Raw genomic sequence first — 117,704 nt, forward strand, 5'->3', positions numbered from 1 at the left:
CACAGAGGCACTAATCGCAGCAGCACAAGAACAGGCCCTGAGCACAAGATCGATAGAAGCTGGGGTCTACCACACCAGGCAGGACCCCAGGTACAAGCTGTGCAAAGATGCCCCTGAGACAATCCAGCACATAACAGCAGGTTGTAAGATACTAGCAGGCAGGGCATACATGGAACGCCATAACCAAGTGGCCGGCATAGTGTACAGGATCATCTGTGCCGAGGATGAGCTGGAGGTCCCAAGGTCAAAATGGGACACACCTTCACAGGTAGTGGAGAATGACCAAGCTAAAATCCTGGGGGACTTCCAGATACAGATTGACAAACTGGTGATGGCTAACCAATCGGACATAATAGTGGTGGATAAACAGTAGAAGAAAGCTCTAGTGGTAGACGTAACAATCGCAAACCCCGGAGTCAAATTCCTTTTTTTGTATGCACCAACTTGGCAAGTAAAGCTGATTCTGATTCTGATTGAAAGTGGATCCTGCCATCCATCCCACCCTCCGTGTCTCGCTACTTGTGTGTTCCAGTGGCACATCATTTTAACTGGCACAATCGATAATAGAGACTCTGTTTCTCCTACTGAGTGTAACCAACAATTACCTGTACAACAGACTTCTGATAGCCTGACACATCTTCATTTAGGGCATGTTTACTGTGGCTTGACAAAGGAGGGCTGGTCTTTTTCTCTGTGTGCAGAAAATCTGGGTGTCTCTGTAAACATTGCTTATACACCATTCTCTTTTTACAGCATTTGCTAAGATGTCCTTGTGTTAAACACCCAAAACACAATCCTTTGGTCTTCAGGAAATCAACATGTGTGGAAGCTTCTTGAACTTGAAGCAGCATGGTAAGGTGTGACTTTTTTGACAGAAAAGACAAGATCATTTAAAGGCATTAGCTACCTTCACTCGGCTAGCCTGCTTTGTCAAGGAATCAGGTTTTTTTCCTTTCCATTTGTGTCCAATTTCATGTTTTTGGCTATCAGGAGTTCATCCAGATAGTGTTTCTGAAGCAGTCTTTTTGCTTTCTTGAATCCCCTATCTAACAGCATATGTTTACAGTTTCACACATTGTACTGTGGTAAGTAGTCCAGCTTGTCTCAATCATTATCAGTTTCCTGTTCAATAGCTTGTACAAATGCTCTGATGAAGGGTTTATAGGAGTGCACCCTTGTCTGCTTTAATTGGTAGCCCAGACTGTTTCTGTTGATGGACCAGTACTTCAGTGATCATATTTCACTTCTACATTACTTGCTCTTCAGTATTACCTGTGTGTTTTGGCCTCCCTGCCTGTGTGGCACTCTGGGCATACACATGTTGTGCCACACGTTGTGTTGTTCCATAGTGTATTAGCAGTGATGTGGTAGCAATCGTACATCCGGTTACAGGCATGTTAAAGGGTGTTTGATGTCTTCTTTCCTCAACCTTCCTCAACATATGAACACATATATCTTACTGTATTTTCTTCAGTAACTTTATTCACAGTTTCCACCATGATTTCTCTGATAGTTAACATTTTAAGCTCAAACCATATGCTTTGGTCTGCATGCTTCTTTTTTTCAGTCAGAAGATCTCTAATTTTCTTCTTTAAATTTACACACAAGTGGGAAAAAATCATTGTGCATGAATTCTTTTACCTTGTCCAACTTATCAGAATCACTCATCCAGTTTTCCACTTCATTCTTTTTCCACTTTTTTTTCGAGCTAATACTCTTCTTCTCGTTGCAATGAGCCTTAGCAGGTTGTCGTCCACTGCTTCCTCCTTTGGCTTACGCACTTTTTTCAGCAGCCTCAGTTGATTTATGCTCTTCAGTCATCTTATGAGCAAAGTCAACATTTAAAAAGTGCTTTATTTCTACTTTGCCTTCAAGTATACTTGGCTTATACAGCCAAGTACATGGAAAAAATTAAGTATATGTGGCCTGTATTTGTACTTATAATTAAGTGTACTTGGCTTATATTGACAAATATAAAATAAACTATAATTATTCATTGACTGGTGGGATTTCCCAGCATTCCCCAAGGATAGAAATTGTGTTTGACCATTGAACTACTGAGTTCACATTCTTTGATTATGTTCCTATTGTTATGTGTGTTTGTAGCAGTGTACGTTATTTCATATAACCTTCCCAGGCCAGTACTTGATATAGTATAGATGCAAATGTTAACATAAATTAGTTGTACGCTCAGAGATGACTACTTTTATGGCTAAAGGAGTATACTTAAAGGTCAGTGTTATGTGACTACTCTAGAAAACTAACAGTATTTATTTAAGTTGATTTGCAGTATGATTCAAAGTATGTTTTTATCAACTAAAAAGTGGGCTAGAAGTATGCAGTTAGTACCAGTAATTTTTGTATGCAGTAGAGTTGCAGTACAAAATGGAACTTAGATATGAACCATTTGCGTAATCAAAGTTTACTACTCTTGTTCTAAATCAAAGGTTTCTTGTTTAATACTGCAATCAACTGAGCTTGACATGAAATAGCAGTTTGTTGGTGAGTCTATGAACCTTCCATTGTAAGTAATAAACATATGTTGGTTTACCTTAGCAGGATGCAGCGTATCAGGGAAGGCATTCACATACGTACCATGAAGGCAAAGAGGAAAGTGGAGGAGATCTCTAAAGAGGATGTCCAGGCTTTCCTTAAGAAGAATGCCTTTGTACTCTTTACAGTTGGGGCAGTTATTGTAGGTGTGTATGCCTTTCACAATAAATGGAAATATCTTAGATGCAATGCACTGGTACCACTCACATAACACATACACATAACACTTAGGTCTGTTGCTCTCTCTGCAGGCATTATTCTGGGATTTGCGCTTCGCCCCTATAAGATGACCTATCGAGAAGTGAAGTACTTCTCCTTCCCTGGAGAGCTGTTGATGAGAATGCTGCAGATGCTTGTTCTGCCCTTGCTGATTTCCAGTCTAATAACAGGTATAACACATTCACACAATATAAAAACACACTTGTGCAATGTGAAAGTAAATATCTATTCCATATGTTCAATGCCATCTCCTATTGTGTCATCTGAATGTTAATGTACAGTGACATTGCAGAGGAAATTTGCAGAGGACTGATGATGATAGGTTTTAGTTAGAGATGGGTTAGCATATACACCCCTTACAGTTTTTGACAGAAACATCACTGACTATTAAGCAAGTTCATTCCTGCACTTGAAAATAGGAGTTTGACTATTTTCTTTTCACGGTCAAGAATGAGCTTCCATGCTTTACCATCAACACTGATACGAAGTTCAGAATTACAACACTTACTGAGCTCACATCAACAGCTCAATTTCCATGAACAAATACCATCCACTCATGAAGACACAACAGCTGAGTTAAGGTTGCATTAAGGGGCTTTGGGAATGTTTTTAATGCTTATAGTGAGGAGACAAAACTTTCCTGTATTTCACCATAAAGAGACCAGAAAAAAGATAAGACTAAGTCTCCAGCCATGCTACAGGTTCTGAAAGGCTGAATTAGCTTTGATCTAAATGCTAATGTCACCATGCTTGGACATTCATAGTGACAATACTAATATGTTGATGTTTAATATGTATATTGTATTGTTTAGTGTGCTGGGAGTTAACATTTGCTAATTTACCCTGAATAAATAGTTTAGAAAGTGCAGTTTAGGCTGATGGGACTGTCACTTCCAAGCAACATCTTGAAAGCCACACAACATGATAATAAACTTCTTCAGCAGCTGTGTGATTTCTTTTTATTTCCTGTGTTGTTATTCCTCTTGATTAACCCAATCTCCTTTCATATATGACTACTGGTTTCCCACTTACAGTGTGGTGGCAAACAATCACGGGCTGGATTATGTTAAATGAAAAAAAAGTGTCACATTTTTTATCTGTCTTACCTGTTGCCTAGGCAACAAAGGAAAGTAGCTAATTACATTGTTTCTGACATTACAGGATCGCTTTCTAACCATAACCAATTGTTGTGAGTGCCTAGACACAACCATAAATCAGTTTAATAATGCTGTAGTTGCTACAGAAGTAGATAATATCTCAGAAAAAAAATACTATGGTGGAAAACAAGTAAAATATGTTGTCAGTATCACTATATTTGCCAGCTACATTAAGACCACTTCAACATTGGTTTCACACAGGAAATAAATAAGATTCTCCCATGTCAAAGTCCATTCCCCTGTTACGCTTCGGTGTGAGCTGCAGTGATGAAGGAAGAGAGGTAGGACCCAAATGCAGGACACAATAGTCTTTATTCACACCTGGATCTCCCAGGGCTCAAGCCCAAATACAGCACCAATACCATACATGTCCAAGAACAAAAATGCCACTCTGGTGAGGACAGGCAGGCAAAACAAATTCACCACAGGTCTTCAAGTTATCAGTGTCAATGCTCCCGCAAACAAAAGAAAGAGGGAAGTCTTTAAAGGGAGCAAACAAAAGGCAAAGTAAGAACAGGTGAAAATAATTAAGGTAAATTAACATGAAGCTGCCAAGGACCAGTGCAGGGAAAACAGGAACTTAGGAGGAGGGGAACTCGGAGGAGGGCGCCAAAGGGCAGGCAGGGGGGAAGACAGTCCACGGTCTGGGGCGGTGCAGACCGAGAGGACAACCCTTTGGGCAGTTGAGTGTCTGGGGTTGCTCTGGAGGTCGGCCCCTGAGATGAACGTAGGTCCGAGGCTGTTCGGGAGGATGGCCTCTCAGGCAGGCGTGGGTCCTGGGCTGTTTGGGAAGACGGCCACTTGAGAAAACTGAAATCCGGGACTGCTTGAGGAGAGGGCCTCTAGGGAAGCCTGTAGCCTGGGACCGCTCTGCAGAATGACCCCTCGAGAAGACAGGGGTCTGGGATCACTCTGGAGAACAGCCACTGAGGAGAGCTGGAGACTGAGCTAAAGGTCGGGCCGTGAACTCAGGCGAAGGACTAGCTGCGAACTCCGGCTGGGCAGTGCCAAGGGACTCCAGCTGGGCACTGACCTCTGGCAAGAAAGCGCTGGGCTGAAGCTGGAGAGCACTGGCCTCTGGCTGAAGGGTGCTGAGCAGAGACTAGGCAGCGTTGCTTGGCTAGCCAGAGACCGAGGTGAAAGGCTGGCCGGAGACTCAGGTGTAGGGCCGGCTGGGCACAGGTGAATGGCTGACCAGAGACTGAGGCATGGGGCTAGCTGGAAGACCGGGTGAGAGGCCTGCCAGAGACTGAGGTGAAGGGCTGCCCGGGGACCGAGGCGAAGGGCCTTGCCGGAAACTCAGAAGAAGGGCTGGCCGGGGACCGAGGCAAAGGGCCCTGCCGGAAACTCAGACGAAGGGCTGGCCGGGGACCGAGGCGAAGGGCCCTGCCGGAAACTCAGGCGAAGGCCTGGCCGGGGACCGAGGCGAAGGGCCTGCCGGAAACTCAGGCGAAGGCCTGACCGGGGACCGAGGCATAAGGCCCGCTGGAAACTCAGGCGAAAGCCTGGCCGGAAACTCAGGTGAGAAGTTGGCCGGAAACTCAGACAAAGGGCTGGCTGGACACAGGTGAAAGGCTAGCTTGCTGAAAACTCAGGTCAGAGCCCTGACGGAGAATGAGGTGAAGAGCTAGCCAGAAACTCAGGTCAGAAGCATGCTGGAAACTCAGACGAGGGGCTGGCTGGAGACTGAGGCGAAGAGATAGCCGGAAACTCAGGTGAAACGCTGGCCGGAGACTGGAAGGGAACCCCAGCGGGGACGCTGTCATAGGCACCCTGAGGGTCTGAAAACAAGATGGGAACCTCTGTCGTCGGTGCACCAAGGCTCATGCAGCTGGGAAGAAACCTCAGCGGGGAAGGTGTCGTCGGCACACTGAGGTTCTGGAATCTGCTCCTTCGGACGGCGACGACGCCATTGTCGTCAAGGATGCAGGACAGGAGGTTCTGGCTGCTGCGGCTGCAGCGCTGGAGGCTCAGGCAGCGAGAAGGCGTCTCTGGACTCTGGACTGTGGACTCTGGACTCTGGTGGCGAGAAGGCGGCAGCTACTCTCTGACGGCACTGCCGGCGGGGGCGGCGCTGAAAGACTCAGGCTGAGGGAGTAGTGTTTCGATCCGGGAAGGTGAATAGATCGGACCGAGGCGACCGGCGTCCCGATCCGGAGAAAAGGAGTGTAGCGAGTAGCGTCTCGGTCCGGAAGGATGAGGAGCCCGGACCGAGGCGGGTGGCGTCTTGGTCCGTGGAATCCAGGAGATGTGGAGAGCTGAGACGCCGGCAAGGGGAGTTGGAGTGCCGTGAGGCATCTCCGCTTGGCCTTGTGGATCAGGAGTTGCTGGTCTCTACCCCTCTCCAGCAGAGCGTGTAAGGCGGAAAAAAGCTCGGACATCTTCTTAACGCTCTCCTGAGGAATGCCGGATGGAAGGTGCCGAAGGTACCGCTACTGTTGGCTCCATGCGGCGAGCGCTTCCCCGCTGGATTTCCTGGGTCCATCTTAGGTGGGAGCATTCTGTGTGAGATGCGGTGATGAAGTAAGGCAGGTAGGACCGAAATGCAGGACACGATAGTCTTTATACACACCTGGATCTCCCAGGGCTCAGATTCCCTGTCCAAGAACAAAAACAGAACTCTACTGAGAACAGGTAGGCAAAACATATAAATTCACCACAGATCTTCAAATAATCAGTGTCAAATAAAGCTGCCAGGGACCAGTGCAGGGAAAACAGGAACTCATCACAAAATAAAGGTCCCTGGCAGGAAGTCCCAAAAGGGAATCATGACACCCCCCAACCTACTCCTAACATGGACTTTACCACGCTATATACTATGTCACCTAACTTCCTTGTTTGCTCCTGTCATAATTAACATGACTGCTAGAAATAGCCTAAATATAAGGCATTACTTCGAGTTGTAATTAGCTGCTAGCACAATGTGCAATACATGAACAAAAACTGTGAAAAATCAACGTCTGAAATATCTGTAATTACATATAAAATAGTTTTGTTGCTTGGATAGAACGCCTGTTGAAACTCTAGTAGAGGTGGTAACATTAGGGTCATCTTTACAAGTCGGTAATCACTGAGGAGGCCAGCCTTGCCCCCAGCTTGGTGATGAAGGGATTCCCACTGATTCCTTCCAGAGGAAATCAGTTACAAAAGGTGCTTCATCCTTGTGGCCTGTAGCTGCACCCTTATATAATCATGGTTTGTGAAACCTAACTTCACACAGTCCTCAAGGCAGTGCCGTCTGCCACTAACTGTCATTCCACTTCTAGATTCTAGATTCATGCATTGTCTTTCATAGAGAAGCTGAAGCGTAACTGGGGGTATATTCTGTATATCTGCTAATTCAGAGCAGATAACACTTTCACTTTCCTTCATGAGGAAACTAAACATTGACACTTGCCAAAGTAATAAAAATAACCAAGAGTTAATCTGCACATTGTGTAATCAGATTACTACAAAAAGACATGTTTGGGTTCAGGTGATTCTTGGCTCTACTAAAATACACCCTGGGAATTGTAGTTATTTTATGTGGCTTCCCATTATGTGTAGAGATAATCACTTTCCTATCCAAGCCTTGGTTGTGCTGTAAGTGTCCAAAATAATTCGTACTACTCCACTTCTTTGGTATGCATGAGCCCTAACAGATGATCAGCTGGGGTACACCTTGTGAATCATGTTTAGGATGGTTTTCCAACAAAACTAGGGTACTGCCTTTTAATGTTCTGTTAATATACCAAGAAAAATCACAGAAAATTTGAGTAGAGTTTGAACAAGCTGTCCTCAAGAGTCTAGCAAATCGCTTGCGAGATCTGTGTTGTTTTTCTAATACAGTTTTTTAGTATAACTACTTTTTTCTGGGTATGTGGTGGTAAACTACCTGACACACTGTTACATCATTCATTCATAATCTGCTGCTTAAGAATGAACTGCTTCATGATGTGAACTGGTGCTGACAGAACTTTCTTTGTAAAGAATATTTTTTGTCTTAATACTCAGCTGCGACTGCATTTCCACCCTCTGTCCATTAGGAATGGCAGCTTTGGACAGCAAAGCCTCTGGAAAGATGGGCATGAGAGCTGTGATTTACTACATGACCACAACCTTTATCGCAGTCTTCATTGGAATCATAATTGTCCTCATCATCCATCCAGGAAAAGGGTCTAAAGATGAGTTTGGAAAGCAGCAGGCGATAGAGCAAGTCAGTCCTGCTGATGCCTTCTTAGATCTGATCAGGTAGTAGGGAGAGGAAGCAATAATAATAACTAAGTTTGACAGTAAATAATCAATGTCATCTAATCACTGTGATTTCTCATTTCAGAAATATGTTTCCACCAAACCTGGTCCAAGCCTGCACACAGCAGGTAGGCTTTACAGTGAATGAGAATCAATGAGTCTTAAAACAGGGCATCTTTTGGCAAGCAACTCCTCACCCCTGCAAAGTTCATTACACCCCACAAAATAACAGATCTACATGCTGACATTTACATAGAATTCCCTAGAGTGTGATTAACAAATGTAATAATTAAACAATGGCTCTGCCTGTTATTGCTGCCATATTTCACAAAGAGTTTATCCTCTTAAGAGCATGAATGGGCTCAATTACCTTCCTATTAGTCTAAGCCAGATGGCAGGCTAGAGGAAAGGCCAAGGGTAGAATATAGTTATCAGGCATAAATTTTGGCCTTGGGCTAACCCAACCTGAATCAGTTAGGCCCCAGTCGAGTCAAGGGCTGACAGCTCAACAAATATTTCAGACTGAACTCAAATTGAACCCAAAGCTAATGTGCCAGCCCCGAGTCTCTCTTTTTGTCTGGCCACCCTTAAACACACATGTTCAGACACTGAGGTGTAGACACTTTACCTCTTAAAAGGGTCTGCAATTAGGACTTTCTAACAAAATGAAGACTGTAAAAATGTCCCTTACCCATTCCAGTCTTATATTCTCAGCCTAGTCTCAGTTATAGTAGATAGCTAGTAAATATGTGACAAAAGCATTAGCATTTGTTTGAGGTCATGTCTGGCTTTCACCGGCACAAAATATCTGGCTCTTTGTCTGCTGTTTGGTTCTTTACACTGCATGTAGTGTAGAGTAAATAAGGTTGATGAGACTGGTTAAGTGATTATTCCTTGTGGCTCACCCACAACAACACCTCTGTCTTTGTACTTCATTAATTTGATCCATAATTAAAATAAGAAAATGATTACTGCAGCTTTTCTATCATTTATTGAGAAACAAAACATTTAAGATGGATGATAGTTTTTTTCTGTATAAATCACTGTGTTCAACTATGTGATCACAAATTAGCTTCATCTGAAAGAAAACAGCCCTGTTTTAATTCAGTAGTTAGATCAATACATGAAATCCTAGCTGGATGGCCTCATATGACTAGTAGAGTTTAGCTTATAGTCAGCAAGCAACACACTGCCACAGATTTATTTTCCATACTTTACGAGATATAGAGTCTATCTGTGAATTAGACTGAAGTAATTTGAATTGATATGCATAGTGCACAGCAAATATAGTGACCATTAATACCAGTCAGTATTTTAGATCCACTAGCAAGCTCAGTCTACAATGAAAATGAACAGAAATCAGTATCCCTGGGCCCTGTTGGAAAATAATGAATATTTAAGAAACCTTAATTTAACACAAACTCACTTGCTTTCTGAAGGTTGAAATAAGTGCAGTGGTTTGTTCCACCTGTATCAAACCCCACTGGTATAACTTTGATCCTCTGTCATTTTGTTAATTCTTCTCCAGTTCAAAACCAAATATGGAAAGCGAGTAGTCCACGTGACAGTGACAGTGAATGACACCCTATTCAACTCAACCAACGGCACCCAGGAGGTCATGGAGATCACACGGGAAGAAGTGATCCCAGTGCCGGGTCAGGTGAACGGGGTCAATGCTCTTGGGCTGGTGGTCTTCTCCATGTGCTTTGGTCTGATAATTGGTAACATGAAGGAGCAGGGCCAGCTCCTGAGGGATTTCTTTGACAGTCTCAATGAAGCAATCATGCGCCTGGTTGCCATCATCATGTGGTAAAGCTTCACTTTCAGGAAAGGTATTCCCTGCTGAACAAATGTTACCATCATACCTGGTCCAGTAACTGACTGTTCCTTTCTTTCTCTCAGGTATGCTCCTATTGGTATCCTGTTCCTAATTGCAGGAAAGATTGTGGAGATGGACGATCTGACACAGATGGGTGGCCAGCTGGGCATGTATACCATCACAGTCATCATTGGCTTACTGATCCACGCTGTTCTTATCCTTCCCACTCTTTATTTTGTCATCACTCGGCAGAACCCCTTTATCTTCATTGGAGGGCTCCTGCAAGCCCTGGTGACAGCCCTTGGGACCTCCTCCAGGTGATTAATCTAACAGCAGTACCAGAAATTAATCACAATTTTCCCCTGACACAAACAAAATGCTTGCTCATGGCTAAACCCTCAGTATCTCACAGTGATATATTTAGTTTTTAGGGTCAAAACAATTAGCTTTAGTCAAAAAAAAAAAAAAAGGCTTTTGACCAACCATGAGCATATTTGAAATCACAAAATATAGATTAAAACAAATTTCCTGCCATTGCTGAAAGCTGTTTTCTGCTGTTTCCCAGCTCAGCCACCCTCCCAGTGACTTTTAAATGTCTGGAGGAAAACAACAGAATCGATAAGCGAATCACACGGTTTGTGCTGCCTGTGGGTGCCACCATCAACATGGATGGAACAGCTCTGTATGAAGCTCTGGCAGCCATCTTCATTGCTCAGGTCAACAATATGGAGATGAATTTTGGTCAGATCATCACGATAAGGTAAGAAAGGCTCTTTAGAGGACCAATGCAGTTGTCACAGTAGTAACGGATTGTTTCATCTGTGCATGTTTTTCTCTTCAAACAAGCATTACAGCAACTGCAGCCAGTATCGGCGCTGCTGGCATCCCTCAGGCAGGCCTGGTCACTATGGTGATAGTACTGACCTCTGTTGGACTGCCGACTGATGACATCACTCTCATAATTGCAGTTGATTGGTTTCTGTGAGTGGTTTGCTATATCATGAACAATAATGAACAATAGTCCAGTACAACTCCCATTAAACACATTGTTCTGTGACGTGCTGTAACCATACTTCACATCCCTACATGCATCATCGCTGTCATTTTAAAGGTCAAAATCAGATCTAGTTCTACTACCACCTAGTGACACACTTCTCTTGTCTCCCTAGACTCTTGTTCTACATCTTTTCTTTTGTATTGAATATTTTTGCAATGAGTTTTAACATAGAAACATAATTAGCTTTCCCAAATTAATCATTTCAATTAGAATACCCTTACCAGAAATTACTTAGCTAACTGGGGTAATAAGAAGAAACCCTCCTCTCCACTAGGATGGGCCAAATACTGTATACCTTTTCACACAGAATAGAAGAAAGTATAGCTTCTAACAAATAAGTGTGCATGGTCTGGACCTGGGGTGAAGCAAGATCACCAGTTAAACCCAACTTTACTCCAGTGAATCAGACTGTATTTCAGAAAATTGTTTCAGTAAGTCTGTCTACCATAGGAACTTCCTTCCAGGGTAACCTGGTGTTTTTTCTATCCCTCAGTCCCTCAACTCTCCTCAAATGTTGCAGTTTCATAAAGCAAGATTATCAGTTATTATAGACTTGCATGCAAGGTCTTTTCACTCTTTTTGCTAAGATACTGTAGCTTTAGGTTCATATTTAGTGTATTTTCTCTGAAAGTGGTGTCAATCTGCTTATCATCTGTTCCAATCCAATCAGCATGTGACTAAGTCTATTTCCTTAAATGTTACACTTTGTTACTTATCACAAAGGATTCCATTTTCTTAGCTGTGCTGTACAGATACACCTTTGTCTTTGAATGTGGATCCCAATGGTGTCTCTCACCAGACATAGACCATATGTTCTAATATGTCCAGGGCCTCTGATGCATCATTTCCTATCTTTTATCCACTGCTGCCCTCTAATTTGAAGTGATCCTAAACCCCAGGAACAGACCAGTGAAGTAAAAGAGTGTACCATGGCTAATTTCAATAACATAGCATAACATAATATAGCTTCCAGATTGTTTTGTTTTGTTACTTGTGAATTTCATTTGATCTAATTCCAACCTCACTAAACCTAAAATGTAAAGACACTGTCAAGTGACATTGTCAAATACAGTAGCTGGAGTTATGTGTGTACACATTACACTTTGCCACTTATTTGCCATTTTACTGTTGCTGTTTTCTTTCTGGGGTATAGGGACCGTCTGCGTACCACCACTAATGTTTTGGGGGATTCGATTGGAGCCGGAATCGTTGAGTTTTTATCTCGACATGAGCTCCGCAGCAAAGACGTAGAGATGGGAAACTCAGTGCTGGAAGAGAAGGAGAGGAAGAAACCTTACAAGCTCATCTCCCCAGATAGTGATATTGAAAATGACAAACATGCTCACAGCGAATCAAACATGTAGTTCAACCTTCAATATCTGCTACATCTGTTAACACATACAAGCACAACTGCTCCTGCTTTTTGGGAAGAACATAATTTTTTAGTTAACATAATTGTTAACCATAGTCTTACTTTCACACTTGGGATTTATTAACATTTCTTTTTCATCATATGATTCATTTCTTATATTCCATTTTCACCTACAATTACAAAGATGTCTTTCAATATATGCTTCTGTTATGTGTTTTAAATAGGACTGGCAGTTTTTGTTTTATATGTTTGTTACTGCATTTAATATGTTAAAATATAACTTCATATGACCTTTCATGTAGAGATGAAAGTGTGTTTCAGTGAATGCTGGATGAAGGATTCCAAACTGCACTGAAAATGGTTTTAAAATACAACACAGAATGACGGAGGTCACCAAGCAAGATACACAAAGTAGTTTGCTGGGAACACTCATGAGTTAAGTGTTTGCTTTTGAAGATAATATGTGAAAATGTATTAATTCAGACTTTTAGCATTTTGTCACCAGGACATGATTAAATCAACTTACATTCAAATCTTATCTATATTTTCCCAACTTGTTGAAAACTTGTGTTTTTACATGTAAGAGACATTTTATGATTTTTATGTGTTACTGGTAAAGACTCACAGATTCTTTATTACACACCTAGAATAAAATTGCATATCTGTGTGTGACCTGCTGAATTTTTTTAACCGACGCTGCTTATTTGGTGTAGACATGAGACAAGTGAATATGTTTAATAATGTTATTACATTATGGGGGTATGAAACACATATAATAGTTTTTGTTTATTATAACTTCAATGAAATAAAGACAAAAACAGATTTCCTGCCTTTGCCTCCTTTACTTGAAATTCTGAGGTAATTTCAGTGAGTGCAGTTTATTAAATGACACAAATACACTTAGATGCAACTATTGTGTTTTTCTAAAAAAATGAAAACAAAACAGTATCACAAGTATCCAGTGAAATGGTTTGTATCCTGGTGTATCAAAGAGATTCTGAGCACATTTGTCAAGAGTTGGTGTCGGAGTGGAGAAAAGAAGAGGTGATAGGACCCAAATGCTGGACAACAAATGGCTTTATTACTCCTGAGGACTCCAGGGCAGAAAACAAACCAAAATACAAAGCTCTAGGGAACCAGATGAGACAGTAACAGAGAGACTGCTCACAAACTACAACCACTGATTTCAGCAAATGTTTTGGCAGGGAACAAAGGAAGGAGGGAGGTATAAATAGGGAGAAACACAAAGATAACTACACACAGGTGAAAGGGATAACATAATAGACCACAGGTGAAACCAATAAACACAAGTAGCAAAAGTGAAGCTGCCGGGGAACAGTGCAAGGGGAAAAAGGAAGTCTTCACAAAATAAAGGTTCCCCGGCAGGAAGTCCCAAGAGGAACTCATGAAAACATTGTGCACACACAGGCCCTGTTCTTTGGATCCTGTCCTTCTGCCACAAAAACTCACTACAGCACCAAATGTACATTAATCCACCACTGAAAATAGTCCCCAACAAATACACTTTACTTGGTCATGTTTGAGTAACATTGGTTAAAACTACATCGACCAGAAAGTTGAAAAGTACAATTCATTGTCAGTTTGGGTTTATTCATACATTTTTACAGAATAGAAAGTCTGGTCAGTGTGAACACTGCTGGCAGTGTTCTTTCCATCCTTACATCTGCTGCCTCTCATGTGAATGAGCATGCACACAGTGGGATTATTTTATGTATATCTTATCTTATCTTATCTTATCTTAATTTAGGTTAGGGTTACAAAAATGAACTTTTGTCATGGTGTAGATTAAAATTACCTCCTCCCTCAGGAGTTTAATAAAAAATTAAATTGATATCCAAATGAAATAACTACGTGATGTGAAATGTGTTGTGTGCGTCCTCCATTATGAGCAACTAAATGCTCTGCAGAGATTTGTAGCCTATTTTAGCTATTTCCAATCATGGACTCAGACTTGAATTTGAACAGTCACATTAAATCAATAAAATCATCAGCATTTTACCATCTGAAAAACATTGCCAGAATCAAGGGGATGATGTCTAAACCAAACTTGGAAAGACTCATTTATGAGACTCATTTTTGCATTTATCTCCAGCAAATTAGATTACTGCTCTCAAAACGAGCTGTAAGGCAGCTGCTGTACATCCAGAACGCTGCTGCTCGGGTCCTGACTAGAACCAAGAAGTACAACCACATTACTCCTGTTCTCAGATCTCTGCACTGGCTTCCTGTCACTCAGAGAATAGACTTTAAACCAGCACTGCTTGTATATAAGTCTCTTCATGGCTCAGCACTACAGTACATCTCTGACATGTTGGTGCCATATGAACCATATCGGACTCTGAGAACATCAAGCACAGGCCTTCTTTCAGTTTTATGCAGCCAAAACCTGGAATAGTCTTCCTGATGATGTTAGACAATCCTCATCTCTGACAATGTTTAAGTCCAGGCTAAAAACTCTTCGTTTTAGTGCAGCATGTGACAACTGAAAGTGTTTTATCTGCACTCATTCTCTTTTAATTTCATTTTAAGTTAATTTTTGTTCTGTTTACAGTTTTTTTTTAAATTTTGGCCTATGTACTTTTAACTTGTCTTTTAATTCTGCTAAGCACTTTGAACTCTGTGCTACACTAATAAACTTGCCTTCCATTGACTCTCTGAATCTATTCCATTAATGAACATTTTAATTAAATACTGTAGAAGCGTATGGTGTTTTGTTTAGCCATGACTAAACTCCAGTTTACTCTTTATTTCGTGGATGAGCGTGAAACCGAGAGATGGCGATAAGTGCACGAGTAGATTCGCACTAGGTAAATCCAAGAAGAAGAACAACAGCTGTTTTTTGGTCACCTGGACTTGGTTTCTCTGCGTTTCAGCATTATGTCGTCTGCCGAGGGTAGAGACCTGGGCCGGGCGCTCTGCATAATCACCGGGGCCTCCAGAGGCTTTGGCCGGAGTGTAGCGAAGGAGATATCTCGGCTGTTAAAGCCGGGGTCGGTGCTCGTTCTGGTGGCCCGCTCCGGTGACGACCTGCGGGCTTTGCAGGCTGAGCTGGCCGAGTCGGAAGCAGGAGTAGCGGTGGAGTGTGTCGTGGCCGACCTGGGTCGGATGGAAGGAGTGGACAGCGCCGTCAGGACGTGTAAAGAGGCTTTTTCTGAGCACATAGAGCACATTATACTGGTGAACAACGCTGGTAAGGTAGCAGCTACTGTATACGGCTGAAATCTAATCTAAATGATATACATCAATATATATGTCCATTTCATACATCTACTCCACTACAACTCATTCATTACTCTCTTTGACAAGTTTTATATAAAAATATGCTTTGTCCTGTCTTTCACTACTTATATGCTTATATGCTACTTATATCACAAACTGTGAATGTTTCCTGCGGGGAAGGTTTTATTTATCTACAGATGGGTAACACATGAATGGAAAAACCAACAGTGTCTGAGCAATGAGTTGAGGCACCAGAACAGCTCCAGTGCTCTTTAGCATTGATTGTGCCAGATTTCTCTAAAACATATCCCATCATTAGGTCAGGACCATGAGATCTGATGATGATGATGATGATGATCTTTTTATATGACTGTTAACTAACCTTGGGTTTAATTTGACAGACTGATATTAATTAGCATTTTCCTAATAAATAAATACAGTAGATTAAGTGAAGTGCTGTGTTATATACTGGCACCTATAGGTGTTCAGTCACTGATTTAATGATTGAGTTAAAGGCCAATAATTTACATCATTTTTATACTCATGAATCAATTCAGTTACTCTATGAAGCATCTGCAGTCCTTGTTCCTCAGCCCCAAGCAAAATATGAGTAAAAACCCTCCTGTGATTGCATAAGACTACTTGACGAAAGGCCAGACACCTCTCTCCCTCTCCTCACAGCCTCTCTGGGTGATGTTTCCCGCTACGTCAAAAGCTTCACCAACATGGCTGAGGTAGACTCTTACCTGTCTTTCAATGTCAGCTCCTCCCTGTGCCTCACCGCCAACATCCTTCAGACGTTTCCACAGCGTCCAGGTCTGCGGCGCACCGTGATCAACATCACCTCCCTGTGCGCCCTGCAGCCTTTCAGCTCCTGGGTGCTGTACTGCACTGGCAAGGCTGCCCGAGAGATGATGTTTAAGGTGCTGGCAGAAGAGGAGCCAGACATCCGAGTGCTCAGCTATTCTCCAGGTGGGGAACCAACTATTTGTTCTTGTTAACATCTGTAGCCAGTCAGCCATAACAGTGGGGGAAAAAGTAGAAAAGATTTAAAAACAGGAATTTTGGTCTTTGTATATGGTAAATTGTAATATACAGTCATTATCTTAATCACAAAATACTAAAAATATAGCTCCAAATTATAAGTTATTTATGTCCTAAAGCAGAATAAGCACCTCTTTACATTACAGGCAAAAAAAAAAAACTTCCACATGCACAAAAGTTAGTTATGGAGTTCCACAAGGCTCTGTGCTAGGACTGATTCTGTTCACCCTGTACATGCTTCCTTTAGGCTATGTCATTAGGAAGCACTCTATTAATTACCACTGCTATGCAGATGGCACTCAGTTGTATCTATCTATTAAACCTGTTAACACAAACCAGTTAACCAGACTTCAAGCGTAGCCCTGGCCTCCAGCACTACTGTAAAAAACCTGAGAGTTATTTTTGACCAGGACATGTCCTTTAACTCACACATGAAACAAATCTCTAGAACTGCCTTCTTTCACCTGCGCAACATTGCCAAAATTAGGAACATCCTGTCTCAAGATGATGCAGAAAAACTAGTCCATGCATTTGTTACCTCAAGGCTAGATTACTGTAACTCATTACTATCTGGATGTCCCAGTATCTCCATAAAAAACCTCCAGTTAATCCAGAATGCCGCAGCCAGAGTCCTGACAGGAACTAGCAAGAGAGATCATATTTCTCCTATATTAGCTTCTATATTAGCTATTGGCTCCCTGTAAAATACAGAATAGAATTTAAAATCCATCTCAATCTTCTCACAAACAAATCCCTTCATGATCAAGCTCCTTCATACCTTAAAGACGTCATAGTACCATATTATCCCAATAGACCACTTCGCTCTCAGAGTGCAGGTCTACTTGTGGTTCCCAGAGTTTCCAAAAGCAGACTGGGAGGCAGAGCCTTTAGTTATCAAGCTCCTCTCCTGTGGAACCAGCTCCCAGTCTGGGTTCAGGAGGCAGACACTCTCTGTACTTTTAAGGCTAGACTTAAAACCTTCCTCTTTGACAAAGCATATAGTTAGGGCTGACTTCAGGCAACCCTGAACCATCCCTTAGTTATGCTGCTATAGGCCTAGATTGCCCAAGGACCATCGGTGCACTGAGCTCCCCTACCCTAACCCCCTCCCTTCCCCTCTCTTCCTCTCCTCCCCCCTAACATGTATATTCCACCATTGAATGTTACTAACCTTGTGCTCTGTCTCCCCTAGTTTGTGCTCTCTCCCTCTCTCTCTCTCTCCTCTCTGTACCTTCTGCAGGTGTCCCTGGTCCTGGAGCTGTATATCGCTGATGTACAGTTACTGGCCCCACCAACCTGCAGTGACTTTATTGTTGCTGTTCTTTTCTCTCTCCTCTATCCACTCACCCCAACCGGTCGAGGCAGATGGCTGCCCAAACTGAGCCCGGTTCTGCTGGAGGTTTTTTCTTCCGTTAAAGGGAGTTTTTCCTCTCCACTGTCACCAAGTGCTGCTCATTAGGGATTTGTTGGGTTTTTAATTTTTGTAAAGTGCCTTGAGATGATTTTTATTGTGATTTGGCGTTATGCAAATAAAATTGAATTGAATTGAAAATTGAAAATTGTTTTTATCTTGTTTGTATTGAATCAGGGCCCCTGGATACAGACATGCAGATGGAGGCCAGATCCAAAACAGCCGATCCCACTATCAAGAAATCTCTTTCCAACATGTTCACTCAGGGTCAGCTTCTCACCTGTGAGGAGTCCTGTGCTAAACTGATGAAGCTGCTTCTGGAAAACAACTTCATATCAGGAGCTCACATTGACGTCTACGACGTCTAGACGCAGCCAGAGTCATTTAGAGCGGGACCAGTTTAGATGTATGTGTGCCTTGATTTTTATTTAAAACTGTAAAAAGACATGAAGGTGTACATGTTTAGACAATCTCAGTCTGTGTTGCTTTCAGTGCATTTTCTCGGTGCCCTGGGTCAGATCCATTTCATTTCTGAAATCACTAAAATCTTCAAATCATTCAAGGGGCACAGAGGAGTTTTACAGGGTGACTGAGAGCACCTGACTTAGCCAGTAGACCACTAAAGGGAAGGAAAGATTTTATAAGCTAGCTAAGGTTTTGGTTTCTCCACCACTTTTTACATTTTATTTGTGTCTCAGGTTACACTTTGCATTATTCAATTAATAGTAGTCTTATAGGACTCATAAGATGATCATGTTTATTTGTAAAGCCCACAGTCATGTTCAGAGAAATTAAAGAATAATCAAACTGAAATTAAATAGCAGTTTGTTTTACTTTTATCAGATGCCCCAGGTTGTACCTCTGCTGAGGGAAAATGTAGAAAGTTTTAAATAACAGCAAGTATGTTTTAACAGTACACTTATTTATGTTTAATAGGAAAATAAACAGACCAGAATTAGAAATTTATGTATATGTCTTGTTGCAAGAACCTACCGACTGATTGCACAAGACAAACCACCATTTTCTAATGGCCTGGGTCAAGTGTTGTGAAGGAGTGCCTGAAAAATGGTCAGTCAGTCCAAAGTGGCAGTAAGAACACTAACTTTACTGACTACTAAATGGTGAAAAATACACAAACCTTCAACTTTGTTATTTACATATGCCAATAGTCTGCTACAGCTGCTTTGTTTTCCAGTGGCTTGCCATCTGTCAAAATTGGTACGATGAAGGGTACAACTCCATCTGTGGTGGTAAAGTAGGCAAAAATAGTTAGGAGCCACAGGTTTAAATAATCTGGAGAATCTGGTTTGTCTGATTATCTGATTGCTTTTGTTACCTGACCTGTCAAACATGTCAGTTCATTGTCAGAGGCTGAATAATACTTGAGGCTAATATCTGGCCTGGAATACCCTAGGCCAGATATTGACAGGTTTACTGTGATATTTGGTTCATTCTGTGTAAAAACAACTCCTCTATAATCTGGGACATGGACTGATCTATAAAAAGCTGCTCCAGATTTAAGTGACTGACACAATTACAATTATGAAAGGTGTGCTGATGGTCCTGAGACAGGGCTGATGGTACAAATCTCTTATGGTTGTAGAGAAAAGAACAATATGTTAGCACCCAAAGGAGCAACAAATTGTTTTATGCCACACATCACCAATAATCCATAATAAACCATAGCAAGCCAAGCAAAAAATGTAAAGTTACTTATGAGGGTGGTCAGAGGGTGAGAGAGGAGAGCACATGGTCATCATATGAACCATGAAGGGATCCAGTAAATGTCAATTTCAGCCTGATTGTAGAATTGCAGGTACAGTCCTGTTACCAAGAATTTGTGAAAATACAAGGACTTATCTTCTGGGGAACTGGAAAAGTTGTGGCAAAGTTAACAGATTTAGGATTTGTCCTCTGTGGACACAGCAGTTTTTATTAGAACTGCACTAATCAATGTCTCTAATAACTGGCCAAATGTTTAGTTTAATGTGAATTTAATCACTCATGGAGGTAAAATCACCTGATGTTTCACTCAGCTCTGAAGAAGTTCATTGTTTATGGTTTTACAGCCTACACCTGCTTTTTGCTTCACTCACTGCTCTGAGCACAATTTCCAGCAGCGGCATCTAATTTCACAGAACATGCTGGGATAAATCCAGGGAGTTAGTGGAGACCTCAAACAAAACTAAAAAAGAGTAGTGGGCTTGCTGCTTCACGTGGAAGAAACACCACTAACTGACTGACTTGGGCATAGGTGTTCAGGCAAGGCAACCACCACCCGGTGCCCCAGGCGACATAAAGATACTGCAAAACTGCCCTCTAAAGTGCCTCTACAGTATCAAAAAATATGACTTAATACCCGGTAAGGTGAAACAAAGCAAAGTTCTATAAATCAGGTAGTGCCCTAGAGTACCTCTATAGGTGAGTATTTGGAATGAAATGCCCCCATTTGTGGCTTTTCAGCAGAAGAAAATATACAGTAGTAGACAGTGTCTCCACAAGCAAGAAGTGAGAGATAAAGTGCCCTATCAGTAAAGATGCAATGCAGTGCCCTAGATGGGGGTGACACTGGCACATTTGCATTAACAGTGAACAGTTACAGGCATAATAATCTGATCCATGCCTTTAGAAGGGATCATTGGGATATGGATAAACTTGGATGTGCACAGGTGTTTCCTCTGCTGAGTTCTGTCAAAGAATCAGCTACAGCCTAAACAATTAGGCTGCTCAAGGCATAAATTCTTGAAATGTTAATAGTTTCTTGTTTTTTCGATGGATGTGAAATGAAAAGTTAAAAACCTACCCATTACCCATATTTTATCACGGGTGCAAAATAAATATTTAAAAAGTCAATCATTTTTAATACAGAGATTTTCCTTCTATTCTCAATCACCCTGTCTAATGTTAGTTTTAACTGGGTTGCAGCCTTTATACCAAGTGTAAACCATTGTTCTCTACATAGGGGATCACTGAATGGATCAGGTGCACTTGACACTTTTTGCCTCTGTCCTTCAGAGAGCTGGAGTCTGACACTGTTGACACTGACATTATTCCAAATGAGCGATCACACTAAAAGTAGTGAAGTGACAGGATGTGACATGCTGTAAAAAGTAAACAAAATACTGAGCAGAGAGCTGTCATTGAATTGGTTTTCCTGTCATGTGCCTGTGACAGACAGTCACAGATGTGGTGGACTAAAATACCACAGGAAGAACCAACCCAAACAAGGGGACGACACCCACAGACCACATCTATCTCGACTACCCCACTTGGTACAACCCCTACAGGGGCCAAATTTATTTTTGGGTGTAGAAGGGGTTGGGCTAAGGAGAAAGGGGGCAAGTATTTCTGAATGTTGTTGAGAACGCTCCACTCTCTGCAGCCTGTCCCACCCTCAGCTGCTTTCTCTTTCCTCTGTGTTTTGTTTGGCTAGTACAATGACTGTGGGAAACATGGAGAGTGCTGTGCTGTTTGATGGAGAGAAGAAAGGTCGAGGCCTAAAGGCCAACAAAGAGCTCAGCGCTGGGGAAGTGGTTTTTGCCGAGCCCAGTTATGCTGCCGTGGTCTTTGACAGGTACAACTTTCCTGGTTATTGTAGTTTTTAGTCAAATTAGGCAGGTAGGAGGACCGATCTGTTCTTATAGAGCATGCCTTTGCAGGTCTGGCTCTCTTACTGCAGCTGAGTTATGGATAGGATGCCAGGCTTCCTTAACCTTCTCTGAGCTGTGAGCTCCTTTTTAGAACCTCTAATTGTAATGGCAGCAGCAGCCATTAAGCTTTCAAGGGTGTCATGTGAACTTGAGCATGATACATTTTTGGATTCCGTTTTCAAGACAAAGGGCACTCTACCAAAAGGATTCTGAAAATGTGCAAGCTTTCAAATTAGAGTTTCAATTACAAAATGAGAAACATCACTCTGTCCACTAAATTACATGCAGTCTTGACCCAAAGGTCAGAGGAATATGGATACTAAATTTCACACAATAAATTAATGTCCACTGAGTTTGTATTGGCTTTTGGGTAATACTTCTGATTTTAGATATTTTTTATTCTGTTAATATTCTGTTGTTACACCTGCTAAAGTTTTATTTTTTAGAGCACCTTACAGCGAAAACAGTTCACATAAGACCCGAAAAGTTTGTTGCACATACAGTTTAACTTTGGGTACAGAAAGCAGACCTGTCCTCCATGAGCTGAGAAGCTGGGAAAGTTCAAAATGCAGCAGCAAATTCTGTGCTTTACAGACCAATTGTAGTATTTTTATAAAGAACTGCATTGGGGTTTTTAAGAGGTAACATTCAAGTTTGATTGAAAAATTTCTGTCTAAAAGTTCTGTTCTGTAACAGCAGCAAGGAAACACCAACAAGAACGTCAAAGTTCACTGATTAGTACAATATACAGTATGTCATTTATTTAGTAACAAATAAGTAAACAGAAGCATCAGATGGTGGTTAAGTTATGTGCAGAACCAGGGAATTATTTCCTGCTTCTAGTCTTCATGCTGAAATAGAAGTAAGGTAGAAAAAGTAGCATAGAAAAGGTAGCATAGTGTTAGAGCCCAATAAGAGCCAGTAACTAGAGGCTGTTGGCTCAGAGCGGGTGTCCAACACAACAGGCATGCACTAAGATGATCTGCCTAATGTAAGGCAGGAGCTATCCAAAACTGCATACTGCAAGTGACTGAGAACTAGTATGTGTGTTTTATTTTTAATCAGGTTTACAATCAGGTTTAGTTTAGGATTATGCTAATGGTTGGGGCTAGGCATTTGGTTGTGGTGGTTAAGATTAGGTTAAGGGGCTGCATGTAAATGCAACCAATGAAAGCTATAAGTACAAACTTGTGTGTGTGTGTGTGTGTGTGTGTGTGTGTGTGTGTGTGTGTGTGTGTGTGTGTAGACCTAGCTGCATTAAAATAACCATTACAAACATTAATAAGTCTGTTCACTGTCCCTTTGGACAGACAGGGCGGACTCTGCTGAATAAACAGTTTATACACACAGACACATGCAGCTGTCTGCTTAGACCTGTGTATTCACTCACACACTGCAGCCTTCTGTATGTTGCTGTCATCCAAAGCACAGAAAAAATGTGGAGTGAAAAATATATTGAGGGTTGTGGTAGTATTTTGATTACAATACTATCACTACCACAAGGCATGTGTATTATGTGTTTTATTCATGTTAAATGAAGTCACAAAGCCACAGGACACAACTGTTCTGTTTTTGGGGCTTTTTACATCCAGTCTGATGGATGGATGGATGGAAAACGATATAATTTTGTATTAACCTAAACCACTGACTACAGTGGTTGTCTCCTGCAGTTTCTGTATACCCACCATTGTGTCCTTGGCCTTTCCCCCTGTCCCATTTACTTAATTCCCCACACCCACCTGCTTCCCATTCTCTAGTAACTTTCAGTACAACATACACATTAGACAGTTGTAAGAAAAATTAACTGCACTGTTTGCAACTTCCTAGCTTCTGTATAAATTGGTCATAAATTGTTCATGATCTTTCATTTCACCACACCCATTAAAGTGATGGTAAAAAAAAGTAATGGCAACAGTTTTTTAATATCTGGCTGAACCACCTTTGGCAGCAAGAAGAATTTTGGACCATTCTTCCTTACAGATCTGCTTCAGCTCAGCCAATTTCTTAGGATGTGTGCTGCAAACAGCTCTCTCTACTGCTGCTTGAGCTTCAGCTTGTGGACAGCTGCCCTGACATTATCCTAGAGACCTTGATATTTTTTTATATTATTATATATATGATATTTTTCTATTCCATTTTCATGTTTATTATTTAATAGTTTTCACGAGTGTCTGTGTGTAACTGAACTACTGTGACCAAGGAATTTCACTTGTGGACCAATAAAGTTTATCTAATCTAATCTAAACCTGGAAATTCATTGTCCCCTCCACAATGGCAAGTGGTCCAGGTCCAGAGGCAGCAAAGTATTGGAAGAACAGATCCTCCTGCCTCCTAGAAGCAGAGAAATTGTGAGAGCCCACGTCATGATGCTCCCTCCACTGTACTTCACAGTTGGGGTGGTGTTTTCATGTTGGTGCATGTTTCTGTTTTTACACCATACATTGTAATATGTGTTCATCCCAAACAATTCTACCTTCGTTTCATCTGTGCACAAGACATTTTCCCAGTAGTGTTGTGGGGTGTCAAGGTAGTCTTTGGCAAACTTCATGTGTGCTGCAATGTATTGTATGGGAGAGTTTGTAGTATCAAACACAGAGTTTGTGTGTCTTTAGCTGTTACTCTAGGGTGCTTTTTTTACCTCACAAAGATCAGATCACATTTCTTGACCACTCTTTATTCAGAAGACCAGAGCAGTGCAAACATTGCCATTACCTTTTCTTGCAGCTGTACCTGGCAGCTGCCAAATTGTTGAGTACCTACTGTGCTGTGGCTTTTTGGTGTTTTTTGAGCTGTCTGAGGTGGGACCGAAGTCCAGTCCTCTTCAGTTTTTTAGGGATCATGCCAAATGCCTAGGAGCTGGAGGAAGGTCAGTCCTGAGTCCAGCCTGCTCCGTCTTTTGCAGGACTTTGTCTGCTGCCAGAGGAATGTATTAGGGTCACATCCCAATGGGCCATTGTCACTATTGAGGTCATGGTGGCCCACATCATCCTCTGACAGTGAAAGGCAGTTCTTGAACCCCACCATGAGATTCCAAGGCAAACCTGTTCACTGAAACCAAAACCTCCATCACAACCACAGCTCTGGAGCGGCTGCAGCTCTCTTCCTCGGTCGCTGCAACATGTAATGCATATGGGATTGTGGCCGGCAGGATGGAACAGTGAATCATCTGCCTCCATTTAACCCTATCCTCTGTATCCTCCTCACCCACACCAACTATCCTCATGTCCTCCTTCACTACATCCAAGAACCTCCTCTTTGGTCTTCCTCTAGGCCTCCTTCCTGGCAGCTCTAACCTCAGCATCCTTTTAACAATGTATTCACTGTCCCTCCTCTGAACATGTCCAAACCATCTCAATCTGACTTCCCTGGCTTTTTCTCCAAAACATCTAACATGAGCTGTCCCTCTGATGGACTCATTCCTGATCCTATCCATCCTCGTCACTCCCAGAGAGAACCTCAACAACTTCAGCTCTGCTACCTCCAGCTCTGCCTCCTGTCTTTTTCTCAGTGCCACTGTCTCTAAACCATACAGCATTGGTGGTCTCACCACTGTCTTGTCCACCTTTCCTTTCATTCTTTCTGACACTCGTTTGTCACACATCACACATGACACTTTCCTCCACCTGTTCCAACCTGCTTGCACGGCTCTTCACTTCTTTTCCACACTCTCCGGTGCTTTGGACTGTTGACCCTAGGTACTTAAAATCCTCCACCTTCTTCACCTCTACTGCCTGTAATCTCACCGTTCTACTTGAGTCCCTCTCATTTACACACATGTACTCTGTTTTACTGCGGCTAACCTTCATTCCTCTCCTTTCCAGAGCAAACCTCCACCTCTTTAAATTTTCCTCCACCTGCTCCCTGCTCTCACTTCAGATGACAATGTCATCTGCAAACATCATGGTCCACGCAGATTCCTGTCTGACCTCATCTGTCAGCCTGTCCATCACCACAGCAAACAAGAAGGGGCTCAAAGCCGATCCTTGGTGCAGTCCCACCTCCACCTTGAACTCCTCTGTCACCCCGACAGCACACCTCACCACTGTCTTACAGCTCTCATACATGTCCTGCACCACTCGAACATACTTCTCTGCCACTCCAGACTTCCTCATACAAAACCACAGCTCCTCTCTCAGCACCCTGTCATATGCTTTTTCCAAATCTACAAAGACACAATGCAGCTCCTTCTGGCCTTCTCTGTACTTCTCCATCAGCATTCTCAAAGCAAATATTGCATCTGTGGTACTCTTTCTTGGCATGAAACCATACTGCTGCTCACAAATGCTCACTTCTGACCTCAGCCTAGCCTCCACTACTCTTTCCCATAACTTCATTGTGTGACTCATCAGCTTTATTCCTCTCTAGTTTCCACAACTCTGCACATCTCCCTTGTTCTTAAAGATGGGCACCAGCACACTTCTCCTCCATTCCTCAGGCATCCTCTCACTCTCCAAGATCTTGTTAAGTAGCCCAGTCAAAAACTCTACTGCCACCTCTCCTAAACACTTCCATACCTCCACAGGTATGTCGTCAGGACCAACTGCCTTTCCACTCTTCATCCTCTTCAACGCCTTCCTCACTTCATCCTTACTGATCTTTGCTACTTCCTGCTCCACAACAGTCACCTCTTCTACTCTGTGCTCTCTAACATTTTCCTCATTCATCAACTCTTCAAAGTATTCCTTCCATGTTTCCATCACACTTGTGGCACCTGTCAACACATTTCCATCCCTGTCCTTGATCACCCTAACCTGCTGCACATCCTTCCCATCTCTGTCTCTCTGCCTCGCCAACCTGTACAAATCCACCTTTCCTCCTTAGTGTCCAACCTATCATACAAATCCTCATACGCCCTTTGTTTGGCCTTTGCCACCTCTACCTTCACCTTACGCTGCAACTCCCTGTACTCCCTGTCTGTTCTCTTCTGTCCTCTCAGTGTCCCACTTCTTCTTAGCTAACCTTTTCCACTTAACACACTCCTGAACTTCCTCATTCCACCACCAAGTCTCCTTATCTGCTTTCCTCTTTCCTGATGACACACCAAGTACCCTTCTACCTGTCTCCCTGATCACTTTAGCTGTAGCTGTCCAGTCATCTGGAAGAACCTCCTGGCCTCCCAGAGCCTGTTTCAGCTCCTCCCTGAAAGCCACAGAACACTCTTCCTTTTTCAACTTCCACCACTTGGTCCTCTGCTCTGCCCTTGTCCTCTTCATCTTCCTCACCACCAGAGTCATCCTACACACCACCATCCTATGCTGTCTGGCTACACTCTCCACTAACCACTACTTTGCAGTCACTGATCTCTTTCAGGTTGAAACGTCTGCACAAGATGTAATCAACTTGTGTGCTCCTGCCTCCACTCTTATATGTCACCCTATGCTCCTCCCTTTCCTGGAAAAATGTGTTCACTACAGCCATTTCCATCCTCTTTGCGAAGTCTACCACCATCTGTCCTTCTGCATTCCTGTCCTGCATACCAAACTTACCCATCACTTCCTCATCACCTCTGTTTCCCTCACCAACATGTCCATTGAAGTCTGCCCCAATCATCACTCTCTCACCACTCTCTCATACCCTGAATCGCCTCATCCATCTCCCTCCAGAATTTCTCCTTCTCTTCTAACTCACATCCTACCTGTGGGGCATAATAACTGACAACATTCAACATCACACCTTCAACTTCCAGCTTCAGACTCAACACCCTATCTGACACTCTTTTCACCTCCAGAACATTCCTAGCAAAATCCTCCTTCAGGATAAGTCCTACTCTATTCCTCTTTCCATCCACACCATGATAACAGCTTGAACCCTGCTCCTAATCTATAGGCCTTGCTACCTTTACACCTGGTCTCCTGAAAACACAAGATATCCACCTTTCTTCTCTCCATCATATCAGCCAACTCTCTAGTTTTCCCTGACAAAGTCCCTACATTTAAAGACCCTACTCTAAGTCCTACACTCCTGCCCTTCCTCTTCTCTATTTGCCTACGAACATGCCTTCCTCCTCTCCTTCTTCGACCAACAGTAGTCCAGTTTCCACTGGCACCCTGTAAGTCAACAGCACCAGTGGCAGTCGTTGTTACCCCGGGCTGCAACCTTCCGGTATGGAAGTCATATTTGTGATGTTTGATTTGGCTTAGATTTTCCGTCAGATGCCCTTCCTGACACAACCCTATGCATTTACCCGGACTTGGGACCGGCACATGAAGACACTGGATTGTGCCCCCTTTTGCTTGCATTATGTAATACAAGTTAGTCTAGAAAGAGAAAAGCAACCATTCTCTGGAGTTTTGTGAATAAAAAAGTAATGAAAATCTAAACTTAGACTTAAAGCAGATGAAGCTGAAAGAATTGAACAACCTCAAAGTGACCTCTCAGATGCACGTGCATGTTTTGACCAAAAAAAATTGCAGCAGGACCAAAGTGTTGACTTTTATGTTTTCCTACTGAAAATGGATTATAAAGAACATTTGAAAATGGCAACCATATTATTGTCTAGGGTGACCAAAGCTAGTAGCTTCTGTCTGTGACAAATGATTCTGGGTACAGTGAAACCCTCTTTTCTGCAGAATCTTCACAGAATTCAAAAGCACCCTCCTAGTGCAGCTTTTGAAATATAAATGAAAGTGTTTTTTGGTGGAGCTGTAAATGCATCTGTTTTGTGTATTTCCCTCTCAGTTTGGCCAGTCAGGTGTGCCACAGCTGTTTCCGCCGCCAGGCCAAACTGCACCGCTGTGCTCAGTGTAAGTTTGCCCACTACTGTGACCGTACCTGCCAGACTGCATGCTGGGATGAACATAAGCAGGAATGTGGAGCCATCAAGAAGATCATCAAGGCACCCAGTGAGAATGTCCGGTAAGGAAAACTGTCACCAAACTTACAGTTTTTTGGGGAAAATTACTATAAAAATATACATAAAATCATTGAATAAATAATGTTTTAGTACTGATATGGATAGTTGCACTGGTTTTTATTGATTTAACATGAGTATTGTGAAGCTATTTCTGTTTTTTTAACATCCTGTGTATTACAGTATTTTACCCCAAGGAGTCTTGATTGTCCTAGAAATAATGATAAATGAAGGAACATCAATGATCAAATTTTTTACTTTAAAAGACAGCTCACAAATGTTGATGCATTAAAAAGAAACTTATACATTGTTCTTGAGTAAAGTATGAATTTGAATCATGGATGGACACACTAACAAGCACATATCTAATGCTGAACCTGACAGTAACTCTTCTTCCCCTTGCCCAGCCTGGCAGCACGTGTGCTGTGGCGTATACACAAAGACGCAGGCATTGCATCAGACAGTCAGCTGGTGTCAGTGGACGAGCTGGAGGACCATGTGACTGACCTGTCTGAAGAAGACCTCAAGCAGCTCAAGACTGACGTGCACAACTTCCTGGAATACTGGTCTTACGGAAGAAAGCAGCACTCCACTGACTACATCTCCCAGATCTTTGGCATTGTTATTATCATTGTTTCACTATGAATTATTATTCCCAAATACTGTAATTGAAGCTTTAACGTAGGTAGGCTAGAGCAGTGGTTCTCAATCCTGTTCCTCAAGACCCCCTGCTATACTCTGCCCTTCCCACTCCTGATTGGCTGAGCACATCTTATCCAGGTAATCAGCGGTGGGTAGGGCAGGGACAGTTGGAAAACGAGCAGGGCAGGGTGCCTTGAGGACCAGGGTTGAGAACCACTGAGCTTGAGTTTGGGCTTTAGAAATAAATCCAGATTCTTTGTTCCTCCCATTACCACTGTTTCTATCCCTGAATTTCTCCTTTCCATAGATCAAGTGTAATGCGTTTACAATGAGTGATCAGAGAGGCCTGCAGGCTGTTGGTGTGGGTCTTTTCCCCAACTTATGTCTGGTCAACCATGACTGCTGGCCCAACTGCACAGTCATCCTCAACCATGGCAAGTAGGTATCTAGGCTCCTATTCCTGTAAAATTGGATGTTAAGGTTAGATTAGATGCAAAAGGAACTAAATGTGAAATGCTGAATTTTTAAGATTAATGTATAATTATGTCAATGTCAGCTACAATTGAAAATATTTTTGCGTTCCTCTGCCAGAATCAGTTCAGAGTTTTAAATTTATATGTAATACTTTAAATTATGACCAAAAACCAATAACATTCCCAGCAGCCTCAGCTGTGTCTAGTGCCAATTATTACCGCGCTGACTTGTTACTGGTAAAACTAAAGCCCACTATCAGCCCAGTGTAACAAAGGAAAACATGTACATTGTTTTACTGACATATACATGTACTGACTGTCACTTTCTTTTGCAGCCAGTCAGCTGTGAGTTCTTCTCTCCATTCTCAGAGGAGGTACATATTCCAGCTGTTCATCTCTGAACCTATTGAGTGATGCATGTTTAATGATAAGTCCCTGACAGACACAAAACTGCCCATGTATTAAAATGTGTATTTTTAAATCCATGTAGGAATAGTTAGAGGCCTATAGGAAGACTTATATTGGGGCTACAAATTATTTTCCATTGATGCAGGTGGATGGTGTGTCATTCCGTGCCGAGACATACCATAAAACAGGAGGCTATCAGAGCAAGCTCAGAACCAGAGCCTGTCCTGTGTTTCTCTTCTCCAGGATTGAGCTGCGAGCTCTGGGGAAAATCCGTGCCGGCGAGGAGCTGACTGTCAGCTATGTGGACTTTCTCAACCTGTCTGCTGAGCGCCAAATGCAGCTGAGGGAGCGGTATTACTTTGAGTGCACCTGCGAGCACTGCAGCAAGCACATCAAGGATGACCTGATGATGGCTGTCGCAGAAAGCAAAGTGAGTGAGAGGACACAAAGAAAGGATACACATTCAGAAACAGTGACTTTCTTTTTGTTTCTTAGTTACTTGTTTGTATTTGCCTTTGTGTTTTGCTTTCAGCCCTCTGCTGATAAGGTGAAAGAGGTGAATGCTTACAGTAAAGAATGTCTGGAGAAGATTGAGAAGTCCCGTGTTGAGGGGAATTACAATGAGGTACATAGAACTACTGTTAGCTCTTCTTTACTACATTCTGTCTTATTGTTCTTTACCACACTTGCTTCACACTCTCTCTGCTCTGTCTTTTGTCTGTCCTCTGTCAGGTGGTGAAGCTGTGTCGTGAGTGTCTGGAGAAGCAAGAGAACGTCCTGGCTGACACTCACCTACATAAGCTGCGTGTGCTCAGTGTTGCCAGTGAAGTGCTTTCTTATGTGCACTCCTTCACTGAGGCTGCAGACTACGCCCGCAGGATGGTGGAGGGATACATGTGAGTCGTATCCTACTACCTACTTCACTCAAACATGATTATACTGAAAACACTCTGACAGAGGTTAGATAAAATCAATAAATCATTGTTAAGATCCCAGAACTCTCATATAGCTAAAAATGTAAAGAAATAACAAATCCATTTTATCAAATTTCTATAATACCTTTATATCTTGCTGTTACATCATATATAAACTCCCAATACCCACATACAGTTGGAAGCAAACTATACTGCAATAAATTTGCACGAAAATGCCAGTATCATCACAATTTGCACAATTTAAGCCCTGTGTGACTGTAAATGTCCATTTAAACACTACATATAAACATAAGTGAAAGTCATACTGTACATATAATCAGTGATGAAAGAAGGCTGCTTTATAATAAGATAAGATAAACCTTATTCATCCCCAAATGGAAATTCATGTAGTCTTGTAGTTAATTAGTAAGTCAGTAGTTTGGTAAAACATGTGCAGCATCTTCCTGCAGACGTCTAAGGACTTAAGCTGCCTTAGGAGGAAAAGTTGCCTCCGCTCTTTTTTATATACAGTTACAACCAAACTTATTCAACTCCCATTGTATTTTAGGTTTACTGGCAAAGTTAAAACATTTTCAGGTGTTTGCAGTAAACAAATAATACCAGAACAGTTTAAATAGTTAAATTAAACCAATATTTCAAGATTTTATCCAGATTCAATTCAATTCAATTCAATTCAGTTCAATTCAATTCAATTTTATTTGTATAGCGCCAAATCACAATACAAATCATCTCAAGGCACTTTACAAAAACTAAAACTAAAAACCCAACAATTCCCTAATGAGCAAGCACTTGGCGACAGTGGAGAGGAAAAAGTCCCTTTAATGGAAGAAAAAACCTCCAGCAGAACCGGGCTCAGTTTGGGCGGCCATCTGCCTCGACCGGTTGGGGTGAGTGGATAAAGCAGAGAAAAAAGAATAGCAACAATAAACAACAAATAGACACTGCAGGTTGGTGGGACCAGTAACTGCACATCAGCGATATACAGTTCCAGGACCAGGGACACCTGCAGAAGGTACAGAGAGAACAGAGAGAGAGGGAGAGAGCACAAACTAGGGGAGAGAGAGAGCACAAGGTTAGTGACATTCAATGGTGGAATATACATGAGGTGGGAGGAGAGGAAGAGAGGGGAGGGGAAGGGAAGGGGGGGGGGGTAGGGTAGGGGAGCTCAGTGCACCGATGGTCCTCGGGCAGTCTAGGCCTATAGCAGCATAACTAAGGGATGGTTCAGGCTTGCCTGAAGCCAGCCCTATCTATATGCTTTGTCAAAGAGGAAGGTTTTAAGTCTAGCCTTAAAAGTACAGAGAGTGTCTGCCTCCTGAACCCAGGCTGGGAGCTGGTTCCATAGGAGAGGAGCTTGATAACTAAAGGCTCTGCCTCCCATTCTGCTTTTGGAAACTCTGGGAACCACAAGTAGACCTGCACTCTGAGAGCGAAGTGCTCTATTGGGATAATATGGTACTATGAGGTCTTTAAGGTATGAAGGAGCTTGATTATGAAGGGATTTGTATGTGAGAAGAAGGATTTTAAATTCTATTCTATATTTTACAGGGAGCCAATGAAGAGAAGCCAATATAGGAGAAATATGATCAAAAATAACTCCAAGGTTTTTTACAGTAGTGCTAGAGGCCAGGGTTATGCCATCTAGAGTAGCTATATTTGAGCAATGAACCATTTGAAGATTTTCAATCAGGATAAGAGCACATTATAGTACAGAAACAGCACTGTTAAAAGTTACCAACGATCTTCTCTTAGCCTCAGATAATGGACTTGTTTCTATACTTGTCCTCCTAGACCTTAGTGCTGCATTCGACACCATTGACCACAACATCTTATTACAGAGACTGGAGCATGTGATTGGTATCAGAGGAACAGCGTTAAAATGGTTCCAATCCTATTTATCGGACAGATTCCAGTTTGTTCATGTCCATGATGAACCTTCCACACGAACAAAAGTTAGTTATGGAGTTCCACAAGGCTCTGTGCTAGGACCGATTCTGTTCACCCTGTACATGCTTCCTTTAGGATATGTCATTAGGAAGCACTCTATTAATTACCACTGCTATGCAGATGACACTCAGTTATATCTATCTATTAAACCTGTTAACACAAACCAGTTAACCAGACTTCAAGCCTGTCTAACTGACATAAAGGCCTGGATGACCAGCAAATTTTTACTTTTAAACTCAGAGAAAACAGAAGTCATTATATTTGGGCCAAAAAATCATACCTTAAAGACCTCATAGTACCATATTATCCCAATAGAGCACTTCGCTCTCAGAGTGCAGGTCTACTTGTGGTTCCCAGAGTTTCCAAAAGCAGACTGGGAGGCAGAGCCTTTAGTTATCAAGCTCCTCTCCTGTGGAACCAGCTCCCAGCCTGGGTTCAGGAGGCAGACACTCTCTGTACTTTTAAGGCTAGACTTAAAACCTTCCTCTTTGACAAAGCATATAGTTAGGGCTGGCTTCAGGCAAGCCTGAACCATCCCTTAGTTATGCTGCTATAGGCCTAGACTGCCCGAGGACCATCGGTGCACTGAGCTCCCTTACACTAATGGTTGCAACTGTATATAAAAAAGAGCGGAGGCAACTTTTCCTCCTAAGGCGGCTTAAGTCCTTAGACGTCTGCAGGAAGATGCTGCACATGTTTTACCAAACTACTGACTTTTTAGTTTTAGTTTTTGTAAAGTGCCTTGAGATGATCTGTATTGTGATTTGGCGCTATACAAATAAAATTGAATTGAATTGAATTGAATTGAATTCAAAGTCGGTGGAGTGGAGGCAGCTGTCTGTGTCCTCTCTGAGCTTCAGTTTAGCTGCAGCTCTGTGATGTGTAGATGTGCCATCATATTTATTTAGAAAGCAAGTGGGCTGAAGGTGTGGAATGCAGATATTAAAGCATCGTTAAACATTAAAAAAAACTTCTCGTTTGGCACCCTAAGTGGGCACCAAAAAACGGTCCTGACTATTATACTCAACTAATAACTATAGCTTCAGAGAGATCCCTGAACGGTTGTTAACTTTTTTAACCCCTCTCTTGAACAGGAAGTTGTACCACCCAAACAACGCCCAGTTGGGCATGGCCATTATGAGGACAGGCGTTACTCACTGGCATGCTGGTCAGATAGAGGCGGGCCACGCCATGATCTGCAAGGCCTATGGCATCCTCTTGGTCACCCATGGACCCAACCACTCTATCACCAGAGACCTGGAAGTATGTCATACAGTTACTGACTTTTATGTTGGGCAAAACAACCTATCTAAGCATCATTTTTTTCAAGTACAGTACTGCCAGTAATCCTGCATCTTTGTGCCATCAGTCCATACGCATGCAGACTGAGATGGAGCTGAAGCTGTTCGAACAGAATGAGCAAGTGTACCACAGCATGAGAGATGCTGCGCTGAAGAAGCAGCCCCTGGCCAGCAGTTCCTCAGCTGATGAAAATATCAAAGGCCTCTTCTGCAAGAAATAGTGACCTTCACCACTAAAAACCTCTGATGCTGATGCTCTGATGCATGTCAACTAAATATTTACTGTAAGCCCTCTAAAACACTGCATCCAGTCCTTGTGCTGAGTCTCTGAATCACCAGTGAGTCTGCTGATACACTGTTCTGCTAAAACCAACAGGGCCAGATGGAAAACGTTACACACAACATACAATATATAGATACTTTATATGTTGTGATCACTTGACAAGTAATATTCACTATCTATTACTTTTTAATTGTGGTGTTTCTAAATTTTATTTTCAACTGATAATAAAAGCACTTGGAGTACTAGTCAAACATACTCCAATCAAATTGGTTGTTTTTTTCATAATGAATTGACATCAACCCTATTAATATTGCTCCTGTGCTCATTCAGGCAGATTCTCAAGTTCCATGTTTTTCCAACTTATAGTGATTTTCAATAGGACAGGATGTGAATGACATTGCAAGAATTACAGCACAGGTTAACCATAATATGACGTTGTGTATGTGCTTCACGCATAAGTAAATTCTGCAGGTAGAACAGATAGAACAGCAGGCTATAGTGTCTACAGGGGTAGGATCCTAGATTAAAACCTGGCTTCTAGTGCATGAGCAAATACATTGTTCAAAGATGTATCCATTTGGATAATATAGCAGTGTTTACAGATAACAGACTTAAAGACAGGCGCAAAGGTAGTGTCATCCAAAAAGTGGATATCACATTGAAAGACATATTGGTTAGCCTTAAATTAGCATACTTAGAAATATAATAATATTTATTATAATAATGTTACTGTATCAAATAAAATCATCAGCAAACTGCACATAGAATCAAATATTCTATAAATTAAGTAATTTCAAAAATGTCTTAAATAATGTAGTATAATTGCATAAACATGATAAACCGATGGGTGCTCCTGACTTTTGAAGCCATTTGCTGGCAACCAAAAATGATTTCTAACTACACGAAATTGTCTTACCATCAGCTGATAAAGATTGAGATGCCCTCGTAGCTAGGTAAAATGAAGCAGTGTCAGTTTCTGCATCATTAGCTGTGTTTCACTATGAAGTGTTCACATCTAAAGAAAAAATGTACTTGGTACACTTATGCATCACTTACTGCTTGACACGTTTTTTTCAGTGCATGACTAGCATGAATCCAATAATAAAACATTACTTAAAACATTATGCTGATACTCAGCCTTAGTTTAACCTGGACAGGGATACTGAGAAATACACCTGTACATCACCTTTATTACAGCTCATAGGTTTTAGTTTTATAGACAGCAAATTCAGTGCAGCTACCTGAGGTAAATATAACATGAAAATTCAGATGAGACATGTCAAGACCTGGAAATACAGACATTTATTTGAAGCTCAGTCTGTACTGACCAATATATCCTATTAGACACAAGAACCCAGTTTGCACAAAGGCTATTATCATTACTGACACAAGTAAAAAGAGTGAAAAAGGCAGAACAAAGATCCAGGCAGGAAACCCACACATTATACAAAATGTGTAAAAATGCTAAAAATAGAAACTCTGTCACTGCTACAATGTCTTATCAATACAGTGAACCCTGAGAATCTATTTGCTCCTCAATCCACTTCTGTGAGTGGCGTCTGCATAGAGGTCAAAGGTCATTTCAGCTCATTGAAGCAGACTGTGTTTTAACAAAACAACCCTTTCACTTTTTTAATGCTTTTGTTTTCAATTTTAAAAATATATTTGTTGTGCCATGACTGTCCACATACCAATGTCACAGTGATAAGTTCTGAGACAGAAATCCCTCAAATTAAAAAAAAGCTGTTAAAATTAAACTTAAAATTAAATTGAGACATTGCACAACATAGAGAAAACAAAAAGGTCTGAATATTTTTTAAAGCCACTCTGTGCAAAATATATTAACAATACATTATTGTAGATTAGTGTTTCCAGTAAAAGTTCAATTGAAATCACGCATCAAAATGAGATTTCACAGACTATTTCATAGAAAGTACCCAATGTCAGGTGAAACAGAGACAGCTGTGTTTTTAGAGTCCTCTCCTGAGCAGCTCTGTCTCTTCTTTTGTCTCACTGGACAACACAGAGCTCAGTGCTGGACTGATTGGAAGTTACTCCTGTCACATCAGTGTCTCTTTGAGTCCTGCTGTGTTCGACCGACATTTCGCCACACTCATACCCATGGGGCTCCAGACTCTGCCTCAACTCCATAAGCAGCTCCTTACCATCACTTGACGGCAGGTTTCCCAGGTAGTACTGAGGGGCAAGCTCCACAAACCTACAGCACAGAAAGGAAAGTCACTGGTGAGCTAAAGGGTTAACCCCAGACACCGGGCACTTGGAGTGTCTCAGTGATTGATAAAATGTAGTCCCCTGAGCTCTGAAGAAGTTGGATCACACTCTTTTGGAAAGAATGCTGAGAAATGTGTTTTCCAAAATGTTGAAATTTTCCTTCAATCATTCTTGCATCCTCCAAGAGCCAATAACAACATTTAGGGGTTTGGTTGTGTCAGTATTAATGGATTGGTTGGATTTGTCTTCAAGCTAATTGGACCCTTGTCAATTCACACACATCACAATATGGCACTGAAAGCTGATTCAGCTGATTGACTGTCTATTATTTCTAAAATGTTTTGTGAATTACACCTAGATGAAAAACTTGTAAGTCCCAGTGTTAGGAGGAGCGTCATACCCCCAAATTAGTTTTAAGATGTGATTAGCCTACCCTAACATAAATATGAACTGTCCTAAGCTCAAAAATTCACCTACCAACACCTCTAAATATCCAGCAACTGCCCATAAAACTACGAGTTGGCTTGACAAAAGCGATGTCCATATATGTTTGATTAAGACAGTAATGTCAATTAGCAGAGATGGCCACACTGGAGTGCGAGTGCCCAATAGCATCTGCTCTTGGAAGCTAAGCGGGGCCGTGCCTGGTTAGTACTTGGATGGGAGACCAACTTGAAAGACCAGGCCGCTATCCTTAGATACTGAGGTTGCGTCAGGAAGAAGCCAGCCTAAAACTTGTGCCAAATCCACAATGGGTCAACTGACCCGCTGTGACGACCTCGAAAGGGAAAGAAGAAGTCAACTAGCAGTAAGCTATACACCTAAAAGTCTGAGGTTCACTCACATCTGTGGATGGACTTCTGAAGCAATGCGGATGCAGTTATCACAGGAGATGGTGAATTCATGGTACAGCACCCAGCTGGGGGGGTTTGGGCGTGGCTGACGACACAGGTAGGAAGAGAAGGGATGCAGGTGAGCCACATGACGGTGAGTTAACAGGAGGTAGTTACCTGAGCCATCCACATCATGAGCCACCTGAGGAGGAAGAGAAAGGTGTCTCTTATGGCCTCAATGTAGGAAGAGATGGGATGAGTAACATACAGAAGAAAGATGTGTTGAAGCCACATTATCTTACTCAAATTAAAGAACGGCGTGAATAACAATAAGTGAAATTTAGATTTTTTTTTTTAGTTACCTCAATTCTTACATGTATGCTTTGATTTTTAAATTGGGACAAAAACTGAATATTTTATGTTTGGGATGAAAAAGTCAAAATCACCTACATGAGAGAAAAGGGTCAGGGTCACTCTGCAATATTAAATTTAAATTATTTAATACTTAAAAGCAGAGCCTCCAACACACCTCAAATGTAAAACCTACTCTAACTGAGACAGATGACAAAAATAAAATGAATGACAGTGTTAACAGCGGTGTTGACAGCGGTGACACCCAGCTCATGTGGCAGGGCATCCAGGCGATCACTAACTACAGAACTACTACATCTGCCTGTGACAGTGACTCCTCCCTTCCAGATGCGCTGAATGACTTCTATGCATGGTTCAAGGAAATTAATGACACGACAGTGGGGAAGACAACTAATCCCCCTAACAACCAGGTGCTGTCTCTAACCAGCACTGATGTGAGGAAAACGCTATGCAAAGTTAACCCACAGAAAGCAGCTGGACCAGACAACATTCCTGGTAGAGTGCTCAGGGAATGTGCAGATCAACTGACAGATGTCTTTACTGACACTTTCAACATGTCTCTGAGCAGCACCGTCGTGCCAACGTGCTTTAAATCCACCACCATTGTCTCAGTGCTGAAGAAGTCTACAGTGTCATGCCTCAATGACGCACCCATTATTATGAAGTGCTTTGAGAGGCTAGTTATGCAGCATATTAAGACCCTGCTGCCACCCTCGCTGGACCCCATGCAGTTTGTGTATTGTCCGAACCGCTCTACGGATGATGCCATCACTACCACCCTACACCTGGCCCTCACGCACCTGGACAAAAAGGACACCTATGTACGAATGCTGTTCAGAGACTTCAGTTCAGCATTCAACACAATCATTCCTCAGTACCTGACCATGAAACTGAGCCTGCTGGGCCTGAACACCTCCCTCTGCAACTGGATCCTGGATTTCCTGACTGAGAGACCTCAGTCTGTCCGGATCAGGAACAGCATCTCCAGCACCACCACTCTGAACACTGGGGCCCCTCAGGACTGCTGTCCACACTGCTGACTCATGACTGTGTCGCAAGGCACAGCTCAAATCAAGTTCGCGGCTAACATGACAGTGGTGGGTCTCATCAGCAAGAATGACGAGTCAGCATACAGAGAGGAGGTACAACAGCTGATAGCCTGGTGTAGCGCCAACAACCTGTCTCTTAATGTGGACAAAACAAATGAGATAGTTGTTGATTTCAGGAGAGCACAAAACAACCACTCTCCATTAAATATCAATGGATCCTCAGTGGAGATCACCAAATTCCTTGGTGTTCATCTGACAGAGAACCTGTCCTGGTCCATCAACACCAGCTACATCACCAGCAAAGCCAAGCAGCATCTCTATTTCCTGCATAGACTGCAGAAAGCCCATCTGCCTCCACCTATCCTCACCACGTTCTATAGACGGACTATTGAGCGCATCCTGAGCAGCTGCATCACTGCCTGCTTTGCACCATCTCGAACCGAAAAACCCTGCAGTGGCTAGTGAGGACAGCTGAGAAGATCATCAGGGTCTCTCTTCCCTCTATCAAGGACATCTACAATACAGGCCATCAGCATTGTGGATGACACTACACACCCCTCACACACACTCTTCACCCTTCTGCCGTCTGGAAAGAGGTACCAAAGCATTTGGGCACTTACAACCAGACTGTGTAACAGTTCCTTTCCACAAGCCATCAGACTCCTCAATTCAACAGAACTGGACTGATATACACACACACATTCACACATACATTAATATGAATCATCTCTGCACAATATTCAGTACAAGAAACTAGACTGAATACACACACACACACATACATGAAGACACACACATACTCATACAAAATGGTCCTCTGCTGCTACAGACTTCTGCTGCTGTCTTAATTGCTGCTGCTCTGATATTGTTTTTATATGAATGTACACAAATGTTTTCAGTTTTAAATCATCTAGCTATCCAGCATTACTTGCACAATGTATACTAAGTATAATGATCAGTATTTTTCTGATCCTGAGGTTTTTTGTTTTTTTTTGCACTAACAATACTTGCACATCACCTGTACAGTTCGGTGCTATTGTGTGTATTATGTATACCGTCTTATCTCGTGTATTTCTTGTCTGCACCGTTGTTTGTCTTGCACTGTTTGCACAAGTTTGCACACATGCACTTATGTAGTTTGTAGTCCTTGTTAAATTGTCTTAAGTTTAGTCCCCTGTTGTCATATGTCGTTCTGTTATATGTAGCACCACGTTGTCTCATTGTACTGCAACAGCTTTATATGGTTGAAATGACAATGAAAACTTCTTGACTTGACTTGAAGTCCATAGCTATAGCAGCTAGCAGTACTGAGCCAAGAGCAGCCTGCAGAAATGTGTGGAACATTAAGATCATATTATGAAACGTTTCTGCTAAAGTAAAAAAAGAGATAATATTCAATTATTGTCTATCCCAACATTAGCAACATTACAAACATATATTACTGATCTTTAAATCATTTTGTTGTCAACATAGGAATTAAGAAAAAACCTTGACTACCATACATTTGCCTGTAGAAATGGAAACAGGAATGACACACTGCAAAGGCAGTAAAGTCAGTACCTGTTTATACCTGGAAGACCATATTCTATCCACAGGGGGGTTCACCACACTTTTCTTGCAGAGAGGTTGAAGTTAAAGACACAGGACTACAGGAAGACAGCCCCAGTTCAACATGTACTACATCAGCACCATGATAAAAATAGACTTGTGAATCTGAAACCCCAGTTGCAATACACAGGCAATTTGGACTTCTAGTCTAAAACATATGTATATTTAAAGAATCTAAAATATAGCATATAAAAAGTAAAGGAATTAGTGAGAAAGTAAATAGAAAAAATAAGGAAAAGAAAGAGTAAACTAATGAACTCGCTTTCATACAGTTTTAAGAAAACAGCGTGTTTACTTTGAGGAAGAAGCCGGAGATGAGAGCACGCTTGATATTTGTGCAGTTGTCCTGGCAACCAAAAGCAGGAGGAGAAACAGGAAGCTCTATTCGCTGCATCACCTCCAGGAGCTCTGCCCTGATCACCACAGCCAATCGTAAGGAAGCATGGCTGAGGAGGTTTGTCATGCACCATGCCTCGTCTTGATTATCTGCAAAGACACACACAGGCCAGTCAATAACTCATGTAAACGTTAACACTGGTCATTTTCTGCAGGTTTCCTATTGTTCCATTATGCTGATAAATGTCGCAACTTTTCTATTACAGTATGTTGAATACATAAAACAAAAACACTATAATCCTCAATGCTTGGCTAATGTAATATTACTAATGCTGAAGCACATTCTACATTAATTTTATAAGAGCACTTGCCACTTCCTGTCAGTGAGAACTGAACAGATCTCCTAACTTTCCTTGTCCAGACTTTCGAAAAAATTAAACCATTAGTGGGGACCCTGTAACTAACAATGTATGTATATAATGGAGACTAAGCTGTACATACGCTTTATGAAGGCATTATAAATATTAATGAGAGTCATGTGGTCCCCCTCTGTGTGCATTAGAGGCCGCCAGTGGGTGACAGCAGCTTCCTCTCTGCTGGGTTCTGCTGTCACAAAGCAGGAAGGAGCTGACAAGACAAAAATCAGAAAACCTGTTTAATTAAAAATGTACATTAAATTACTACCTGTGTAAATGTGTTACATTTACAATCATTATTCATCAATAATGTTGTTTTCTTACTTACACTGGTGTTGCATTTCCATTGCACCATTACGTCAACTGTATCAGTTGTGTCTTGACTAATGTGAGTTCATCTTGTAATTTTTCATATTTGACTGTAAACCTATTATCTTAATTTATGATTAATAAAATGTAATGATGAGCAATAATACCCTGAAATCTTTCCATTTTCATCCCAGATATGTTTTTGATTCCAAAGCACATCATTTTAACAGTAAGTGTGTGTGTGTGCACTGCTGTGTCCATCTCTACAAAACAGCAATGCACTTTTAATTACCTGTGAGCATGGCAGCGATGGTAAGCAGCTCATCCACACAGTCATACTCGCAGGCAGCAATTAGGGCTTTAGCCAGCGGCGGCTCCAGTGGCAGCTCTGACATTATGATTCCCACCTCTGACAGGTTGCCATCATCATCCAGTGCTGCAAGGTAGTCCAGGTCCTCTAGGGCCTGCATTAGAGCCTCTGGGGCTGGGGGAAGTAAGAGGTGCAGAAAATTGAGATATATCACAGTGTCACGTGGCCCCCCAGCATATGACGCTTTTTGGTGTTCAGTATCCTCTGTATAGTTTGTCTAGTTCCCAGCGTCACTCATGCTGCTGAAATCATACTTGTGTGTGTGTGTGTGTGTGTGTGTGTGTGTGTGTGTGTGTGTGTGGTCTTTGCTGACATGCAGCTACTAGTTAAAGAGTTAGCGATGAAAATACAGAGAAATACTTTTTTGCAAAATGTGCTCTGGATGTAGTCTTGGCCTACAAATCAGTACTCTGGTTACAGAGATAATTGTAGCTAGTTTGTAACTACTACTACTACTACTTTGTGATCGAAGTTAACAGGCTGGTGGCTGTACCTACACAGTATACCGTATACAGTTGTGAGAATGGTGTCAACTTTTTTAACTAATTTGTTTTTCAGAGTAGTTTATAAAAGGTACCTGGTCTGTCCAGGAACTTGCACTGTCCCATATCAGCGATATCAAGCCTCTTCAGCAACAGCACCAAGTGGCTGAGATTTTCCTCCATCACCCCTGGACAATGAGCCTCGACCATCCCATCATCATACAAAGACTGGGGATACAGACGAAGACACAGCCCTAAAGCCAAACGAGGAGAAGACAAGTAGTAACTAGTCGCAATAAAGTAAAAAGCTATTTTAAATGCAATTTCAATTTTAGCCATGAAATCTGTCATTTATCACTAATTATTAATTTAAAAAATATCATTACAAACACTGACACTTTCCAATTTGATTGCACAATGCATAATTAATAATATTAATATAATAATATATACAATAATGAACTATATATGATAACCAAATAACATAATAATATAATATGTACAAGTTTGCTTTAACAAACATTTAATGTCAAGGAATGTTAACTGAAATTAAGTGCAAAGACATTGGTGAACATGCATTGCTGTTAATGGCAGTGTATTTTTTCATTGGGCCACTTGAGGTCACCAAAGTCAGATTTTAGAGTATATGAGTGGGTGACCTCTCACTTACCTGGAAAGTGGCTGTTTACCCTCTGAGCCCGCATGTCAGCCTGGTGTTTGCTAATTGTTCTTAGGACCTGAGAGCTTGCTCTTATTTGTGGATTATAAACCTGAGATAGAACATGAAAGAAAAATGGAAATACATGACAGCTTGTTGGTGTTAATTTTATTTTCATTTGTCTCCCACAGTAAAGTGCAATTTCATTTTCCTCCTTTTTTGCATTTAATTGGTTTAGTTCACCTTATAATATGTGTACAAAATCTATCTGTAATTTAATCATGGCAATATTGAACCATAAGCTCACAGTTTTGAGTTGAAGGCCAGTGTCTATGACGTAGCGAATGGACAGCAGGGAAAAGGAAGCCTCTGCAAGAGTATCTGTTAGGATAACCTTCCTCTTGACCCCAGGACCTGTGTCTGCCAGCACAGAGGTGCTGTCTGCACCCTCAGAGTTGTCGTCCTCCCTCCCTGTGGAAGATTCGGGATCAGATTCGTAGACCCGCTGTGTCAGTCCACCCAGTCCAGCATGGAGGGGGAGCACCCTGAGAGGACCAAGCTGTGGACTTAGTGATACACACTCCTTCTCCAGCAAGGCCCCACACTCTTCTATCTCCTACACAAAACAGCAGAAAGACAGTGTAAAATCCTGGTTTTCATCCAATTCAAACACTATAACCCTTTCACTGAAATGTGGAAGCTCTATGAAGTGTTTCTGTGTTCTCTATTTGATGTGTTAGACAGGAGGACAGGACTTCAACTGACAAATGTAGTCTTGGCTCTGTATTAAATGGAAGCCTTGACTGTGAATCCAAAAAACAAGATGGGTGTTGATGTTGACATAAAGGGAGTTACATTTGCATGAGTGAGTTTGATATACCAGCAGGTCAATATGTACAGATAGCTTTGCAGGAGCTACATTGTGCCTCATGAGCTTTGAGTGTGTACGTGTATGAGAGAAAACTAGGGCACCAGACACATACAATGCACCAGAGGCCTCTCAGGTTGAGGTGTCGCTGTTCTCCTCTTTTACAAAACAAAGATGGTGAAACCCTACAATACTCCACAGAATGAAGACTAACCAGTTCTCTTAGTCAAAAAACAAAAAGAGTCTTCCCTCAGTATAAGCAGAACGATAATGTTTCTACCCTGAAAACAGCTGTTATCATTGACAGACCTCCAATATTTGTTGTTTAGTTTTACTTTTTCCAGTCATACACTGCTAACTTTTTTGGAATATTTATACATAAGAAGTAAAGGAGGAGATACAAAAATATAGCCTTTAAATAAAAGACTTGATGACACTGCATCAATTAAGTTAAAATGGCATGTTGCTACATATTAATACCTCAGGCGCTAGATGTCCAGCAGTTTTAAGTGTTAATTGTTGTCCTCTAAAGTGTGTTTAGAGGTCTGCCATCTGTTAATTGTTTGATTTGGACCAGATCAGTGGTAGCTGATCCACCTATAACAAGCCCATCCTCCACCTCATCACCCACCCTCCCACTAAAAGACTCTGAGGGGTAGCCATGTGATAGCTACTGCTGCTGACTCCAGGATGTGCTAATCTACTGAGTGTAAACTAAGCAGAAACTGGAAGCTAACTCACTCCTGTATAGATCTTTGGTATGACCCAGAAGAAAATAAATGTTTTATCCATAACTTCTCCATTACTTACTTAACTTACACTACCCCATGGATTGCTAATGAACCATTTGAAACTATAGAATGATCTCATCTAACCTGTTAAACTCTTTTGTGGACTGCACAGAACAGGAGGCCAGGGGTTCTGTTAAAGTACCCTGGATTAAAAACACTTCAACATGTGAAACAAAAAAAAGTGATCAGCTAAATGACTAAAAACTATGGCTGTGAACCTTTGGATGTGCACTGATTTATTCCGTCACTTGAGAGTGCACTGTGAGGTTTCTGAAACTGACAAATGCATCCCTGGTTTATTTTTGTTCATTTTGAAATGTTACATGTGGAGAAGCTGTAACCAGAGTATTTTAACAAAATATAAAACAAAATACAGTAGTTGCCAATGAACGTTCTGGCAACTAATTAAGCATTTCATCTCTACATGTTTAAATACTTCTGGGATCTCTGGGGTTTTGTTACCACCTACAACCACAGGTAGTGCTACCAGATCAACCTGGACTAAAATCTTACAGGTGTCTGTCAGTGTTATCAGAGATATAATAAAACTACACTGTGCATTTATTCAAACTGCAATATTTGGTTGGTACAAAATATGACACTGATTACTTACTGTATAATACCTAACATATACTTTTTCTGATACTGTGGAAGTTTTAAAAGTGTGCTTATGTTTTGTTACTAATATTCAGAGGCATATCAAGAGTAAATTTTGTACCTGTGCACTGGCCAAAAACACCATCACATCTCCTTCCTCTCCTCTTCTGTGCAGATCCAACACCATGTGACAGGCAGCAGCTACAGGTTCTTTTCCAGAAGAAAGCTCCCTGTACAGCATATCCACTTTGTTCACCATGGAGTTCTTGTCCCCCTCAGCCTCATGCCTCTCCTCTTCGTCTGTAGTAGTGGAGTCGGTGAGCAGGCTGTCCAGCGATAGGTGAGGGATGGAGGGTCCCAGGAAGGCAGAGAGACGAGGTGCCAGTGTTGGGTGAGTGAGGAGAACCACCCTAAACTTGTCTTGCCTCTGGCGGCAGACATCACACAGCAGGCCCAGCAGCACATCGGTGGGTACAGTGCGCTCCTGGAGCTCATCCAACACCACAACTCCATACTGACGCAGCAGGGGGTCAGACATCATTTCTTGTAGTAGGAGAGTGTCACTGACAAATCTGGGCAGAGAGAAAGAACAAAGAGATGAAGGAAGAACCAGCTCCATTCAACCAATGGGTTTTGTAGTCTTTTAATAACCCTGGATACAGCAGAAACTGCACAGAACAGGAGGTCAGGGGTTCTGTTAAAGTACCCTGTACTAAAAACACTTCAACATGCGAAACAAAAGAAAGTGATCAGCTAAATGACTGAGAACTATGGGTGTGAACCTTTGGATGTGCACTGATTTATTCCATCACTTGAGAGTGCAGGATTTCAGAACAGGGATTGGTTTTTAGTCAATACACTACAAACAGAATGCATTTATTGCCACCTTGGCCAGACATTAGGGAATAGAACAAAGAGACAAGGTGTGGCTGTAAGCAAGAGAAAGGCTGTGTGACATAATCATACAAAGTCCAATGAAAGCATCTACAATGTCTCTGGGAGGAGATCTGTATCATGTGTAATCATGATACAGCTTAAAAGTGGGCTCAAAATGTACAGCAGCACAAGACTCATTCCATGATATTTTTGTCGTGCATGTTTTAAAGCACATTTTCTTGTGGAGTAGTGATATCCATTTGAAAATTTAGTTGTACTAGTGTGTAACTGAAGTATAAATAAAATATTCCAAGGAAGTACTGGGATATTCATAAGTAGACCTGGCGCAAATGAAGACTCATAAGGTTTATTTAACAACGAGTTGTGGTTTTACAGAGAGTTATGAAGTGGAACATACAAAGACATGCTGGAATCTTTTCTTATGACAGTGAAGTTGCAAAACAACCAGCAGAGACCTCAGAGAGACATTATGCCACAAAAATAATAACAGCATGTCGTTTTCTGCAAGACGGAGGTGTTGGTAGGTGCACTGAGCGTTTGGGTGAGCCCCACAGGAAATGTCCTGTGTTTATGCCAAGCTAAACCAATCAATTCCCAGCTCAGTATGAGTCCTAACCTGAGCAGGGTGTCAGGGGTACAGCCATCATCATGAGACACCCTGTAGCCCACCTCCAGACCCAAGCTGAGGTCCATTTCATCAGCCACACGAAGGGCCAGACTCACTGCGGCCACTGAATAGGGCTGGGAACAACACACCAGGCCCTGAGAAAACTCAAATGACAAAGCATACTCCACACACCACTGTGGCACCTGCAGGGAGGACAGGAACAAGAAGAGAACAAAGACATAGGTCAACAAGAGGAGAAAGAAGTAATATAATACTGGGGTCATGAGTGATACAGCACTTTCTCAGGTTTTCTGAAGCACATCTTAAAAAATATACTGATGGGTCACATTTGAATAACATGCTCCTTTAACATGAAAGTGGAGCACTTTTGGCACAGATGTACTGTACATTTTTCATTTTTCATCAGAATGGCCATCTTTCATTGGTTTTTTGAAGTGTAGCTTCAGAGTGCTTCAATACAAGAGTAGGAAGGTCTGTTCATAAGGAAAATGTTGTCAGTTGGGCTTGTTAATCCAATTTACAAGTCTCTCTTACCAATCCATTGTTATTTAGCTGCGTAAATCAGGAAACAACTGCTCAAACATTTTGTTGTGCATTTTCAAATCCAACAAATAAAACCTTGCAACCACATGACAGCAGAAAACATCAGCAATATTCAGCGGTGGGAAGTAATGAAGTACAAATACTTCTTTACTGTACTTAAGTAGATTTTTCAGGTATCTGTACTTTACTTGAGTATTTATTTTTCTGAGGACTTTTTACTTTTACTCCCTACATTTAAACACAAATATCTGTACTTTCTACTCCTTACATTATCAAAACAGGCTTGTTTGTTACTTTTTCAACGTCCGTGGATGACGACACAACGTAAAAACTAACTAAAGAGGGAAATCGAGTGAGTGTACAGGTTATGATAGAGAGAAAACATGCAGCAAGACATGGAGGAAGAAAGGGATACAGGGAGTGTTGCAGAGTCCGACGACGATGCACCAGATTCGGAATAGCAAGCCATTCTGCATCCATGGCCGTATTTAAAGGAACTATTGAAGAATGATTCATGGTGAATGTGTTTTGTTCCCTGTACCAGCCTGTGCAGGTTGTTAATAAAAGAAGAATTTCCTGTTTTTGTGTCGAGTTATCAAAAGATGTATTGTGTATCATTGATGGCAAAACATTTTTACTTAAGTACATTTCAGACCTTGTACTTTCTTACTTTTACTTGAGTAAAGGAGCTGAGTCAGTACTTCTACTTTTTTTACACAAGTATCTGTACTTCTACTTAAGTATGGAATGTGAGTACTTTTGCGACCTTTGGCAATATTATACAACATATGGCAATAAATAAGGCTTGCTCTGTGCTTCTTTTTCAAGTATATTATCTTTAAAAATCTTGAAGAACATTCAGACATGGTATGTTACAGCATGTAGGTTGTTGCGAATAAAATAAACCCAGCCTACAATGGGCCTTGAATAAATATTTAATCAAAGCCTGCATTAGAGGTAATGACAAGGACAAACACTAACAAATCCATCATTTTATGAAAGCTAATGGGGATTCAAACTATAGAAGGTGTTGGACAGGGGAGCCCAGACTTTCTCGATCAAACAATTGTTCAGGTTACAGCAGTGCAGAGTCTGTTAGAAAGGTTTAATACTGTCATCAATTAGTGTGAAAGAAGCAGCAAGGTGGAGCAAGTATAATGAGAACCAGGTCATCACAGAGATGTTTTTGTTTCTATCATCTACATAGATTGAATTAGCAACAGTGTGCCAAGATGACTCAACACACGGCCATGCAAGAAAACACATGAAAATAGACAGTTGAATGAAGAACCTTCACCACGTTGACAACACGCAACATAAAGAAATGCATCGCATCTTGATTAAACATAAATTTCAGAAAGTGCAGCTGTTAAACTACTGCACTATATAATGAGCTGTTTCTGTTATTTAGCCCAGCATCACTAATACAATTTGGGTTGGACAAAATAATAGAACACCCTGTCAGAATACCAGCAGCACAAATTACAAGATCCAAAATAATAGTACAGTGGAACTTTCTTGAAAAAAAAAACTCAGTATCACCATCATGAAGGTAGTAAAGTAAAGTAAGGTGTTGAACAAACAGTGCTAAGAAAATATTTTCAGTAGTATTAACAATGCGCTAAATTTCACATTTATTTAACTACAGCTGCTAGAACTGCAAAAAGCACTGTCAATTTGTCATAAATTCATGCTTAGAGCTTGACCTGAATAAATCCAGGAGATTACGTCCACCACATGTGATCCTGCCTGTAGCGCCGGTGGTCGCTGCTTACCTGGGTGCTTTTTCCAGCTCCATTCGGTGCACTGAGCAGTACCATGTCATGATTCTCCAGGTGCTCCAACAGACTCTGCCTGAACCTCCATACAGGAAGCTGACGCCTCTCTTCCAGCAGTGCGTAATAGCGTGATGAAAAGGGCAAACCATCATATGGGTTCACTTCTAAGTCTCCCAGGCCTTCCTCCTCCCCTTTTTCTCTTCCTCCATCACCTTCACCATCCAAATCCCCAGACAGGAGAGAAGACACAGACATGGAGTCAAGAGCTGCTGAGGGTCGCATGTGGGACCCAGGGACGAGGGAGGCAGTGGAGGGCTTTGCTGGTGGAGATGACATCATCAGCAGTGGCTGGAGATTAGGAAAGAGAGAGGGGCTGGTCCACAGAGAGGTGTGAGATTACCTGCTAGAGGTCACAGAAAACAAAGGAACCACTGTGTTACTGAACAAGATTCATACTGAAATTACTTTGAAGATGAGTTGACTGCAGTGCCACATAAACCTTTAATATTCAGCTGACAGTGCAATCAGAGGAGGCACTAAGTCATACAGCAAAAAGGATCTTTTACCACAAACATCAACATAAGGTAGATGTCAGAGGCCACAGCACTTCCTTTCTCTACTTAAGATTTTCACCTGTCTCTCAAGTGGGCCCTTCACAGGAACACGTAGCATGTGTGGTATGTAACTGCGGAATGCTAGTCTCCACCCAGATTCCAATAAGTGTGTTAGACAGCTGCAACAGATTTCAGAGGGGAAGGCCTACAGGCACCATACTGGTGGGCTGGTTTGTACACTTTTGGGGAAGACCTAAAAACAGAAAATCGCTCCAAGATTTGTCTTGGATAACTGTCCCACAGAGGGTGTTTTGGCTAATTCAGAAGAAGACCTCTGCACTTCTTGCATTCTTTATTTCATTTTAAATTGATTAAATTCAATCTACACTCAATAATCTATAATCACAAAGTAAAAGCAAGATGTAGCAAATGGGCAAAGTTCAAGGCAATAAGTAGTTTAAAAAGTTACCAATGGGTTGTAAATGTGTTCATTTACTATTTACCCAGCTGACTGCTGAACTGAATTTCTACACACATTTGACCAGTAAACAGGCCTAAATACTTGACAAGAACTATGGCGTTTCAGTTAGACTGTCAACAACAATAAGCCCCTGAAAATTACCACCAAATGGTTAGATTTTCAGACCTGTTTACGTACTTTGCTTGCATATTTACTTATCTCATGTTTGGGAAAGCTATGTATACAGTAAAATGTGTTTGTGGTGAGAAAAGCATCATTTTGGGGATGGACACCAAACCCCAGTACTGTTTAGCATTGAGAGCTGCTATAAATTATTAAAGAAAATATTATAGTTAATGTCTGAATCATTTGGGGTCTTCCTGTACCAGCTGTACATCCTCTCAGTGCTTCTTCTTCTTTTCCTTTCGGCTGCCCCCTTCGGGGGTCGCCACAGCGAATCATCTGCCTCCATTCAACTCTATCCTCTGTATCCTCCTCACTCCTCATGCACTACTCATTCCTGATCCTATCCATCCTCGTCACTCCCAGAGAGAACCTCAACATCTTCAGCTCTGCTACCTTCAGCTCTGCCTCCTGTCTTTTTCTCAGTGCCACTGTCTCTAAACCAGACAACATTGCTGCTCTCACCACTGTCTTGTACACCTTTCCTTTCATTCTTGCTGACACTCTTTTGTCACACATCACACCTGACACTTTCCTCCACCTGTTCCAACCTGCTGGCACAGGTCTCTTCACTTCTTTTCCACACTCTCTGTTGCTCTGGACTGTTGACCCTAGGTACTTAAAATCCTCCACCTTCTTCACCTCTACTCCCTGTAACCTCACCGTTCTACTTGAGTCCATCTCATTTACACACATGTACTCTGTTTTACTGCGGCTAACCTTCATTCCTCTCCTTTCCAGAGCAAACCTCCACCTCTCTAGATTTTCCTCCACCTGCTCCCTGCTCTCACTACAGATGACAATGTCATCTGCAAACCTCATGGTCCACAGAGATTCCTGTCTAACCTCATCTGTCAGCCTGTCCATCACCACAGCAAATAAGAAGGGGCTCAAAGCCGATCCTTGGTGCAGTCTGACCTCCACCTTGAACTCCTCTGTCACCCCTACAGCACACCTCACCACTGTCTTACAGCTCTCATACATGTCCTGCACCACTCGAACATACACTACTCACAAAAAGTTAGGGATATTTGACTTTTACAGAATTTCAGAATGCACTATAACCTTTACAGCTGAACTTAATTTGACCTTCTCTAAACTTTTGAATGCACATGTCCAACTGTTCAATGTTTCAGTACTTATTGCATAACATGGTGTTCTCTAACAAGGTGATTAACCACAAAAATCATAACAAGTGTCTGATCCATGACCATCGACCACTAAATGTTCTGGTTCAATGACAGTTCGTATTTAAACAGTCCCCTTCATCATGCTGTTCACATTTTGACATCATGAGACCAAGACGACACCTAACAATTGACAATTTATTGAGACATTGACATTTTTTGTTGTGGTATACCCACCCCTGTTGTTAGCTTTTGTTTCAACAAATTGTTTGAGATGAAGAAATTACCATTGCATACTTCTACTTAAATGCCCTACTTTCATGATATAATATCACTGTAGTATGAACTTTTTACATTTTCCATAAATTTCACCTGAAAGTCAAATATCCCTAACTTTTTGTGAGCAGTGTACTTCTCTGCCACTCCAGACTTCCTCATACAAAACCACAGCTCCTCTCTCAGCACCCTGTCATATGCTTTTTCCAAATCTACAAAGACACAATGCAGCTCCTTCTGGCCTTCTCTGTACTTCTCCATCAGCATTCTCAAAGCAAATATTGCATCTGTGGTTCTCTTTCTTGGCATGGAACCATACTGCTGCTCACAAATGCTCACTTCTGACCTCAGCCTAGCCTCCACTACTCTTTCCCATAACTTCATTGTGTGACTCATCAGCTTTATTCCTCTCTAGTTTCCACAACTCTGCACATCTCCCTTGTTCTTAAAGATGGGCACCAGTACACTTCTCCTCCATTCCTCAAGCATCCTCTCACTCTCCAAGATCTTGTTAAGTAGCCCAGTCAAAAACTCTACTGCCACCTCTCCTAAACACTTCCATACCTCCACAGGTATGTCGTCAGGACCAACTGCCTTTCCACTCTTCATCCTCTTCAACGCCTTCCTCACTTCATCCTTACTGATCTTTGCTACTTCCTGCTCCACAACAGTCACCTCTTCTACTCTGTGCTCTCTGACATTTTCCTTCAAAGTATTCCTTCCATTTTTCCATCACACTTGTGGCACCTGTCAACACATTTAAATCCCTGTCCTTAATCACCCTAACCTGCTGCACATCCTTCCCATCTCTGTCTCTGCCTTGCCAACCTGTACAAATCCACCTCTCCCTCCTTAGTGTCCAACCTATCATACAAATCCTCATACATCCTTTGTTTGGCCTTTGCCATCTCTACCGTCAGCTTACGCTGCATCTCCCTGTACTCCTGCCTGTTCTCTTCTGTCCTCTCAGTGTCCCACTTCTTCTTAGCTAACCTTTTCTTCTTGAACTTCTGAACTTCCTCATTCCACCACCAAGTCTCCTTATCTGCTTTCCTCTTTCCTGATGACACACCAAGTACCCTTCTACCTGTCTCCCTGATCACTTTAGCTGTAGTTGTCCAGTCATCTGGAAGAACCTCCTGACCTCCCAGGGCCCGTTTCAGCTCCTCCCTGAAAGCCACACAACAACTTTTTCAACTTCCACCACTTGGTCCTCTGCTCTGCCCTTGTCCTCTTCATCTTCCTCACCACCAGAGTCATCCTACACACCACCATCCTATGCTGTTGGCTACACTCTCCCCAACCACTACTTTGCAGTCACTGGTTGAAACGTCTGCACAAGATGTAATCAACTTGTGTGCTCCTGCCTCCACTTTGGCAACTATGGTGTTAGCTCGGTGAAGAGCCTCCACTGCTTTTCCTATGTTTCTTTATGCACAAGCAGTTTACATCACAAAGACTTGACTAATAGAGTGGAGGGCTGCATTTAACAATTATTTTCATTACTTCCAGTTATTTCTTAGCTCATTAAGTAATTATTTAGTCTATGAAATGTCAAAAAGGGAATAATGGACTGATGAAGAGGAACTCAATACTGGTTTACCAGCCAGACAAGGCCTGCTCCCAAACATTTGCTCTTATTGTAAAGCCCACAGTTTTCCTGTATGGTATATTTCATACCACTTTTTGAATACCACTACTGTATGTTTGTAAAGCTTCTGATGTACATTTCCAGTTTGTCCTGTTGTACGTAGAACAATGACGTGGATTATCTACCAGTGCCGATTTTAGACCGTGTTTCTGGGGCTCAAGCACACCTAAATTTCATCTCAGCACTCCTAAAAATAATAATAATAATAATGAATCATTAGGCCTTTTATTAACTACTGTCACATTGTTCCACCATACACAAGCAATGTAGGAGAAGAAGGAAGTACCAATGGATTTCATGGTGGAGATTAAATCCACAAGTTGAAAAGCAAATCCAGCTGCTGCCTGTTGTGACTGTGAACACTGGGTCGTTGTTACTGTGTTTAGAAAGTGTGTATTACAGTCCCATGGTGTGAATACTGTCAAACAATGTTAGCTGACTGAGCTGAGCACTTGTCAGGTAATGAGCTACTGATGCACTTTATTATTTCAGTGTAAGTGGAGATAAAACACCAAACCCCTGCCGTTTTATAAAGCTCTGCAATTATTATTCTTCATTAACAAATAAAAGAAAGGTCAGTTTTATGTCACATTAATGGCAGGATTTTTTTTTCAAAGAAAACAACCAGGTTCAGGTGAGAAAGTCAAATGACACAACCTGACCCAAAACCACCCAGTATATAATTAGAGTAATACACATCTGTATGGTTCAAATTGTGGCTTTTACAAGATTACAGATTGTGTGATTGGATGTTAAGTTTGCTATTTGGTTGACAGCACAGAGAAGGAGAAAGGAGGACAGTGATGGAGACAGACAGAGTCCTGGGAATAAGGCCCTGCATAAATGCCACTTCTCCTTAGGGGCTCATACCTCGAAAAGTCTCATGCTAGAATCGCCCCCGTTATGAATCACCCATGGGTGGTGCCACAATGAACAAAATTAAAGTATGCTGTCAAATTTTTTCATGACTATATAACAGAGACAGGCCAGAATATAAACACCATGTTAAAGCTGCGTATTGGACTCTTAAATGGACTAGCTAATGTCTTCTCAGCCCTTATCTCTGAGAGCCAGGAGCGACGTGTCAGCGGACACAAAGAAGCCGAAGCTGTAACAGAGAGACATCCTAAACAAGAGCGGGCTGTCACAAGAGTCTTACCTGAGACACAGCGGCCCAAAGGTGAACACAGCAAACAAACAGTGCGCCTCCAGTCCGCTGTGCTTCTGTCCGACCTGAACCGCCTTCACATCCCGGACAATATTTAGAGAGAAGTCAGAGAAGGCGACACATGAACTGCGGCTGTTTTACGGCTGTTTAACTTCTGTTTACCGGCCCAGCTTCCGACAGGACAAGAACAGATGCAGGACTGACTGGCTGCTCTAGCTAGTCGCCGCCATGTTTGGCTCTCTAGCTGTCAAACCGCGTGCTACATTCAGGGCTGCTCGGAAAATAGGGAATTCACTATTTGGTTGACAGCACAGAGAAGGAAAGAGGAGGACAGTTATGGAGACACCATGACCTTTGGTCAATATTTTAGTTAATCATATTTGCTCACTGTACTGGAACCCAACACATCAAACTAACACCGTAGAATGATTCGATGATTATAATCTAAGTGCTACTGGTAATAAGGATGGGCATCGATATAAGTGAGCAAGACACCACCTTCAGGCAGAAGCCAGGTACCACACTAGACCTCAACACTGAGGTAAAGTCTATTTCTAAGTGACATAACATATTGCCAGAATATTTGGTGAACAGAGCATAATTTACCTGACACCAAACCATCGGGCTGTACAGGTAGTTTGAAGAAAAAGGTAACAGCATTCACCTTCAGCCTCAGTCCAGTGACAGTGACAGTCCTTTCAGTCAGTGGCTCTGCTTAAATTTAAATCACTTCCTTGCATTTGTGCACATCACACACTTTGCCATCATTATATTATTTACAGTGTCAAATATGATTGACACACATTTTGATTTGAACAGGGAAGCACAGACCTCACTAATCACAATTACAACGCATCTAATGCTTAGGCACAATTTTGAGGCCTGTCTGAGTATTTTCCTGTTCTGCTAATTTATTATATATTTCAGAGGTAACTATTGTACTAATCACTCTTAATCACTTGTTGTTTTACAAATTAACCTTCAACATATAAAACCCAAAACAGCTTGTTGTTGAATGTTATGAAGCCATTCTGCTACATGCGTCCTTACCTTTTTATATTGTAAGTACACTTTTAAGACAAGATCAATACAAGTGCATACTATCTATTAAGTCTCTTTGATGTTTCTGTGTATATGTCCTTGACAGGATCATAGCCTGAGGTCACACACATATCACTATGTTACAAAAATGCAACCACTAAAACAATAGTTTTTGATTGGTACCAGCAGGCATTTGTGTAAAAGTTGTTTGACATCACTGAACAAATGTAAAGTTGTATGACAATAAAGACCAAGATCCATCAAAGAGCCAAAAGGGGCCTTCAGTGAAATTTCTTAAATGCTGATATGGAAGTGATATGGATAGATCAAGGACAAGCTCTCACATTCACCTGAACTGACTCACATTCATACATTGGATTTCTGATTAGTTTTCCAGTGTGATAACACCTTTTATAATCACTTCTTGTAAGTCCCTATGTTTTTCTTGGATGAGCTCACAGACTCAATTTTCTCTCTCAGTCTTTCTTCCCAGTCTTTGCACCAGTTCAGGCTCCGCTCCAGGTTCTGGTAACGAGTAGCTAACTTGTCCAATGCCTGCACTGCCTCAGGCGGTTGTAAGGTCACGCCGGCCCTCTGCACAGCTGCCGAAAACTTGGCTGGAGATGCTGTGGCAACATAACATCTGCAATAAGAGTTTGAGTAATCACTTAGAATTGTAGTAAGTTGATTAAATAACCATTTCCCAGTCAGTTGTTAGCACACCCTGAGGAAGGTGACAGTCACTTTCTACTTCAGCTATGACTGGCACTACTTAAAGTAACTGGACACAGTTTTCCTGTACAAGAAAGTATTATTAGATACACTTTAGGCAGGTGCACTTTCAGTTTGAGCTGCAGAAAAAATGGGTCAATTCATTTGCACACACTGTCCAGCCACACTACCTGCTAGCACAACTTGTGTTGTGTGATCAGTCTAATATTTAATGATTAGTTGCATTTTGGACCTCTTTTGTTTAGACCATTGTTTTAGCTCCAGACTAATTAAAACTGCTTATACCTCCTTAAATTTACACTATAAGCAATCCTGTTTGACTGCACTTAATTTTCAGTTAAACCCTACATTTTTCTTGTACACAGTAGGCCTTTACAGCTTAAAGTGATGCCATCAGCTTTTTTTCCTCCACAAGGCTAGATGACCTGGTGAACCCTATTGGTTCACATCTTACACTGAAGTCAGGAATAGCTTTTGTATGTGGCTAAATAGATAAATACAGTATATATGACCTGTTGAGGCCAGGGCTGTGAGGACAGTTGTAGTGATGCCATACAGCCACAGCTGTGTGAGGACACAAAATATACTGGTTTTCCTCCCAGCATCGCCTCATAGTGTCCAGGATCCCTTCATCAGCCACAGTTCCAGTTGATAAAAACTGTGACAACTGGAAGTTAAACAGATGGAAAAATAATTAAAGTATGGGGGATTGTAGATGGGGAGGTCTTACTAGAAACAAAGAGGATGAGCAAACATTGACGTAAACACTAGGTGCAATAAATGACTGGTACCAGTTGGCGGTGGTTTTCAGACAGAGCATGTCGATGTGAATGTTGAAACTCTTCCATTATTGTCTTCACTAAAGCTCCGTCTCCGTCCAGCAGCAGCCAGAACACTCGCTCCATGTTGTATGGGTCCTACAAGCCAAAATATAGAAACTTTATGCCCTGTCTATGTGTGAGCATGTTCAACACCTCTGTTCAACAGTTTGGTCCAAAACAAGACATCTCAAAAGCCACCAGACATAAAGATTAGCAGAGGAATTCACTACTGTCAGAGGATCTATCTTGATGCTTTTGGTACATCTTTCCCTCTAGGACCACCATCAGACCAAAAACAGCATGCACATGTTTCAGAAAATATCAAACTTCTTTGCCAGATGTTTTACTCAACCACCATCCACGGGTCCAGTCATTAATTAGTACTGTGAAAAAGACCTATATAGCCATGTTTTTATAGCTGCCATTTCTGACAGTTACTTCAAGTCTGTGTGAGGATAAACAATTTCAACTGACATGTCTAAAAACCTTGTTGATATACTTGTAACTATACAATAGTAACTGCAGTACCTGAATGTCTATAGCAGGGGCCAAAGTTTGTATGACATCAGCTGCCATGGAAAAGTCACCTGTGGTTACCGTCCTGTAAACTATGTCATTAGAATTCACCATGGCCACCAGCTTCAGGGGTAATCCCATCTGCTTTACAATGCAGCCAGCTGAGACACAGACACACAGAGAGAGGTAGAAACAAGAAAAATCACAGTCACTTTTAGACTACTGCCCTTGTTCATAGAAATGTTTACTGTATGGAATCAATAAATTGTAAAAGTTAAAGCTGTGGCAGCCTTTGTTTTGTTTTTTTTACATTTTATAGACTAAACAGAAGTGATGGACTAGTGACCTGTCCAGGGTGTATCCCTGCCTTTCACCCAAAGAGAGCTGGGATAGGCTCCAGCTGATCCCTGTGACCCTGGTTAGCAATAAGTGGGTATAGATAATGGATGGATGAATGGATGGATGCATGGATGGATGGACTAAATGACTGTTGGTTAAATACATTTTTTTCTTAGATGAAACAACAAAACTCTAAACTGTACAAATGCTGTAAATACAAATTGAACATGGATTAAAATGTCAGAAACATGTTCTTATAGCAGTAACCAGCCTACCTGCTATGTTTCCAGCCCCTCCAGTGGGTACCACCACCTCCAGCTCAGGCAGGACAGCATCAGCTTTGCTCTGTTCCATATCACTGAGCTCAAGGTACGCATAGATGAAGTGGGCCAGCTGAATCATAACTCTAGACCAGTTGACAGAGTTGAGGCTCATGAGGCCATGGGACTTGACCAGTTCTTGGTCAGCAAACAGACAACGCAGAGACTGGTCTATGTCATCTGAGCTGCCATCGGCTACAGAGGAAGGACGCATATTATTTCACTACAGATCAATAAAACCACGACTACTCTTTTGGCCTCTGTAGGTCTACCTGCAAACACATGGACATTGTCCTCAAGGCAGGTGATCATGTGTTTCTCCTGGACTGGAGTGATGCGGCCTCTGGGATAAACCACCACCACGTCCAATCCTGACAGACCTTTAACACTTTGGATGGCAGAGCCACCTGTGTCTCCTGATGTCCCTGGAGAGGAAGGCCACAAGTGGGCAAATTAATGCTTGGCACTTTGGGACACATCATCACCAACGGCCAATCATTTCATAGTCAAGAATGTGCTAGAAAATGCCACAATATTGCAGTCATGACTGGAAGTGTGACAGTAAAGGAGCTGGAGCCTTAGTCTCATGTATTATTATCATCCAACTGAAATGCCACTTTTCTGCTGTTCTGATTTGGGTTTCAATATCTCCTTTTCTTTTTATTATTGTTAACAGCATCAAATCAGAACAAAGTTTATTTTCTCTATGGTTTAATTTCTGATGTTTGCAGATGTGTTGATGATGATATCATCAGATCAGGAAAGTCATATATGTGCCAAACTGGAGGGCATGGACAAACAGTGTATTGTGTCTAATTGGAAGGACTGGTTGGAAGCCACAATACCCTCTGAAAATATCAGTCAACAGCAGCAGACTGAGAATTAAGGATTTATGTCTTGCGTGAAAGCAGCTGTGCACAACTAGTTTCTCAGTTGTTAGGTGTTGCTTTCGTACCTACAAGAACTGTAGCTCTGCAATTGTCTTTCCTTAGGAAGTAGTCAAGAAAGCGCACAGTGCAGGTCATAGCCAGGTCCTTAAAGGCCAAAGTGCCTCCATGGAAGAGCTCCAGAACCGACAGACCCTCTTTCAGTCGAGCAATTCTGACCACCTCAGGCACCGAGAAACTAGACAGGGCTTCACCAACCAGGACTGGGATGGGGAAAAAGATGACATATTCATTTTCTTGGGGTTTGCAGATCTGTAGCAGGTTTTTTTAAATCATTCTGTTTTAATCATCGAATTTTAAAAGTGTTGTTTGCTTTTGACTACAATTCAATAATCTTAATGAACATTTAATAACATTTGATAACAATCTTTTCAGCACCCTACAGTATGTGCTGTGCCAGTTTAGTTGATTTAATCGTGAATTTTTGAATGCATATTGTGTAGTTAGTAATATTATTTCACAATAGAAAAAATCCATTGAATTTTCACAGCAGCTTAGTTTGCAATATGGACAGCAATGAAGGGAAATTTGTAATGTGTACTGGGCTAGAACATACTACACCACTGATTTTGCCCATCATCATATATATCATATTACATGATGGTGAGTGTTTCTCCAGCTCACCCTCCAGGTCATTTCTGGGTATCACTTGAGTGGGGATGAACAGCGAAGCAACCTCCACCACCAATTTCGCATAGGACAGCCCCCTCCAGCACTTTAGGGTGTCTGGGGTCAGCACAGGCAGGCACTCTGGCATGAACATACCACCATCTGGGGCGTAACCTGAAAACAGCACATCCTGGAAGTCCCAACCATGGACCCCACCCCGAGTACTGCAGTACTGCATTGCACAATCCTATGGACTGGAGACAAAACAATATAAACTGAACAGCATGCTACTGATACTGATTGTGAAACAAAAGTTGTTGTTGTGTTTTTATCAGTTAGGGTGCAATCTGGTATTTTCTCTTTCAGCCTGATCTCAACAGGGTCATACGTGCTTTCATATAATCTGTTAGTTTGTAATTTACAGACTGAGCTCCTGAGGCCTGGGAATCTTCTGAATGGGGGCTTACAAAACATATTATCAAAGCATTGCTTAATTCCACTGTCAGAAAACTCAGTCCGCTAATCTGATCAGGAGTGTGCAAATGCAACATTTATGAGACCTGTGCTGTCAGGGTTATGTGTATATACCTGACCTCAGAACATAGTTATGAGCCATTAGAGTAGCAATTCAAAACTGTAAATGAACAGTCAATGCTGTTAACATTTCACTTTACTAGGGTTCATGACTAAGGATATTGTATGTACAAAGTCAGCAAAGACTACACTAATATACCTGATATCCTAGCAGAAGAACATTCACAATACTTACTTAGCACTCAGTAGTAAAAAGGATTTTAAGGAAACTTTCCTCTTCAACCACTTTCAGAGACACTAATTAATACTCCTCTGGAGGTGACTTGTCCTCGGTCTATGTTATATTAGTTCTACACAAAGATGCGCAGGTTAACTGACAAAGTGTTGACCGCTTCAAGGAAGTTGAACTTTGGAACAACCTAACTGTGGCACTACTTATGATACCGTAGGCTTGACTGATTGACTATTTTCACCTTTTATAGAAAACACGTGATCATGACATTATGATCACTTTAGTGCTTTTGAGTTTTACTGTTCCACTCTTCCACTTTTTATTTGATATGGTTTTACTAAGGAAGAACAAAACCAATTATTCATGTTGCTAACAATGTTTTTGATTATTGTCACAAATAAATTGGGTCCTCTGTTCATGTCATTAAAAGTTTACTAATAATGTTATTACTAAAGTAAATCACCAGCAGCTCCAGCAGCTCCAGACTGAGCAGCTTATCACCTAGCAACTATTCACTACCATAAACCAACTGCTCAAACCCCAAATTAAACACTGCAATAATTCTACAGAGTAGCAGTGCAAGAACTTAACTGACTATTATTCAGCTAAAACAAACATCATTCGGTCCTCTCTTTCCCTTTCCACTCCCTCCGTCCAGGAAATGGCCATCTTACGGGCGCAGAATACCATCACACATTTCGCTACCACCACCACCTCAGAGATCGAGGCTATAATACGCACTATGAAAGCCTCTACATGTGCCCTGGACCCCTTCCCAACATTCCTAATTAAAGCAAACATCTGCTCCATAAGGCCCTTTATTACCACTATTATCAACTGCTCCCTACAATCTAACCATGGTCCACCATCACTCAAAACCGCTCTCATCAGACCCCGGCTCAAAACAAACATCCTTAGACACTGAAGCCTTCTCAAACTATAGACCCATCTCCAACCTGCCCTTCCTTTCAAAGGTCCTGGAAAAGGTTGTGGCAATAAGGCTTCAGGATCACTTCAAACACCACAATATATTCAACAATTGGTTTCTGTCCCTCCTATAGTACAGAGATAGCCCTGGTCAGGGTCACAAATGATTTGTTGATGGCTGCTGACCAGGGTTGTCCATCTATCCTTGTACTGCTGGACCGCTCAGCCGCCTTCAACACATTGGATCTCGACATCCTTCTCCACTGACTCCAGCATTGTGCTGGGGTCTGCGGTTCTATCCTGGAATGGTTCAGGTCCTATCTCACAGATAGGGAAGAGTACGTGGCCCTGGGAGATGCTAGATCAAGGCCCCACACTGTCAACTGTGGGATCCCCCAAGGGTTGGTCTTGGGGCCGACCCTTTTTAATATGTACATGATCCCCCTGGGCCACATCATCAGCAGGCATGAAATTTCATTCCATTTCTATGCTGATGACACACAGGTCTATGTGAGATTGGACCCCCTTTCTCCCACAGCACAAGCACCTGTGGGGTCACGGCACCACCTGCCCTCTCTGCCTGTCTGGAGGAAATAAAGGCGTGGATGGATGAAAACTTTCTCCAGCTTAACAGCAACAAAACAGAAGCTATTCTGATTGGCATTCCACACCAACTCCGGTCCTTCCCCATAAACTGCATTTCATTCTCTGTCTATACTGTCCCCTTTTCTCCCTCTGTAAAAAACCTGGGTGTCACATTTGACCCCAACCTATCATTCGAATCTCATATTCACCACCTTTCTAAAACTGCTTTTTTTTTTTCATCTCAAAAACATAGCCAAACTCCATCTCTCCCTTTCCCTCAGTGATGCTGAGAACCTGGTCCACGCCTTCGCCTTCTCCAGGCTGGACTATTGCAACGCACTCCTCATCGGGATTCCTGGCAGAAGTGTACAAAAACTTCAGTCCATCCAGAATTGTGCTGCCAGGATCGTGATGAGGGTGCGGCAACATGAACACATCACCCCTATCCTTCAGTCCCTACACTGACTCCCCATTCCCCTCCAGGATAGAGTACAAGCCCACCAGTGTCTGTATGGGGATGCACCTCAGTATCTAAAAGAGCTGCTACAGCCTCAATCCTCCTCTAGACACCTCCGCTCCACGGACACACACCTGCTCTGTCCTCCCAGGACTAAGCTGCGCACAATGGGGGACAGAGCATTTAAAGCTGCTGCTCCACAGATGTGGAATACCCTCCCCGACCACCTCAGGGCACCACAGTCTGTGGAGACTTTTAAAAAGCAACATGATGTGCAACATGATTTAACATGAGTTAACATTTAACATTTTAATGTGCAACTGTATAAGTGTCTGTATGCATGATTGTATGTGTATTCTTAATGTTGTCTGTTTTTACCTCTTACTGTAGCACTTTGAGATTTGTCTTTCAAATGGAAAGTGCATTGTAAATAAAATGCATTATTATTATTATTATCAGACAGTAAGTAAATATTCACATCCTTAAACATGATATGAAAATACTACAAACACAACTGAGTTCAAAATAATACTGAATTACATGAGCAAAATGTAATTAAAGAACCAAATGTAAAAGTACACATTTACAGGGTAATGAAGCTGTAAAAATATGTGTGTGCACTAAGAGACACGTATGCACATTAGTCGTTGGTTGTGTGTAAATGAAAATGTAACGTAAAATGCATGTAAATGTTGTCCACAAAGTACCTTTTTGCAAATGCTTGTAAAAGTCAAATCATAAGAGCTGCTCTGAAGTAGAAAAGTAGAAATGGTGGCAGTTTATAAACTGTGATTATGGTACAGTAGGTACACAAAAAGCATATGAGCATGCTCACTGAAACCTTGAGTTGCTGATGGAGAAAACATTTCTTTAATAAGTCTCATTCTGTTTAACCTGTAAGACTTTTCACAGCTATGGTTTTGGCTTTTTTTAAGGAGCATGCTTGGCCAAAGTGCTGTCATTTTCACTACCCCTCCAAATCTAGGCCCAGGTCACCAGAACAACTGTTCACAAAGCAGTTCAATAAAAAGCTTCTTTTTAGAAACTTGTTAATTATTAAGTCAGTAGTGAATATAGTCAGTAGTCAGTTGTCTGTCATTGACAATAAGGCAGCATCAGGCCTCATACCTGCCACCATAGTTTGGATATGCACCATGCAGTCAACACACTCAAAATTCTGCGGAAAGTATTTATTTTAAAACCAAAGATTGCAAATGCAAATTCGTCAGTGCTTTCCAGGTGATAAATCAAACAAAGTATTTAATAATATTGTGACTTAAACTTAATAAATTAAAATCCAATCAAATATGACACTAGTTTTGTTTGATTTTATTTTTAATGACCAAATGAAATGGATGTTTTAGTTGCGGTCCAGATCAGTAATAAATGCCCAACACAGTCTCTCTAAGAGGAAAATTCCCCATGATCCTTAGGACAGCTAAAGGGACAAATGATGAGAAACCAGTAACCAGTCATCCTAACTAGCATGTGGTTGGACTGTGGTAGGAAGCCAGAGTACGCTGGGAAAACCCACACAGACATGGGGATAACATGCAAACTCCACACAGAAAGGCCTCAGTCAAGTGGGATTCAAACTCTGAACCTTATTGTTGTGAGCCAGAGTTGCCTTGCTACCACACCACTGTTCCCCCTTAGCCTAATTTTTCTAGTGTAAAAACCAACATCAGCTTCAGCCTTCTTCGCAGTGTCAAGTTGTGGCACACAGAGAGCACTGGATTTCTCCATCTCCTCCTGCTGACACTGTTGATGGTCAGTCTCCAGCTGATCTTTGGCTGCCCACACACTAGATGATTTTCTGCCTGACTTTATGTTCATTTGCCCCCTCAGTGATTGTGTCTGAATAATGTCAACACGATTATTTTATTGCTCCTTATCAGGTCAGAACCTTGATTGTAAATATCAAACCTGTTTGATACAGATTGCCCCCAGTAGCCAATGACAATGTCTGTGGTCTCCCACGTTATGGGAGACCACAGACGATTTTAAAATCTTCACAGATTTTAAAATCGTCTGTGTCCCCAGCCTTAGGACAGCCTCAAGTTCAGTTTTCCCTTGCCTATGCAAGGCTCCGACCCAATCAGGAGCAGTAAAATAATCCTACTGACACCTTGAGGATTGATCAGACAAATAATCGTTGCCACGCCCCAACGATCACCAATCAGACATAAGATCTTCAGTGAATCAGAAGTCAGACTCATCAGATTCATTCATCATTCAGACACACACATGCTGTGGATCTTACTATAGCAATATATTAACTTATGAGTTCCCCAGCCCTCTAACCCTCACACCTCAACCTCACCTGTAGTTACCACAGCTGCATTCATTCAAAGCTTCACCGGTAGGCCACTTTCTCTTCCCCTTAAGTTATCTGTGTGCGCGTGTGGGGGTGTGCCTGTTTAAAGCTTGGTGCAGCCAGCAATGGAAACCACCCCCTGTCCAAAAAGTAGGCCAGTGAGAGTTCAGCTTCACACCAGCCATTTCTTTGAAAACCGCATGCAGAACAGCTTTAACACTGAACGTCCACTATTTGCTGCTGCTGCTTTTATTTCCAGCAAGTGTGAAAACACTGCACACCATGTTCTGCTGTCACAGCTGTAGTTTAGAAAATCTCAGAGGACCTGCAGTGACCAGGAGCCACTTAGTCGTCACGCCTAAACAATTCCCCTTGTAAAACTGTGTTTAACACTCATGCCATGAAGTTAAAGCTCACCTTGTCGCTTCTTCATGTAAAACCTCTAGTGCGGCATCTTGCTCGCCTCATTGTGGTGCGCCAAGCGGCAAGAGGCTCAGTACTGCCCCCTCAGGATGGAGAGCAGAACACAACTTCAGGGACTTAGGGGCTTGTGAGATCCGTAGTACTGTGGTTCAGCGAGACCAGTCCACACAAGCACATAACAGAACGCACCAATGACCACTTACACAAAAGATGTACATACTTTTATTCACATCAGCATAATCATCAGTATATTTGTAAGTATTTTCAAATGTCAATTAAATCCACTAAGAGGAATATTTCCTCAGAACATTGAAAGTTTCATCACATCATTGTACAATGAAAGACGTTTATTTATATCAACATTCATTTTACTGAACATCTGCAAACATGTAAAAACACATGTTTAAGTCTTAACACTGGAGACATTACAAAAATGTGCTTACAAAAGTGGAACCATGCATATAACTGGCAATCATAGACAGCACACGCCCAACACACACACATACACACAAGGTCATCAGGACAGAATAAATATGCATTAAAAAGAGGAGCGTGTGGATGCCATCGTTTAATATTCCGCCGAGCACATGATAAACAAAATGTTAAATTTATTTTTGTTTTGGTCTAATGAGGCTTTTACAGATTATTTTGGACCTTATAATTCAATGGTCAGGTGTGTATATATCTGTATATTTATATAAGTGTGTGTGTGTGTGTAGAGCCTCTTCTAATATAAACCTGTTAAATGAATGTGTCGTGAGCAGTCAAGACATTTCAAAAGCACTGTGTTGTTACACGCTGTATGTTTCTGCATGTTAAAAGCAAACGAGCATTCACACACCCAACTCTCCACAATATTAAAGACTACTTATATATACTTATGTACTGCTAATAGTGTTTTTAAACAGGATGGTCAAAGGGAAAATGAGAAGTTTCTAATGAGTGTTCATGAAAAAACAAAATGATAATAATTACATATTACATGAATAATTCAGTTGCCCTGTGAATGATGTCTTATCATTCTGGGCATGTATAAGAAGGGTCATATTTGAAAATCCTTTACTGTGGTAAAGGTGTGAGTTACAGGGGCCTCCTCAGTAGGAATTCCTGTTTTATCCTTTCATCCCCATTAATGTGGGAGAAGCACAAGTCACATATGTACACACAATGCCTTCATATCAGTATACATTAAATGTCTCATTAGTATAATCAACATATTTCCAGTCTTCCACATCTTTCAGAGTTGACTCATTTCCTGTTTTCCCACTCAGTAACCATAACATTTTAAAAGCTAGTTTTAGGATATTATATTGCTGGCAAATTCAAACTTGCCTATTTACAGTCCAATTAGAATCCAGACATAACCAAGATCATATGGTATATGCCCAACAACAAGGTAAAATCATGAAACAATGACAATCCACACTCTGTCAAGCTGTGCTGGTAATTCACACTGTACATTATTAGCCTTAACCAAAGGTAATCATTCAATGACACCTGGGCTCAATCAGTTATAACCAAAAACAGACTCATCAGCTGTAGGCCTGTTGTCAATGTAAAACTGATTTAGAACAGCAACTGCACTCTGTGTTTTGCTACTTCAGTTTGCTTGTCACGCCGCTGTGAGGCTTTAGCTGTGTGAACTAACAGATGAAGTGTCAACAGCAGGAAAAAGTTCTTTAATGATAACCATGATTTTAACACTTTAACACTTCTTATTTTAACAGCTATTGGGTGTCATCTGCAAAGGGCATTAAAAGCTGGCACTGAAATTCTGCATGTGTTTAAGCATCAATTAACATTTTAGAACTTAGGTGATTAGCTCCTGAAAAATACATTTGACTTTTTCTCCAAAGAATCAAAAAATAAATAATGTAGCTACCAAAGCTGGTATCGTATCACATTAATATCAGTACACTTCATACTGAGCGTAATTAGAGCTGCCTTGCAATGTTGAGCATGTACGGAGATGAGGCTATTCCTCTGCTATCTGAAAATAATGCACGTTGTCTAGTGATTCACAATGAATGACTATGGTATAAAGTAATGTGGTTAAACTACTACATACACACATATAAACCCAGGTTGAAGAAAAGGCTCAGGAAATAATGGTCAGTGTGAAAGTACCACAGTTCTGTCATGGTTTTAGTATTTTGAGTAATATGACTTCACAAAGAAATTCATCTGCATTTCCAATGGAACAAAAGGTGTTGTGGGGCATAATGCTCAGGAAAGAATGATTAATGCAATATTCAACAGGCCAGGGCCTTCTTTTTTTAAAATATTGGACAGAAAATACATCCAGAAATGCTGTTTCCTGTTTCACATCAAACAGATAAGGCATACATATTTCATATATTAAAAGCACTCAACTTTTAAAAATGACAAAATCTTTAAGAACATGCACAATTGCTCAACCTACATTTGCTTTATCTGACTGCATACATGATTGCAGTGGGATTTTTGTTAAATTCTTGGCTTCTCTGTTAAAACAATTCAACAATGTTTTTATGACTAACATTGGTAGTGTACTGTAGGTTTAATGTGGCTCCCCCTCTCTCACATGTTCAGTCCAAACACCGTTATCTGAGAACAACAAATCTCCATGGGAGAAATGGCTGAGAGAGGAGGAGCACCATGTCACTTAGGTAGCAATTTCCCATTGCAAATGGCATCTCCTCCTCATGCTGAAGAAGCATCAGTTCTAACATGTCTTCTGCTTGATTTAAAAAGTGGTATGCTGGTTATCCCAACACATCCACTGTCCAGGCTCTGCATTGATCAAGTCCGCCCACAAAACATGTTTGACAAAACAATGTTTCTAATGTCTGAGTTCCTACCTACCACATCTGAGCTGAGCAGGAAGGAGGACAGCAGGGAACAGGTTAGGAGTTGTCCTGCAGCTCTTTGGCTTTGGTCAAGATGGTATGGACATCTGAGATGGGGTAATCCTGATGGGATAATCAGGGGAAAAATGATTGCATAAGCCAGTTTATGTCTGCTGTGTGAAGCTTCTGGATTCATGTGTTTTACAAAAGCATTACCTGCAGTAATCTCATGTTCACTGTAAAGTCTCCTACCAATAAGTTATCTCTGATGAGTCTGTAAAGAAAAAAAAAAAAACATATCAGAAATCATGACTCACAGAGTCACAGGCATCTCTTTATGAGTACAAGTAGCACGAACTGAGAAGCTCACATGAGCATCGCACAGCAAACCAGGATGAGGAAGTGGAATCGATCTTCATCAGAAAACAGGGTGTCCCAGATGCGAATGACATCGGGAAGGAGGAATTCCTGAGATAACAACAAGGTCAGCCAGCGGAATGTGAAATACTGGGGTTTGATGTTCTGCTCTTGCTGTGTGAACAGAGAAAATGAGGTGAAGAAACAGTCAATGCAATGTTTTCTGTTCAAAATATACATGGGGACTTCAAATCACGGTAGGTTTCTTTCTTATCTAATGTCCACAGAGGTAATTATTCGTTAGCAGCCTAAAAATCTTATGACAACTTCCTGTGCTCAAAGTTTTTTGTGTCCTTCCACACATTCTTGTTGAGCTGCAGTATATGAAGGGGGATTACCACTCTATCAAAACATATGCACTTAATTTCACTAATTTAGGTTCTGAAGCCTCAGCAGCTTTAGTAGGTATTTGTTAGCCAAAAGAAATTCTACTGTGAACAGATCATTTATATTAGTACAGATGTGTTTTACAATACTGCCATTCTTTATATTGACCTCACCAGCTTGAGATAGAGCTCCAGGTCTTTGTCTTTGAGCATGGAGTATACACTCTCCATTTTGTAGGTGATGCCACACTGAGAGTCATCCAGACTCTTGATAAAGTTGTCTCTGTTCTCTGACATCAGGTTAGTGAAACAGAAGAATGTATCTGCTTCAGCATGCTCTGCACAGTGAAGCACAGAGACATCACAAGGGGATTACACATATTGCACTCAGTATGTGTGAAACACCTTAAATGAACACTTTCAGTTACTGACCTTTCCACTGACTGTTGGGGTCTGTGGCAAAGGTGTAGTAAATTGGCCCAACAATCTCATTCATGCCCTGTACATAGGCAATACCAGGATTGAGTTTGGCATAGATGAAGAGGATCCGCTCTACCACTTCCCAGTGTGCTTCACTCCCATTCGGCAGCACCTCATATTCATTAGATGGATACAGGTTCAATGCCTTTCCAGGAGAACTGACCTGGGAGAACATATACATAGATCTGTGTGTCTCTCTGAAGTTGTGGCAGCAGGCACTGAAAGTTGATTTGGAACATTTGAATTTGTATTTCATTTATTATTGGAATTAATCTTCTTGAAAATGTACTCAAATTTTTGAATTTGCAAATACAGAAACTATACATATACACTACCAGTTGAATGGACATTTTCTCATCCAATTCAACAGGAAACTGTTGATCATTTAAATACAGTGTACAGTGGCTTCACAAAAGACCCAGGCCAATTAAGACAGTGAAAAAATTTTTATAATCAAAACCATGGCACCATGTCTTTGCTGCACTTCACCTGTTCCTGAACAATCTTGTTGGTACTTGGAGAGTAACAACAATCCACTGGAAGGAACAGACGAGATCCAATTCAACTTAGACTTTCTGAACTCTAACTTTACAATGAGACACAATCACATTTATTAATTATTATTAAGTAGAAAATAATTAAGTACTTAAACCAACTCTTATCTGACCCTTACTTTAAACCAAGTAATCTCTTTAAAATTCAGTGATGTACTTGGTGGGGACTTTTGTCTCCACGAGGAAGCTGAATCCCCACATCACTGTATAAACAAGATTCAGTCCCCAAAGTGTAGTACAGACATGGTACACACACATACAAAATAAAGACTTACATTAGTGACTCCACTGCGGTTGCGGTTAACGGTCTGTGCTTTCAGGGTTGTTTGTTCGACTCGTCGACGTAGCGTCTCATAGTCATTCTGCGGGTCCAAGATAAGTTGGCAAGGATACTCAGTTGGACGCTGGAAGAACGCCATGTCGGGGTACAGCCGCCTAGAAATGTACATTAACTGGTTTTTAGCTTCACTACCACCCAAAAGTTTTGACACATTTTCTCACTGAGTTCAATGGAAAAGTGTGCAGGTTGTTACTGTATTTAGAGCCCTTTAAAGGCTGGAATAATTTTAATTTAATATATAATACAGTACACAATTACAGGCTATGGCCTTTTTTAAAATCATGTGTATTGTCAAGAACAAACTAAGAACATTAAAGTCCTACCTTACATCCTTGTCAATTTGCAGCAGAATTTCATTGTCTTTGAAGTAGGTATTCCACCTGCTCTCAGGGTTTGGATTTAGAGGCTGGCAAAAAACCAAAACAAAGACAGATTTTTAAGTATATAGCAGTAATAATAGTAGTAGTATTAATAGAAAGATAATACAAGCTAAACTTTATTAATGCCCTGAAAAAGAAATTCAAGTAGAAGTAATAGTAGTAGTAATATAAAGATCAACTAAACTTTATTAATCTCCAAAAAGAAATTCAAGTAGAAGTAATAGTAGTAGTAATATAAAGATAAGATCAACTAAACTTTATTAATCTCCAAAAAGAAATTCAAGTAGAAGTAGTAGTCAAAAGTGAAATTTACAACTGAGCTAAATGTCAAATCAATGTTTATTAGTCAAAATCTTTTTTTTATCTTTTTAATTTTTTGTCCTTTGATACACCTTACTTGAGGGGATTACTACAGTGTGAAGACGTATGTACACTCAGAAAGCTATAAATATTTGTGTTGACACAAATGAAGTGTGACATGCTACATTCATTACATTCAGCTCCGCCCTAGCCTTACAAGTCCTGATGAGTGTCAGTTACAGCCTAACTAGTTTATGACATTGGACACAAAAGGTTTTATAAGAATAAAGTCAAAATGTCAATATTAAATATGAAATACAACATTAAAAATAATGTCAAGATGTTGAGATTAAACACTAAATATGTCAAGAATAAACTCAAGCCCTTTGGTCCATTAAATCAAGTTAGGAGAGCAAGGTGTTCCAGGCATGTCCCACCGGGAGGAGGCCCCAGGGAAGACCCAGGACATGCTGGGGGGGACTAGGTCTCTTGGCTGGCCTGGGAATGCCTCGGTGTCCCCCTGTAAGAGCTGGAGGAAGAGTCCAGGGAAAAGGAAGTCTGGGTATCCATGCTTAGGCTACTGCCCCCGCAACCCGGTCCCGGATAAGCGGAAGAAGATGGATGTATGGATGGAGAAAAACTCATCTTCACACCAGTGGTGGACTGGTAATCTGGCATATTGGGCATCTTTCTAGTGGTCTGACTCAGTCTGGGGGCTAATATAATTAAATTTATCAATTTTAAACAAAAAAATGTTTTGGCCAACAACCGGCCCATTGGTTCACACACTAAGGGCGTATGCCACAATAACTTGATTTAATGGACTAAAGGAGTTGACGTTATTCTTGACATTGCATTTACACTTTAAACTTGACATTTAAACTTTATTCTCAGCATTTTATTCTTCACATTATATTTAGTCTGTAGTCACTGCTTTGAAAAGAGAACACCAGCACAAAGGATACTTCACTCACATGGTCCTCCATAGTCACATCTTCTCTGGAAAGGCCTAGGTTGGCTTTTGCAATACCAGGCTGGATGATCATTTCTTTTAAGAATTGAGAGTACACCTCCCTATGAGACACAGTTTTGATTAACAGATCATTATTCATATTTCAACAGTTAATCAAATATAATAAACATACAAATATGTGTGTACCCATTTCAATAAAAACTAAGTGTATTTTAAACATATCAATTACATTTAGCCTAATGACTTTAGATGTTGGCATGGTGGTTGAGTGGTTAGCACTGTTGCCTCACAGCAAGAAGGTCGTGGGTTCGCAACCTGGCCTTTCTGTGTGGAGTTTGCATGTTCTCCCTGTGCTTGCGTGGGTTCACTCCGGTTTCCTCCCACAGTCCAAAAACATGCATGTTAGGTTGACTGGTGAATCTAAATTGCCCGTAGGATTGAGTGTGAGAGGTTGTCTGTCTTTGTGTGTCTCTATGTGGCCCTGTGATGGACTGGTGACCTGTCCAGGGTGTACCCCTGCCTTTCACCCGAGAGAGAGCTGGGATAGGCTCCAGCAGATCCCCGTGACCCTGGCTTTCAGGAAAAAGCAGGCACAGAAGATGGATGGACTTTAGATGTCTCTAACTGCATCTTTACAAACAGGCCATATTTGCCTCTGTCCTTTAACAGGTTGTTTTGGAGGTTATTAATAAATTTCATGAGCTGAAGATTGGTGCTGTCACAACTGGCACCACTTGCTATTGAGAACTCACTCACAGTGGTGTGCACAAATAAAACATACTATAAATTTCACCAACTGGTTGTTTCTAGCAATGTTAAAGAAGGAAAAATGGGAAAATGGCAGCCTTCTTTCCCAGCTAGTTTAACTATTAGAGAACACCATAATAAACAGCATCAGCCTTGGTGTGTCACAGCTAAAGAGGGCATTTTTATTTTTTTCATTTTTAGTGAGCTAACAACATCAAGGAAATATAATCAGCAATAGTGATTACAGTAGCTGATTTTGTGGTTGCCTAGTGACACAAAAAGATTCTTTATTTTTCAAACTTGCAAGGTGTCTGATCAGACTAATGTGTGCAGCTTACCTCTGCTTTTTGAGGAATGATTCCCATAATGTCTGATCAAGAGGTAGGTAATTAAGAAGGATCTAAAAACGGGGGAAAATCAACAGCACAAATCAAGAACAGATCACAACATGTTTGCAGGAATATATTGTCAAATTGGCAATAATCTGACGTGTTGCTGGTAGCTTGAGAGTGCTTACAACAGTATCAAAGGCTTTGGATACATATTCTGCCTTTTGTGCATGATTGTGTATGGATAAAAGCTTTGTAAAGTGTATTTTGAAAAGTGCTACCATAAGTCACACCAGAGTATAAGTCGCTTTTAGCAAAAACAGCCTTGTTGAACAAACAAAAACAAAAACAAAAACAAAAAAAAAAACAAACGTCACTTCAGTGTATAAGTCGCATTTCTAATTATAGTCTAAATTAGCCTATGAAGAACGTAGGCTAGACATAATAAGCAGAAGTGCATTATGAAATTCATTCATCTGTGTCAAGTAACGCTAAACAACTGTGCTAACATCAGGGTGGGGGAGATGAAGCAGTGTCTCCTCCTCCTCTCTCAGGTTGTCTGATTGATTGACTGTTTGAACTTTTCCCTTTTCAGAAATTTGTTTATTAGCCATAATTCCCAAGTGGTCCAGACCCTCCATAACCATGAATTACAGGGTCTGTCTCATATCTTTATTTCTCCTGTAGTCAAACCAGGAGAGACTATTTCGAAACAGATTTTTCTAATGAACTCAAAGATCAGCATTAGCTACCCCACCCCTTTTTCTGCAGAAGGTCGAACAGCACATACCCAAATTAAACTAGGTGTTGTCTTTACATTTTAAGGGTTATATTGATGACCTTGGTGTCGTTTAAAGGAAAAGCTTTCCAGTTTATTATTTCACACTAAAATATGAAATATGACTCTCCTCCCCCCTCTAGCTTCGACCACTGTGTGCCCACCGTTGTCAAGGAAACTTAGTGCGGCGGTGGAGGCCATTTAAATCCCCTTTACGCCTCGTCGGCCATGCAGTGTGATAGATTGCTGGAAAGGGCTTCTCATTGGCTATAATATACGTCAGTCATCATTGACAAACAATACGACTGGCTGATTCTACTGTCAATAGAAGTTGTCCTCTCCCCCTGGTGGGATTTGCCCTCAGTGGTGATTCCTATTGGTTTCATGTTTACTTACGCTGTAAAACGAGAATTACGTATGTAACTGCGGTTCTATGAATCCTGAATGACCGCCAGAGGGCGGTGCTGCAAGCACTGAATGTTCCCTTCGCACATGCGCAGTTCGAGTAATTATATCAACAAAGTCACGTGTGACCCTGGATGACCCCCAGAGGTGATATATTCCGGCGTCATCCAAGGCTCTGTTCCTACAGATTCTTCTCGCTGGAACGCGAGGATTCTGAGGGACAAGAGAGCTCTGGCGGTCATTCAGGATTCATAGAACCGCAGTTACATACGTAACTCTCGTTCTATTTCATCCTTTCTGACCGCCAGAGGGTGGTGCTGCAAGCACTGAATGACTTATATCAGCGAAGTCACGAAGAATCCAGAGTATCCCCCTCAAGGAGAAGACCCCAAGGCCTCTGGCCGGAGGACCACCTCCAGCGGCTGCGGGGTTACCACATTCAGCCTATAGAATCGGGAAAATGTGCTGGGTGATGTCCATGAAACAGCAGCACATATATCGGCCAAGGGTACTCCTCTCAAGGCCGCCCACGATGTTGCAACACCTCTAGTGGAGTGACGCTTACGGGTTGGTTGCGGTGCGAACTAGACAGCACCTTCGGGAGGAAGGCTGTGTTCGGCCAAAGCGTAACGCCCAAGTCGTCCGGACTCCATCTCAGGCACATGTCACTGACCGACAGGGCATGCAGCTCGCTGATGCGTTTTGCCGAGGTAATGGCCAGCAAAAACGCAGCTTTACGCGATACCCACTTCAGTTCTGCCTGTAACAACGGCTTGAAAGAGGGCCTGCACATGGCCTCCAGCACCAGCGGCAGGTCCCATGCAGGCGCACGGGGGCGCGTCGGGGGGTATAAGCGCCGAGCACCCCTCAGAAAAAGAGACACCAGGCTATGACTTCCCACTGTACTGTGGCTCACCCGAGCATGGTGACATGATATTGCAGCCACATAAACTTTCAGGGTAGAGGGGGAACGGCCCCTCTCCAGGAGGGACTGAAGGAAGTCCAGGACGGGCTTGATCCTGAAAGCCCCTGCCCACCCTCAACGGACCAGTAGCAGGGTGGGTTCTACACGGCCGCCGGTCCCTCAGAGCTGCTGTCCGAACTCTGAAAGTAGGTGGGGGAGCCATGGGTCTACTAAGGCTCGACAGCTGCTGTCTGGTCTCCCGAGCCTGAATGGTGCGCTCCAGCGCCGCCGATGCAGCTGCCCCAAGCAATTGCCCCAGTTCCACAGGGACACTACGGAGGACTTTGCGACACTGCTCAGTCAGTGCTGACTGTGCCAGCCATATCTGACACCGAGTCTGGACAAGAAACGACATCATCCTACCCAGCTCACGGGTTAAGAGGGCAAAAGCCTGCAATGATGTATCGCTGAATGCCATAGCGGAAGCCGCATCTGTGGTGTCCGGCAAGGAGGCCGATAAGGCAAACATCAGGTGCGTCAGTGAGTTGCCCAGACGGCCAGCATGTGCACCAGCGTCATAGGCCCTTGTCACCAGGTCATCCGTGACCCGACATTGGGGCCGCGGGCACCGGACAGTGGGGTGCAGAGCCTCCTCAGGTGTCACAATGAGGGAGGCAACAGCTGGCTCCACTGCTGGCATATGTGCCAAGCCAGCCTCCGCTGCGTTGTGCATGGATGCTAGGACTCGACCACCTGCTGAAAGCCGAGACCTGGCTCTCGGGTCCCTCCAGCAGGATGGCGCTGCTGCCGCTGCTGGAGGATCTGGGTGTTGAGCCAAGAACACAGATCTCATCTCAGCTAATTCTACTGACAGCCGGTCAACCCTCGAGGAAAGCCCACGTCCGGTTTTGGTCCTTTTCCTTTCCGTTGTTACCACGGGCTCAGCCAGGCGCCTTGACCGCCGCAGTGGCCCTAACACCACTCGTCCTGAGGGGGGGAGGTCACCCTCGTCCCCCGGTGTCAGCAGTGCCAACCTGGCTAATCTCCGTGCACGAGGCAAGTAGCTGCAGTTCATGCATGGGTTGTCAGATAATCCGTCCCTTAGGTGATCCGGGCCGAGGCAGGCCGGGCAGAGGTCGTGCCCATCATCCGGCTGAAGTATGTCACCACAGGTCGCACAGCAGTGAGCCCCCTCCATGCTGAGAGGCTTCGCTGTCTGTCCCAGAGCAAGGCGGCTGGTACCTCCCTGTCGCTGCAACCTCAACCAAGGGGAACAATCCAGCTGCCGAAAAACCGGGAGCGGGGAGCGCGAACGCTGCCGTCACCAGCAGTGGCTGAAGGTGCCGCCTGTATTTCCTTTTTTTTGGTAAATTATAAAGAAAGCAGCTACAGCGTCTCAACCGCAGGGGAGAAACGATGCAGCAAAACCAAATTGGGAGCGGGGAGCGCGAACGCTGCCGTCACCGGTAGAGGCCGAAGGTACCGGTTGTACTTCCCTCCTTTTTTTTTTTAAATTAATTATTTTATTAAGAAGTCAGCTACGGTGTCTCAACCGCAGGGGAGCAACAATGCTGCAAAACAAAAGTGGGATAGGGGAGTGCGAACGCTGCCGTCACCAAGAGGTGATGAGATCACTCCTATTCGAAACAACTATGGCGCTCCCACCGCCGCAAGAAAACGATGAGTTTAGTGACCTAAGAGGGAGCGGGGAGCGGAAATGCTACCGTCCCCCGTAGAGGCTTCAGTTGTAGCCCTGTCAAAGAAATCAACTGCAGCGGTTCAACCACAGTGAAAACCACGCTGCGCCAAAGCAAAGTGGGAGAGGGGAGCACGAACGCTGCCATCACCAGTATACGGTCACACTATCGAACCGAAAAATAACTACGGTGCTTCTACTGCAACGAAGAAACGATACGGAAGTCACCTAGTGGGAGCGGAGAGCGCAAACGCTACCGCCACGAGTAAATGTTTGTGATATTGATAACCGGGACGCCGTTATGGCTGCCTGCGCAGCAATCAAACCATGCAGCAAACAACAAGTATGAGAGGGGAGCGGAAACGCTACCGTCACCACCAGTACACAAATTACTTCTACGAAAAATAACTACGGCGTTTTCCCCGAGGCAACAACCAATGCGTCCAATGCCGAAAAAATGGGAGAGGGGAGCGCGACCGCTACCGTCACTAACAAATTGGGCACGCCAAACAGAAAACAACTTTTTCTGCTGCGGTACATCCACAGCGAAAAAGCGCACAATTATTACCTCCTGGGTAATGTATCAGCGAGAAACTCCCGAATCCACAGTCGCAGCCCCTGGAGGGCGGAATCCCGCTTCTCCGACCACTGTGGTCACGGAGCTCCCAGCAACTGGTAAGGAGTGTGCCGCTTGCTAAGCAATCAGCCACCATGCGAACTGCGCGCGAGAAGAAAAGAGGAACAGAGCCTGGGATGACGCCGGAATATATCACCTCGGGGGGGGGGGGTCATCCAGGGTCACACGTGACTTTGTTGATATAATTACTCGAACTGCGCATGTGCGAAGGGAACATTCAGTGCTTGCAGCACCGCGCTCTGGCGGTCTGAAAGGATGAAATAGAACGTAACAAGCATGTTTGATTGAGGCCTGATGTGATTCACAGAAGTTTGCTATGTCAATCGTTGGCAGTTCTTGTCAATTCAAAATCGGCGAAATCAACCGTAAAACGAACCAGATTACAGCTTTTTCATGAGGACGGCGATGGTTTATGGATTTACTGAAGAATAATACGTTTGTTGGACTAAAACATGGATGCACTATGTTCTATTCTAACGAACAAAATGACTGGATGTTTCTGTGCATGTACGAAGTAACACGACAGAAACATTGTTGGGTCTCTAACATCCACCAGTTCTGTGATGTCATCATGGAGGAGTGGAAGAGGATTCCAGTGGCAACCTGTGAAGCTCTGGTGAACTCCATGCCCAAGAGGATTATGCCAGTGCTGGAAAATAATGGTGGTCACACAAAATATTGACACTTTGGGCCCAATTTGGACATTTTCACTTAGGGGTGTACTCACTTTTGTTGCCAGACATTAATGGCTGTGTGTTGAGTTATTTTGAGGGGACAGCAAATTTACACTGTTATACAAGCTGTACACTCACTACTTTACATTGTAGCAAAGTGTCATTTCTTCAGTGTTGTCACATGAAAAGATATAAACTATTTACAAAAATGTGAGGGGTGTACTCACTTCTGTGAGATACTGTACCAGTAGCACACTGCTCAAAGCCCATTTCTTATCCAAAACTAAGAGTTTTCTGGATGAAGAACTTTTTAAAGAAAAGTTTAAAATAACTAGATGTGATCTACAACATCAGCCAACATGAACCAGGACCTCCAGCCCAAACAGTGCCACTGAATCATGGCCAGAAACAAAGAAAATTCCCCAAAAAGGAGGGACACGTCCTCTGCAGGAAAAGAACCCAGAGTCCAGCTAAGTAAACTCTCACTAGTGGCATTAGCTGGTGTCTCTGTCTAATTTTAAGGTCATAAGTCCAAATCTTAAGGTAGCTTTTCCTTGCCAAATTGTCATTTGAAGCACAAAGTAATTCAGAGCTAAACCTAACATGATTTAATTTCTTTTCAACCACCGTTGTCCTGTTAACTGAACTATGCACCTAGTCTTAAAGACTTAATGTGTCTCCCTACAATAGTTTCCACTGACTTGGAATTCCCTCCTTCTGATGTGAAAATGTAATAATAATTATTTACTATTTGCTGATTTTCTCCCATAACAGCTTGGTGCCCCATATAGGATTAAGGTATTCTTACAAGGTATTAACACTCAAGAGTAGACATAGCCACGCTACAGTCCTCACTTCTCAGGTGAACTGGAAATTGTTCCTAACCACCATTATAAGGGATAGCTCATTTCCCTTATGACTGTGCAGAAGCAGGAGTGGGTGATCAAATCATAAGAACACAAACTCATATGTACTTTTCTACATCTCATGCATCTGTTCTACATTTGTGTTAACTCTGGTACAATCACTCTGTTAGGCTACAGCAAGAGTTATGTTGTTAAGTAGCTATGAAACAAGGAAAACATACAAGCACATTAGATCCCGACCAGTATATCGTTTTGCCGATATGATCCTATCGCATATATCGGTATCTGCAAACATGCCGCCAATATTAAAATTTTTTAATGTGCGTTTAAAATGTGTTTATGTGTATATATATATGGTGTTTATGTATACTGTATTCTAGTGAAATTCAGTACTAGTGAAAAGTTTAGATACACTTGAACAGGCAATGGCATTTAAATTTGTGTGTCCAAACTTTTGACTGGTACTGTACTATTATATACACGTAAATGATATCAGCCGATATTGCTATCAGATTTTTTCTTACTTAGTAATATCGGTATCGGCCCCAAAAAACCCATATCGGCCTGGTTATAATGCACATAGCCTTGCAATTCAGTTGAAAGGGGCCGCCACCTGTGCAGTTAGACACAGGCTAGTTAGACAACACCAAACACACTTCCACCACCACTTCTGGCATCACGTCAGTGTGCAAAGAAAACACTCAGAGCATTAGTGTATTTATTTCTAAAGACATAAGGCTGTTCAGTGGTGGAAGAGTTCAAAAACATGTCAACATCCTGGAGCCCAAATATCACATTACTATCAAACTAATTATCTAATCTAGGACATTTTAAGACTTTTTAAGGGCTAGAATTCAATTCATGATTAGATTTGAGACACTTTGAAGACGTAGAAACCTTGCTAATGGTATTAACCATATATAGTGAGAATTATCAATATCAATTGGTATGGGGGAAAAAAAAAAAACTTATCTGTTCTTTACTACATTCATTGTTCCCTCAGTTTTGACCAGCCTGTTAAGCACTTCTGCCTAGTGGTTCACAATGCCACAGAGGACTACAGTCAGCACATGTCAAGGATAATTAAATCAAACAGGATACTCCTGACCACAGTTTGGAGCCACTACAAAGGCTCTGAATACTTTGGCAGATTGGAGATTTGATGATTTTTAATAAATTTGCAAAAGTGTCCAAAAACATATTTTCAATTTGTCATTTAGAATAGTGTAAGATGACGGGCAAATTCTATCAATGCAAAATGAAACCTACAATGTAATTAACAGCTAGGGTTGCAAATAAAGTATGAAAGGTCTGAATTTTAAGTAAAGAATACGAAGCCCAGTGTGGCAAACAGTAAGTTACTGAACTTACCTTCCAACAAAGCGCTCGTATCCCTCCTTCAAATGGAATGCCTGGGTTGAATTAAAGCAAACAAACAAAAATGTGAGTCAAAAAAAGAAGATATATTATGCTAATGTCATTACAAGGTACATCAAGGTGTAGACGTTACCATTGAAGCACAGCTCCCTCAGTGTTTTCAAGTTTATGTTCTCTTCACTTAAGGCCACTTTGAACTCCTGAATTCTGACAAAAGAGTCATCACATTGTTAGAACCAATTTAAATACTACCTAGTGAAAATACCGCTTATACTAATAGGTCAATACCGTCAAGGCATTATTGTTGTCGTTATTTGGTGTAAAAACATGCTTTCTGACACAACCCGAAAGCTTTAACTATAGAAAGTTTATATGATTATTTCTGCATTTTTGGGAAATAATTACTGTATGTTCCGGGCTATAATCACATGGGAGTATTTGTTGCTTTTAGCAAAAAATAGCCTTGTTGAACAGAAAAAAAACATATATGTCACTACGGTGGATAAGTCGCATTTCTAATTATACTAATTATAGTCTAAATTAGCCTATGAAGAACGTAGGCTAGACATAACAAGCAGAAGTGCATTATGAAATTCATTCAAGTAATGTTAAACAACTGCGCCAACATCAGGGTGGGGGAGATGAAGCAGTGTCTCCTCCTCCTCTCTCAGGGTGTCTGAATGCTGACACTCACTCCAAACTGTGTTTCAGCTGCAGACGTTATTACCTGCACTTTAGCTTACTTTTGGGCAGTATCTTCACTGGTGTTATACTAGGAGTTAGTTTAGTGTCAACATAAATGTTTTTACTTTTTCGGTGGTACAATATTATCTTTGAGTCAAGAGTGCCATCTAACACTGCTGACTACTGGAAAAAAAAAAAAGACAAATTATACACTATAGTTACTTTGTCGCAGGACAAACCAGAGGAGTATAAAAAGTAAATACGGTATTTGCTTTCTTGTTACATGAGAAGATCAAAACTCTTCTCAAAAGATTCAGATTTTGATCTGACTAGACTCCAAACATACCCACCACATTTGAGGTGTGGCGTTAGTGTACTGGGCTTAGACGTTTCATTATTACAACTGTTTGCTGGCAGCTTTGCACCTACATACAAGGTCCTTATAATCTGCCTCTAGTTGTGTTTCAGATGTAGTAGGTTTGACCAAAGAACTGACTTTCCCACATGGCTTCATTTAAATGTCAAAAATTCTAATTAGCTACATTAAAGTCAAAAACATCATTCAAGGCCCAAAAGAGTTTAACTTAACAATTTCACAAAAATATAAGAGTTTGTGTGGGAGGACTTTTAGGTTTCAGGCTGGAATCCACTGGCCTAAAACCACAGCTACAACAGTAAAATGCTACTGAACACATGGATGCATTAGCATTAACACCCTACACAAATAATACGTGCAAACCATACATATATAATTGATCTTGTCATTTACATTTTAGATTGACACTGCGTGTTGAATACTGGACAACGCAATTACACAGCAAATGTGATTAGAACAGTCTTTCCAAACTGAGTCCATGACTTTTTGGTCATTAGTTTACTTTAACGTCAGGACCCCAGCTCATCTGGTAATCACATTTGTGTTCAGTCTTGCATATGTCAGCAAATACAGCTAGCTGTGTATCAGCTGATGAGCTAACAGCGAGCTAGCGTCGCTCATTAAATGTTGCTGAAAAGCACCGCAGGCATCGCTCTTTTGATACTCGGTGTGAAGCTTTAAAGTAAGCACAGTCGTGTTAGTATGTACGTGTACGTCTTTGCAGCTCCTGCCTGAAACCTAGACTTGTGTTTGGTTAGCTGTTGCTGCTAGCCACCCCTAAGTTAATGCGGTGAGGATGCTAGCGTCCGCAATAAATGACGCTCCGCCGGTTCCCTGCTGTCCGTGCGTCCCGCAGCCCCATGTAAGAGCAAACACTCCGCTATTTCACCTGTTTTTGTACGCGGTAGACATGTCCTGGCAGGCGGCGACCGTGCGATCCTCCAACTGTTTCCAAAAAGGGTTGAATTATTGGTCAGAGAGAAGTCCTCCTATCACTTCCGTCTTCAGAGCCTGTGGGCAGCCCTCACGTCGCTGCTCGGCTCCAGTCTATGGAAGTATGTCGAAGCCAAAAGTTTTGAGAGGCACAAACCTGGTGTTGGCAGTGCGACGCTGAAGCTTCTAGTGCTTCAAACCCTGAACTACAACTCCATAAAACCGCTGCTTCAAAGCATGCGTTGGTGCGAAAAAAAGCACATCACATATGACGTCAGAAGCAGCAACTGCTGACTGGGTCGCGGTCCAATCAGGTGGTTCACTGGCGCTGCCTCTCTGTTTCCAATTTAGCGCCTTTGTCGCTATATTTCGGGCGGATTCAGACTCCTCTAGCAACAATTTTTGAAAAAAGCGACTAGCGACGTTTTCTGGTGTTATTGGAGACCTTTGAAGAGTCTGACGTGAAAGCACGTATCCTTCTTACTCTTCTCAACGAGGACTCCTACACTGTCCCAAACCCCACGAGAATGCAAATCATTTTTACAATGCCAATGTTTTTCAGTTCCAACTTCCTGACATTTTTAAGGAGGGGGCTTCAAAGGGAGGGACTATTAGACCATGATTTGCAAACCGCAGTCCACCGAGAGCCATTGGAGAAGCGGTCAACTTGCACTCCACCAAAGTGCACTCTACTGACTCAGTCCGTTGCTCACCATGGACATAAATTCCCGTAAAAGTTCTTCTGGAACTCCTAAACCACAAATGAGTCTGTGCTCTCTGCCATTGTTTATTCAGAAAGAAGCAATTTCTAAATGACTTTTTGCTGCTTTAGTAGCAGCTGAAAGAAGCTAACAGCTAGCGTTAGCTAGCTAACATTAGCAGTAACATTATTGAGTATATAACGCTCACTAACAGGGAGACCGCGGTCTGGGTGCGGACCCAGAAGCCGCCCCATACGGACCCGGACCTGCAGCCAAAACGGAAGATTGTGATTTAAAACCTAACGGGGCGCTTCTATTTCCACCGGCGCAGCATTTTTAGACTTTACGGTAGTGGAAACGCACAGACCAATTGCATGCGAGTTGAGCCATCCGACGTGATACCACTCAGCCAATCAAGTCTGTGCATCCCAGGCGGTAAACATTATGACTACAGTGTAAACAGAACTAGAGGCAAGTTACACATGAAAAGACGGTACAAAGAAAAAGAAAGAGAGCGATACATGTAGAAAACAAAGGGAGAGAAACTGTCGAGTGAGACAGACTAAGAGAGAGAACTTAGTTAATGAGAGAACATTATACATATCTACAGCCATACATATATGTTCAGTTGTATGTTACATGACAATAAATATTGTCAGAAAGTTTTTGAATTGTACTGAATTCATTTGATTTGACAGTCAGGTATTGATTACATGCAGATGTTGATAAAACTACTAGGCTACTTAAATACATATCACACTAACTAGTTAGACATTATGATCTTCTGGACCTTTGCTTCAAGAAATTTTCTCTAACTGGACCTCTTTAAATTTTAGTTGAATACCCCTGCTCTATATTGTAATGGCTATGGTGTTTTGTTCTGTTTTCTGGGTTGTTGTTTGGGGGCCGACAGGGGGAGGTGCATAGATGCATGCTGGGGGTAGAAGAAGAGACATAGTGTGAAAGCACGTATCCTTCTTACTCTTCTCAAGTGTGGACTGAGACAGGAGAGAGAGTGGACGGCGAGCGAGAGCTAGCTAGGACCATGACTCATAGGCCTGCTTCATTTAAATGCAATTTCACAAAAATCTTTATTTTCTGTCATTGTTTTCATTTTATTTCTTTATGTCTTCATTTATTTGTCTTAGTGGACCAGAAGTGGGAGCTAGATGAGGCTCTTGTCAATATGGTGGTGAAATACTTGCAGCCCTTTTCCGTGGTGGATGACTGGCTTCAAGATGTTTGTGGCATTGCTTGATCCCACATACACTCTTCCATCCAGACAGGCTCTAAAGAACATGGTGGTCCAGGCATAAGACCAAGGCCAAGGTTGTCATGCAGAGGGTTGAGGCTGTGAGCCTGACTGCTGATATGTGGACCTCCATTATTAATATGGATGCAGTCCATCTAGCAGTGACATGCCATTTATGTGGATGAGTCTGCAAAGCTGGCCACAATGCTTTTGGGAGTGCTGAATTTCCCTGAAGCTCAGCTGGTAACATCACTGCCGCAACAAGGTCTCACATGGAGGAATGGGGCATTGAAAGTAAAGAGACCTTGATTGTGACAGATGCAGGAGCAGATGCAGGATGCAGGAGCTCTGGCAAAAGTTTACATGCACTTTGCTTGGCTCATTCACTAAATTTTGTGGTTAAGAAAAGTCTCTTGATGCAATTCTTGGCCTAGAAGACCTAGGCACAAGGGCACGAAACGTAGTCACATTCTTCAAAACGAGCACAACAGCAAAAGAGAAGCTCAGAGAAGTGCAGGAGCAGATGAATCGTCCAGTGATGAAGCTTATTTAGGAGGTGGAAACACACTAGAACAGCATCTTCCTCATGCTACAACGCCTTTTCAAAGAGACAGTGAGTGGGGGCAGCTGTTGCGATGCTGAGAACAGACGTGAGACCTCTGTCCCCTGAGGAATATGAAACAGCTGCTGCATGCCTATAATTGCTTGCTACCTTTTACCAGGCAACAGTAGAACTGTTCAAGGAGAAGAAAGTCTCAGGGTCAAAGGTTATCCCAATGACAAAAATGTGAATGTTATAACTTGTATGAATCAATGGGAAAAATAAGCCACAGCACAGCTAATCTACTGGCTTGGTGTCAGCGATGCAAAACAAGTTTGACACTTTGGAGAACCAAACAGCACTTACCCTTTCAACACTGCTGGATCTTAGATTCAAACCCATTGGATTCTACAATCAAGTACAGGGGCAGATACACACCTCCTGACACACCTACAGAAGAACAGCCCTCCATATCAGATCAACCAGCACCAGTAAATGTTGAAAATCTATCATCCACAGGTTATGTTATAAATAGTTAATTGATAAAATGCAGGACAAAATAAGTACAAGCCAAAAAGGGGACAAATTGAAAGGTTTCAGTACTGATGATTACCATCATGATTGTCTTGCAGATATTAACCTTTGCGAAACTCTGGACCAAGATACTTCTAAAGCAAGGAGGGCAAGGAATGCCACAGAGGATGCTACAGTGGAGGTGCAGCAGTACATGACTGATCCACCACTCAAAAGGTCATCTGTCATCATCTGTTCCTTGTGAGTATTTTCAACATGTGGAGAAGTTGTGAGCAAAAAAGAAACTGGCTCAAAAACTGTTGAAAAAAAATGTACCTCAATAAAAATCTTTTAGTGTTTCCCATCCCACATAATCACCCCCTCCCATAGTCACACAAGCACACCCAACCTATGCCACATTTTCCCAGCACTCTCTCCTCAATAACACAATATACACATTCATCAATCTTTATTTGTGAATAGAACATGTTATTCAGTCTTAATGCAAAGATACTTTAAATCCAAAGTGATCAAAGTACAGATGTTTCAAAACACATAGTCTTTTCTACAAAAGTAAAGTAGGTTCTCCAAAACTGAGGTGTGTGTGTGTGTGTGTGTGTGTGTGTGTGTGTGTGTGTGTGTGTGTGTGTGTGTGTGTGTGTGTGTGTGTGTCTGTGTCTGTGTCTGTGTGCATGTGTATGTAGACTGTGAGTAGCCTGGGTGGAGTTAGCCAACAGCTAAATGTAAGATGATACAATATAACACAGAATTCTCAAAACCAATGCCATGACAGGTCCAGTGAAGAAACCAAAGAGGGTTTTGTTGGAGGAAGCGAAGAAAAGAAAGAGAGAGTGATTGGACACGAGGCTGAACACAAATCAATACCAAACGGGTTTACACTCACCGGTTACAAATTTATGAGTGTTGCAAATTTACACATCTCAACCAGATGAGGGAAACCATGAGCAAAAGTCACATAGTGTTGCTTTAAAAGCTGAGACTGTGGTGTGTACCATAATTTATTTTTTATTATCCTAAAAACTGAAATGTATTTACACAAGTTGCTATAAACACATTCAGTTTGTCAGCAAAAAAAATCTTATTAGTTTTACACATCATTGAATGAATGAACGAAAATAAAAAATCAAAATGAGTGAAAATTATTACAAACATTATGAAACTCATGGTCTATACTTAGTGTGAAACTGCCTTCAGACATGTAAAGAGCCTCTTCTCTGTCATATCTCTCTCTCTAATATATATGTAACCCTCACTACTTTGACTCTGCGTACACTGATGGAACCATTCAACAGCATCAAGTTCATAGCTTTTATTCTGCTGTACAATCTGGTAATAAGACAAACAGCACAGTTGGTGATGGGCTCCTGCTATTGTCTACTGTCCTCTATGGCAAAAAGGCTGAATGTATAGTGCAGTTCTACAACAGCTACATTATGTGATCGTATAGTGGTATTACATTAGTACATTAGTTACAGTTTTCCATCAAGAAATTACCATGAATCTGTCATTTTTATATTTTTGTGTGTAAACAGTACATTACAAATTATTACAATAAAGAGAAAAACTTTACAAGATCAACTACAAGCCGAAAAATACAGTATTTCCCCATATACCCCATACACAACTCAACAACTGGTAATAAGACGAACAGTACAATTGGTGGTGGTTTCATAGAAACATCAGCTCCTGTCCTGTACAATAAAATAAAATGCATTAAAACTCATTCTACAAATGCCTTTTTGTGTTAACAGCATAGCATTCACTTAACTGAGGGCACATGACAGATAATCAGAAATTTAAGCTAGCAGACTTTTAGAAATCATTTTTAACTCTGACAAAACTGTATATTACAGCACGACTGCTCACAAACATCTCCAAAATATGTGTAAGCTCATGTCATCTTTTAATACACCTTTAGTTCCGTTACAGACACTTTTTACCATTAATAAATGAATTAAATCACGGAATGGATTTCCATGGTCTGCAGTCACTCAAATATGACTCTGCTCTTACAAATTTGTGCCTGCTCGCTCTCAGGTTGGTTTGTGCAGCCTAAAAACCTTTGGCTTTAATATACTTCCATACCAGCTAACCTGCCTGCTGAGAGAGAGTGAGTTCACCACTGCTTCTGTTCTCCTGCAAAACACCATGGTCCCCCTTCACTCCTCAGCACCATCCAGTAACCTGGGCTGTTATGCCCTTCTTCCTAACCAAACATTTCTGATAAAATATTAAGAATTGTAACTGGCCATTGGACATTGTTTTTTCCAAACTACAAAATGTTCATTAAGTAATCATTTAATTATTGAGATGTTGCCACAGCCACAGTTGCATCATTTAAGCAGTAATAGTTTTTTTAGTGTACTATTGGTTAATAGCTCCTGCCTGCAGCTTCAGTGTTGCAGGTAGTTACATACCATCTGACAGCCAGTAGAGGGCAGAAAGAGTGTTTGAGTGACAGGCTGCGCACTCAAGCATCAGATCGTCATGTATGATGAATGAATGAAGAAGGAAGGAACATGTGAGTGAGTCCGGAAGTACTTTGTATTTCAGGCTGTGCATCTTTAGTTGTTTCATCCTACTTTAGTTGTGTTTTAAAGATCCCCTTCAGGTATGAATAAGACCTATAAGATGCAATGTTTTGAATAATACTTATTATCCAATTTACGTTTTACATCCATTTACCATAATAGTATTGCAGTATTTTTTTCTGAAAACAGTAGGTACTATTATTACCACTATAATACCGCTATAATAGTGTATTGGGTTAGTTAACTAAAGTTGGACATGTATTGATGAGCGTAAAAAAAAAGAAGCAGCGTGATGACGACAGTGGGAACAGGAAGGAAAAATGAGGAGGAGGAGTCTGTTTGTTGACATCAGACGAAAACGAAAATCAGATGAGTGAACACTGGTGATAATAACTCAGTTTCTTGCTGTTATCAAGACAGTCGGCCTTGGCGAAAGCTAAGGTAGGGTACTGGCTGATAAGCCGTGCACGCAAACACCGCTGACCGCTGTTTTAACAGCGTTAGCTACACTAGCTCAGTAAGCTAACACCATAGCAGAGAAAGTCATCGTTAGCCACAAGCTAAATTAGACGCTGGTAAGTGCATTGCTGACACAATATCGGCCAATAAAGGCTAAACCTAGAACAACAATCGTTTCTTTGTGGCATCTTGTGTTGTTGCGTGTGTGTAGGCTAACACAGTGTAGCCCGCTAGCTGGGCTACTAAGTTAGTAACAGGAGGAATAGCAATCTGTGTGTTTGGCTAACTAACCAACTAAAGGAAACAGCCGGGCAGTTTCTGGCTTCGGCTAATCTGCTGGAGGTATTCAGCATTTTAGTACTTTAAAATGTTGTTACTAACGTTCAAACTAGTTGTTCCAGGCAGTAAATAGTCGCTGACAGTAGGCAGCCATCGGCTAATCTGGCTAAGGATGCATGGCTTTAATATCTGGTGTATATCTGTGAATATGGACTGAGTCTAATTTTAACACTACTATGTGCATCAATTCATTTAGCAGGCAGGAAAATAAATGATAGCAAATGATAGTAAATAATTTTATTATTTGCTAAGTTTAAAAACCACTGTATAAGCCTATAGCTGTTTTGATATCATGGATCCTGGCCAAAAGCTATTTTAGCTTACAGCATTAATGTTTAGCTGCAGTGAATGCTAGAGTCAACCAAAAATATGTCTTCCTTTATAATTTATCTTTTATAATTTCAGGAACTACATCTGCACTTATTTATTCATATTTGTTCAATTAATCATCAGTTCCTCAAAGTTAAAGAAAAGGGTCTTCTACTTAGAATGTCAAACGGAACTCTCATGCTTTTTCCCTGGATTGCAGCAACGAAATTGCTCCTAACCGTTTACATTGTTCATTGCTTTGTTCAGTGCCCACCAAGGTTCTCTGCACTGCCCTGTCTTTGACCTGAGCCAAAGAAAAAGGGGCTAACATGGCAGCCAAAGCAGGAGACAACCCTGACAGTCTCATGACGCTGGCAACAGTCTTCTGCTTGAGGAACCTCAGGAAGACCATGTGCTACCAGGGGTTCAGGAACAAGCTTTGCCTGCGCTCAGACATCTTTCTTCCCAGTGAAATCTGCGACAAGTTGGTCAACACGTACGTAACAGGACATCACTTCATTTCAGAGTTTTTCAAAATACACTGTGTTTATTGCGACATTGCAGATTCCCTGTCTAGTCTGAAAGAGGGAATTGGATATATGTTTGTTTTTTTTGCTTGTATATAGATATATGGAGTTGGTCCATACAGACAGTAACTTTGAACCAGTGGAGAGTTTCTTCCAACTATTCTCTGACCCTCGCACCACTAGACTGACCAGGGTTCAACTGAGAGAAGATTTTGTACGTGACAGAGATCTGGAGGCCATTAGAAAACAGGTGTGATATACCATGAATTATAGTAGCTCATTATTCATATATAGTTGTGCATATGAATGTTATTCAAATTGTCTCAACTTGATATCATTATTAAATGCATAAACAATGAATTTATTATATTTAAATTTTTTTACAACCTCAGTTGTATTTGTTTGGTTTTGACCATCTTCTAGATTATGATACATTCATTCTACATACCAATTTAAATAAAGAAAGAAAGACCCATTGACTCCAGTATAAACACACCTATACAACAACATAACACAAACAATCTGAAAGATTTTTGGAAATTGAAACTGAGGAGAACCTTAAAGTTGTTAACCAAACAGTCAATTACAAATGCCTGACTGATGTCCTGATTCAGTTTTTACTTACCTTTTTTTACTGTAAGTGTGAATGCACACAAGTTTACAATGCAATAGATTATTACAATGGACAGTTTAGGTAACTTTATTATGGTAATTTAGCTTTTTAATATTTAATAAAATTTTATTTTATTTGTCAGCACTCATTTCTTTTATTTAGTGTTTTCAAACTATATGTCTCTTTCTTTCATTGTGCATGAACAATCGTGATGTAAGTAGTTCTTGATATGATATTCTATTATCATTCTCTGATAATGTGTAGGGTTTACTCAGCAGTTATGCTAGGTTTTAGGTCTCTGTTCTGAATGCACAGAGATATAATTATTATTCCTAATGTAGTTGGTGACCATAAATAACTGCTTTTCCAAAAATGTAGCTTTTTGACAGAGCCTTTCTTACAATCCACTTTTTGCATAAGAAGCATTCCTTGTGATAGTCAGTGAAGTATTTTACATTTGACACATCTGATGAGTTTTGTGTTCTGTTACTTTAGTATTTCTTTTAAAAGAACACACAGAACATGACTGTGTTTTTAAAACAGACCTTTGGGACCCTTTCCAAATCTGTAACTTTAATAGTTAGTACTATTTAGGGCTGAGTCAATGACAACAGCAAAGGTCCCTGTTAGTTGCTTGGGTCATCTAATTTTAATTTTGAATGATTAATAGCAGGTGTAAAAATGTGGACATGTATAAAGGGGTGCATTGATGTACTTGCATAAGGTACTTCCCCTGTTCCCATGGATAATGTACAGTGATATTATTGTAGCATATGTATTATAAGTGTTAACCTACTATAGTTGATATGACCTTGTCATTTTGTCCTCCAACATTCAGTAATGATTTCTTCTATGTGTTTTTCTAGGACCTTATTGAGCTCCACCTCACCTACTGTAATAACCTGTCATCTCGCAGCTTGAAAACACTGACCTGCTTCCGTGAGACCTTGGTGTCTCTTTGTCTTTTTGGCTGCAATCACATCTTCTACAGGAATGCCGGAGCCCCGCTCGCCTGCAATGAGGACACAGAGGATGAGGAGGAGAGTCCTGCATTAGAGACAGACTTTAACTTTCAGGGCTTTAATCGCCTTAGACTGCTCAACCTGGGTGGCCTACCTGAAGAAGTGAATGCTGAGACCCTGCTCAAACCCCTGAAGTCACTCACTTCACTAGATCTGTCTAATGTACAGTTGCTGGGAACAACATTTCTCACCCAGTGGAAAGACAGACTGGCCTCTCTAGTTCTCTACAATGTGGATCTGTCAGAAGAGTTGGTCAATACAATGTTCGAGCTTGTTAATCTCAGGTAAGGTGACAGAGGGTTTTTACATCACATCACATAGTTGTGCTCATAAATGCATATCGCCCTAGCACAATGAGAAATATTGGACTTTTTTTTTTGAAAATATAACTAAGCATGTAGAACCTGCCTTTTGTCTTTGTGTGCCTTTTTTTTATCATAATGACATCTGCAATTACTAAAGATATCTGACCACTTTCCTTATAAAGAAAATTTTTTTGTGTGCTCTTTTAAAAATGGCCAGCATTTCTCAAATCGTGCCGAGGTTATGTAAATTTATAAGCCAACTGTATTGTATGGTGTTAATGCTTTTAACACAGCTTGGCCTAAAAGTGCCTGTGCCGGTGCGAACTGAAGTTCTGTGTAGCTTCATGAAATGATTCACAGGACCTAAATTGTATACTGAAGGACTCTCTCATCCCTATAGATTAGTGGGTAGTCATAGGATTTTCAATCTCTCTGGGTTGTAAGTACCACGAAGGACGTCTTAATCACAGTCAGTCATCTGCCTGTTATCAGCACTGCAAACTTTGAAGTTGTAGAGATCCTGTTTTATGCTTATTGTGCCAGGCATTTGTGCACTCTCAAATCTCTGCAGTTCTTGACCCACAAAATTTTCATCATTGTGGTCTTTTGATGAAGCACTGTACTACATAGGACTGCAAGCATCATCATATTAACTTTCTTTTTGTGCTAAAGGCTATTTTATGGCTATATTGTGTGAGTGTCTGCTTTGCAGTTCTTTTGAGTGAATTAGGTACCACTACATGTAGCTTAAAGTAGTATCAGTCAGTATAAAATATGAACACATAATGACCTAAAACATTGTGTGTGGCTAATGAGGAGCGGTTTTACTGTAATTTTGTCAATTAACTGAGTTGATGACTTCTTTTTTTCACAACAATAATGAGACTAAACTGAAATAAGCAGTAACTTTGCAAAATTACAACAAAATGTATTACATTTTTTATCTACACATAAAACATAAATAATAACCTGTAATAATAACACTACTATAACAGTCAAGTCAACATGACGTAAATACAGTCTTAATGTAATGTCTTTAAGGACCGGCAACAATCTGTGCAGTCACAAATTGTAGCTCCCAATTTGTTTTGTTTGTAGGTTAATTAAGCACCCTGACCTGTTACACTGTGATTAATAAGAAGCATCGTAGATTCAGTAATGATTTGTTTCTGTCATCTTTACATCTCTTGAAAGAAACAGGTTTATTAAATGAATCCTTCTACAGTCCACTGAAAATTACACAAGAAGACAAAAAACACCCGAGACAAACTAAGAAAAATCCTATTGTTTTCTTGCTATTAAAGGGAATGAATAGGTTCCAGGATTGATGGAGGCAGTCAACCATTTAACTTTCCTCTCAGTGATTCCTCTTCCTCTACCGACGTATCACTGTATTAATGTTATCTGATGTTTTAGCTTATACTCTCAAGCTGAACACTGTAATAAGGGTTTTAGTCCAAATATGAGTGAATCCATCTTCTGCAGAGCAGAGGGACATGGCCACTATGTGTGATTATATATACAGCTGTAACCATAACCACACACAACAAAGAGAGTGACAGTTATAGCCTCAAAATGTTTAGAAGATATAAATATGCAGGGTGTAAATAGACTTCAGTATGACTAACAAACAAAATTAAAATCTATTTATTTTTCCATAAACCAGAGTGAAACAAAAGAAGTCAATTGACCAAAATGTGACTAAACAGAATACATATTCATCCAAAGACTAATAAAACTCAAACAGAACACTGAAGGTAAGTTATTGTTTATGCACTGTGTTTTGCGTGAGGTGAAAAACATTTTTCATGTATTACACAATGCACGGTAAATGCGGTACAACTAAACTTCACTTTATTCTTTTTGGTGCTCTACAGGTAAATGTATACTAGTTTACATTCAATATAAAAATGTCATTTATTTACATTACTCTCAAGCAAGTGAATAATGAAGGTGACTTGCAGATATAGAGTGATGATGATAAAATGCAAAATCCTTTTACCCACCAATTTACGTTTTACTGATTTTTTTTTTTTTTTTTTTTCCCTTAAATTACAGTAGTTTAAGAAAGGGTTTGGATTTAAAAAATCTGTCCTCATACAGTATTTCCTCCCATTATGTAAACAGATCCAGCTTTTATAACTGACAAAACTTACTTTTCTATCTTAATGTCCATATGTGAAAATAGTTCCTTTATGTGTCCAGTAATATTGGGGAGGGGGGGGAACTATGTGTAACTGTCCTCGATTCAACATTTTTCTTTCTTCAGGCATCTTGACATCTCCCGTGAGAGCAGACGGAGCTCAAAGTTTAAGATGACCAGGAAGACCCTGACGGCCATCGTACAGCGTCTGCTCAATTTGGTTTCACTGGATATCTCAGGTCACATTATGCTGGACAACTGCACAGTTCCACACTTTGAAGAGGCTATGGGGCGGCCAAGGTGGGTGACCTGTAAAGCATACACTAGATTTTACAAATGTCAGATTTATATGAACTTGTCAATAAGCTATGTTGTTCTCTTATTTAGCATTGAGCCATGCAAGAGCAGCATATATCCTTTTCAGGAACTGAAGAGGCCCCTGCAGTTTCTGGGCTTATATGACACCACCCTCTGTAACGTGACACATATACCTGCTTATAAGGTACTGGTTATCTAAAGGGCTGGGCACACTTTATAATTTTTGTGCGGATAATATTTATTTTGGGCATCAAATCTATCCATATTATTTTTGGAATTTTCCCACTGTAGGACTATAGGGAAAATTGCAGCATGAATGATAAAGAAGTTATTTGTTTGCTTATATGTATTTTTGTTTTCGTAGAGTCCCACATGAGAATGTTGTTATTGTGCAATTTGGAGAGGTTTATGAGTAACTTAGTTTACACTCCAGAGAGGGTCCTGAAATGAATCTTAGGGTTCACAAGTGGATTAAGGAGATAAAGTGAAAGTCACCGTAACCAGAATGTTATATTCTAATTAAATTTTTACTTTTTCTTTTGAAATACTGGATACTTTTATTTTATGGCTTTTGAAATCCTTCAGTGAAGTAGTATTTTTGAACACACCACGTGTTATTATGTGCCACTAATAGACTTTTTTAGATTTTAGAATCTCAAAAAAAAAAATGAGGTGAGATTAATGTAATGTACCTTCACTTTTGAGTAAATTGATCAACTCATGATTCATGAGATGAGAGAAATTACCAGTTCTTTGTTCTTACATTAGCCAGTGCACATATGCACAAAGACTTTGGTTATCTGCTATAACATATAATAATTTAATCACCATTAAGTGAAGGGTACAGTGTAAGAGAGTGTTAAGCAGTTGAAACATAGGTGCGTGCTTACTAATAATGCTTATTAAGAGGTTCCAAATTGTAGATTAATGTGTGGCTGGTCTTTTTCAGGTGACTGGATCAAAGAATGAAGACCAGGTCCTGAATGCCATTGAGGCTTACACAGAATTTCGCCCTGAGTTGGCTCACAGAGCCATCAATCAGCTTTTTGACATTGCCAGGATACAACACTGCAACCAGCTGCTCCGAGCTTTGCAAGTATGATGAGTTTAATTCAGGTTGTACTTTGAAGGAGGTGACACCATTTGCTGGCCATAGTGCCATGATTCTACATATTATGCTTATCACAGTTTTTCATTTCATTCCTGTAAATCTTTTTTCCTCGTTTCAGCTTGTCATAGCAGCATTGAAGTGCCATAAATACGATAAGAGTATCCAGGTAACGGGCAGCGCTGCTCTGTTCTACCTGACCAACACAGACTACCGCAGTGACCAGAGTGTGCGGCTGCGCAGAGAAGTCATTCAAGTGGTACTAAATGGAATGGAGCAGTACCAGGAGGTCACTGTAAGTCCACCACCTCATCTCACCATCACTACGTTGTGAGGAAGGAAGAGTAACTTTCAGTTAAAATTCTTTTTTAAAAGCTAGATCATTTAGATGAAGTCATTGTAGATAGAAATTATAGTAGTAGGGCTGGGTGATATGATAAAAAATCCCAAATTTTTTTCACAAAAAATCCAATTTACAATTTAAATCTTTTTTTTTTTAATCCCCCTGGCAAGTGTGCTTGTGCTGCCAGTCTTATTAATTTCATAGGTCGCAACATCTCTCCCATTCGGCAGCATGCCTCTGTTTGATGTGCTGCTGTAAATTGGTCGTACTACTACCTTTGCTAGCAACAGAGTTCAACTACACTGTGGGCTGTTTGTTCTGTGTCTGATGCCGCAAAACCGAAGCAATTCCAAATTACAGACGACACTGTGCCTTTCTTGGGAACAAGTTCTTCCCTGCTCGCTGCCATGTTGTTTGTGTATCTCTAATATGGCAAATGGGACTAGGAGGGGCTGAGCCCAGAGGGGAACGTTGGTGGATGTTAAAGAGAAAACTGATTTTCATTCAAACAAGTCGACGTAAGCTACACATTCGAGTTCATCGATAAAATCGGTTTATTGCCCAGCCTTAGATAGTAGATAGATATCTGCATGTGGTATTTTTCACACACAATTGCTGGTTAGACTTACATTTCAAAGAAACATGTTCTCTTTCCTAGCATCTATTTCGTGTCTCACACTTAGGCCTTCAGTGTGACCTTGTCAGATGCTTCTATAGCATAAAGCCAGCCATGATTTGCTGGGACTAACTGTGCCAGTGTCAAGAAGGGTGGGGACACCCCCCCCGTAAAAGGGGTTGAACTGAACTGCCAGTTATTCAAAAACCTCTTCTTGCTACGAGCAGAAGTTCCTAAACATCCATCTCTCAAGTCAACTGTCTCTCCGAGACCTAGCTTAACCATCCACTAACACAGGTGCAAACTTGATCTCCTAGTGCTTTGTCTAAGGTGTGAGTGGGCTGTTTGTTCTGTGTCTGACGCCGCAAAACCGAACCAATTCCAAATTACAGATGACACTGTGCCTTTCTTGGGAACAAGAAGAAGAAGAAGACCACTTAGAGGTCTGCTCACGTTGGCATCAAACACTAGTTTGAGCCCTGACGATAGTAACAATTGTAACTACAGTCACCCTAGCAGAGTAGTGACACTCAATGGTAGCAGTACCTGTCACAGAGTAATATACTCCCCCAAACTAATTTTAGCTGCTCCCCATGATTAGTGTTAAAATATAAACAACTACCACTATATGGATTTGTGAATCCACATGGCAGTTGCAACACTGCCATACACATCACTGAACTATACCAGGTAACCTAGCTTTAACAACTCACCACCGCTTCACAGAAAAACATCTGAGTAAACATAGCTCCCACTAACATTCCTCAGATGACAAAATACAGATGCAAGTCCGCCCCTGTGGAAACAAAATATCAAGCTGGCATATTCACCCCCTGTGCTTGATGTGCCAATGGCTGAGACATGCCCAGGCTGCCCTTGAGTTTTTGGAGGCATGCTCACACTGCAGCCAGGTCTCCCCCAAGGTGCTCCATCAGCGTGTGGCTCATGAAATGAATTTGTCCAGCGGTAGTCCAATGCTGGCTCCTTCAGTGGTAGCCCAGGGCTGATGGGTCTCACTGAGACAGCGGCCCACAGTGCTGAAGCGGGGTTGAGTTGGGGAGACCAACTCAATGTCTCTGACCCTGTTCCCAAGGTGTTGGCTGGTTCTACTTTCAAGGCCGGGCCACCGGAGTATCTGTTGGAGAGGCAGGATTATGATTCAGATGGAGGTTCAAAGCTTCTAATATCCGACAAGAATGATGATGATGACGACTAGTCAATGGCATTTTCTATCCATGGTTGAAAAACCCACCCCCCCAATGGCAATTCAGGCAGGAAATGGTAACCCCTCAGTATCCTCCCTGAATCTGGATCTGAAGAAGTTGCAACTCACCGTCGTCAAGCTCAATATCCTTAGCAACATTGCTCCAATAGAGCCCATGGTCATGGTCCACCTCCACCTGAAAATATCCCTGTCTTCAGTGAGGCCCGCCCTCCCATCTTAAGTGCAAAGCTTCCAATCCTGCCTGACTGAGAAGTCATACAAGGCATCTGCAGTGGTGGCCCGGATGCTTAACACCTTGTCTCTCCTGATGGCATACCAAGCCAAACTGGAGGAGGAGTTGACAGCCTCACCTGACTCTGTTTTTTTGGAGGAGATGTGTATCATTACACACCTATTTTCGGGGCTGCAGTTATATCGATGCTCTCATGGCGAGATTCTGAAGCTGTTTGCCCAGGTAATCTCTCAACTGTTCCACCCCTGGCAGCGATGCAGCCCGCACCCCATCCCCATCTCCTCTCAGGCGGTGAAGAGTAAGAAGCATCTGGCCTAACAGCCCTCTACGGGATGGAGAGCGAAATGTGTCCCTACTCCCTCCCAAACCTCCTAAACATAAGAAGCGAGACATAGTTCAGCAGTAGGAAACCCACGATGGTCCCCAAGCGTGTCTCACAAGCACTTCTCACTGTTACACAGAATTAAAGTTGTTCAAAATATCACATAAAGGTAGTGTTCCAATGGCACTGTTAAAAGCAACGGAAAAACAGTCTGATCAGTCATTTCCCAGAGGGAGTAACCTCTCTTTCGTGCCAGCACACCTTTTCTTACTTGCATACTTGCATAATGCAGAGTGAAGCAGTCTGCGCTCCTACACCACGAGAGGTGGTGTTGCTCCATGTATGACAGACTGGCCTGTCACCACCTTGTCCCTCACAGATCAAAAGGATAATTCTACCAGAAGCTGTCAGCAAAGCCGCTCTCTTGATCATCTTCTTTGAGAAAAGGGCAATCAGAATTGTCCTGCCCAAACACAGTCAAGGCGGTTTGTAATCAAGATATTTCCTGATTCCAAAGACAGAGGGACATGACATGCGATTCTGGATGTCAGGGTTTTAAACATGCATCTTAGAAACTACCATCTCTGCTGCATTTCCTGTGCCTGGGCATTTGGTTTACTTTAATCAGCCTCAAAGAAGCTTATTTTCACATCCACACAGGAAATATCTCAGATGTGATTTTCAGGGGATAAGCTACGAACTTCTAGCTCTGCCCTTTCATCTCTCCCTAAGCCCAAGAGTTTGTGAAATGCATGGAAGCAGCAGTTGGACCACTGAGATAGAGTGTCCATGTACATAGACGATTGTGGCGACATCCCGCTGTGTGGCAGCACTAAATTAATTTTAGAACACTTGGTGGATCTGGACTTTAGAGTCAGTTTGGACAAGAGCATTCTTCTCCCATCTAAACAATTTTTTCTTTTATGGGTGTGTTTATAGACTTAGCTTAGGGTAGAGTGAGGCTGACAGGAAATGATGCAGGCACTGACTGTTCAACCCTATTTTGCATGGGAAATCTTGTGTCCCTCAGACTGGTTGTTAGGGCTGATAGCCTCAGTTTTGGTAGTAGTTGCAATAGGCCATCCGCAAAGAGGCCAAATATGTGTACATAAAGGCAATATAACATCGGGTGGCTTCCCACAGACTGGACCCAAGCTGTCACTGCTCCCATGAAATGAGAGTCTCAGTGACAGCTAAGCTCAGAGAGTGAGAGCCGCTGGATCTTATTCTGTACAGAAAAGTGTTTACAACTTGTGCCTCCCTTTCAGGTTGGGAGAGGTATCGAAGGGAGAGTAGTAAATGGTACCTGGGAGCCTCAGATGCACTTACATCATATAAACTACCTAGGACTGGTAGCAGAGCATCCATTCATGAAACACTTCCTGCCTTTTCTGATGTGGCACTATGTATTAGTGCAGGCAGACAACACCACAGTGATGGGGGTCTGAGATCTCTTCAGTTGTACACCATGGCACACAGACTGATTGTCTAGAACAGCAAGCATTATCTGTCATTAAAGTCTGCCCATGTTCCAGGTCTGCTGAACTGTGGTGCAAATCTGTTGCAGAATGGAGGCTCCATCCCCATGTGGTGAGTCTGGAATAGGAGCATTATGGACAATCAGCTGTGGACCTCTTTGCAGCAAGGGAGTACATGCAGTGCCCTCATCTGGGCATGGATGCACTTCTTCTTTATGTGTTTCCCCCAGTGGCTTTGATTTCCCTTACCGCTAGGGTGTGGGAGGAGGGTCTGTTGATCATTCTCATAGCACCCCAGTGGCCATCAAACCATTGGCTGGCAGAGATAACTCAGCTCCTTTACCAGAAATCCTGGCCTCTGCCATTAGACAGCAACATTGTGTCAGAGACATATGGGGAGATTTTTCACCCCACCCGGAAAGGCTAGCTCTCTGGGCCAGGCTCGTGAATGGTTTAACTTTTAGGTCTGTGTTATTGAGACCATTGAGAGTGTTAGTGCCTCAACAACATGCTCCCTTTATGCTAGCAAATGGACAAGTTTTGGGCAATGGTGCTCCAATCAGGAAAAGGTTCCCTTTAGTCTTTGGTGACTGTCAATTTAACTGTCTTACAAGACATGGTAGATAAAGGGAAAGCATTTTATTTCCCGTCATTGTTATCAGAGATTTGGGTTATTTGCATAACCACAGTTCTGCTGTCTGACCACCGTCCTTGCTAGTGTGTAGCGAGGAACAGGTGAGTGGTTTTGAATAACGGGCCATGTCAACCCCTTTTATTGGGGGGAGGCTCCCCACCTTCCTTAACACTGATTCAGCCAATCATGGCTAGCGTAATGTGATAAGAGTTTCTGACAAGGTCACGCTGAAGGCCTTTCCCAATGTGAGACACACATCTATACTACTCAGAGAACCGTGGTTATGTAAATAAAGTAATTCCGACAATTCCTGCTGGTCCTGAGACTCGAACCCGCAACTTTCAGGTTCAGGTTCAAGTCCAACTCGCTATCCATTAGGCCACGACTACTCCCAATATCAGTATAATTGTCAATGTCAGTATAATTTATTACACAAAAGTGTTTTGAAATACAGTGTATATTTATATGCATGAGGTCCGAGAACTGAATTAGTATAGAGGAGTGATGCCAAACAGCACTGGAGGTGACAGTGACAGTTTTCTTTTGGGACAAACTTGGTTAAAATTTTCTTTTCACATTTGATTACTGTCTCAACCAGGACACTAGTGGGTCATTGATGTACAGTATATTCATAAAGATTAATGCACTGCCTACAAAGCAAGACCTTGAAATGACAGTATGAAATATTGTTGTATAAATCAAAACTTGATACCAATAAATTCCATATTCCATAATCAGAATATCAAAAAAGTCAAGATCTATGTGTTCTTCCTAGTGGCCATGTTAACAAAGATGATAGAGGCCAAAAGTGTGCACAGCAAAGCAGTATGTTGTGTTTAAAATGATAGGGTCAATTTGTAAATATTTTATTTTCACTTTTAACATTAAAGTTTTCCTTGTGTGGATCATTGCCAAAAATGATAATTGAATATGTGCTGTTTAACAAAAAGCACAAAGTGGAGTATATTTGGATTGAAATTCACATATTAATTTATTATATACTGGAAAGTTACAGAATAAAGGAAAAACCTTGAATGATTGACCCCTACAGTGAGTGAAGGGACAGCATGGTTTGGGTCCACTTGTCACCTTAGAGGGAAGAGTCACAACAGACAAAGTACAGAGTTATTGTGAGTGATCACCTTTATCCTGTGATGAAACATTTCTGTCCTGATGGAAGGGGTCTCTTGCAACCCAGCTGAACACCTATGGGATATTTTGCGCCGACATGTTAGCGCTCTCCCACCATCATTAGAACATCAAATGAGGGAATATGTTTTGGAAGAAAGGTGTTCAGTGTGCCCAGCCACACTGAAGCTGTTCTGGCTGCATGTGGTTGTCCAACTCTTACTTAGTGGTTTCTTCTTATGTCATACAGCAGTAATTAATGGTTGAATAATAAAGTTTCACTATTGCTTAAGTAAAGCAAGTGTTAGCTTGTCAGATGAGCTCTTAGGCCTGTTGGATCCACATTGTGTTGCTCTCCAAACTGGTTGAGTTTTCATTTTGAGTTATTAAACTTTTCTCTCTTTTACCATGTGTCCCCCAACCCCCTGCCCCCATGCCCCTCACCAGGTCCAGAGAAACTGCTGCCTGACTCTGTGTAACTTCAGTATTCCAGAGGAACTGGAGTTCCAGTACAGCCGGGTCAACCAGTTGCTGCTGAAAATCTTAGAGCCAGCTAGACAGGATGAATCCATCCAGCGAATTGCTGTTCACCTCTGCAATGCTTTGGTCTGTCAGGTGGACAATCATCACAAGGAAGCTGTGGGAAAGATGGGATTTGTCAAGGTAAGATCAAGATGACATAGTCTCTTTTTAACTTTCTGCTATTCCTGACCAGAGACAACAGCTGTTTGAGGTCATGTATTGGGACAGTTAGAAGACAAATACTTTTTGCTCTGTTCTTTTAAAATTTGGTAAGATATTTGTGCTGTTGATGTGGTTGCTGTTGATGTTGCTTTTAAAAAAGGGGTCCAGTTAAACTTAGGATATTTGGAGACAGAGTAGACATGAAGCATAAGTGGCATTTATCCTAATTGGACTAGTTTGGCTTCCTTAGTCCGCAGGCCTAAGTGTGATTGACACTGAACCCCAAGTTTCCCCCGGTGGCTGTTCCACCGGTGTATGAATGTGTGAGCGATTGTGTGAGTGAGTGGGTGAATGGAAAAATAGTGTAAAATGCTTTACAGTACACTTGAATGTAGAAATGTGCTATACAAGTATAAGACCGTTTACCATGAATAGTGTCATGGTGTTGGACAAACCTTCACTCTCAACAATGAGAGTGAATACTACTTCATTGTTTACAATGTAGCATGACACCTTTCTCTTGTTTAAGTGTTACTGTCTTTCTGAAAACACCCTCAGTTAACTGTCAGATGCTGCAAATGGTTTTGATATTATTTTAACTTAATTGCTCTCTTCTCATTCTCAGACAATGTTGAATTTAATTCAGAAGAAGCTACAGGACAGGATGGTGAGTTTCAGTTGTGTTATTCTACATCTTTTCCATGTCAAATTTTATCACTGTTATTTATGTACCAAGAAGCACTTTATTCGTGAGAGTATGACATGTTGACATGACATAACCTCTTAAGAATGATACATGTATATATGTTTAATTGAAAATAAGCAGTCCAGTATACAGGTTTTAAATCAAATCATTGTTGCTAAAAAGATTTGCTTGTTTGTTTCCTCTCAGTGTGACCAGGTGATGGAGTTTTCGTGGAGCGCTCTGTGGAACATCACTGATGAGACACCTGACAATTGTCAGATGTTCCTCAACTGTCGGGGCATGAGTCTCTTTCTAGATTGTTTACAGGTGAGTCTCAGCTATGTGCCTGTGTGGAATCATGTGCATGTCGTGGGTTTGTTCCATTATACTTGTAGATACCATAAATATCCCTCCTGTTGTGTGATCTTGATCCAGGAGTTTCCTGATAAGCAAGAGCTTCACCGCAATATGCTGGGGCTTTTGGGAAATGTTGCAGAGGTCAAAGTTCTGAGGCCCCAGCTGCTCACCCCACAGTTCATAACCGTATTCAGGTAACTGTTAAAACCATTGGAGAGTAAAATTATACTCAGATGTTTTGTGCATTCCTGTCATTGCTAAAATCTTTAGCAACCAAGCTTGCGTATCAAAATGCCTTTGAAACACTAGTGAATATTTACATCATCTGACACAATTTATGTAAAATAATTTTTAAAAAAACTTTCAGTTGGATTATTTATAACAATACACTTGAATACGTCCTAAATTACCTGGGCTTATTCCAGCAGATTGTTGTCAACTACTGGTTTATATACAGTGCGGCACTGCCTAACAGCCCTAACTTTGACCGTGTGACTGCCCTTGTTATAAGCACAGCTGAAATTAACTGCAGTGCACACTGGACTTCTGAGCGCTAGGTGTCAGTAGTCTACTGACTACAGTATGAATTAGGTTATATTGTTACCATAGCAATGACTCTGAGACAATAGGTTGGATTCCATAGGCACATATACAGCCATTCAGACCTTCTACACTTTTTTCAGTTTTGTTATGTTGCAGCCAGTTGTTTAAATTCATTTTTTTCTCATTAATCTACACTCGGTGTCACACGCTGATGTGCAGTTACTGGTCCCACCAACCTGCAGTGTCTATTTGTTGTTTATTGTTGCTGTTCTTTTCTCTCTCCTCTATCCACTCACCCCAACCGGTCGAGGCAAATGGCTGCCCAAACTGAGCCCGGTTCTGCTTCAGGTTTTTTCTTCCGTTAAAGGGAGTTTTTTCCTCTCCACTGTCACCAAGTGCTTGCTCATAAGGGAATTGTTGGGTTTTTAGTTTTAGTTTTTGTAAAGTGCCTTGAGATGATTTGTATTGTGATTTGGCGCTATACAAATAAAATTGAATTGAATTGAATTGAACATAATGACAAAGTGAAAACAGAATTTTATGTTTGTAAATTTATTAAAAAGGAAAAACTGAAATATCATGTTTACATACAGTGGGTACGGAAAGTATTCAGACCCCTTTAAATTTTTCACTCTTTGTGTCATTGCAGCCATTTGCCAAAATCAAAAAAGTTCGTAGAAATTTTTGCAAATTTATTAAAAAAGAAAAACTGAAATATCACATGGTCATAAGTATTCAGACCCTGTGCTCAGTATTGAGTAGAAGCACCCTTTTGAGCTAGTACAGCCATGAGTCTTCTTGGGAATGATGCAACAAGTTTTTCACACCTGGATTTGGGGATCCTCCGCCATTCTTCCTTGCAGATCCTCTCCAGTTCTGTCAGGTTGGATGGTGAACGTTGGTGGGCAGCCATTTTCAGGTCTCTCCAGAGATGCTCAATTGGGTTTAGGTCTGGGCTCTGGCTGGGCCAGTCAAGAACGGTCACAGAGTTGTTCCGAAGCCACTCCTTTGTTATTTTAGTTGTGTGCTTAGGGTCGTTGTCCTGTTGAAAGGTGAACCTTCGGCCCAGTCTGAAGTCCTGAGCACTCTGGAAGAGGTTTTCTTCCAGGATATCCCTGTACTTGGTCGCATTCATCTTTCCTTCAATTGCAACCAGTCGTCCTATCCCTGCAGCTGAAAAACACCCCCACAACATGATGCTCCCACCACCATGTTTCACTGTAGGGATTGTATTGGTCAGGTGATGAGCAGTGCCTGGTTTTCTCCACACATACCACTTAGAATTAACGCCAAAAAGTTCAATCTTGGTCTCATCAGACCAGAGAATCTTATTTCTCATAGTCTGGGAGTCCTTCATGTGTTTTTTGGCAAACTCTATGCGGGCTTTCATGTGTCTTGCACTGAGGAGAGGCTTCCGTCGGGCCACTCTGCCATAAAGCCCCGACTGGAGGAGGGCTGCAGTGATAGTTGACTTTGTGGAACTTTCTCCCATCTCCCTACGGCATCTCTGGAGCTCAGCCACAGTGATCTTTGGGTTCTTCTTCACCTCTCTCACCAAGGCTCTTCTCCCACGATTGCTCAGTTTGGCTGGACGGCCAGGTCTAGATAGAGTTCTGGTCGTCCCAAACTTTTTCCATTTGAGGATTATGGAGGCCACTGTGCTCTTAGGAACCTTGAGTGCTGCAGAAATTCTTTTGTAACCTTGGCCAGATCTGTGCCTTGCCACAATTCTGACTCTGAGCTCCTTGGGCAGTTCCTTCGACCTCATGATTCTCATTTGCTCTGACATGCACTGTGAGCTGTAAGGTCTTATATAGACAGGTGTGTGCCTTTCCTAATCAAGTCCAATCAGTTTAATTAAACACAGCTGGACTCCAATGAAGGAGCAGAACCATCTCAAAGAGGATCAGAAGAAATGGACAGCATGTGAGTTAAATATGAGTGTCACTGCAAAGGGTCTGAATACTTATGACCATGTGATATTTCAGTTTTTCTTTTTTAATAAATTTGCAAAAATTTCTACATTTCTGTTTTTTTCTGTCAAGATGGGGTGCTGAGTGTACATTAATGAGAAATAAAATGAACTTTTTTGATTTTGGCAAATGGCTGCAATGATGCAAAGAGTGAAAAATTTAAAGGGGTCTGAATACTTTCCGTACCCACTGTAAGTATTCAGACCCTTTACTCAACACTTAATTGAAGCACCTTTGGCAGCAGTTACAGCCTTGAGTTTTTTGGGTATGACACAAGCTTTGTACACCTGGATTGGGGGATTTTCTGCCATTCTTCTGGCAAATCCTCTCAAGCTCAGTCAGGTTGGATGGGGACCGTTGGTGGACAGCCATTTACAGGTCTCTCCAGAGATGTTCAACAGGATTCAAGTCGGGGGTCTGGCTGAGCCACTCTAGGACATTCACATAGTTGTCCCTAAGCTACTCCTGCGTTGTCTTGGCTGTGTGCTTAGGGTTGTTGTCATGTTGGAAGGTGAACCTTTGGCCCAGTCTGAGGTCCTGAGTCCAGTTCCTGCTGCTGAAAAACATCCCCCCAGCATGATACTGCTACCACCATGCTTCACTGTGGGGATGGTATTGATCAGCTAATGAGAGGTGTCTGGTTTTCCTCCAGACATAACATTCAGAATTGAGACCAAACAGTTCAATCTTGGTTTCATCAGACCAGAGAATATTGTTCCTCACAGTCTGAGAGTCCTTCAGGTGCTTTTTTGCAAACTCCAAGCAGCTTTCGTATGCTTTGCACTGAGGAGAAGCTTCTGTCTAGCCACTCTGCCATAAAGCCCAGATCGGTGGAAGGCTGCAATGATGGTTGTCTTTCTGGAACTATGTCCCATCTCCACACAGGATCTCTGGAGCTCAGTCAGAGTGACCATCCGGTTCTTGGTCACCTCTCTTACTAAGGCCCTTCTCCCACGATTGCTCAGTTTAGCTGGATGACCATCTCTTGGAAGAGTCCTGGTTGTGCCAAAATTCTTCCATTTGAGTATTATGAAGGCCACTGTGCTCCTGGGAACCTTCAGTGCAGCAGAAATATTTTTGTAGCCTTCTCCAGCTCTGTGCCCATCAACAATCCTGTTTCTGAGCTCTGCAGCCAGTTCCTTTGACCTCATGGTTTGGTTTTTGCTCTGATATGCATTGCCAGCTGTGCAGCCTTCTGTAGAGAGGTGTCTGTGCCTTTCCAAATCAAGTCCAATCAATTTAATTTACCACAGGTGGACTCCAGTCACGGTGTAGAAACATCTCAGCAAAGATCAAGAGAAATGGAAGGTGCCTGAGCTAATTCTCATGTGCTGTTGCAAAGGGTCTGAATACTGTGTGATATTTGTGATAATGTGATATTTCAGTTTTGCCTCATTAATAAATTTACAAACATTCCTAAAATTCAGTTTTTAGGATTTCAGTGTAGATTAATGAGAAAAAAATGAATTGAAACAACTGTAGTATCAGGCTGTAACAACAAAATTGGAAAAAGTGAAGGGCATGTGAATACTTTCTAAATGCACTGTACATACAGACAGAGGCCATACACAGAAAGAGGTGCATGCTAATTGCACCATTGTCACTGGAGCATCCACACAGCCCCACCACAGGAGTAATTTACACATAGTAACAGTAAAACAACTCTGTAATTTGTCATTTGTACCCCATGCTTTGACAGTAACCTGCTGGACAGTAAGGCTGATGGGATTGAGGTGTCGTACAACGCATGTGGTGTGCTTTCACACATCATGTTTGATGGGCCGGAAGTTTGGTCAATGGAAGAGCCACGGAGAGAGATAGTGATGAAAAAGATGTGGGATGCCATCCAGAGCTGGGATGTCAGCTCACGTCGCAACATCAACTACAGGTTCTCTTGACTATTTCTTTATTGATATTGTATCGTCTTTGTTTAAATCTGTTTAATATACCCATTTATAATGTATTTTACTCTGTATTACAGTACATTTATATCAATATGCTGCAATGAAAACACACAAGTACATGTAAAATGTAAAACTAACCAATAGGAGTCTACATGTTAAGGTGAACTGTAGAAATTTATCTGAAAGTAAAACATGCATATCCCCACGTTTTTTTACATTATTATTAAACATAATGATCAATTTTAAGGAGTCTCCAACCATGCTGTCGATTTTGTGATGTTTTAGTTGACAAACATCACATGCTCAAAATGACATACCTAAGAATGATACACATGCAATGCATAGTAATGAAATATTCCACCTCACGATAGTGTTGTGGGAAAAGTGAAGGGATCATCAGGGTGTCTGATTGAAATTTCATGCAATCCATCCAGTAGCTGGTGATAGGCAAACAGTCACTAAAGTAGGATTCATCTTCTGAGAAGTATGAGAACTGGTCCAAACGGTGAATCCACCAACTGACATGGTCACAGAGTAATACTCAAATTAAGAAGTTCAGTGGCATCAGAAAGTAGTCAGACCTATTCATGTTTTTCCCATTTGCACTTAATTGAAATCGATAATTTGCCACTTAAGTTATTGATCTCTGTAATTAATAAAGTGAAAACTATTTTTTTTTTTTATATATATAAATCTAACAGGAATGTGTCATTCAAAAAAGTATTCCCTTAATCCAGTATGTAGTAGGAACCCGTTTGGTGGTAATTTCATCATGTCTAACATCAAATATCAAAAATCTTATGACAGTGGTCTAGCTGTACAGCACAGCTGTCAGTATGCTTTCCTCCATTTTCACTTTTTAAATTGTGTTTTGGTCTCTTAGGTCATTTGAGCCCATCCTGCGTCTGCTGCCACAGAGCATCTCACCTGTCAGTCAACACTGGGCCACATGGGCTCTGTACAACCTAGTGTCAGTTTACCGTGAGTGTCTGCTGCTCTGAAGGGTTTTAACCTATCCACTACATTCAGCGCTTACATGTGATTTGAACAGTCTGCAAGGAAACTGGTTTCACTTATATACATATTGTTTTATTCAGTTAGCTTTTAAAGTATAACATTTTTCAGCTAATGGATCAGAATAATACTTTTTTTTGTAAATTGTAAATTTAAAGAAGTAAAAACTTTATGCTAAATTTTGCATAATAATAGTGTGAAGGCATAATTATCTTCTTCTTTCCATTTATTTTTGGCCTTCAGCAAGCAAGTATTGTCCCCTTCTGATAAAGGAAGGGGGGGTAAATCTTCTGGAGAAAGTCCTGGAACTGGAGAGCTCCCAGCCAGAGACAAAAGACATGGCCAGGTGAGACAGGTGGTTGTGTTTATGAGCCATGTAAGATTCTGTTTGCCATTGTGTCCTTTTAGTTGAGGTCTATTTCATGTTCATACTGAACTTTTACAGATGGGCCAGGAATTCTAAACCGTTTTGTTGTCAATCTACATCATCAGCATTACAAAGACCAGTGAAGAGATATCATAAAATCATAATGCGAGTAGTGAGATTTGTGGTGCAACTGGCAGTTTTTGTCATACTGCTGCAAGACAAGTAAAGGCTTCTTTGTAGAACCTTGTGTGGTCCATCATGTCCTTCAGTGTGAGGATTCTGTGGTGACTTCAGACAGATATGTGTTTGAAGAATGCCATTAAGAATCAGCAATTAGCCAAACCCCAAACTGCATGTGTTTGGACTGTGGGAGGAAACCAAAGTACCTGGAGAAAATCCATGCAGAGACAGGGAGAACATGTAAACTCCACACAGAAGGACCCCAGGCTTGAACCATTCTATCATGTTATCAGTGTAATCCCTCAAAAATGTGTTAAGTAGCACTACTGCTTTCCCCTCCAGAATTCTGTTAAACTTATTGCTGTGCATTTCTTTCAGATTTATGTTTGAATAATATTTCAATAGGTACAAGCAATTGCATCAGTGCAGAGAAATATGCTATGAGCAGACAGAGCACACTCAATTCAATACACTATCCATGGCATATAGTAAGCTTCCACATTTAGGAAGCACCTAAATAATTTTTGTATAGTCCTTGAATTTGCTATTTACAAAGCTCTTGGTCGGTACCTGACGTTTAGCTGACTAGTAATATATTTGAATTTTTATAGGAAAGTAATGGAGCAGTGTGAAAACTTCAAAGAAGACCCCATGGAAACAAATCATGCACAAGAGGTAAACTATGGACAAAGAGGTTGATGCTGCAGGAGTCACATTTCCCAGCAAACATCAAGCAAACCAACTGAAAGCCCCTCCTACTGTCATCACCACAAGGGTCAATGGTGTGCATTATTTTTATTCTTACCATTCTTATTTTGTAGAACAGAACTATGTCTCTGGCCCTCTTCATGTCAGTTTTGACAAAACGTTAATATTTGATGAATGGACTTATGATGTGGTGCATGGTGTTTTGTTGTGAGGGTGCTTATCTTAGCTGCACATGTACATCTTTTCTGTTGGGACAGGTTTGAGCAGGCAGGTGACTGTTATTGCTCAGTGTGTGCGTGTGTGTGTGTGTGTGTCACAGTCTAAGACTTTTAATGACAGAACAAAACAGTTGGAGTGATGCTAGACTCTCAGTGGAAGGAAACAAATCCCCTCCCCAGCTCACTACTGTTAACTGTAACTTTGAATGAAAGGCTAAAGGTCATGTAGTGCCCTATGCCATTAGAGGTCTCAGCTCTCACACTGCTCTCTTACACTTGCTCATGCTCAGGCCACTGAGCCATGGCCAGATATGCAGTGGATATTAGCCATTATGTGTGTAGGCTGCAGAGGAGCATAGCACTGATGTTAACAGGAGGGGAGGTCTTTCCAGACCTTGTGGCACAACGATGGACTTCTTTGTTATATATATGTATATGTAAATATTCTCTATTTGCCTCATCCTTTTACTGTGTGTATGTTTTATAACTGTAAACACTCATGACATTACACATATTTAATTTGACTGACATGCTAAGAAAGTACATACAGAATATCCAGTCATTCAGATGTAGTCTAGAAATACTGACATCTCTGTTCTTTAAAGGATCGTTTAGTTTTAGTTCAAAATTGCATTTGTTTTCAGTTATCTGGCATTTTTCCTGAGTTTCTCATTCTTCTCACTGGCATGACAAGTGCGCTTCAGCTGTAAGGGGGAATCAAAACTCCAAACTACACTATATGGCAAAAGTATGGGGACACTATAGGCACCGGTGCACAAAGCCAACTCCATAAAGATATGAATTCACCAGTTTAGTATGGAAGAACATGACTGTCCTTCACAGAGCCCTGACCTCAACCTCATCCAACACCTTTGGGATAAACAGGACACTGACAGTGAGCCAGACCACTCATCAGTGTTGGCCCTCACTAATGCTCTCTTGTCTGAATTGCGGCAGAACCCTGCAGTCCGGTTCAACATCAGGTGGAATGCCTGAAGCCAGAACAGATGGTTTGAATGGGCTATTCAGCTGTCACATATGGGTGTAATGTTCAAAAACTACTCCACCGATTTAGCACTGCACCCCTGTAACACTGGCACACTCACAGTTTAAATAAAAAGTGCAGCATGGCTCCTCGGTCCTGCAGCAGATACGAGGAGAGCTACAGAGGTCAGTTAGCTCACGCCTTTCTAAACTATACAGGCCCAGGATTCTTTACTGTTCTGACCCAACAGATGCTGATCAGGTGAAGGCTGAGGACATCCAATTTTACACCTCTGGAGACACTAAGGGTTTTACGCTACTAGCAGTAAATAGCTTTTTCATCTACATAGTATTTGGTATTTAGGCCCCATGTTAGCCAAATAATCAATACTGTGAAATTACTGGTGTTATCTCAAGCTGTCATCTGGGTAGCCATGTTTGCAGTCTTTGGTGAGGGAGAGGGCAGGATTTCACCCTGCTGAATCACTATTTTGTCATGAGCCTAGGTGCAGAAATGTTCGTGGTAGTCAAGTATAATGCCAGATAATACAAGGAGACACGTTTGACAGAAACAATTATCCTTTACCAACATCTGTTGGCCCCTACAGTGGTTGACCAAACATGCTGCTTTACTTATATCACTTTTCTTTTAAAAAGCTAATGGGAGAAAAAATGGTGCATTCAAGTGTATGTATAACGTTGGATAATCTGTTCTCAGAATTAAGTGATGTACTGCTTCAGTGGTTTGACTGTGAGTATAGGTTTATCTTGCTGCCAGGTTTAATTTCTGCTAGAGTCACCCAGCTTGTTATATTTTAACTTATCACTCATCACTTTTTTCTTTTTTTTTTTTGAGAAAGTATATGCTTAACTATTGGGCAGTGTAATATTCATAAATAAAAAAAAAAAACAAATCTCAGCAGTAACTATCTGAATGGGGAACAATTGCTTTTAGCTTAGAGAGGACAATACTTGCTGGAGCATAGAAATACATAATTAACTTCTTTTAATACCTCATTTTAATGCTTAATTTCAAAACTGTAAAGGGGGCTCGGTTTAGTTTAGTGCACATATGCAAAAGTCACATGTCAAATCAGCTTTGATGTTTACTTAACTAATTAGATGTAAAGATTTGGTGATGATTAGAATTACCTTTATAAAGTCATGTTAAATTGTGTTCCCAGAAATAAATTTACAATATAAATCAAATAGGACAGGTTTATTGTTTAAGTCTCCTCATTGTATTAATGAGTAAAAAAAATGATTTAGGGAAACAAATGACATTAGACAATTGTTTTAAATAAATATTCTTTCTTTGTAGGCACAAATAATAGTTTAAATTTAATTGTTTAGAAAACTGCTGAGAACCTATTGTCATTTTCAGATTTTGATTTTTTGTTTTGTCCAGCCAGACCACATCCCAAAGATATTTAGTTTACAATAGTATCAAACAGAGAAAAAAATGAATGATTCATTTTCAGAATTGCTGCATTCATTCATTTTAAGCCAGTGTTTTGCCTCCACCTTTAAATTTTAGAGCACTGTATTGTTGCCACTGTAATTTAGTCCGTTAGTAAATGATCTGAATGGGGTTGAATGAAAGAATTTTGAGTTGAAGCCAGGAGCCTTCAGTCACATCAGTTTCCCTCCTTGCTTTCCTGATGCAGGGACTCCACAGACAGTGTGTTGCTTTAGATGAAACATGTCGAACATATTGCACAGTGTACACTTTTCTAATATGTAGCACACTGACACCAGTGTGTGTAGCTCAAGCTGGTACCCAGTGTCAGCCTCTGTACACTGTGTCTTCTACATAAATCCAGCTAAGGGTTATGTTCATGAGTGATGCCTGACTGATGTTTTTTTAAGGTGTTTCATATCAGTAGTGTTGGGTTTTCTTCACTGACTTGATTCCCTGGTTGTCACGTACAGTTTTTTGTTATGTGATCAAAAGGAATCTGGTTGGTACAGCTCTTTTTCTATTGCTGTTCTATTGTTATTGCCACAGTCATGGTGGAAATTAATGTTCAAGTAGGCAGTGCTGTGAGATGGAAGTCATTATATAATCACTAATTGAAGAGCATTTACCACAATGTCACATATGGTCAAAACAAATTCTTTTGTGAATCTTCAGTTAAGAATCACTATTTGATCAAAGATCCTTGTAGTAAAGGTGTGCACTCAGTAGAGAAAGCAGATTATCTGTTTATTGCCATCTTCACAATTTACTCTCTCTAATTCAAAGTCATGGAGTGTTTCAGTTTGTGCTTTCTGTGGAGAAATCATGTCTGGAGCTGAAATAGCCCATGTCAGTGACAGCAGGTAGCTGCTCTTGGATGTTGATTGTTCCAGTTTATTTATAAGTTTTTGTGCTGAAAATGAAAGGATGAAAAACATTAGTGAAATACTGCTTCAGGAAAACTGCTGTGTCACAAACTTTAAAATTTCTTGTTTCTGAAATCTCTCAATACTTTGATTTCTCGTTACTTCAAAACTGAGCAAGAAACATTTGATTCAACCCATAGAATTCCAGTGTTTTTCCTGATCTAAAAAGTACCAAGCCATTAGTGTAAGGATATGAATAAGCAATAAAGATGGAGTGGTTAAACAAAGGGCTCCTGTGTTTCTCTTCTCGTTTCGCTGCAGGTTATTAAACTGTGGTTACTAGTTAAAGAAGCAGTGGTGAGTGATGTGTCCCCAATGAATGTGAACTTAACAGGACACATCCTCCCTCGCACTCTTCAAATTCCTTGAGTTGTCCTGTTCAGTCCATCTCCCTAGCCATAATGTAAGTAACTGTAAACAAAATACAGTATTGCATTTTTTGTCACTCTTCACTCAATAATGCTTAGACACATGGTGGGCAGGTCAGATAAAATAGAATAATTTGCCAGAATGGTTAGGATAAAGATGTTTGGCAACCTTTATTGGAGAGGTTTATCATGCCATGTTATTTATCATGTTGCTCACCATCAGGAGCATGATGTGAAAGTGTAACATGTTACTTGTTCAGATAAAAGAAGAACAGTCATACAACTAAATCTTTTTTTTTTCATGCATTTTAGAAGTGATGTTCAAGTGGACTTTAATGTGTAAGACTTTGAACGACTGACATCTTCACTTGAGGTGTGACTTGACCAGAGGACTTGCTTTAAAAGAATGCCTCTGCAGCAGAGGTTAGTCTGAAAGAGGGGCAATTTTAGACCCTTTCATCTCAGTCCCCTTAAAAATGATAATAATAATGAATCATTAGGCCTTTTATTAACTACTGTCAGATTTCACATTGTTCCACCATACACAAGCAATGTAGGAGAAGAAGGAAGTACCAATGGATTTCATGGTGGAGATTAAATCCACGAGTTGAAAAGCAAATCCAGCTGCTGCCTGTTGTGACTGTGAACACTGGGTCGTTGTTACTGTGTTTAGAAAGTGTGTATTACAGTCCCATGGTGTGAATACTGTCAAACAATGTTAGCTGACTGAGCTGAGCACTTGTCAGGTAATGAGCTACTGATGCACTTTATTATTTCAGTGTAAGTGGAGATAAAACACCAAACCCCTGCCGTTTTATAAAGCTCTGCAATTATTATTCTTCATTAACAAATAAAAGAAACGTCAGTTTTATGTCACATTAAAGGCAGGATTTTTTTTCAAAGAAAACAACCAGGTTCAGGTGAGAAAGCCAAAATGACACTACTTGACCCAAAACCACCCAGTATATAATTAGAGTAATACACATCTGTATGGTTCAAATTGTGGCTTTTACAAGATTACAGATTGTGTGACTGGATGTTAAGTTTGCTATTTGGTTGACAGCACAGAGAAGGAGAGAGGAGGACAGTGATGGAGACAGACAGAGTCCTGGGAATAAGGCCCTGCATAAATGCCACTTCTCCTTAGGGGCTCATACCTCGAAAAGTATCACCCTGAAGTCCCATCAAAAGACTAGTTCTGCGTGCATCCTCTTTTCAACTAAACATATCCTCTAAATCCAGGCGTGAAGACCTTCACATTATATTTCTAGCGTGGACTTCAATAATGAGGCTTGAATATCATCTAAACCCGTGTTTACCCTTGCAGGCAGCCTTTGAGCTATTCAATTCAATTCAATTTTATTTGTATAGCGCCAAATCACAATACAAATCATCTCAAGGCACTTTACAAAAACTAAAACTAAAAACCCAACAATTCCCTTATGAGCAAGCACTTGGCGACAGTGGAGAGGAAAAAACTCCCTTTAACGGAAGAAAAAACCTCCAGCAGAACCACGCTCAGTTTGGGCGGCCATCTGCCTCGACCGGTTGGGGTGAGTGGATAGAGCAGAGAGAAAAGAACAGCAACAATAAACAACAAATAGACACTGCAGGTTGGTGGGACCAGTAACTGCACATCAGCGATAAACAGCTGCAGGACCAGGGACACCTGCAGAAGGTACAGAGAGAACAGAGAGAGAGGGAGAGAGGGAGGGAGAGAGCACAAACTAGGGGAGAGAGAGAACACAAGGTTAGTAAGATTCAATGGTGGAATATACATGAGGTGGGAGGAGAGAAGAGAGGGGAGGGGAAGGGAAAGGGGGGGGTTAGGGTAGGGGAGCTCAGTGCACCGATGGTCCTCGGGCAGTCTAGGCCTATAGCAGCATAACTAAGGGATGGTTCAGGGTTGCCTGAAGCCAGCCCTAACTATACGCTTTGTCAAAGAGGAAGGTTTTAAGTCTATCCTTAAAAATATAGAGAGTGTCTGCCTCCTGAACCCAGGCTGGGAGCTGGTTCCATAGGAGAGGAGCTTGATAACTAAAGGCTCTGCCTCCCATTCTGCTTTTGGAAACTCTGGGAACCACAAGTAGACCTGCACTCTGAGAGCGAAGTGGTCGATTGGGATAATATGGTACTATGAGGTCTTTAAGGTATGAAGGAGCTTGATTATGAAGGGATTTGTATGTGAGAAGAAGGATTTTAAATTCTATTCTATATTTTACAGGGAGCCAATGAAGAGAAGCCAATATAGGAGAAATATGATCTCTCCTGCTAGTTCCTGTCAGGACTCTGGCTGCGGCATTCTGGATTAATTGGAGGCTTTTTATGGAGATATTGGGACATCCAGATAGTAATGAGTTACAGTAATCTAGCCTTGAGGAAACAAATGCATGGACTAGTTTTTCTGCATCATTTTGAGACAGGATGTTCCTAATTTTGGCAATGTTGCGCAGGTAAAAGAATGCAGTTCTAGAGATTTGTTTTATGTGTGAGTTAAAGGACATGTCCTGGTCAAAAATAACTCCAAGGTTTTTTACAGTAGTGCTAGAGGCCAGGGTTATGCCATCTAGAGTAGCTATAATTTGAGAAAAGTTATTTCTGAGATTTTTTGGCCCAAATATAATGACTTCTGTTTTCTCCGAGTTTAAAAGTAAAAAGTTACTGGTCATCCAGGCCTTTATGTCAGTTAGACAGGCTTGAAGTCTGGTTAACTGGTTTGTGTTAACAGGTTTAATAGATAGATATAACTGAGTGTCATCTGCATAGCAGTGGTAATTAATAGAGTGCTTCCTAATGACATATCCTAAAGGAAGCATGTACAGGGTGAACAGAATCGGTCCTAGAACGGAGCCTTGTGGAACTCCATAACTAACTTTTGTTCGTGTGGAAGGTTCATCATGGACATGAACAAACTGGAATCTGTCCGATAAATAGGATTGGAACCACTTTAACGCTGTTCCTCTGATACCAATCACATGCTCCAGTCTCTGTAATAAGATATTGTGGTCAATGGTGTCGAATGCTGCACTAAGGTCTAGGAGGACAAGTATTGAAACAAGTCCATTATCTGAGGCTAAGAGAAGATCGTTGGTAACTTTCAACAGTGCTGTTTCTGTACTATGATGTGCTCTAAATCCTGATTGAAAATCTTCAAATAGTTCATTCCTGTGTAAGTGGTCTGATAGCTGCTTAGCAACAGCTTTTTCTAGGATTTTAGAAATAAATGGCAGGTTGGATATTGGTCTATAATTAGCCAAGACTCCTGGATCAAGACTAGGCTTTTTGAGTAAAGGTTTGATTACTGCAGTCTTAAAGGCCTGTGGTACGTAGCCTGATACTAGAGATAAATTTACCAAGTCCAATAAAGATGAGTTGATTAATGGCAGGGTGTCTTTAAGCAGTCTAGTCGGGATGGGGTCTAAGAGACACGTTGATGATTTAGATGGAGCAACTACTGATGTAAATTCAGAGAGATCTATGGGAGAGAAGCAGTCTAAACATAACTGAGGTCCTACAGATGATTCAAGAGCTACTGTAGTAGAAGATTCATTTATTGCAGGTATAGGAAGCATCTGCTGAATTTTATCTCTAATAGTTGTGATTTTATTTGTAAAGAAACTCATAAATTCATCACTGCTGAGAGCTAAGGGAACACTGGGCTCAACAGAGCTGTGACTTTTTGTCAGCCTGGCTACAGTGCTGAAAAGAAACCTGGGATTGTTCTTATTTTCCTCGATTAGTGATGAATAGTATGCAGTTCTGGCTTTACGGAGAGCTTTTTTATATGTTAGTAGACTGTTTTTCCAGGCTAGAAAAATTTCCTCTAAGTTTGTGGAACGCCACTTCCTTTCCAGCCTTCGTGATGCCTGCTTTAAGGTACGAACATGTAAATTATACCATGGGGCTAGTCTTCTCTGAATCACTAACTTCTTTTTCAGAGGGGCCACAGAATTCAATTCAATTCAATTCAATTCAATTTTATTTGTATAGCGCCAAATCACAATACAAATCATCTCAAGGCACTTTACAAAAACTAAAACTAAAAACCCAACAATTCCCTTATGAGCAAGCAC

At 41.4% G+C, this 117,704-nt stretch overlaps 7 protein-coding genes across 12 annotated transcripts; 4 read left to right on the top strand and 3 right to left on the bottom strand.

The window, feature by feature from the left end:
* The first annotated feature begins 2,530 nt into the window (after positions 1-2,530).
* Positions 2,531-12,399, top strand: LOC113124486 (excitatory amino acid transporter 1). Of its 2 annotated transcripts, XM_026297402.1 has the most exons (9): positions 2,531-2,699; positions 2,805-2,942; positions 7,955-8,159; positions 8,245-8,287; positions 9,688-9,968; positions 10,062-10,295; positions 10,544-10,738; positions 10,825-10,959; positions 12,189-12,399. In XM_026297402.1, the coding sequence occupies exons 1-9, from the start codon at positions 2,540-2,542 to the stop codon at positions 12,397-12,399; spliced, it is 1,602 nt and encodes a 533-aa protein (XP_026153187.1). In that variant the 5' UTR covers positions 2,531-2,539. The 2 variants fall into 2 exon arrangements, with proteins under 2 accessions (XP_026153187.1, XP_026153186.1); XM_026297401.1 differs by lacking the exon at positions 2,531-2,699 and having other exon boundaries at positions 2,811-2,942; positions 9,775-9,968.
* Positions 12,400-15,227: 2,828 nt separating this feature from the next.
* spra (sepiapterin reductase a) lies at positions 15,228-19,624 on the top strand. Its single transcript, XM_026297583.2, has 3 exons — positions 15,228-15,618; positions 16,329-16,619; positions 18,280-19,624. The coding sequence occupies exons 1-3, from the start codon at positions 15,306-15,308 to the stop codon at positions 18,468-18,470; spliced, it is 795 nt and encodes a 264-aa protein (XP_026153368.1). The 5' UTR covers positions 15,228-15,305; the 3' UTR covers positions 18,471-19,624.
* A 1,824-nt stretch (positions 19,625-21,448) lies between these two features.
* Positions 21,449-34,857, top strand: LOC113124186 (histone-lysine N-methyltransferase Smyd1-like). The gene is made up of 10 exons (XM_026296689.1): positions 21,449-21,676; positions 28,431-28,607; positions 29,010-29,223; positions 29,552-29,682; positions 30,053-30,091; positions 30,369-30,555; positions 30,658-30,750; positions 30,858-31,021; positions 34,102-34,270; positions 34,377-34,857. Exons 1-10 carry the CDS (start codon positions 21,540-21,542, stop codon positions 34,527-34,529), a joined length of 1,464 nt encoding a protein of 487 aa, XP_026152474.1. The 5' UTR covers positions 21,449-21,539; the 3' UTR covers positions 34,530-34,857.
* Positions 34,858-35,875: 1,018 nt separating this feature from the next.
* On the bottom strand, positions 35,876-55,197 carry dqx1 (DEAQ box RNA-dependent ATPase 1). 2 transcript variants are annotated; one of them, XM_026296685.2, is made up of 12 exons: positions 54,769-55,196; positions 49,356-49,761; positions 47,026-47,219; positions 45,634-46,084; positions 43,564-43,872; positions 43,269-43,368; positions 42,694-42,852; positions 42,039-42,230; positions 41,523-41,648; positions 40,981-41,171; positions 37,668-37,858; positions 35,876-36,809 (listed from the first exon to the last, which is right to left on the bottom strand). In XM_026296685.2, the coding sequence occupies exons 2-12, from the start codon at positions 49,695-49,697 to the stop codon at positions 36,602-36,604; spliced, it is 2,463 nt and encodes an 820-aa protein (XP_026152470.1). In that variant the 5' UTR covers positions 49,698-49,761; positions 54,769-55,196; the 3' UTR covers positions 35,876-36,601. The 2 variants fall into 2 exon arrangements, with proteins under 2 accessions (XP_026152470.1, XP_026152471.1); XM_026296686.2 differs by having other exon boundaries at positions 36,602-36,809; positions 49,356-49,758; positions 54,769-55,197.
* Positions 55,198-55,865: 668 nt separating this feature from the next.
* thnsl2 (threonine synthase-like 2) lies at positions 55,866-65,615 on the bottom strand. 2 transcript variants are annotated; one of them, XM_026296688.1, is made up of 9 exons: positions 65,572-65,615; positions 60,118-60,356; positions 59,502-59,696; positions 58,819-58,971; positions 58,502-58,741; positions 57,900-58,048; positions 57,342-57,467; positions 57,063-57,217; positions 55,866-56,461 (listed from the first exon to the last, which is right to left on the bottom strand). In XM_026296688.1, exons 2-9 carry the CDS (start codon positions 60,338-60,340, stop codon positions 56,236-56,238), a joined length of 1,467 nt encoding a protein of 488 aa, XP_026152473.1. In that variant the 5' UTR covers positions 60,341-60,356; positions 65,572-65,615; the 3' UTR covers positions 55,866-56,235. The 2 variants fall into 2 exon arrangements, with proteins under 2 accessions (XP_026152473.1, XP_026152472.1); XM_026296687.1 differs by lacking the exon at positions 65,572-65,615 and adding an exon at positions 60,872-61,017.
* Positions 65,616-65,781: 166 nt separating this feature from the next.
* tbc1d13 (TBC1 domain family, member 13) lies at positions 65,782-82,844 on the bottom strand. 2 transcript variants are annotated; one of them, XM_026297665.2, is made up of 12 exons: positions 82,538-82,844; positions 80,722-80,795; positions 80,583-80,623; positions 73,261-73,322; positions 72,177-72,276; positions 70,846-70,928; positions 70,458-70,617; positions 69,581-69,791; positions 69,323-69,486; positions 68,776-68,873; positions 68,622-68,679; positions 65,782-68,528 (listed from the first exon to the last, which is right to left on the bottom strand). In XM_026297665.2, exons 1-12 carry the CDS (start codon positions 82,558-82,560, stop codon positions 68,463-68,465), a joined length of 1,140 nt encoding a protein of 379 aa, XP_026153450.1. In that variant the 5' UTR covers positions 82,561-82,844; the 3' UTR covers positions 65,782-68,462. The 2 variants fall into 2 exon arrangements, with proteins under 2 accessions (XP_026153450.1, XP_026153449.1); XM_026297664.2 differs by having other exon boundaries at positions 68,776-68,936; positions 82,538-82,842.
* Positions 82,845-88,450: 5,606 nt separating this feature from the next.
* zer1 (zyg-11 related, cell cycle regulator) lies at positions 88,451-113,484 on the top strand. Of its 2 annotated transcripts, none has more exons than XM_026297520.1 (16): positions 88,451-88,581; positions 89,515-89,743; positions 89,874-90,024; positions 91,254-91,693; positions 93,984-94,157; positions 94,245-94,359; positions 95,125-95,271; positions 95,405-95,578; positions 101,709-101,924; positions 102,571-102,612; positions 102,838-102,957; positions 103,066-103,181; positions 107,203-107,391; positions 108,291-108,388; positions 108,665-108,767; positions 109,580-113,484. In XM_026297520.1, exons 2-16 carry the CDS (start codon positions 89,577-89,579, stop codon positions 109,665-109,667), a joined length of 2,340 nt encoding a protein of 779 aa, XP_026153305.1. In that variant the 5' UTR covers positions 88,451-88,581; positions 89,515-89,576; the 3' UTR covers positions 109,668-113,484. The 2 variants fall into 2 exon arrangements, with proteins under 2 accessions (XP_026153305.1, XP_026153306.1); XM_026297521.2 differs by having other exon boundaries at positions 88,464-88,715.
* The last annotated feature ends 4,220 nt before the right edge of the window (positions 113,485-117,704 follow it).

This window comes from Mastacembelus armatus, chromosome 12 (assembly GCF_900324485.2).
Source record: "Mastacembelus armatus chromosome 12, fMasArm1.2, whole genome shotgun sequence".
NCBI lineage: Eukaryota > Metazoa > Chordata > Actinopteri > Synbranchiformes > Mastacembelidae > Mastacembelus > Mastacembelus armatus.

What these genes read in the sequence shown, in the direction of transcription:
- LOC113124486 (XM_026297402.1), top strand. Translation starts at nt 2,540, where the DNA reads ATGTTGGTTTACCTTAGCAGGATGCAGCGTATCAGGGAAGGCATTCAC. An exon ending in GATTTCCAGTCTAATAACAG is followed by an intron (nt 2,943 to 7,954) that starts GTATAACACATT and finishes TCTGTCCATTAG; the next exon opens with GAATGGCAGCTTTGGACAGC. An exon ending in GCCTTCTTAGATCTGATCAG is followed by an intron (nt 8,160 to 8,244) that starts GTAGTAGGGAGA and finishes TTCTCATTTCAG; the next exon opens with AAATATGTTTCCACCAAACC.
- spra (XM_026297583.2), top strand. Translation starts at nt 15,306, where the DNA reads ATGTCGTCTGCCGAGGGTAGAGACCTGGGCCGGGCGCTCTGCATAATC. An exon ending in TATACTGGTGAACAACGCTG is followed by an intron (nt 15,619 to 16,328) that starts GTAAGGTAGCAG and finishes CTCTCCTCACAG; the next exon opens with CCTCTCTGGGTGATGTTTCC. An exon ending in AGTGCTCAGCTATTCTCCAG is followed by an intron (nt 16,620 to 18,279) that starts GTGGGGAACCAA and finishes GTATTGAATCAG; the next exon opens with GGCCCCTGGATACAGACATG.
- LOC113124186 (XM_026296689.1), top strand. Translation starts at nt 21,540, where the DNA reads ATGACTGTGGGAAACATGGAGAGTGCTGTGCTGTTTGATGGAGAGAAG. An exon ending in GTCATCCTCAACCATGGCAA is followed by an intron (nt 29,683 to 30,052) that starts GTAGGTATCTAG and finishes TTTCTTTTGCAG; the next exon opens with CCAGTCAGCTGTGAGTTCTT. An exon ending in TTGAGGGGAATTACAATGAG is followed by an intron (nt 30,751 to 30,857) that starts GTACATAGAACT and finishes GTCCTCTGTCAG; the next exon opens with GTGGTGAAGCTGTGTCGTGA.
- dqx1 (XM_026296685.2), bottom strand. Translation starts at nt 49,697, where the DNA reads ATGATGTCATCTCCACCAGCAAAGCCCTCCACTGCCTCCCTCGTCCCT. An exon ending in CAAGTTCCTGGACAGACCAG is followed by an intron (nt 42,231 to 42,693) that starts GTACCTTTTATA and finishes TACTTCCCCCAG; the next exon opens with CCCCAGAGGCTCTAATGCAG. An exon ending in TCTCCGGCTTCTTCCTCAAA is followed by an intron (nt 37,859 to 40,980) that starts GTAAACACGCTG and finishes CTTCCTCCTCAG; the next exon opens with GTGGCTCATGATGTGGATGG.
- thnsl2 (XM_026296688.1), bottom strand. Translation starts at nt 60,340, where the DNA reads ATGCAGTACTGCAGTACTCGGGGTGGGGTCCATGGTTGGGACTTCCAG. An exon ending in CCCCTGCTATAGACATTCAG is followed by an intron (nt 57,468 to 57,899) that starts GTACTGCAGTTA and finishes TTTGGCTTGTAG; the next exon opens with GACCCATACAACATGGAGCG. An exon ending in CTGAAAACCACCGCCAACTG is followed by an intron (nt 57,218 to 57,341) that starts GTACCAGTCATT and finishes TTTAACTTCCAG; the next exon opens with TTGTCACAGTTTTTATCAAC.
- tbc1d13 (XM_026297664.2), bottom strand. Translation starts at nt 82,560, where the DNA reads ATGTCTACCGCGTACAAAAACAG. An exon ending in TCATTCCTCAAAAAGCAGAG is followed by an intron (nt 72,277 to 73,260) that starts GTAAGCTGCACA and finishes TGTGTCTCATAG; the next exon opens with GGAGGTGTACTCTCAATTCT. An exon ending in TGGAGCTCTATCTCAAGCTG is followed by an intron (nt 68,937 to 69,322) that starts GTGAGGTCAATA and finishes CTGTTCACACAG; the next exon opens with CAAGAGCAGAACATCAAACC.
- zer1 (XM_026297520.1), top strand. Translation starts at nt 89,577, where the DNA reads ATGGCAGCCAAAGCAGGAGACAACCCTGACAGTCTCATGACGCTGGCA. An exon ending in TGGAGGCCATTAGAAAACAG is followed by an intron (nt 90,025 to 91,253) that starts GTGTGATATACC and finishes GTGTTTTTCTAG; the next exon opens with GACCTTATTGAGCTCCACCT. An exon ending in CGTCGCAACATCAACTACAG is followed by an intron (nt 107,392 to 108,290) that starts GTTCTCTTGACT and finishes TTGGTCTCTTAG; the next exon opens with GTCATTTGAGCCCATCCTGC.